The sequence below is a fragment of the Hypanus sabinus genome, chromosome 6, assembly GCF_030144855.1.
Source record: "Hypanus sabinus isolate sHypSab1 chromosome 6, sHypSab1.hap1, whole genome shotgun sequence".
In the NCBI taxonomy this organism is placed as follows: Eukaryota; Metazoa; Chordata; class Chondrichthyes; order Myliobatiformes; family Dasyatidae; genus Hypanus; species Hypanus sabinus.
The window spans coordinates 123,606,464-123,750,642 of record NC_082711.1 but is presented as its reverse complement, the minus strand read 5'-3'; the positions used below and the strand labels follow the sequence as shown (position 1 = coordinate 123,750,642).

General features: G+C 43.2%; 2 protein-coding genes and 1 long non-coding RNA gene across 13 annotated transcripts; 1 reads left to right on the top strand and 2 right to left on the bottom strand.

The window, feature by feature from the left end:
* Nucleotides 1-13,979: 13,979 nt before the first annotated feature.
* Nucleotides 13,980-42,939, bottom strand: LOC132395813 (zinc finger protein 229-like). 2 transcript variants are annotated; one of them, XM_059972890.1, is made up of 3 exons: nucleotides 42,886-42,924; nucleotides 36,150-36,290; nucleotides 13,980-16,335 (listed from the first exon to the last, which is right to left on the bottom strand). In XM_059972890.1, the coding sequence occupies exon 3, from the start codon at nucleotides 15,927-15,929 to the stop codon at nucleotides 14,640-14,642; it is 1,290 nt and encodes a 429-aa protein (XP_059828873.1). In that variant the 5' UTR covers nucleotides 15,930-16,335; nucleotides 36,150-36,290; nucleotides 42,886-42,924; the 3' UTR covers nucleotides 13,980-14,639. The 2 variants fall into 2 exon arrangements, with proteins under 2 accessions (XP_059828873.1, XP_059828872.1); XM_059972889.1 differs by lacking the exon at nucleotides 36,150-36,290 and having other exon boundaries at nucleotides 42,886-42,939.
* Nucleotides 42,940-67,811: 24,872 nt separating this feature from the next.
* Nucleotides 67,812-90,947, top strand: LOC132395810 (zinc finger protein 239-like). Of its 4 annotated transcripts, none has more exons than XM_059972878.1 (2): nucleotides 67,812-68,541; nucleotides 89,417-90,947. In XM_059972878.1, the coding sequence occupies exon 2, from the start codon at nucleotides 89,781-89,783 to the stop codon at nucleotides 90,651-90,653; it is 873 nt and encodes a 290-aa protein (XP_059828861.1). In that variant the 5' UTR covers nucleotides 67,812-68,541; nucleotides 89,417-89,780; the 3' UTR covers nucleotides 90,654-90,947. The 4 variants fall into 4 exon arrangements, with proteins under 4 accessions (XP_059828861.1, XP_059828862.1, XP_059828864.1 ...); XM_059972879.1 differs by lacking the exon at nucleotides 67,812-68,541 and adding an exon at nucleotides 68,598-69,000; XM_059972881.1 differs by lacking the exon at nucleotides 67,812-68,541 and adding an exon at nucleotides 68,598-69,012.
* Nucleotides 90,948-91,103: 156 nt separating this feature from the next.
* On the bottom strand, nucleotides 91,104-112,886 carry LOC132395811 (uncharacterized). 7 transcript variants are annotated; one of them, XR_009512752.1, is made up of 4 exons: nucleotides 112,718-112,886; nucleotides 105,620-105,670; nucleotides 93,041-93,278; nucleotides 91,104-92,711 (listed from the first exon to the last, which is right to left on the bottom strand). It is a non-coding gene; the product is annotated as an uncharacterized LOC132395811 (long non-coding RNA). The 7 variants fall into 7 exon arrangements; XR_009512748.1 differs by having other exon boundaries at nucleotides 91,104-93,278; XR_009512753.1 differs by having other exon boundaries at nucleotides 91,104-93,278; nucleotides 105,628-105,670.
* Nucleotides 112,887-144,179: the final 31,293 nt, after the last annotated feature.

Below are 144,179 nucleotides of genomic sequence, written 5' to 3'. Positions count from 1 at the left end.
AAATCTCAGCATTTGTCACACCTTCAGGGCTGTTTGAATATAATGTTTTACCTTTCGGAATGAAAAATGCTCCTGGGACATTTCAAAGGATGATTGACTCGGTAATTTGAGGTTTCAAAAAGACAGGGGCTTATATCGATGACTTAGCGGTCTGGAGTGACACGTAGGAAGAGCACACTGTGGCTGTGGGAAAATTGTTTGAACGGTTGCTTGAGGCCAATCTAACGGTGAACCTCGCTAAAAGTGAGTTCAGCCACACTACTGTCACATATCTTGGGTATGTGGTAGGTCAAGGGCAACTGGCTCCTGTGCAAGCCAAGGTACAGGCTATTGCTGTGGTTCCCGTTCTGAAAGCTTTGAGAAGGTTTTTAGGGGTATTACCAAAAGTTCCGTTAAAACTTCACAGATATCGCTGTCCCCCTTACAAAACTTCTGGGGAAGAGTGAGAGATTTGTATGGACTGGCCTTTTGCCAGGAGGCGTTTAAACGACTGAAAACTGTATTTTGTTATCATCCCATCCTCAAAACACCTGATTTTTCAAAACCATTCTCTATAGCAACAGACACTAGTGACGAGGCGGCTGGAGCAGTACTGCTGCAAAAAGATAGGGATGACATTGAACACACAATGGCTTATTTCTCAAAGAAGTTTAATGTACACCAGAGAAATTATTCAACTGTGGAAAAAGAGTTATTATTCTGGTGTTACAACATTTCGAAGTTTTATTTGTCCTGCCCAGAAGCCACTGGTAGCATAATCCATTGGTATTTCTGACAAATATGAAAAATAAGAACCGAAGGTTGTTGAACTGGAGTCTGATATTGCAAGAATATGACCTAGAAATAAGACATGTAAAAGGTACTGACAACATTATAGCCGATTGTGATTCTAGATGTTAAGTTCGAAATTGTACCCATCTTACTCTGTTATCTGATGATTAGCTACGTATTGTGTCAAACTCTGTAATACGCATTTAACCTAAAATTTTTCCTTCGTAAAAATTTCTTACAAGGAAGGGGGTGTCATGGGTAACCCTATTTTGTAACGGGGTCCAGAATAGACCCTATGTACTGTGCTGCTATTAAGAGAGAGAGAGCAAGGTGTCCAGCGCAATGAGAGAGACAGAAACTGTTCAAAAGATTGATGTTATGGTTTCTCTGCAAATTGTTTACCTTTCCCCGAGGTCACTTGCCTGCTTGTAAAGTTCCTGCAGAGAGAGGAGGGCGGAGCAGGTTGATGGACAGATGGTGTCCAACATGTGGAGATAAAAGACAGGTCTGCTGTTACACAGGGAGACATACATGAGACACACAGTTTGGACACAGAATGAGCTTTGTTGCACCCACACGAAGGTGGGGTTTTGGAGGATCAATTCGGGGAAATTAATCAGTGGTTCACAGTGTGAAAAGGTGCAACCAGTGGGGAATTATTTGTGTGTCCATCCTTGCCTGGGTGATAATTCCACCACCGAAGAACAGTCGTACATATCATGGTCATAGTCAGTGACCACAGCAGGACTTCAGAAGACAACCACCATTTCTGCTGGTTCTTTCACCCGGTCACGGAATACGAGACAACATAATCAACCTATTCTCCTTTGTCTATCTTGCTTATCACAATTTCAATAAATTCAAAAAATTTCAACACACTTTTCAGGCGAGATTTTCCTTTGAGAATGGCCAATTTTATCATGTGCTCAACACATCGCCAACATCCTACTCCAAAATCTTCCCAACCAGTGACATCAGAAAAACTGGACTTTAATTTCCGCTCTTCTGTCTCTTTCCCTTCTTGATTAGTGGAGTGACGTTTCCAAATTTGCAGTCTTCCACAACCATACCAGAAGCCACCGATTCTTCAAACATCATTACTAATCCCTCTACAATCTCTTCAGCCATCTTTTCCAGAAGTTTGTGATATACACCATCTGGTCCAGGTGATCAATTTACCTTCACACCTTTCTGTTCCCCAGGAACCTTCTCTCGAGTAACGGCAATTTCACACATGTCTGACCACTGACATCTGGACTTCCACCATCCCGCTAGTTGCTACCACAATGAAGAATGATGTGAAATACTTTCTCAGTTCATATACTTATCAATACTTATCCATCTATCCATCTCCTTGTCCACCATTACTATTCGCCTCCCCATCCCCCCTCCCGGCATCATTTTCCCCGGTCTAATATCCACTCTTGCCTCTCTTTCATACTTTATGTATCTTGGTATCATATTTAATGTAATTAGCTAGCTTCGTATTCCATCTTTTCTTTCTTAATTACTTTTTAGTTGCCTCTTGTTGGTTGAGGAAAGCATCCTAATCATTTAACATCCCCCCAATTTTTACCATTATATGCCCTCCCTTTGGCTTTTGTGTTGGCTTTGATTTCTCATTAGCTGCGGTTGTATTATGTTGTCTTTAGAATAGTTCTTCCTTTTTTGGAATGTATATATCCTGTGTCTTCCAAATTGCTTCCAGAAATTACAGCCATTGATGCTTTGTCGTCATCCCTGCCAGTGCTTCTTTTTCCTATCAAATTTAGCCAATTCCTCTCTCATGCCTCTATAATTGTCCTTATTCCACGGTTATACTGATACATCTCACTTTAGCTTCTTCTCAAATTTCAGGGTGAATTCAATTATATTAAGATCACTTGCCCCTCAGGGTTCTCATACTTTAAGTGTTCTAATTTTAAGGATTATTTTCAATCGAAGCAAGAGGCTGAGAGTGAAAGGCTGAAGCATTGTGGAGGAAAGGTCGGTTTTCTTTTCTTTAATTGATTGGGGAAAAGAGGCTCTACTGCACAGGCATGTAATGTAGCGCGCCAAGGTTTAAAAGGGAGACCGCCATATACAGCAGCCATCGTCAGGGTGGACTGAGTCAGAGTGGGACGGCTTTGACTCAATCAGGCTTCAGCAAGAAACAGGCAGAGGCGAAGGTAGGTTCCGGTAAGTTTGTTTTTCTTCTTTTTTTTTCGTTCAGACTAGAGAATATGCCAGGCAGGATGTCGGAATGCTCCTCTTGCAGGATGTGGGAAGTCAGGGAGACCTCTGGTGTCCCTGACAACGATACCTGCAAGAAGTACATCCAGCTGCAGCTCCTAATAAACCGTGTTAGAGAGCTGGAGCTGGATGACCTCCGGATCATTCGGGAAACTGCGCAGTTTATAGATAGTAGCTTCCGGGAGGTAGTTACACCCAAGGAACAGGGCACGGGTAATTGGGTTACCATCAGGCGAAGGAAGGGGAAAAGGCAAGTAGTGAAAGGTTCCCCTGTGGTCATTCCCCTCCAGAACAGGTATACCAATTGCATACTGTTGGGGGGAATGGCTTACCTGGGGCAAGCTGCAGCAGCCGGATCTCTGGCAATGAGTCTGGTTCTGCAGTGCAGAAGGGAGGGAGGAAGAAGAGGAGAGCAGTAGTGATAGGACTCCATAGTCAGGGGTACAGACAGGAGATTCTGTGGTCGTGACAGAGACTCCCGGATGGCTTGTTGCCTCCCGGGTGCCAGGGTCAGGGATGTCTCTGATCAGCATTCTGAAGTGGGACGGTGATCAGCCAGATGTCGTGGAACACATCGGTACCAATGACATAGGTAGAAAGAGTCAGGAGGTCCTGAAGAGTGAGTACAGAGAGCTTGGTAGGAAGTTGAAAGACAGGACCTCGAAGGTAGTAATCTCCAGATTGCTGCCTGTGCCACGTGCCAGTGAGGGTAAGAGTAGGATGCTCTGGCAGATGAACACGTGGCTGAGAAACTGGTGTAGGGGGCAGGGTTTCAGATTTCTAGATCATTGGGACTTCTGGGGCAGATGAGAGCTGTACAAAAGAGACGGGTTATACGTGAACTACAAGGGGACCAATATACTTGCAAGGAGGTTTGCTAGTGTTACTGGGGAGGATTTAAACTAGATTTGTAGGGGGATGGGAACCAGAGTGCCAGAGTAGATAGTGGAATGGGGGTAAAAATAAATGATGTTAGTAGTTCATGCAAAGTCATAAATAGCAAGGCTTGTGTAGTGGTAACGCTCTTCTGAGGTGTGCAAGGAGTATTGTGGGAAAGGCAGATGAGCTGAGGGCCTGGATTGACACATAGAATTATGACATCATAGCCATTACTGAAACTTGGCTACAGGAGGGGCAGGACTGACAGCTCAATGTTCCAGGGTTCTGATATTTCAGACATGATAGAGGCAGAGTGATGAAGGGTGGGGAGGGTGGTTCTGCTAGTCAGGGAAAACATTACAGCAGTGCTTCGGCAGGAAAGATTACAGGGCTTGTCTACTGAGGCCATATGGGTGGAGCTGAGAAACAGCAGAAACATTAATAGGGTTGTATTATACACCACTCAATAGTCAGTGAGAATTGGAGGAGCAAATCTACAGAGAGATAACAGACAACTGCAGGAGACAGAAAGTTGGGATTGCAGGGGATTTTAATTTTCCACACATTGATTGGGACTCCCATACTGTTAAAGGTCTAGATGGGTTAGAGTTTGTGAAATGTGTTCAGGAATGTTTTCTAAATCAATATATAGATGTACCAACTAGGGAGGATGCAAAATTAGATCTCCTATTAGGAAATGAATTAGAGTGTGTAGGGGAACACTTTGGTTCCAGTGATCATAACACCATTAGTTTCAACTTTATCATGGATAAAGATAGATCTGGTCCTCGGGTTAAAGTTCTAAACTGGAAAATGGCTAAATTTGAAGAAATGAGAAAGGATCTAAAAAGCACTGATTGGGACAGGTTGTTCTCTGGCAAGGATGTGATTGGTAAGTGGGAGGCCTTCAAAGGAGAAATTTTGAGAGTGCAGAGTTTGTCAGAGTTAAAGGCAAAATGAATAAGAATAAGGAACCTTGGTTCTCGAGGGATATTGGAACTCTGATAAAGAAGAAGAGAGAGATGTATAACATGTATAGGCAACAGGGAGGAAATAAGATGCTTGAGGAGCATAAAAAGAGTAAGAATATACTTAAAGAAATCAGGAGGGCTAAAAGAAGACATGAGATTGCTTTGGCAGTCAGGATGAAGGATAATCCTAAGAGCTTCTACAGGTATGTTAAGAGCAAAAGGATAGTAAGGGATAAAATTGGTCCTCTTGAAGATCAGGGTGGTCGGCTATGTATGGAACCAAAAGAAATGGGAGAGATATTAAATGGGTTTTTTCCATCTGTATTTTCTAAGGAAACTGGAATGGAGTCTATGGAAACAAGGCAAACAAGTAGGGAGGTCATGGAACTTATACAGATTAAAGAGGAGGAGGTGCTTGCTGTCTTGAGGTAAATCAGAGTAGATAAATCCCCAGGACCTGACAGGGTATACCCTCGGACCTTGATGGAGACTCGTGTTGAAATTGCAGGGGCCCTGGGAGAAATATTTAAAATGTCGATATCCACAGGTCAAGTGCTGGAGGATTGGTGGATAGCTCATGTAGTTCTATTGTTTAAAAAGGCTCAAAAAGTAAGCCGGGAAATTATAGGCTAGTAAGTTTGACATCAGAAGTAGGTAAATTATTGGAAGGAATACTAAGATATCGGATCTACAAGTATTTGGATAGACAGGGACTTATTAGAAACAGTCACCATGGCTTTGTGCGTGGTAGGTCATGTTTAACCAATCTATTAGAGTTTTTCAAGGAAGTTACCACGAAAGTGGATGAAGGGAAGGCAGTGGATGTTGTATGCATGGACTTCAGTAAGGCCTTTGACAAGGTCCCGCATGGGAGGTTAGTTAGGAAGATTCAGTCGCTAGGTATACATGGAGAGGTAGTAAATTGGCTCAATGGAAGAAGCCAGAGAGTGGTAGTGGAGGATTGCTACTCTGAGTGGAGGCCTGTGACTTGTGGTGTGCCACAGGGATCAGTGCTGGGTCCATTGCTGTTTGTCATCTATATCAATGATCTGGATGATAATGTGGCAAATGGATCAGCAAACTTGCTGATGATACAAAGATTGGAGGTGTAGTCGACAGTGAGGAAGGTTTTCAAAGCTTGCAGTGGGACTTGGACCAGTTGGAGAAATGAACAGAAAAATGGCAGATGGAGTTTAATGCGGACAAGTGTGAGGTATTGCACTTAGGAAGGTGAAACCAAGGTAGAACATACAAGGTAAATGGTAGGACACTGAGGAGTGCAGTAGAACAGAATATAGATACATAATTCCCTAAGTGGAGTCACCAGTAGATAGGGTTGTAAACAGAGCTTTCGGTACATTGGCCTTTATAAATCAAAGTATTGAGTATAAAGAGTTGGAATGGAATGGTGAGGATGTATAAGGCATTGGTGAGATAGAATTTGGAGTAGTGTGTGGAGTTTTGGTCACCTAATTACAGTAAGGATATTAATAAGGTTGAAAGAGTGCAGAGAAGGTTTACAAGGATGTTGCCGGGACTTAAGAAACTGAGTTACAGAGCAAGGTTGAATAGGTTAGGACTTTATGCCCTGGAGCGTAGGAGAATGAGGGGTGATTTGATAGAGGTGTATAAAATTATGATGGGGAGAGAGAGAGTGAATGCAAGCAGGCTTTTTCCACTGAGGCCAGGGGAGAAAAAAAACCAGAGGTTATGGGTTAAGGGTGAATGGGGAAAAGTTTAAAGGGAACATTGGGGGGGGGGTCTTCTTCACACATAGAGTGGTGGGAGTGTGGAATGAGCTGCCAGATGAAGTGGTGAATGCCGACTAACTTTAGAAATTTAAGAAAAACTTGACAGGTACATGAATGAGTGGGGTTTGGAGGGATATGGCCCAGGTGCAGGTCAGTGGGACTAGGCAGAAAAATGGTTTGGCACAGCCAAGAAGGGCCAAAAAGCCTGTTTCTGTGCTGTAATGTTCTATGGTTCTAATTCTGTTCATTGCACAACACCAAATCCAGAATAGCCGATCCCCAGCTGGGCACAACCGGAAGATGCTCTAATAAGCTAACGTCTGGGCATTCCAGGGATTCTCCCTTTTGGGATCCAGCACCAACCTGATTTTCCCAGTACGTCTGAATGACTATCTTCCATGACTATAGTTGCAATGCCCTTTTGGCCAGCATTTTCTATCTCCCGTTATAATTTGTGGACGATATACCTACTGCGGTTTGGGGTCTCTAGATAACTCCCATCAGAGTTTTTTCAACCTTACTGTTCCTTAGTTCTTCCCACAACACCTTCCAACCCTATGTCACCTTTCTGATGATTTGATTTTATTTTTTTACAACAGAGCCACAGCACCCTCTCTGCCTACCTGTGTGTCCTTTCCAGAAACGTACCAGTATATGGGACACAAGAGATACTGCAGATGCTGGAAGTCTAGAGCAATAACAGAATGTGCGGGAGTTGCTCAGCAGGTCAGGCAGCATCAATCGAAGGGAATCAATGCTTTGGGCCAAGACCTTTCATCGAGACTCTTGCCACCTAGTTATCTGGAATATCAACAAGCAAAGAATATAGATAATAATGCAAAACAGAAAAACAAAAACTTATGACAGAATTTACATCAGGGCTTAATAAAATTTGCCAAGCAGAGCTCCATGACATAGCAAATACAACAAAGGCAACAAACACTTCTGCTATACCAATATTAATGTATTCTTTCAGCAAAATATCTTGGTCCCATTCTGATCTGGACACTTTACAACGAAAGATAAGAACTGAAATTAAAAATTAAGAAAACACTACTTACACTCAAATCCATGTAGATGAACACTACCGAAGACAGATGGAGGAAGAGGTATAACAGACATTAAAAAAAACATCCAATAGTCTGATAAAATTTCTAAAGTATATATTTTCATTGAAAATAAACAGGATTCAGAAGTCCATGTGAGTATGTATGCAAGTCTGATATGAAACACAGACCAGAAAACTTAATTGAGAAGCCAATTCAGAAATACGCATTAGCACTATGGAAAAAAAAATGTTAACCAGTGGAATGAGTACAACTCTCCATGGGAGACATTGCAATGATCTAAGCCGGGGGTCGGCAACCTGCGGCTCCCGAGCCATTTGTGGCTCTTTCACCTCTGTGCTGCGGCTCCCTGTGGCTTTGGGAAATAATTGGTCAGTATTTAATTAAAATGTATTTTATGTTAGTTTGTTAGCTTTTGAAATGTAATTCTAAATTTGAAGATTATGGTGATCTTGTACAATCTAAGTGTGGCTGGCACATCCGAAACGGCTCACAATTAGCCAGCATTCCGGCTAAGGGAGATAGCCTACGGGGGTTTGTGAGTACGCGTCTTTTGCAGCATCTGCGTCCATGGGGGCTGGGTTGAGGGAGGCTTAAAAGCAAGGCTGTTTAGTTCGAATAAAGCTATCTTTGACTGCAGTTTACTGACACCGCTACAACGTGTTTTTATTGCTGGCTGTCCAGACGGAAGGTGCTGAAATGCTTTGTCGCGTGTCTGGAAGAAGTGAAAACTTTCCTGGGCAGCAAAGGGCTCACCTTTCCTGAGCTGGAACAGCCAGAGTGGCTGGAAAAGCTACACTTCATGGTAGACATGACAGCGCACCTGAACACGCTGAACACAGCTCTTCAGGGGAAAGGACGCACAGCCCTGCACATGTTGGAGGATGTTTTGGCATTCGAGCGCAAGTTGACGTTGCTTGCCAGAGATTTACAGAAAGGCACTTTGTCTCACTTCCCCAATTTGAGAGAGTTCAAACAAGGTCACGACATGATAATTTCAGAGTATTTACATTCTGCAATCATCGCAATGCAAACATCGTTTGGGAAACGCTTCTGTGAGTTCAGAGAGGAAAAACACACATTATCCTTCCCGGTCACTCCCTTAAGCATCAATCCTTCCCTACTGAATACGACTGCATTGGCAGGTGTGAGTCAACCTGATCTTGAGATGGAACTGGCCGACATAGCCGACAAAGACATATGGGTGTCCAAGTTTAGACGCTTGACAGCAGACCTTGAAGATGTTGCCCGTCAGAAGGCCGTTCTTGCTCAGAATCACAAATGGAGTGATATTGAAAACCTTCCAAAACCGGACAAACTTGTGTTCGAAACATGGAATGCTATGCCCGACATTTATGTAAACATTAAAAAGTATGCGCTTTGAGTCCTGTCGATCTTTGGATCCACATATGTAAGTGAGCAGGTGTTCTCCAACATGAACTTTATTAAAAACAAACATCGCGCACGCCTCACAGATGACAGCTTGCGATCCTGTGTAAAGATGAAGGTGACGTCATACAGCCCTGATGTGCAGACGCTGTGCGCTGAGGTCCAGGAGCAGAAATCCCATTAACCAAGTATGATAAATATTTTAATTGCCTATTATTTTATGTATATTCATATTTTTTCATTGTTCAGTGAAATAGTCCTTTTATTTTTCAGGCTGACAGCTGGCTGATGTTATTTTTGGTTTGCTGCTGGCGGAAAATTTAAGTTCGGCGTTTTTCATAAATACAAGAAGGACTCAAATAGACATTGAGTATTTTACTTAAAAGTAACTTTCAACCCAACGTCTTTTTTTCGGAGTTCAAAATGTTTTTGTTGCATGCAGAAATGTAATTTCGTTTTCTCTGCAGGAGTTCATCAATTTCATAAATGCAACACATTATAGTTTGTTTATACATAGCATAAAGGCAAAAAAAAACGTTGTATGCAGTGTTATTTCATTTTAAATGTCAAACGGGTTTTGCGGCTCCCAGTGTTTTCTTTTCTGTGGGAAACGGGTCCAAGTGGCTCTTTCAGTGGTAAAGGTTGCTGACCCCTGATCTAAGCAGACGAGATGGTGACAAGGAGGCATCGTTATTCTTTTTTTAACATTAGGAGATTGTTGAATATTGTTTATACTCCCTCACATGATACTTCAGAATGCGTGATTTCATTAGATGCGGAGAAAGCATTTGACAGAGTTGAATGGCCTTACTTATTTAATGTGTTGGAGAAGTTTAATTTTAGTCCGATATTTATATCATGGATTAAATTGATTTATCATACTCCAGTAGCCTCAGTGGTTACCAATAATCAAAGATCTCCCTTTTTTCGCCTATTTCGGGGCACTAGACAGGGATGTCCTCTTAGTCCATTACTATTTAACATTGCCTTAGAACCTTTGGCAATTGCCATCAGACAATCACAGGATATTTTGGGTATTAATCGTGGGACAGATATTCATAAGTTATCTTTGTATGCAGATGATTTATTACTATTCATTTCTAACCCAGAGAAATCCATTCCAGCAGTTTTATCATTATTGGCTCAATTTAGTGAGTTTTCTGGGTATAAGTTAAATCTTAATAAAAGTGAATTGTTTCCATTAAATAAACGGGTCCCAATTTATGGAAATTTACCCTTTAAATTAGTTAATGACTCTTTTACTTATTTAGGGATCAAAATTACAAAGAACCATAAAGATTTGTTTGGATTTAATTTTTTACCCTTAATTGATCAGATTAAAGGTTTGTTTACTAAGTGGTCACCTTTGTCTCTATCTCTAATAGGCAGGATTAATGCTATTAAGATGGTTATTTTACCTAAGTTTTTATATATTTTTCAAGCGATACCAATTTTTATCCCGAAATCTTTTTTTACTAATGTTGACTCTAAAATTTCTTCATATATATGGCAGTATAAAAATCCCAGGTTAGGTAAAACATATTTACAGAAGACAAAAAAGGAAGGCGGGTTAGCATTACCTAATTTCAGATTTTACTATTGGGCAGCTAATATTAGATATTTGTTATGCTGGTTGAAAGACGGGGGTGGATCTTTTGGCCCTTGTTGGGTGAGTTTAGAAACTAAATCGGTATCAGCTTATGCTTTGGGTTCTATTTTAGGGACTTCTCTCCCTTTTGCTCTTTCTAAATTGCCGAAAAGAATTGACAACCCGATAGTTAAACATACATTGCGTATATGGTTTCAATTTCGGAGATTTTTTGGATTGATTCAATTCGTTTTAAATAGTCCTATTGTATCTAATTGTTTTTTTCACCCTTCCATTATAGATCAAGCTTATTCAGCTTGGAAAACTAAGGGATTACTAAGATTTTCTGATTTATTTTTAGATAATTGTTTCATGTCTTTTGAACAATTATCCAACAGATATAACTTGCCGAGATTTCATTTTTTTAGATATTTACAGATTAGACATTTTTTAAGTTCTGTACTCTCTACGTTTCCAAATTTTGTGCCTTCAGATACTTCGGAGAGTTTATTTGAATTAGACCCTTTTCAAAAAGGGCTTATTTCAAAACTTTATAATATAATTATGAAGATACGTTCAGAGCCCCTTTATAAGACTAAACAGGATTGGGAAAGAGAGCTTAGTTTTAGTATTTCTAGTGAGAATTGGGATAGAATTCTTCAATTAGTTAATACATCATCGTTATGTGCCAAACATTCACTAATACAATTTAAGGTTGTACATAGGGCCCATATGTCCAAGGATAAATTAGCTCATTTTTACTCTCATATAAGTCCTATTTGTGATAGATGTCATTCTGAAATTGCGTCTTTAACTCACATGTTTTGGTCGTGTTCATTTTTGGAGAAATATTGGAAAGATATTTTTGATATTATTTCTGCGGTTTTGAATATTGATTTACAACCTCATCCTATTACCGCAATTTTTGGTTTACCAATGTTAGAGTCACAGCATTTATCTTCTTCAGCCCGTCGAATGATTGCATTTCTAACTCTGATGGCTAGAAGATCTATATTGTTGAATTGGAAAGAAATTGATCCTCCCACTGTATTTAATTGGTTCTCTCAAACTATGTTATGTTTAAATTTAGAAAAAATTAGAAGTGGTACTTTTGAGACTTCTATTAAATTTGAAAAGTTATGGAGACCATTTATTCAACATTTTCATATGATGTAATATGACCCTGTGCCAAGTACATTTGATTTCCTAGCTTTTAGCTTATGTATTTTGAGAGGACCGGAAGTGACGGCATTGATGAATACTTATTTTTGTGAGATATTATAAACAGCCCACTTTTTTTTCTCCTTCTTTTTTGTTTGTTTTTCTTTCTTTTATATTACTTATTAGTTATAGTTATTAAATTAGATTAGTTAGTTTTGCATTATATAAATTTTTTTTTTGTTTTTTTTTCTTTCTTTTTTCTGTTTTTTTTATATTATACATTATGAAATATTTAGATTTACTATGTCCATACATATATCTTATGGCTTATGTCTTGGTAAACTCATTTATATTGTAACTATTATGTATGTTTTTTTTTTCATATGTAATGGAATGTGTATGTTGGTAATTTCTTTATCAATATATCATCTGTATTCTGTCCATATTACTAATATTAATAAAAAGATTTAGAAAGAAAGAAAGGAGGCATCAAGCGCCCAACTCAGAGTTGGAGACCTGAAACAGAGGGGTTCCTTGCAGAAATACAGGACAAGGTTGCTAACAAAGAAAAAAAAATCAAAAATGCATAAAATACAAACAAACAAGGTGATAAATGCAGAAAATGCCCAGAGAAACCAGACACAGTCAAACACATTCTGGGATCCTGCAGCAGTTGAACTCAGATTACTTACACAGCTCCAATCTAATGGCAAATATCATTCACCAAAATTTACTTTAAAACATAAACTCATGAATGACCACCCTAACTTCATAGAGGCAGCATAAATTCAAGCCTAATCCAGTTTTAGAGTCAAAATCTTACAAATTATACGATAACCAATACATTATTTCAGATAGGACAATCCATAATAACCATCCGAATATATTACAGGATAAACAGGCAAGAACAACTCCCTCAAAAGGTAAAACCATTCCCAGCACACACATTCCTTGACCAGTGGAGCACCTCACAACAGGTACTGTTTGTATCATCAGTCAGACAACTGAAAGATTTTCTCTGTCAATCAGCTTCCAAATATTGCTACTCTGTCATTCGATGCCACGCCCCACTGCTGATTCCCTTCTCGACTTCTTCATACGTTCTTACCTGGACCACCGTCCAGAGCCCCAAACTCTGCCCTGCGCAGACTTGCCTCTGGTTTCTGACCCTGTTCCGTTAAACATCCAGCTAACAGTTTCCCATTCTGCTTTCAGAATTTAGAGGACAGTGGTGTTTTCTAACAACCCTGGCAGTTATATAGGACCCAGGTCAGACCCAAATTGGAGTTCTGTGCTCAGTTCTACTCGCTTCACTACAGGAAGGATGTGGAAACCGTAGAAAGGGTGCAAAGCAGATTTAAGCGGACATTGCCTCGATTGGGTGCCTTATGAAGACAGGTTGAGTGAACTCGGCCTTATCCCCTTGGAGCGAGGAAGGATGAGAGGTGACCTGATACAGGTTTATAAGATGATGAGACGCATTGATCGTGTGGGTAGTCAGAGGCTTTTTCCGAGGGCTGAAATAGTTGCCACAAGATGGCACAGGTTTAAGGTGCTCGGAAGTAGGTAGAGAGGAGATGTCACTTGTAAATTTTTACGCAAAGTGGTGAGTGTGTGGAATGGGCTGCCAGCAACGGTGGTGGAGGTAGATATGATAGTCCTTTTAAGAGACTTTTGGATAGGTTCATGAAGCTTAGAAAAATAGAAGGCTATAGGTAACCCTAGTAATTTCGAAGGTAGGGACATGTTCGGCACAACTTTGTGGGCCAAAGAGCTTGTATTGTGCTGTAGGTTTTGTATATTTCTATGTTTCTCTGTTAACCTTTTAGAAGCAGGGAAAATGACCCATTATGTGGGAATGAGCCCTGAATAAGGAGGTTAACTACCAATGTCATTCTTCCTCAGCCCAGAGATTTGAGGGGCGAAGAACATGTCAGATAGAACTGCAGTCAGCTCAACTTCCTTAGTCTGCAGAAAATTCAAGGGAAACCTCTTCACCCACAGAGTCGTGACAGCAACCCATCCCACAGGGAGAGCGAGAGGGGAACAACAGGGGAGGATTTAAAAGGACAGTCGTGAAACAGAATCACTGGCAGGGTCCAGCTGGCCTGTGTTGACTCTCTACTGTACACTAGGTGAGTTATAAATTTACTAAGTACCGGAGACAGAATTTAAAATAGAACTGATTTATTTGTCTCAGATCCAGAATATTAAACTCCAGTCCCATTAAGGTGAATGTGCAGCAGAAGAAATTCCTCCCATGCCCAGTGACCAGGGTGCAGAATCAGAGTACAGACCACGGTGTGGAGAGCAACAGCAATAATTGCAAAGTTCAGCACTGATAGTCACTCTCAGAATTGCATTCAGCAACAGTGATGGACAAATATCCAGCATGCAGCTTATTAAAACTTTCTCCCCAGTGTGAACCCGATGGTATGAAGCAAGGTCAGATTGCTGAGTGAATCGCTTCCCACATTCACAGCAGGTGAACAGCCTCTCCCCAGTGTGAACTCAATGATGCACATTTGGTTGATTTGGCTGAGAGAATCTCTTCCCAAAGTCTGAGCAGATCGGCCTCTTTCTCCCCAGTGTGAACTCAATGATGCACATTTGGTTTATTTGGCTGAGAGAATCTCTTCCCAAAGTCTGAGCAGATCGGCCTCGACCCAGTGTGAACTCATTGGTGTCTCAGTAGATAAGACGACCGCGTGAATTCCTTCCCACATTCACAGCAGATGAATGGCCTCTCCCCTGTGTGAACTGACTGGTGTGCCAGTAGGGTGGATGATCGAGTGAATCCCTTTCCACAGTCTGAGCAGGTGAACAGCCTCTAACTGGTATGAACTCGCTGGTGTCTCTGTAGATGAGATGACTGTTTAAATCTTTTTCCACATTCTGAGCAGGTGAATGGTCTCTCCCCAGTGTGAACTGACTGGTGTGCCAATAGGGTGGATGATCGAGTGAATCTCTTCCCACAGTCTGAGCAGGTGAACGGCCTCTCCCCTGTGTGAACTGATTGGTGTGCCAGTAGTTGTGATGACTGAGTGAATCCCTTTCCACATTCTGAGCAGGTGAACGGCTTCTCCCCGGTGTGAACTCGCTGGTGACTTTGTAGTGTGGATGACTGAGTGAATCTCTTCCCACAGACTGAGCAGGTAAACGGCTTCTCCCCAGTGTGAACTCGCTGGTGTCTCTGTAGGGTGGATGGCTGGGTGAATTTCTTCCCACAGACTGAGCAGGTGAACGGCCTCTCCCCGGTGTGAACTGACTGGTGTGTCAGTAGGTTAGAGGACAAAGTGAATCCTTTCCCACAGACTGAGCAGATGAATGGCTTCTCCCCAGTGTGAACTCGCTGGTGTCTCTGTAGGGTGGAAGAGTGAGGAAATCCCTTCCCACAGACTGAGCAGGTAAACGGCTTCTCCCCAGTGTGAACTCGCTGGTGACTCTGTAGGATGGATGATCGTGTGAATCCCTTTCCACAGACTGAGCAGGTGAACGGCTTCTCTCCAGTGTGAACTCGCTGGTGTGTCTGTAGGGTGGATGACTGAGTGAATCTCTTCCCACAGACTGAGCAGGTGAATGGCCTATCCTGGTTGTGAACTGACTGGTGCGTCAGGAGGTTAGATGACAAAGTGAATCTTTTCCCGCAGGCTAAGCAGGTGAACGGCTTCTCCCCAGTGTGAACTTGCTGGTGTCTCTTTAGGGCAGAAGAGTGAGAGAATCTCTTCCCACAGTCTGAGCAAGTGAAATCCCTCTCTACAGTGTGAACTGACTGGTGTCTCAATAGCTGAGATGATTTAGTGAATCCCTTTCCACAGTCTGAGCAGGTGAATGGCCTCTCTCCAGTGTGAACTCTCTGATGTTCCTTCATTTGGGATGAGCAAGTAAATCCCTTCCCACAGTCTGAGCAGGTGACCGGCCTCTCCCCAGTGTGAACTCGCTGGTGAGCCATTAGGGTGGATGACTGAGTGAATCCCTTCCCACAGTCTGAGCAGGTGAACGGCCTCTCTCCAGTGTGAACTCTCTCATGTACCTTCAGTTTAGATGACCAAGTAAATCCCTTCCCACAGTCCGGGCAGGTGAACGGCCGCTCCCCGGTGTGAACTCGCTGGTGAGCCATTAGGTCAGATGACAGAGTGAATCCTTCCCACAAATTCAGCTGATGACCAGCCTCTGCCCAGTGTGTACTGTCTGGTGTGCCTATAGGTGGGAAGACTGACTGAATCCCTTCTCACCCACAGAACAGGTGAATGGCTTTGCCCAGTGTGAACTTGCTGATGTACCTTCAGTTGAGATGACTGACTAAAGCCATTCCCACTGTCTGAACAGATGGACAGCCTTTCCCCTGTGTAAAATGACGGGCGTGCCAGTCAGTCAGATGATTGAGTGAATCCCTGCCCACAGTCTGAGCAGGAAAGATGGAAGATTTAATCCTTTGTTCCACTTCTTAAATATCTAGACAGAGACAGCAAAACTGGTGTGTTGTGTTCAAGATTCCCATAAATAAATTCCTTGTTGTTTTTAACCTGAAAAAAGATTCATAATACATCAATGAGTGAAGGACAATATTTCAGATGAGATCACTTGAGTTGTCAAGGTGTGATCTGGCATCACACTGTTACAGTGAGGTTCAACCCAAGTTGGAGAGGGAAATCAACTTCTAACTGGGCAGTGCTGGCATCTGGAATGACCATCAAACTCTCTGATGCTCTTCCTGTCTCTGTAAGAATGGGGCATTTCTGCCATCTCCAATCTGTGACTCTCTCCATTGATATTATTTCCTGTTCCCACTGAGCTGTATGGGTTCTGAAACTGAACCCATAGTAACTGAAATACTCTCACACAAATACCCTTTGTTGACGTGCAGCTGGGACTTTTTTTTTAAAGTACTATTAAATTAAAGTAACACAGTTTTAATGTTATATGAAAATTTCCTGCTGAGATGAATGGTTGGTCTGCACAGCTGTTAAAAGGACTTAGATGGAATGTTACTATTATTTGAGTTTCTTGTCACAGTCATAGAAAAATACAACACAGAAACAGGTCCTTTGGGCCATCTAGTTTGTGCTGAACTATTTAAACTGCCCACTCCTATACCCCTACCATCCAGGTACCTATAGACACCTCTTAAATGTTGAAATCGAGCTTTCATGCACCAGTTATGCTGTCAGCTCATTCCACACCCGGGTGACCATCTGTGTGAAAAGGTTTCCTCTCATGTTCTCCTTAACATTTCACCTTTCACCCTTAACCCATGGCTTCTGTTTGCAGTCCCACCCAATCTCAGTGGAAAAAGCCAGCTTGCATTTACCCTATCTATACTCCTCTAGCACAATCAAATCTCCCCTCAATCTTCGACATTCCAAGGAATAAAGTCCTGACCTGTTCAAACAAGCTGGATGAACTCAGCAGGTCAGGTAGCATTCGTTGAAATGAACAGTCAACGTTTCGGGCCGAGATTGATTCGACCACAGCATCTGCAGTGTATTTTGTGTTTACCTGACCTGTTCAATCTTTCCTTATAACCCAAGTCCTCCGGATCTGGTAACATCCTTGTGAATTTTGTCTGAACTCTTTCAACCTCTTTTACATCTTTCATGTAGATAGGTGACCAAAACTGCACACAATATTCCAAATTAGGCCTCACCAATGTCTTATACATGTCAACATAACATCCATCTATTGTCAGTACTTTGGTTCATGAAGGCCAATGGGCCAAAATCTTTCTTTCCATCCCTATCTAACGATGAAACCACTTTCAGTGAAATATAGACCTGTATTCCCAGATCCCTTTCTTCTACAACAGTGCCCTTCTTTCTTCTACAATGCCCGACCAGTCACTGTGAAAGACCTACCTTCGCAGGTCCTACCGAACTGCAACACCTCACACTAGTCGACATTAAATTCCATTTTCTGTTTCTCAAACCATTTTACCAGCTGGTCCAGATTGCACTGCAAGCCAGGATGGTCTTCCTCACTGTCTACTACAACCCCTATCTCAGTATCGTCCAGAAATTTGCTGATCCAGTTAACCACACTATCATCCAGATTACTGATAAGAGACGACAAACAACAACAGATCCAGCACTGATCCCTATGGCACACCACTAGTCACAGGCCTTCAGTCAGAGAGACAACCATCTGCTACCACACTCTGGCTTCTCCCAAAGCCAGTCTCATCCAATTTACTATCTCATCTTGAATGATGAGTGACTGAAACTTCTTGACCCACCTCCCATATGAGACTTTGTCAAGTGCCTTACTAAAGTCCACTGCCTTGCCTTCATCCACTTTCCTGATAACTTCCTCAAGAGACTTTATAAGATTGGTTAGACATGACCAAAGCTATGCTACCTATTCTTAATCACTCCACATCTATACAAATACTTATATATCCAGTTCCTGCACATATGTTCCAATAACTTTTCCCCTACTGATGTCAAGCTCACCAACATACAATTTCTTAGTTTATTTTTAGAGCCTTTCTTGAACAGCAGAACAACATTGGCTGTCCTTCAATCCTCCAGTGCCAGTACCTCACCTGTCACTAAGGATGATTTAAATATCTGCGCTTGGGCCCGACAATTTCTGCACTTGTCTTCCACAGGATCCCAGGGAACAACTTGTCAGGCCCTGGGGATTTATCCATGGTAATTTGCCTTACGACAGCAAACACTTCCACCTCTGTAATCTGTACAAGGTCCATGAAGTTGATGCTGCCTTGCCTCACTTCTATAGACCGTGCCCATCTCCTGAGTGAATACAGATGCAAAGAAAAAACCCATTTCCAGAAAAGTTGGGATATTTTCCAAAATGCAATAAAATCAAAAATCTGTGATATGTTAATTCACATGAACCTTTATTTAACTGACAAAAGTGCTAAGAAAAGATTTTCAATAGTTTTACTGACCAAATTAACTGTATTTTGTAAATATACACAAATTTAGAATTTGATGGCTGCAACACACTCAACAAAAGTTGGGACAGAGTTAAAATGAGATTGAAAAGTGCACAGAATATTCAAGTAACACCGGTTTAGAAGACTCCACATTAAGCAGGTTAATTGGTAGCAGGTGAGGTATCATGACTGGGTATAAAAGTAGCATCCACCAAAGGCTCAGTCTTTGCAAGCAAGGATGGGTGTGGCTCACCCATTTGTGCCAAAATTCATGAGAGAATTGTTAGTCAGTTCAAAAGGAACATTTCCCAATGCAAGATTGCAGAGAATTTAGGTCTTTCAACATCTACAGTACATAACATTGGGAAAAGATTCAGAGAATTCAGAGACGTCTCAGTGCATAAAGGGCAAGGTCAAAAACCACTGTTGAATGCGTGTGATCTTTGAGCCCTCAGGTGGCACTGCCAAAGAAACCGTCATGCTACTGTGACAATTATAGCCACCTGGGCTCGGGAGTACTTCGGAAAACCATTGTCACTTAACACAGTATGTCGCTGAATCCAGAAACGCAACTACGCAAGGAGCAAGCCATACATCAACTCTATGCAGAAACCCCGGTGAGTTCTCTGGGCCTGAGCTCATCTCAGATGGACTGAAAGACTGTGGAACCATGTGCTGTGGTCAGATGAGTCCACATTTCAGCTAGTTTTTGAAAAAAACGGGCGTCGAGCTCTCCGTGCCAAAGATGAAAATGACTATCCTGATTGTTATCAGCAAAAGGTGCAAAAGCCAGCATCTGTGATGGTATGGGGGTGCATCAGTGCCCACGGCATGGGTGAGTTGCATGTATGTGAAGGTACCATTGACTCTGAGGATTTTAGAGAGACATATGTTGCCATCAAGAAGATGTCTCTTCCCGGGACGTCCATGCTTATTTCAGCAGGACAATGCAAGACCACATTCTGCACGGGCTACAACAGTGTGGCTTTGTAGACACAGAGTGCGTGTGCTTGACTGGCCTGCTGCCAGTCCAGATCTATCTCCTATTGAAAATGTATGCCGCATCATGAAGAGGAGAATCAGACAACGGAGACCACGGACTGTTGAGCAGCTGGAGTCTTATATGAAGCAAGGATGGACAAAATTTCCAATTGCAAATCTACTACAATTAGTATCCTCAGTTCCAAAAGGAAAGGTGATGTAACACAATGATAAACATGTCTCTGTCCCAACTTTTGTTGAGTGTGTTGCAGCCATCAAATTCTAAATTTGTGTATATTTACAAAATACAATTAAGTTGGTCAGTAAAACTACTGAAAATCTTTTCTTTGTACTTTTGTCTGTTAAATAAAAATTCACGTGAATTAACATATTGTGGCGACCCACTTCCCAGCGCACTCGGACCGGCTCACAAAGCGGCGCGCGCCGGCATTGAGGCCGGTCCCAAAGAGGGCGCCAAGCCTGCTTCACCAGCAAGGGGAAAAGCCCACGCGTGGGACAGGACTGTGAATACGTGCCCCCTACAGCATTCCCACCCGGGGAGGGCGGGATCAGGAAGGCTTTAAAGCAAGGCCACGAAGTTTGAATAAACCTTTTTTGCAACTGCAGCTCACCGACTCCGTGTCGTTATTTCAGCGCTGCGTGTAGCACACCGCTACAATTGGTGACCTCGACAGCCCAAACGATATTTGGACCGGAGATGAATGACGCCACATCTGTTCATGCAGTTTCATTAAAACTGCCAAGCTTCTGGACGCTGCGACCTCACCTATGGTTCCAGCAAGCAGAAGCCCAATTCCACATTCGGCAGATAACCTCGGATGCCACACGTTACTACTACGTGCTGAGCTCCCTCGACCAGAAGACAGCTGCCCAGGTTGAGGAGTTCATACAATCGCCCCCAGCAGATGGCAAATACACAGAATTCAAAGCCTTGCTCATGAGGACTTTCGGACTCTCACGGCGCGAGCGAGCTGCCCGCTGACTGCACCTGGATGGTTTGGGGGACAGACCACCATTGGCTTTGATGAACAAGATGCTGTCCCTGGCCAGAGGTCACAAGCCCTGCCTCATGTTTGAGTAGGCTCCAGGAATTGGAGCAGCTGCCCGAGGATATGCGCCGGCTGCTGTCCGACGTGGAATTCAGCGACCCTCGGAAGGTGGCGGCCCAGGCGGACGTGCCATGGAAAGCCAAGAAGGAGAGTGGAGCGTCCGTCGCACAAATCACCAGGCCACGCTCCCAGCAGTAAACCAGACCAGACCCAGCCGCAGAGCCCACTAATCCCAGAGGCAGGGGTGAGGAGACCCACGAACAATGGTGCTTCTACCACCAGCGGTGGGGTGCAGAAGCCCGCCCCTGTAGCCTGCCCTGCAAGTTCCTGGGAAACACCAGGGCCAGCCGCCACTGATGGCTACGGCGGTTGGTCATCGGGATAGCCTCCTGTATGTCTGGGACAAGCAGTCAGGACGCCGCTTTTTGGTCGACACTGGAGCCGAGATCAGCGTCCTACCTCCGACAAGTTACGACACCCGCAACAGAGAACCGGGTCCCACCCTGAGGGCCACGAACAGCAGCACGGTAAGGACCCCAGCCGGTTCACGTGGCCACCGTAGCCCAACCGCTCCTGGGAGCGGATTTTTTGCGAGCCCACAGCCTACTGGTCGACCTGCCAAGGAAGAGACTGGTCTACGCCGACACCTTTCAAACATTGTCCCTGGGTGAAGCCCAGTTGACAGCACCACACCTATAGACTCCATCAGGCTGTCCGAAAACGACTTCACCAGAGTCCTGGCGGACTTCCCATCGGTTCTGGCACCGCAGTTCACGGCAGCCATATCAAGACACGGCGTACAGCACCACTTCCCGACACAAGGACCACCCCTCCATGCTCGTGCTCGAAGGCTTTCCCCAGACAAGCTCCGCCTGGCGAAGGAGGAGTTCAAGAGGTTGGAGGAATTGGGGATCATACGGCGGTCCGACAGCTCATGGGCCTCCCCCCTGCACAAGGTACCCAAAGCAACAGGGGGCTGGAGACCATGCGGCGACTACCACAAGCTGAACAAGGCTACACCGGACCGCTACCCTGTGCCGCACATTCAGGACTTTGCAGCAAACCTGCACGGCGCACGGATCTTCTCCAAGGTAGACCTCATCCGGGGATATCATCAAATCCCGATGCATCCGGACGATGTCCCCAAAATGGCACTCATCACCCTTTTCGGCTTTTTCGAGTTCCTCCACATACCGTTCGGCCTAAAGAATGCCGCACAGACGTTTCAGCGGTTAATGGACGCAGTGGGATGTGACCTGGACTTCGCTTTCATCTATTTGGACGACATCCTCATAGCCAGCAGCAGTCGTCAGGAACATCTGTCCCACCACCGTCAACTCTACGCCCGACTGAGTGAATATGGCCTGACAATCAACCCAGCCAAATGCAAGTTCAGGCTTGACACCATTGACTTCCTGGGCCACAGGATTACTAAAGACGGGGCAACCCCTCTGCCCGCCAAGGTAGACGCGGTCTGCCATTTCCCCCGACCAAACACAATCAAAGGCCTTCAGGAATTCGTGGGTATGGTGAATTTCTACCACCGCTTCCTCCCTTCAGCTGCCCAAATCATGTGCCCCCAGTCGCCCTGATGTCAGGTAAGGGCAAGGCAATTACCTGGGACGAGGAGTCCGCCGCCGCTTTCATTAAAATCAAAGAAGCCTTGGCAAATGCCGCGATGCTAATGCACCCCAGAACGGACGTCCCTACCGCCCTCACAGTGGACGCATCTAACACGGCAGTCATCCATGGATGCTGTTCATTGCTGGAACAACTCGTTGAGGGTCGCTGGCAACCACTGGCGTTTTTCAGCAAACAGATATGACCACCCGAGCTCAAATACAATGCTTTCAACCAGGAACTATTGGCGCTATACCTGGCGATCCAGCATTTCAGCTACTTCTTAGAAGGTAGGCCCTTCACCGCATTCACAGACCACAAACCGCTTACCTTTGCATTCACGAAAGCATCCGACCCCTGGTCGTCCCGCCAGCAGCGACATCTGTCCTACATCTCCAAATACACGAGTGATGTGTACGGACAATGTCGTGGCGGACGCCCTCTCCCGCCCTAACATCCAAGCCCTGTCCCAGGGGGTAGACTATGAAGCACTGGCGGAGGCACAGCAGGCAGACAAGGAGATCACTAGTTACAGGACTGCAGTCTCTGGTTTGCAACTCCAGGACCTCCCCGTAGGCCCAGGTGAGAGGACCCTACTCTGTGACGTCACCACCAGCCAACCCTGCCTGGTGGCAGCGCATTTTCAACTCCATTCACAACTTAGCACACCCCTCCATCAGGACAACCGTCCAGATGGTAGCCAACAGGTGCGTTTGGCACAGACTCCGTAAGCAGGTCAATGAATGGGCCAAAACGTGCATTCACTGCCAAACAACCAAGGTGCAGCGGCACACCAAAGCTCTGCCGCAGCAGTTCTACACCACCCACCGGCATTTCGACTACATTCCTGTGGATATCCAGTGTTGCAAGGAGCGCGGCACCTCCTCACTATCGTGGACCGGTTCACAAGATGGCCAGAGGCGGTTCACCTCCTCCGACACCACCTCCAAATCTTGCACCCGGGCACTGATTGCAACCTGGGTATCTCGCTTTGGTGTACCGGCCCACATTACCTCCGACAGAGGCGCCCAGTTCACCTCCAGCCTGTGGTCAGCTATGGCCAGCCTTTTGGGGACACAGCTGCACCACACAACTGCCTACCACCCACAGTCGAACGGACTAGTGCAGTGTTTCCACCGTCACCTGAAGTCGGCTCTCATGGCCCGCCTCAAAGGCCCTAACTGGGTGGACGAGCTTCCCTGGGTCCTGCTTGGAATGCGCACAGCGCCCAAAGAGGATCTGCACACCTCGTTGGCCGAGTTGGTGTACAGCGCACCCCTGGTTGTCCCAGGAAAGTCCATACCAGCCCCAAGGGGGCAAGAGAAGAACCCGCAGCAGTCCTGGGCAGACTACACGAGAGGCTCGGTAACCTGGCCCCCGTACCCACTTCACAGCATGGGCAGAACCCTGCAAAACTATAAGTTCATTTTTGTATAACGGGGCGGACATCAGGCACCGCTACAGCGGCCCTACGAGGGGCCGTTTACGGTGATCAGAAACAACGGGTCCACATTCGTGCTGGACATTGGGAGAAAAGAGGAGGTTTTCACAGTGGACCGACTCAAACCGGCCCATGTGGATTTGGCGCAGCCGATCGAGATTCAGGCAGAGCGGCGCAGAGGCAGACCTCCCAAACAGAGTCCGACCCAGACTGTGGACATTGGGGAGTGTATCGCTGGTTCTGGGGGGGGGGGGGAGGGGGGGAGTTATGGGGCAACCCACTTCCCAGCGCACTCGAACCGGCTCACAAAGCGGTGCACGCCGGCATTGAGGCCGGTCCCAAAGAGGGCTCCAAGCCTGCTTCACCAGCAAGGGGAAAAGCTCGCACACGAGATGGGACCGTGAATACGCATTCCCGGGATCCGGAAGGCTTTAAAGCGAGGCCGTGAAGCTTGAATAAACCTCTTTTGCAACTGCAGCTCACCGACTCCATGTCATTATTTCAGCGCTGCGTGTAGCACACCGCTACAGTATCACAGATTTTTGTTTTCTTTGTATTTTGGAAAATATCCCAACTTTTCTGGAAATTGGGTTTGTACTTTGCCTCCTCATATGGATTACCATTCTGATCTTCAAGAGGATTAATTTTTTTCCCTTGCCACCTTTTTGCTCTTAAAATAAGCACACAGCTCCTGAGGATTCTCCTTCACCTTGTCTGCTGGGGGAACCTCATGCCTCCATTTATTTCTTTCATAAGAGATCACTTCAATTTCCTGTACTTCATCCGTACCCCATTTCTTCCTATCTGTCTGTACCTGATATGCGCCTCATAGAACATAGAATAGTACAGCACATAACAGGCCCTTCGGCCCACAATGTTGTGTTGACCCTCAAACCCTGCCTCCTATATAACCTTCCACCTTAAATTCCTCCATATATCTGTCTAGTAGTCTCTTAAACTTCACTAGTGTATCTGCCTTCATCGCTGACTCAGGCAGTGCATTCCATGCACCACCCACTCTCTGAGTGAAAAACCTTCCTCTAATATGCCCCTTGAACTTCTCTCCCCTTACCTTAAAGCCATGTCCTCTTGTACGGAGCAGTGAAGTGGGGAAGAGGCGTTGGCTGTCCACTCTGTCTATTCCTCTTAGTATCTTGTACTTAATATCTATCATGTCTCCTCTCATCCTGCTCTCCAAAGAGTAAAGCCCTAGCTCCCTTGATCTCTGATCATAATCCATACTTTCTAAACCAGGTAGCATCCTGGTAAATCTCCTCTGTACCCTTTCCAATGCTTCCACATCCTTCCTATAGTGAGGCGACCAGAACTGGACACAGTACTCCGTGTGTGGCCTAACTAGAGTTTTATAGAGCTGCATCACTACATCACGTCTCTTAAACTCTATCCCACGACTTATGAAAGCTAACACCCATAAGCTTTCTTAACTACCCTATCTACCTGTGGGGCAACCCCCAGATCCCTCTGCTCCTCCACACTACCAAGTATCCTGCCATTTACTTTGTACTCTGCCTTGGAGTTTGTCCTTCCAAAGTGTACCACCTCACACTTCTCCGGGTTGAACTCCATCTGCCACTTCTCAGCCCACTTTTGCATCCTATCAATGTCTCTCTGCAATCTTTGACAATCCTCTACACCAGGGGTGTCAAACTCATTTTAGGTCACGGGCCGGATTGGGCAAAATGCAGCTTCATGCGGGCCGGATCAGTCGGGCGCGTGCGAACACAGCTTTCATTGCCTCCGTTTTTTCAGCCTGTTCTCATGTTTCTCAGCCTCTGCTATAACTACAAAGTGTTTCACTTCACAAATTCCGTTTCTTATGAAAAAGACTGCTGAGCAAGCATTGTTTTTATGATTGGTATTAACTTACAATCATTGGCTTCATATCGCCGGGCCATTAATAATTAAAATAATAGATCTATCTAAAATTATCTCGCGGGCTGGATATAATTGTACGCCGGGCCGGATATGGCCTGCGGGCCTTGAGTTTGACACCTATGCTCTACACTATCTACAACACCACCAACCTTTGTGTTGTCTGCAAACTTGCCATCCCCTCTTCTACCCCCACATCCAGGTTGTTTATAAAAAGTAGAGGTCCCAGAACAGATCCTTGTGGGACACCACTGGTCACAACCCTCCAATCTGAATGTACTCTCTCCACCACAACCCTCTGCCTTCTTCAGGCAAGCCAATTCTGAATCCACCTGGCCAAACTTCCCTGGATCCCATGCCTTCTGAGTTTCTGAATAAGCCTACTGTGTGGAACCTTGTCAAATGCCTTACTAAAATCCATATAGATCACATCCACTGCACTACCCTCATCTATATGCCTGGTCACCTCCTCAAAGAACTCTATCAGGCTTGTTAGACACGATCTGCCCTTCACAAAGCCATGCTGACTGTCCCTGATCAGACCATGATTCTCCAAATGCCCATAGATCCTCTCTCTAAGAATCTTTTCCAACAGCTTTCCCACCATAGACGTAAGGATCACTGGTCTATAATTACCCAGACTATCCCTACTACCTTTTTTTGAACAAGCGGACAACATTCACCTCCCTCCAAACCTCCAGTACCATTCCCGTGGACAACGAGGACATAAAGATCCTAGCCAGAGGCTCAGCAATCTCTTCCCTCGCCTCATGGAGCAGCCTGGGGAACATTCCATCATGCCATGGGGACTTATCCATCCTAATGTATTTTAACAACTCCAGCACCTCCTCTCCCTTAATATCAACATGCTCCAGAACATCAACCTCACTCATATTGTCCTCACCATCATCAAGTTCCCTCTCATTGGTGAATACTGAAGAGAAGTATTCATTGAGGACCTCGCTCACTTCCACAGCCACCAGGCACATCTTCCCACTTTTATCTCTGATTGGTCCTACCTTCACTCCTGTCATCCTTTTGTTCTTCACATAATTGAAGAATGCCTTGGGGTTTTCCTTTACCCTACTCGCCAAGGCTTTCTCATGCCCCTTCTTAAGCTCCTTTCTTGCTACACTATATTCCTCAATTGACCCATCTGATCCTTGCTTCCTAAACCTCATGTATGCTGCCTTCTTCCACCTGACTAGATTTTCCACCTCACTTGTCACCCATGGTTCCTTCACCCTACTTCCTCTCTTCCTCAATGGGACAAACTTATCCCTAACATCCTTCAAGAGATCCCTAAACATCGACCACATGTCCATAGTACATTTCCCTGCAAAAACATCATCCCAATTCACACCAGCAAGTTCTAGCCTTATAGCCTCATAATTTGCCCTTCCCCAATTAAAAATTTTGCCGTCCTCTCTGATTATTTCCTTTTCCATGATAATGCTAGAGGCCAGGGAGTGGTGATCACTGTCCCCCAGATGCTCACCCACTGACAGATGTTACCTGACCCGGTTCATTACATAATACTAGATCTAGTATGGCATTCCTCCTAGTCGGCCTGTCAACATACTGTGACAGGAATCCATCCTGGACACACTTAACAAACTCTACCCCAACTAAATCCTCGGAACTAATCAAGTGCTAATCAATATTAGGGAAGTTAGTCACCCATGGTAACAACCCTGTTATTTTGCAACTTTCCAAAATCTGCCTCCCAATCTGCTCCTCGGTATCTCTGCTGCTACCAATGGGCCTATAGAATACACCCAGTAGAGTAACTGCTCCCTTCCTGTTCCTGACTTCCACCCATACTGACTCAAAAGAGGATCCTGCTATATTACCCACCCTTTCTGTAGCTGTAGTAGTATCCCTGACCAGTAATGCCACAACTCCTCCCATTTCGCCCCCTCTATTCCTTTTAAAGCACTGAAATCCAGGAATATTGAGAATCCATTCCTGCCGTGGTGCCAGCCAAGTCTCCATAATGGCCACTACATCATAATTCCATGTATGTATCCAAGCTCTTAATTCATCACCTTTGTTCCTGATGCTTCTGGCATTGAACTACACACACTTTAGCCCTTCTACCTTACTACCTTTACACCTTTTATTCTGCTTCTCTTTCCTCAAAGCCTCTCTAAATGTTAGATCTGGCTTTACTCCATGCACTTCTTTCACTCCTCTATCGCTCCGGGTCCCATCCCCCTTGCAAATTAGTTTAAACCTTCCCGAACCATTCTAGCAAACCTACCTGCAAGGATATTGCTTCCTCTCGAGTTCAGGTGCAACCCATCCAATCTGTACAGGTCCCACCTTCCCCAGAAGAGATCCCAATGATTCAAAAATCTAAAACCCTGCCCCCTGCACCAACTCCTCAGCCACGCACTCAACTGCCATCTCCTGCAATTCTTACCATCACTATCACGTAGTACTGGCAGCAATCCTGAGAACGCCACCCTTGAGGTCCTATTCTTCAGCCTTCTGCCTAGTTCCCGAAACTCACACTTCAGGACTTCATCCCTCTTCCTGCCTATGTCGTTGGTACCAACATGTATCGCGACTTCTGGTTGCTTTCCTTCTCGTAACAGTATGTCATGCACCCGGTCAGAGACACCACGGACCCTGGCACCCAGGAGGCAACAAACCATGCGGGTGTCCTTTTCACATCCACAAAATCTCCTGTCTGCTCCCCTGACTATTGAGTCTCCAATGACGACAGCTCTCCTCTTCTCTGTCCCATCCTTCTGCACCACAGGTTCAGACTCAGTGCCAGAGGCCCTGCCACCGTGTCTCACACTTGGTCCGTCATCCTCGCCAACAGTATCCAGGACAGTAAACTTATTATTTAGGGGAATGGCTACAGGGGTGCTCTGCACTACCCGTCTACTCACCTTCGCTTTCTCTCTCTGACTGTCACCCAACAACCTGCTTCCGGCAGCCTAGGTGCAACTACCTCGCTATAGCTCTCATGTATGACTGCCTCATCCTCCCTTATGAGTCGAAAGTCATCCAGCTGTGCTCCAGATTCCTCACACAGTCTTCCAGATCGCTCAGGCACATGCACTTCTGGCAGATGTGACTCTGCGGGAGAGGAGAGTTCCCCCAAGACTGCCACATCTCATAGGAGAAGCACATCACCATCTCAGGAGGCATTGTAACTGGGAACAAACTCATCCTCCGCCTCTTCTCGTCGAAGCCTCTCGAGTCAAAGCCTCAAATCTCCACTCCTTCACTGGCCCACTCACTCACTAGCTGCTTTCCACAGACCACTCTGCTTGAGCTACCCCTCTATTTATTTGTTTGAGCTTTTCAAACTGCTTGGTCACCTGAGCTCGATTGCCCAATCAGCTGCTTTCTGCTGAGTCTGAGCTATTCAAATCTTGATTGACTTGATTGCACAGTCCAACTGCCAAAACTGCCAGAATCTCTTGAGTCAAAGCCTCAAATCTCATCTCTGGGAGATGAAAGCCAAAAGGGTGATAGAGCTGCATGGTTGGAGGTTGGTGGGGGGTGGAGGTGGAGGTGGAGGTTGGGGGTTGGGGTTAAACTAAAGTTGCAGGGTGAATGGGAGCCTGAATAACAGAACAGACAGTGGAGGAGTTGTGGAGGACAGTGGAGTTGGTGGAGACAGATGCTGTTCAGACCTCAGATAGAGTCAGGAATGAAAAAGTTGATCATGGTGCAGTGAATATGCATATTTCAATGTATATTCCTGTATATTTCAATACAAGGAGCAGCATAGGAAAGGTGGATGTGTTCAGGGTATGGATCAACAACTGGACTATGACACTAGGATCTAGCACCTGTGGACTGGGACAGGCTGCTTTATGGCAAAGGTGTGATTGGTAAATGAGAGGCCTTCAAAGGTAAAAGATAGAAACTTTGGTTTGCAAGAGATATTGAGACCCTGGTGAAGCACAAAATGGAGTTGCATAACAGGGATAGGCAGGCAGGTTCTTATGGTGTATAAGAAATACAAGAGAACAAATAAGAAATAAATCAGGATGGCTAAAAGAAGGCATGAGATGCCCTCACAGAGAAGATAAAGGATAATCTCAAGGATTCTAGAGATAGATTTAGAGCAAAGGTATTGCAAGGGACAAAGTTGGTCCTCTGGAAGACCGGAATGGTAATCCATGTTTGGAACCAAAGTAGACTGGGAAGATCATCTCTATTTACCCAGGAGATGGCCACAGAGTCTATGGAAGTGTGGGAAGGTAGCATTAACATGGTGGACCCAGTACAGATTAAAGAGATGGTTTGCTATCCTGAGGTAGACTAGGGTGGATAAATCTCCAGGCATGACAAGGTGCTCCCTCCTATGGGAGGTAAGTGCAGAAATTGTTGGGGCCCCTAGCAGAGATAATTAAATCATCCTTGGTGACAGGAGGAGGTACAGAGGATTGGAGAACAGCCAATGTTGTTTTGCTGTTTAACATAGAAACCTACAATATATTACTGTGGCCTGAAGGGTCTAAGTTGTGCCAACCATGTAACCTACTCTAGAAACTGCCTAAAATTTCCCTAACGCATAGCCCTTTATTTTTCTAAGCTCCATGTACTTATCTAAGAGTCTCTTAAAAGACCCTATTGTATCTGCCTCAACCACTGCCGCTGGCAGTGAATTCCATGCATCCACCACTCTCTGTGTGAAATACTTACCCGACATTTGAGTCCATTATTAAAGATGAAATACTGGCATATCTAGATAGCAGTGATTGGATTGGGCCGAGCCAGCAAATCATCCTTGACTAATCTATTGGAGTTTTTCAAGGATGTAACCAGGAAGTTAGACAAGGGAGATCCAGTGGATGTATCGCACCTTGATTTTCAGAAGGCATTTGATAAGGTCCCACATAGGAGAGTGGTGGGTAAAATCAGAGCTCATGGCTAAACTGGGTGGCAGTGTGACATGTGATGAGGACATTAGGAGAATTCAGGGTGCCTTGGTAGGCTGGGTGAGTGGGCAGATACTTGGCAGATGATGTTTAGTGTGAATAAGTGTGAGGTTATCCACTTTGGGAGTAAGAACAGGAAGGCAGATTATTATCTGAACGGTGTAGAGTTACTAAGGGAGAAATACAAAGAGATCTAGGAGTCCTTGTTCATCAGTCACTGAAGGTGAATGAGCAAGTGCAGCTGGCAGAGAAGAAGGCTAATGGAATGTTGGTCTTTATTACAAAGGGAATTGAGTACAAGAGCAAGGAAATCCTCTTGCATTTGTACAGAGCCCTGGTGAGACCACATCTGGAGTATTGTGTACAGTTTTGGTCTCCAGGGTTAAGGAAGGACATCCTGGCTGTAGAGGAAATGCAGCATAGATTCACGAGGTTAATTCCTGGGATGTCTGGACTGTCTTACGCAGAGACGTTAGAGAGACTGGGCTTGTACACGCTGGAATTAAGGAGATTGAGAGGGGATCTGATTGAAACATATAAGATTATTAAGGGATTGGACAAGATAGAAGCAGGAAATATGTTCCAGATGCTGGGAGAGTCCAGTACCAGAGGGCATGGTTTGAAAATAAGGGGTAGGTCATTTAGGACAGAGTTAAGGAAAAACTTCTTCTCCTAGAGAGTCGTGGGGATCTGGAATGCACTGCCTCGAAAGGTAGTGGAGGCCAATTCTCTGGATGCTTTCAAGAAGGAGCTAGATAGGTACCTTATGGATAGGGGAATCAAGGGATATGGGGACAAGGCAGGAAGCGGGTATTGATAGTAGATGATCAGCCATGATCTCAGAATGGTGGTGCAGGCTCGAAGGGCCGAATGGTCTACTTCTGCACCTATTGTCTATTGACATCCCCTTAGTACACATTTTCAAGCACCTTAAAACTGTGCCCTCTCATGTTAGCCATTTCAGCTCTGGTAAAAAGCCTCTGGTTATCCACATGATCATCTTATACACCTAAAAAAGGCTCCAACCACAAACAAGGAAATTATACATTGCTCTGAGGATTTGTTCAAAGTATACACAATTATGAGGGTATAGATAGGGTAAATGCAAGCAGGCTTTTTCCACTGAGGTTGGGTGGATGACAACCAGAGGTCATGGGTAAGTGGGGAAGGTAAAAATTTAATGGGAACATGTGGAAAAACTCTTCACTGAAATGGTCGTGACAGTGTGGAATGAGATGCCAGCACAAGTGGTTCATGCCAGCCCGACTTCACCACTTAACAGAAATTTGGATAGGTACCTGGATGGTAGGGGTACGGAGGGCTGTGCTCCCAGTGCAGGACATTGCATTAGAGATTTTAAATATTGTCAGATTGACTAGAGGTGCCGAATGGCATGTTTCACGGAACTTCTCCATGTCCCTATGACAGAGAAGCTGTCCAAACTTAATTGGAAGGGGAAACTGGTAGGACTGACGATGGAGCAGCAACGGCTGGAGTTTCTGGGAGCAATTCCGGAGCTGAGTGATAGATACGTCCCAATGGAAGCATTGGAAAGGCAGGAGAACACAACCATGGCTAAAATGGGAACCCAAAGCCAACAAAAAAGCCAAAGAGAGGGCAAATAATAGAACAAAAACGATTGGAAAGTTTTTAGAAACCAACAGTAGACAATTTAAAAAAATACAGATATGCTTAGGGCATTAAATTATGATTTGTAGTCATTAATGAGCCTTGGTTGACCCAACAGTCTGAGGCATTAAGAGGAACAAAATACCCAGGGTCTCAATATCTCTTGAAAACCAAGGTTCCCTGCACCAGTTACCTTTCAACTTTATTTTGGCAGGCTCATACAGACTCTGCACATTCAAAATTCCACTGCTGAAGGACAACCATTTACCAAGTACTCCTTTTCCAGAAAATATCGTGTCCCAATCCACACTTCTCAGATCCTTTCTGATACCATCATAATTGACCTGTCTCCAATTTAGAATCTCAGCCCCTGTTCCAGACCTCCCTTTTTCCATATTTACTTGGAATCTCATGGCATTATGATCACTAGATACTAAGTGTTCCCATACACTAATTTCTGTCACTAGCCCTGGATCATTTCCTAATGGCTTATTTCTACGTTATGGCTACGTTGGGAATTCTACATACTGATTAAGGGCACATTTGACAAACTCTACCCCAGCTAGTCTTTTTACAGTATGGGAGTCCCAGTCAATATTTGAAAAGTTAAAATCACTTCCTATATCAACATTTATTTCTTGGCATAGACTGCAATCTCTCTACAAATTTGTTCACAATATCATGATTCCAGGCCCTGAGTTCAGCTGGCTTTCCTACGATGCTTCCTGCATTGTGATATACACGGCTCAGCACATTCATCGCACCATGCTCAACCATTTGATTGCTGACTTTGTCTGAACAACATCCGTCTGGATGTCAAGAAAGCAACCTCTCCCTCAAAGACACAAAAACAAGGGAACTGGTTGTGGACTACAGAAGGAATGGAGACAGGCTAACCCCTATTGACAGCAATGGATCTAGGGTTCAGAGGGTGGACAGCTTTAAATTCCTCGGCATAAAACATCACCATGGATCTCATGTGGTCTGTACGTACCGACTGTGTGGTATGTGGCTGTGCGCCTGTTTCACCTCAGATGGTTGAGTAAGTTTGGTATGGGCCCCAAACCCTAAGAACATTCTACAGGGGCACAATTGAGAGCATCCTAACTGGCTGCATCACTGCCTGGTATAGAAACTTTACTTCCCTCAATCGCAGGATTCTGCAGAGTGGTGCAGACAGCCCAGTGCATCTGCAAATGTGAACTTCCCACTATTCAGGACATTTACAAAGACAGGTGTGTAAAAAGGCCCGAAGGATCTCTGGGGACCCGAGGCCCCAACCACAAACTTCCAGCTGCTACCATCCGGGAAATGGTACCGCAGCATGAAAGCCAGGCCCAACAGGGTCCTGGACAGCTCCTTCCACCAGGTCATCAGACTGATTAATTCATGCTGATGCAATTGTATTTCTGTGTTATAATGACTGTCCTTTGTACTATTTATTATAAATTACTATAAATTACACATTGCACATTTAGATGGAGAAGTAATATAAAGATTTCTATCAGATTTCTGGTGGTGGCTGATGGACTATCAGCAATCTCCTGTTGCTCCAGTCTTGAAACTTCCTTTTTAATAGATATAGGCAGCATGGAGTAAAGAAATTGCTCGAGGAATATAAAGAATGTAAAAGGAATCTTAAGAAAGAGATTAGAAAAGCTAAAAGAAGATACGAGGTTGGTTTGGCAGATAAGGTGAAAGTAAATCCGAAAGGTTTCTACAGCTATATTAAAAGCAAGAGGATAGTGAGGGATAAAATTGGCCCCTTAGAGAATCAGAGTGGTCAGCTATGTGTGGAGCCGAGGGAGATGGGAGAGATTTTGAACGATTTCTTCTCTTCGGTATTCACTAAGGAGAAGGATATTGAATTGTGTAAGGTGTGGGAAACAAGTAAGGAAGTTATGGAACCTATGACAATTAAAGAGGTGGAAGTACTGGCGCTTTTAAGAAATTTAAAAGTGGATAAATCTCCGGGTCCTGACAGGATATTCCCCAGGACCTTGAGGGAAGTTTGTGTAGAGATAGCAGGAGCTCTGACGGAGATCTTTAAGATGGCATTAGAAACGGGGTTTGTGCCGGAGGATTGGCGTATTGCTCATGTGGTTCCATTGTTTAAAAAGGGTTCTAGAAGTAAGCCTAGCAATTATAGACCTGTCAGTTTGACATCAGTGGTGGGTAAATTAATGGAAAGTATTCTTAGAGATAGTATTAATGATTATCTGGATAGACAGGATCTGATTAGGAGTAGCCAGCATGGATTTGTGCGTGGAAGGTCATGTTTGACAAACCTTATTGAATTTTTTGAAGAAGTTACGAGGAATGTTGACGAAGGTAAGGCAGTGGATGTAGTCTATATGGACTTCAGCAAAGCCTTTGACAAAGTTCCACATGGAAGGTTAGTTAAGAAGGTTCAGTCGTTAGGTATTAATGCTGGAGTATTAAAATGGATTCAACAGTGGCTAGATGGGAGATGCCAGAGAGTAGTGGTGGATAATTGTTTATCGGGATGGAGGCCGGTGACTAGCGGGGTGCCTCAGGGATCTGTTTTGGGCCCAATGTTGTTTGTAATATACATAAATGATCTGGATGATGGGGTGGTAAATTGGATTAGTAAGTATGCCGATGATACTAAAGTAGGAGGTGTTGTGGATTATAAGGTGGGTTTTCAAAGCTTGCAGGGAGATTTATGCCGGTTAGAAGAATGGGCTGAACGTTGGCAGATGGAGTTTAATGCTGAGAAGTGTGAGGTTCTACATTTTGGCAGGAATAATCCAAATAGAACATACAGGGTAAATAGTAGGGCATTGAGGAATGCAGAGGAACAGAGAGATCTAGGAATAACAGTGCATAGTTCCCTGAAGGTGGAGTCTCATGTAGATAGGGTGGTGAAGAAGGCTTTTGGAACGCTGGTCTTTATAAATCAAAGCATTGAGTACAGAAGTTGGGATGTAATGTTAAAATTGTACAAGGCATTGGTAAGGCCAAATTTAGAATATTGTGTGCAGTTCTGGTCACCGAATTATAGGAAAGATATCAATAAATTAGAGAGAGTGCAGAGACGATTTACTAGGATGTTACCTGGGTTTCAGCACTTAAGTTACAGAGAAAGGTTGAACAAGTTAGGTCTCTATTCATTGGAGCGTAGAAGGTTGAGGGGGGATTTGATCGAGGTATTTAAAATTTTGAGAGGGATAGATAGAGTTGACGTGAATAGGCTGTTTCCATTGAGAGTAGGGGAGATTCAAACGAGAGGACATGATTTGAGAGTTAGGGGGCAGAAGTTTAAGGGAAACACAAGGGGGTATTTCTTTACTCAGAGAGTGATAGCTGTGTGGAATGAGCTTCCTGTAGAAGTAGTAGAGGCCAGTTCAGTTGTGTCATTTAAGGTAAAATTGGATAGGTATATGGACAGGAAAGGAGTGGAGGGTTATGGGCTGAGTGCGGGTAGGTGGGACTAGGTGAGATTAAGAGTTCGGCATGGACTAGGAGGGCCAAGATGGCCTGTTTCCGAGCTGTGATTGTTATATGGTTATATGGTTATAAGTGTGATATTTTTTCATTATGGCTACATTAAGGGGTGGCAGAGGTACTAAAAAGGATGATCCCCCTGCTTCTTTGGATTCTGCTATGGATTTGCTGCAAAGTCATACACAAGAAGCTTCTGAGAAGTTTCAACAATTCAGCTCTGAATTTAAATGAACAGATGGTAAATTGGATTCTATTCAGCAAACTCTTAACAAACATGATAAATGTATAAAAAATAATGAAGCAATGTTGTCTTCTCTGGACACGGAAGTGGATGAACTGCAAAAGCTTTGTGAAAAGCAATCGAAGTCCAACGAAAAGTTAAGACAGAAGATTATCAACATAGAAAATAAAAGTAGAAGGAACAACCTACGTGTTCTCTGTCCTGAAGAATTAATCAAAGGTAATCATCCTATGGAATTCTTTGCAAACTTTCTGCAAGAATTACTTCTGGAAATTTTGGCATCTTTGCCAATGATTGATCGAGCTCACAGGTCCCCCGTGTTCAGACCTCCTAACAGAGATAGACCAAGATCCATTATAATTTGTTTTCATGAATTTAAAACAAAGGAACTGTTAAGATGCGAATCTCATTGAAGAGGCATGATTGATTATCGTGGCAGCAAGATTAGAATTGTTGCAGATTACCCGCCTGAGATTATAAAGAAACATGTTAAATTCAAAGAAGTTATGTCCATGTTTTTTAACAAGGGTTTTAATCCCTCCCTTTGCCATCCAGCTCATCTCAGAATCACACTTAAAAATGGTTCTTTAGAATGGTTTCGTTCGACTGCTGAAACACAAAGGTTTTTAAACTCCGAAGGCTAGCTGTTTAGTTTGTCCTTACATGAAGACACAAGATTAAATGAGAAACTTTTAATTCGCAAATCCCGTTGAAGGAGTGGAATATTAAGATTCTCGAAGACTATTTGCTTGTGGTTATGCAGGAATGTGCAAAGTTTAAACAAGCTTTGGTGGAATTTTTTTTTAACAAGGGTTAACCCATCCCTTGGCTACTTAGTTTGACTGAGAATCTCATTAAAGATGGACCCTTTGAATGGTTTTGTTTGAATGCTGAAGCATAAAGGTTATTTTTAATGTTTTTTCATGAAGATATAAGGTTTAATGTCTTTCAGTATGAATAAAGGTATCTTTTACTTTTTGGTAAACCTTTGTAACTAATTTCCTTTTGTATTTTTTAATACTGTATTTTTGATATACAAGAATTGAATTTCCTGTTTGGATATTGTTTAGTCTAGGTTGGAATAGAAACAAACTTGAAACTAATTGGAGCAATCACCAGGTTTTTTGGGGGGGTTGTCCGGAGTTGCAGATGCCGGCTTTCTATTGATCTGTTTTCTTTCTTTGGGAGGTGGGTGAGGGGTTTTTTTTCTCTCAGAAGCTGTTTTCGATTTTTTTTAGCCAACTTGTTGCTTGGCTACCATTTCTCAAGGTTTATGGATTGGTTTTAACTTATGTTTTAACCTTTCCTTTAAATAATTCTAAAAATGGACCAAACTATTAATTTACTCAGTTTTAACGTGTAAGGGTTAAATCACCCATTTCAAACATAACAAGGTTTTTTCTTACATTAGGGAATTTAAGGTCCTTATTATTTTTTTACAAGAAACTCGCATACGCAAATGTGATAATCTATGTCTTTTTAGCTGTTGGAACGGACTTTGTTTTCATTCGTCTTTTCAAGCCATATCTAGAGGAGTTACGATTCTTATAGATAATACACTTTCCTTTCTCCAACATAGTGTCTGATACGAATGGACATTTTTTTTTATAGTTTCAGGAAAACTAGATAATAAATTAATAGTAATTGCCAATGTGTATGCCTCAAATATAGATGATCCAAGATTCTTTGAGCATTTTTTATTTCATTTTTACCAGATCAGTGTCTTTATTAACTGCTGGCTAGACCCAATTTTAGACCGATCATCTTCTAAACCAGCGTCTTTTAATAAATCAGCTTTGTTTATTCAATTTTTTTATTGCAATGTTGATATTTGGCATTTCTTACACCTTTTAGATAGGGTGTACTCGTTTTTTTCCCATGTTCATCATACATATTCCAGGATTGATTTTTTTTATTGACATTCAAATGATTTTATCAGTTTGTTCCTGTGAATATAAAGAGATTGCTGTTTCAGATCATGCCCCTGTATTTCTATCTTTAAATCTCCCTGGGCTTCCTCAAACAAACAGAATTTGGCATTTTAGTACAACTTTGTTATCTGATCAGGAATTTTTTTAAATATCTGGACAGGCATATTATTTTGTTTTTTGAAGAGAATAAAAAGGAAGAGACTTCTAATCTTATTGTATGGGATACTTTCCAAGCTGATATTGGAGGTCAAATTATTTCTTATACTGCGAGTGTTAAGAATAACTCTTATAAAGAAAGAATTGAATTAGCCAATTAACTGAAACAACTAGATCAAAAATATGCTATAGCTCCAGATCCTGTTTTATATAAAAGATGTGTTGAAGTTAAAACTAAATATGATCTTCTGTTGAATCCAATTGAAACTCACCTTCTTAAAGATAAAATTCAATTTTACATTCACGGAGATAAATCAGGCAAAGTATTGGCCAACCAATTAAAAACTTCTGAAGTTAAATGACAAATTAAAGGAATTTGCAATACTAATGGTGATAGGACAACTTATCACTCTGAAATAAATGATACCTTTACAGAATTCTATTCTAAACTTTATAGTTCTGATTCCCCTAAAGATAATAAAGTAATGAATAATTTTCTAGATCAATTAAATATTCCTGCACTTTCTGCAGATAATTGTAAACAGATGGATCAACCCATTTCTTATAAGGAAATTGCTGAGGATATACGTTTATTACACTCTGGGAAGGCTCCAGGTCCAGATGGATTTTCTGGAGAATTTTATAAGGCTTTTTCTTCATTAATTATACCACAGTTACGCTTAGTCTTTTTGGATTCTTTCAAATTGAGTAGTTTGCCTCAATCTTTCTATGAAGCCTCTATTTCGCTTATCCTAAAGAAGAACAAGGACCCAACTGAATGCTCTTCATACAGGCCAATTTCATTACTCAATGTTGATACTAAAATCTTTTCTAAAGTTCTGGCTTACAGGATTGAAAATATTCTATCTTCTATTATTTCTGATGATCAGACTGGTTTTATTAAAAACCGACATTCCCTTTTTAATATACACCATGTATTAAATGTTATTTACTCTCCTTCCCTGGAGTTATCTGAATGTGCGATATCCTTAGATGCTAAGAAGGCCTTTGATCAGGTTGAATGGAACTATTTATTTAAAACCTTAGATAAGTTTAATTTTGGACCAGATTTTATTCAATGGATTAAATTACTTTATCTATCACCTTCTGCCTGGGTTGTTACTAATGTTCAAAATTCCAAACAATTTAAACTTCATTGCTGAACTAGGCAAGGCTGTCTGTTGATCCCTTTGCTCTTTGATCTAGCTTTAGAACCTCTTGTCATTGCTTTTCGAGAATTTAATGATATCTGTGGTATTTTAAGGAGAGGTATTACTCACAAAATTTCACCTTACACCAATGATATATTGCTGTTTATCTCTAATGTTGAGACCTTGTTACCTTGCATACTTTCTTTACTCTCCTGTTTGAGCCAGTTTTCAGGATATAAATTGAACCAACATAAGAGTGAATTATTCCCTTTAAATAATTTGTTATCAATTAATACTAACCTCCCTTTTAAAGTTGTAAGGAATCAATTTACTTATTTGGGTGTAACAGTCACTAAGAATTACAAACACCTGTTTAAAGATAACTTTCTTACTTTTTGAATCATGTAAAAAGGATAACATTAAATTGGTCACCTCTTTCAATATCTTTGATTGGATGAATTAATTCTATTAAAATAAATAATCTACCTAAATTTATACATCTTTTTCAGGCTTTATCCATTTTTATTCCTATATCCTTTTTTGACTCTCTTGATTCTAGTTTATCCTCTTATATATGGAAAAATAAACGTTTAAATAAAGTTCATCTTCAAAAATCTAACAAGTCTGGTTTAGTCTTACCTAATTTTAGGTTTTATTACTGGGCAGTTAATATATATCTTACAATTTGGCTATATTATATTAATCTTGTAGATTGTCTGGTATGAGTTTCTTTAGAAGCTTACTCTTAATAAATTTTCTATTATTTCTCTTCTTGGATCCTTACTAACTGATAATTTAATAGTTAAACATACTCTGAGGATCTAGCTAAAATTTAGAAAACACTTTGGTTTATTGAGATTTTCCCTTTCAAGTCCCACTTATTCTAATTTTTTTAAACCCTCCATGACTGACTTAGCTTTTAAGGAATGGGACAGTTGGGTATTAAATGTTTTGGGGATCTGTTTCTTGGAGGAAACCTTTTTCTCATTTGAGCAACTGTCAGCTAACTGTAGCTTACCCAAAACTCACTTTTTTAGATATTTACAAATCAAAGACTTTTTAAGATCTCAATTATGTACATTCACTATAAGTTCAGATGAGAACTTACTAGACGTAACTTTTAGTTTGACACCTTTTCATAATGGTTCAATATCTAATGTTTATTTTATGTTACTGGAGACAAGGAATATTCTCTCAGACAAAATTAAGAATCTCTGGGAACAAGATTTACAGGCATTAATATCTGAGGAAACTTGGAATGACATTTTTAAACTGGTTAATACTTCATCGCTCTGTGCTTGTCATTCCCTCATACAATTTAAGGTGGTACATAAGAGCTCATATGACTAAGGATAAGCTTTCTCATTTTTATTCAGATATAGCTTCTTACTGTAACAAATATAATGGAGAAGCTTCATTAATTCATATGTTTTGGACTTGTCCAAATCTTGAAAAATATTGGAAGGAAGTTTTTCAAACTTTTTCCTTACTTTTTAAAGTCAATTTTAAGCCTAACCCTCTGACGGCCCTATTCAGTATTGTTGCAGGGTGAGATATTAAGCTGAAGACATTTGATTTACATATTTTGGCCTTTAGCTCTTATAGCTAGGAGGATGCTTTTGTTTAAATGGAAAGATGTTTTCCTTCCTACTCATGCTCAATGGTTACACAATGTTATGTCACGTTTAGATTTAGAGAAGATTCATTGTTCAATTTCTGAATCTCATCAAGATTTTCAAACATTGGGGGGATCTTTACTGAATAATTTTCAAAACCTTCAATTCATTGTTTAAACTCAGATGTTGGCTATTATTAATTTGTATTACATGAGAATGTATTTTACCTTCTTTTCTCCTTAATGAACAGCTTCGGTCTTGGTAGGGGTTAGATTATTCTTTTGTAATAAATTAGTATAGCTCAACATAACTATTGATTAACATATGAATACAGGGTATTGTAATTGTTATTATGAATCGATATAATGTAATTGGTAGTTTTTTAAAAAATCTTTTTTGACCTTTTATATACACTTTCTTGTACTCTGTATTCTTCTATGTAGAAACTAATAAAAATATTGGAAAAGTAATGTAAAGATTTCCATTCCTCATTATATGAAGTATATAAGTCATTTCAATTTACCCTCTCCACTATCTGTTCTGGCATTCTGACTCCAATCCCCCTGCAACTTTAGTTTAACCACACACCCCCACACAATAGCATGACCAAGCCTTACCTCTAAGATATTTGACCTCTGCTAGTTTTAATTCACGAAATAACAAGTCCCCCGGTCAGCATTTTAACATTCCTCTGTGAGGTAATGCCCCCCTAGCAGTTTCTAAAGTGCCACAATCCTGTTGATGTTTGGGATGGCCACAAGAGTACTCTGCAATGGATATTAAACCTCATTCACCTTCCTGACTCTCACCCAGCTTCCCGTCTCCTGCACCTTGGGCACAACTCACCTCTCTTCATGTCATATCCATCACCCCCTTCAACTCCCAGATGATCTGGAATTCATCCATTTCCAGCTCCAATTCCCTAATGTGCAAGGTTACAAGCTGAAGCTGAATGCACATCTTGTTGGTGAGGGTATCAAGGACACTGGAAGTCTCCCCACCTTCCCACCAATGTCCCGTCTAATTTGTAATGACCGCTGTACCAAAAAATCTTGTGCTGTGCAATTTTTACCCAGTGACAACAACATGTGCCACGGAATTTTAAATAGAGAGGTATTTATTTTAACAGCTAACAAATCACTGTTAATAAGAACTTTGATCTTTTCTGGGTTTGATCAAGTTCATCTACACTCTCACACAACCTATGTAGCAGGCCTGTAGAGGGTTATGAAGGATAACTCACTCAAGCTTTTGCATACCATCCATATCTGATTTGCTTGCTAAATGATGCTTTAAAAAGTCAGATTTCCAAATATCACTCGACTTCCTCACACTTGCAAATTCTCCAGCAATTTTTGCATTGCCACAATACACACAGGTAACAGTTTTTGTATTGTACATAAATCTTTCCCCTGAACCCTCCCCCAAGTGATTGACGGTGGTGAACTCATTGATGGCAATGTTAATGAATATGAAGGGAAGGGTGGTAGTCTGTCTCATTGGAGTCTGGCACACTTGTGATGTGAAAGCTACTTATTGCCCAGGGCAAAGGTGTTTTATATCATTATTTTCCCCACAGAGAATGGGTCAAAACATATTCTCACAGGTAGAAAGGTCCAGACCAAGAGGAGGTAGAACAAGCAACACACACAAAATGCTGGAAGAACTCAGCAGGCAAGGCAGCATCTATGGAAAAGAGTACTATTGCTGAGTTCCTCCATAAATTTGAGTTTTGCTTGGATTTCCGGCATCTGGAGATTTTCTCTTGTTTGTGATTGCAAAAGAAAACTGGTTTTCTTTAACAGCTGATGTACAAGATTTTGTTTCCTTTCTCCTAGTTTCTAATCCTTGCATTTAGGTAGCTGGAGCTCAGCTCTGTCTGAGAGATCCGTCGGTTCCCATTCCCCTCATCAGCCGGAAACTCTACGGGGCTCGTAAACGGATCGTGGGGCTGAGAGAGAGGGAAGAGAACCGGACTGTACCGGGATTGTAGGCTACGGTGTCCGCAGTTCACAGCAATTGTCCTGAAGTCGGGGTTGACAATCCTCACCCGCAAAATCGCCTCTCTTACCTGGAACCAATTTCGTAAGGTACTTTCCTGCCGCCATTGCTCCCGATGCTTTTGTGTACTGTGCGCATGCGCAATATTCGGGACCATCCGCAGCCCTGACGCCTGCGCATTCGTTCGGTGCTTCAGTGAAGGTGAAAATTTTTAGCGCCAGGATTTATGGGTAATCATGGTGCCATTGAAAGGTTCGGCAACCACCGGTTCTATGTCCATACTTCAGTTTTTTGTGTGTAGAAATTCAGCAGCTCTTTTAACGCAGAAAGGAGCTCCAGTAAACAATACTCTTAATATCAGAAAACTTTCCACATGTCTAATGCCAAAGTAGAACCTTCTTACAAATGCAGATATGAAACACAAGAGACTCTGCTGTTGCTGGAAATGCAGACACATACACACAAAATGAAGGATGAACTCTGCAGTTCAGGCAGTAAATAAGCAGAGGAGCACACAGTCTAGGCATGCTGAAGGGACTCAGCCTAAACGTTGTCTATTTATTCCTCTCCACATTTGCTGCCTGATCTGTTGATTTCCACCAGTATTTTGCAGAAATTAACCTCCTTTTTTTCAATCAACCAGTTTCCAAATGTTTCTGATCTTTCATTTGTAGCCACATCCTGCTGGTCCGATTCCTCTTCTTCCTACTCCTTGTAAACTCTAGGCCCCATCAGGCAGGGATAGATTTTGATATACTGATTCACAGAAACATGGGCAAGGACCAGATGGGCTGAGTGGCCTCTCCAGTGTACATTGCAAGTCTGGCAGAGACGGTAAGTACCTGTGACATGGATTTGATACAGAACTGATTGATCTTTCACAGATCCACAATATTAAACAGCAGTCTAGTTGAAGGCTAACATCAGCAGAACAGACTCCTCTAATACTCAGTGACCAGGGTTCAGTCCTGGGTGCAGTTGCAAGAACTGCAAATTCTGACAGTAACAGTCCCTCATGAACCTGCAGCTGCCTTCAGTCACCATGATGGTTAAACATTTAACACAGAGTTGATTTGAACTTCCTCCCTGATGTGAAGTTGCTGGTGTTGCAGCAGCTGGGATGATTGAGTAAAACTCTTTGCTCACTCTGGACAGAAATGTGGCCTCTACTTATTGTGAACTCACCAGAGCATCACAAGATGGGATAACTGAATGAGTCTCTTCACAAATACTGAGCAGGTGAATGGCCACTTCCCGGTGTGATTCTCCTGGTGTATCTGCTATGGCCAACAGAATCCCTTCCAAAATGAGAGCCAGTGAATGAGGTCTCACTGCTATCAACACCATGACAATGTACCCCATCAGATCACGGACATGGACATATGTTCGGGCTCTCTTTGTAGTGTGTGGGGTGCAGAATTTTCCAGCATCTCCACCTCCACATTCAAGGATCGGTGGCATTAAAGCGCTGGTGAACTGACAGATACAGCGGACCTAACATGCTGTTCTGTTTTTTGATTCCCATACACAAATCCTTTGACTTTTCCTACACTGTTAGAAGTTACATCAGTGGGTAAAGGGCAACATTTCAACTCAGATAAATGTAGTCTCCATGGTTCTTTCTGATAAAACACTGTCACACCTCAAAACAATTCGGAGGAACAAGACCTCACATTCTAACTGACTGCAGTTCCAAAATCAGGCACAATATCAAACTCTCTGCTTCCCTCTCAGTATCAAAATGGATCATTCCTCCCCTTCATCAGTCTGTGACTTGGCTCAGTTTGTCTGTCTCCTTCGCATTCTGAGCATGCGCCACACACCCACTAAGATCACATTTTATTTACACGGCAGCGACTGGAGACTTTCTGATTATTATGTCCCTCCTGGCATTTGACGGTGGTAAACTCAGAGTCAGCAATGGTATTGAACCTCAAGAGTAGGTAATTAGGCTTTCTCGTTGGAGATCGATGAACTGCCAGTAGTATGTGGGCTGGATGAGTGGGTCATTTTCAGACTGGAAGGAGGTAGCGTTTGGAGTTCCCCAGAGATCAGTCCCTGACCACAGTTGTCCACAGTTTATTGGCTTGACAGAGACAGCGAGATGTGAGATGTCCCAGTCTGCTGGTGATGCAGAAAGAGTGGAGTTGGGGGAGGGGAGGCTATTCACATGAAATTTCGTAACTTTTCAATCAGTACATAGTGCACTGTGGGGCTGCAGTGGCGGGATCCATTGCTGGGATCAATGTACAGTCACAGTGGGCTTTGAGGATTTTGTGAATAAAGCCAATTTAGAATCTCAAACTGTGGAGCAAGCCTATCATTTGTATATTTAAGTTGTATTTATGGCATTGTGATAACCAGATACTATAACCCTCCACGACCAGTCCTTTCAATATTCAACCATTCAAAAATTTGGCCACAGGGCCATCAATACTGTCATCCGATGCATTGACATGGAACGTAAAAAGAAACGTTACCAACACAGACTCCTATGAACCTCTGGGGTAATAATTTTAGGATTGCTGCCTGCACCACGCGCTAGCGATGAAAGAATAGCCTGATCAGGCATATTAATGTGTGGCTGAGAGACTTGTGTAGGGGGCAGGGCTTCAGATTCCTGGATCATTGGGGCCTCCTCCGGGGGAGGTACGGCTGGTATAAAAAGGACGAGTTACACCTGAACCCAAAGGGGTCCAATATCCTAGCGGGCACATTCAATAAATCTGTTAGTGAGGGTTTAAACAAATTTGGCAGAGGGATGGCTGAGGAAGGGGAAAACAGAAATAAATCTCCGTAGCATGCAACGGAGATTATAGAAAGAACAAGCAAGAGATAAATCTTAATCAACGCCAGTGGCATGAGTTACAGGGCAAAACAGTTGTGGTGCAATTGAAACAGAAAACAACAAATACTGGACTGAGAATGTTGTATTTGAATGCACGCTGCAGAAGGAATAAAATTGATGATCTTGAAATTCTGCTACTGTTTGGCAAATATGATGTTATGGCCATCTGTGAAACTTGACTAAAGAATGGCTGCCATTGGGAGCTGAACATCCAAGGATATACAGTGTATTACAAAGATAGATTAGTAGGCAAATGAAGTGGTGTGGCCCTGTGAACAAGAAATAATATTAAATCATTGGAAAGAAATGACGCAGGATTGTCATGGTCCTGGCTGACATTTACGACCTTTTCCCTTTCCTCCCTAATTGGTCCTTAATCCCCACACTTGATTCCCAATCTTTCCCAAATCCTCTCAATCACTAGCACCTGGTTTTAATTAGCCACCAGAGGGTAAGACTCTGACAACTCTGGTCAGCCCTTGCTGCATTCTTGGGTGGGTGGGTGGGTGGGAAGAGAGGAGAGAGAGAAGAGAGAGAGGAGAGAGGAGAGAGGAGAGAGGAGAGAGGAGAGAGGAGAGAGGAGAGAGGAGAGAGGAGAGAGGAGAGAGGGGAGAGAGGAGAGAGGAGAGAGGAGAGAGGAGAGAGGAGAGAGGAGAGAGGAGAGAGGAGAGAGGAGAGAGGAGAGAGAGAGAGAGAGAGAGAGAGAGAGAGAGAGAGAGAGAGAGAGAGAGAGAGAGAGAGATTGTTACCAACCCCGTAACTGGGTCACTTACCAGCAAAGATAGAGAGGTCCGTTGAAGTCTGATGATACTATTTTTAACAGTATTTATTAGTAAAAATACACAAAAATAATATCAGTGCAAACATACAGATAATATACGTCGTCAATACTAAATCTTAAAGTGCAGGTATAACAATAATCAATAAGAAATAACTCTATCATTGTCTAGGGGATAATGTATTGTCTGATGGAAATATAAAAGTCACTCAGTTCATTCAGGCTGCAGCCTTTTGGTTGGAGAGAGAGAGATTTTTAGAAACTTGCCAGCTTTCCTGTTTTATGATTTCGATCCGTCAGAAGTCCCGTTGGTGTGGCCATTCACTTGAAACCGCTCCTTTAACTAAACTGTTCTTCCATGGTGAGCCCGCTACCCTGGTAAGGGAGGACGCACATGGGCCCTCACCGACGTTCGCTATAAAATGCTGTCACTGGCTTTCCAGCGTTTCTCTTGGTGCATCTAAAGGGGTTGTTTCCCAGACACTCTTTTATCCTTACTCATGGGGTCTCAGATGTCAGTCAGGTTGGGATGATGCAATCCCTCAACCAGCCCACTCTGGTCATCCCCTGAGGGGCTTCAATGACTAGTACAGTACTCAATACACAATTCCGTCTCCAAAAGACAATAGCCATTATCAGGGGTTTTATTTTCGCTGAGGCTAGGACACATTCCAACCCTTGTGGATTCTGCGTGTCTCTCTCTCATTTCCTGGGTCCCAGACCCGAATTAATAGCGATCTTGCAATTCTCAAAAAGGAGGGGGCTACTTTGTTGTGGCACATTCGTAACTATATATATACATATATATAGCTCTAAGTCTTCAACCCTGTATCTCGCAGTAAACCAAGTCCCCCAGGTCCTGACTCAGCCTGGTCCCAATTCTACACTCGCTATGGAGATTCTGCCTCCTGATCCTGCCTCCGCGTTGGAGTCCTGTACTTGGGTTCATTTTCCTGCCACATCTGTGTCACAAGGATTGGAAGGTGTAGAGTATCTATGGGTTGAATTAAGAAATGACAAGATTCAAATGACAGTTGTATACAGGCCTACAATCAGCAGCTGGGATGTGGATTGCAAATTTAGCAAGAGATGGAAAAGGCATGGCAGAAAGGCAATGTCATGATAATCGGGGGGGATTTTAACAAGAAAGTGGATGGGGAAACCAGGTCAGTACTGGACCTCGAGAGACAATTTGTAGAATGTCTAAAAGATGGCTTTTTAGAACAGCTTGTTGTTGACCCCTCTAGGAGATCGGGCATACTGATTTGGGTGTTGTGCAATGATCTGGAGGTGATAAAGGAGCATAAGGTAAAGGAACCCATAGGGACTAGTGATCACAATATGATTGCATTCACATTGAAAGTTGAGAGGGAAAAATAAATTCCAATGTGTCAGTATTTCAGTGGAATAAAGGACATTACAATGGCATGAGAGGGGAAAATAGCCGAAGTTGACTGGAAAGGGACATTTGCAGGAAGAACAATAGTGCAGCAATGGCTGCAGTTTCTGTGAAAAATGAGGGAAGTGCAAGACATTTTTTTCCAAAAGGAAGAAGGACAAGCTGACAAGTGAAGTCAGAGCCAAAGTAAAAGCTAAAGAGAGGGCATACAAGGAAGCCAGAGCTAGTGGGAAGATAGAGGATTGGAGAGCTTTTTAAAAACTTGCAGAAGAAATCTAGGAAGGTCATTCGGAAGGAAAAGATGAACAATGAGAAGGAGCAGGTGAATAGTGCTGTATCAAAGAAGACACTAGAAGGTTTTTTTAAGTATATAAAACTTAAGAGAGTCAAGAGTAGATATAGGATGAATACAAAATGATGCTAGAGATATTGTAATGAGTGGTGCAGAGATGGCAGTGGAACTAAATGAGTAGTTTGTAGCAGTCTTCACAGAGGAAGATGTCTGCAGTATATCGGACATTCAAGAGTGTCAGGGAAGTGAAGTTTGTGCCATGAAAATTATGATTATGAAATTGCTAAAACGGGATCCTACAAGGTGAATTTAGGGAGTTAGGAGATAAACCAAAAAGTAGGACCACAAAAGGTAATAATCTCTGGATTACTACCAGTCCCATGTGCTAGTCAGAGTAGAAATAGGAGGATATTTCAGATGAATGTGTGGCTTGAAAATGGTGCAAGGGGGAGGGATTCAAATTTCTGGGGCATTGGAACCAGTTCCGGGGCAGGTGGGACCGGTATAAACAGGACGGTCTGCACCTGGGCTGGACTGGAACCAATGTCCTAGGGGGAGCATTTGCTACTGCTGTTCAGGAGGCTTTAAACTAATGTGGCAGGGGGATGGAAACAAGTGCAGAGAGACAGAGAGGTGTAAAATGAGGGTAGAAGCAAAAAGTAGTAAGGTGAAAAGTAAAAGTGGCAGGCAGGCAAATCCAGGGCAAAAAGCAAAAAGAGCCACTTTTCAACATAATTGTATAAGGGCTAAGAGTGTTGTAAAAACAAGCCCGAAGGCTTTGTGTGTCAATGCGAGGAGCATTCGTAACAAGGTGGATGAATTGAATGTGCAGATAGTTAGAAATGAATATGATATAGTTGGGATCACAGAGACATGGGTCCAGGGTGACCAAGGATGAGAGCTCAACATCTAGGGATATTCAATATTCAGGAGGAATAGACAGGAAAGAAAAGGAGGTGGGGTAGCATTGCTGGTTAGAGAGGAGATTAATGCAATTGAAAGGAAGGACATTAGCCTGAAGGATGTGGAATCGATATGGGTAGAGCTGCATAACACTAAGGGGCAGAAAACGCTGATGAGAGTTGTGTACAGGCCACCTAACTGTAGAAGTGAGGTTGGGGGTGGCGTTAAACAGGAAATTAGAAATGCGTGCAATAAAGGAACAGTAGTTAAAATGGGTGACTTCAAACTACATATAGATTGGGTGAACCAAATTGGTAAGGGTGCTGAGGAAGAGGATTTCTTGGAATGTATGTGGGATGGTTTTCTGAACCAACATGTCGAGGAACCAACTAGAGAGCAGGCCATTCTAGATTGGGCATTGAGCAACGAGGAAGGGTTAGTTAGCAATCTTGTCGTGCGAGGCCCCTTGGGTAAGAGTGACTATAATATGGTGGAATTCTTCATTAACATGGAGAGTGACGTAGTTAATTCAGAAACAAAAGTTCTGAACTTAAAGAAGGGTAACTCTGAAGGTATGAGACGTGAATTAGCTAAGCTAGACTGGCAAATGATACTTAAAGGGTTCACAGTGAATATGCAATGGCAAGCATTTAAAGATTGCATGGATTAACTACAACAATTGTTCATCCCAGTTTGGCAAAAGAATAAACCAGGGAAGGTAGAGCACCCGTGGCTGACAAGGAAAATTAGGGATAATATTAAGTCCAAAGAAGAAACATATAAATTAGCAAAAAAAAGCGACACCTGAGGACTGGGAGAAATTCGAAGACCAGCAGAGGAGGACAAAGGGCAATAATATATATTAATGATTTATATGAAGGAATTAAATACAGCATCTCCAAGTTTGCGGATGACACGAAGCTGGGCGGCGGTGTTAGCTCTGAGGAGGATGCAGGGTGACTTGGATGGGTTAGGTGAGTGGGCAAATTCATGGCAGATGCAATTTAATGTGGATAAATGTGAGGTTATCCACTTTGGTTGAAAGAACAGGAGAACAGATTATTATCTGAATGTTGGTCGATTAGGAAAAGGGGAGATGCAACAATACCTGGGTGTCATTGTACACCAGTCATTGAAGGTGGGCATGCAGGGACAGCAGGCGGTAAAAAAGGCAAATTAGCATTCACAGCAAAAGGATTTGAGTACAGGAGCAGGGAGGTTCTACTGCAGTTGTATAAGGCCTTGGTGAGACCGCACCTAGAATATTGTGTGCAGTTTTGGTCCCCTAATCTGAGGGAAGACATTCTTGCCATAGAGGGAGTAGAGAAGGTTCACCAGATTGATTCCTGGGGTGGCAGGACTTCCATATGAAGAAAGACTGGATCAACTAGGCTTATACTCACTGGAATTTAGAAGATTGAGGGGGGATCTTATTGGAACGTATAAAATTCTAAAGGGATTGGACCGGCGAGATGCAGGAAGATTGTTTCTGATGTTGGGGAAGTCCAGAATGAGGGGTCACAGTTTAAGGATAAAAGGGAAGTGTTTTAGGACTGAGATGAGGAAAAACTTCTTCACACAGAGAGTGGTGAATCTGTGGAATTCTTTGCCACAGGAAACAGTTGAGAGATATGGCCCGTGTGGCTAAAGGGATCAGGGGGTATGGAGAGAAAGCAGGTACAGGGTTCTGAGTTGGATGATCAGCCATGATCATACTGATTGGCGGTGCCGGCTCGAAGGTCTGAATGGCCTACTCCTGCACCTATTTTCTATGTTTCTATGCTCAGGAAGCATAATGGACTGAGTGTGGATAAATCTCCTGGACCTGATGGAATGCACTCTTGGGTTCTGAAGGAAGTAACTGGAGAGATTGCGGAGACATTAACGATGATCTTTCAAGAATTGCCAGATTCTGGCATTGCAGCGGTACCAGTCGATGACTGGTAAATTGCAAATGTTATCTTCAATTTAAGCAGGGTGGAAGACAGAAGAAAGGAAACTATAGTCCTATTTGCCTGGCAACAGTGGTTGGGAAGTTGTTGGAATCGATTGTTAGGGATGAGATTATGGAATACCTGAGACACATGACAAGATATGCCAAAGCCAGCATGGATTCCTGAAAGGAAAATTCTGCCCAAGAAACCTACTTCAATTTTTCGAGGAAATTACAAATTGGGAGACAAAAAAGATGTAGTAGATATAGTGTACTTGGATTTTCAGAAATCCTTTGACAAGGTGCCACACATGAGGCTGCTGAGCCGGGTAAGAGCCGGAATACAGGGAAGTTACTATCGTGGGTGGAGCATTGCTAGTCCTCAGAAAACAGAGAGAGGGAATAAAGGGATCCTATTCTGGCTGGCTGCCGGTTACCAGTGGAGTTCCACAGTGGTCAGTGCTGGGACTGCTGCTTTTTACGATGTATGCAATGAGTTGGACTACGGTATTAATGGATTTGTGGCTAAATTTGCCGATATACAAAGATAGGTGGAGGAGCGGGTAGTGTTGAGGAAACAGAGAGACTTAGATAGTTTAGGGGAATGGACAAAGAAGTTGTAAATGAAATACAAAGTTGGAAAGTGTATGGTCATGTACTTTGGTGGAAGAAATAGACAGACTATTATTTAGATGGGGAGAGAATTCAAAATTCAGAGATGCAAATGGACTTGGGAGTCCTGGTGCAGGATGCCCTAAATGTTAACTTCAAGGTTGAGTTGGTGGTGAAGATGGCAAATGCAATATTGACATTCATTCTAGAGGTATGGGATATAAGAGCAGGGATTTGATGGTGAGGCTCTATAAGGCAGTCATGAGATCATACAGATTATTGTGCGCAGTTTTGGGATCCTTATTTTAGAAATGATATACTGACGTTGGAAAGGGTTCAGGGAAGATTCATGATAATGATTCCAGGAATGAAAGGTTTACCATATGAGGAACATCTGGCAGCTTTTGGGCTGTATTCGCTGGAGTCAGAAGAATGATGGGGGGATCTCATAGAAACATTCTGAATGTTAAAAGGCCTAAACAGATTAGATATGGCAAAGTTAATTTCCCATGGTAGGGGATTCTAGGACAAGAGTGCATGACTTCAGAATTGAAGGACGTCAACTTAGAACAGTGATGCGGAGAAATTACTTTAGTAAGTGGGTGGTAAATCTGTGGATTTTGTTGCCATGACTGGCTGTGGAGGTCAAGTCATTTGGTGTATTTAAAGCAGATAGGTTCTTAATGAGCCAGGGCATCAAAGGGTATGCGGTGAAGGCAGGGGAGTGGGGATGACTGCAAGAATTGTACCAGCCTATGATTGAATGGCAGAGCAGATGATGGCCAAATGGCCTACTTCTGCTCCAATAGTTTATGATCTTATGGTCTATTCCACTGTTTCGACCTGCCAAAGTGCAGCCAATATTTCTGGGTCCAATTCATGTGAGAATTTAGCCTTTTCCATTTTTCTGAGCTTCTTATAAGTATGTGCAGTTTAGTTAAGTTTTGCTCCAGAATTTCCACTCAATTAAAAGAGTTTATTATGTTTTTTATTTTTTATTTTTGCACTACTTATAAAATTTAACTATTTAATATGTCTATTATTGTAATTCATAGTTACTAAAATCTATTGTTATGAATTAGGTTCTACTGCTACCGCAGAAACAACAAATTTCATGAGATATGCCGGTGCTATTAAACCGGATTCTGATATTGATATGGGAGACCCACCACCGGTCCCCTGATCCCAGTTACCACAGATCGTAATGCGAGATTGAAGCCTTTTCTATTTACTGTATTTGCATTCCTCAGAAATGACAACAGTTCAGATAACCTTCCTTCTAAGGTTCCAAAGCAGTGTTACGTACCCCGTAACTGGGTGTCTAACCAGCAAAGATAGAAGAATCCGTTGGAGTCTGGTGGTACTATTTTCAAATAGTGTTTATTAGTAAAATACACAAATCAATATCAATAATGCAAATTTATAGATAATACATGTTAATAATAATAAACCTAAAATGTGGGTATAATAATAATCAATAATAAACAAGCTCTATCGATGTCTAGGGGATGATGAATTGTCATATGTAAGTATAAAGTTCAGTTCATTTCATACGTGCTGAGGTAGATGTTGGTTGTTGTGTTGTAATTGTTGGAGAGAGAGAGAGAGAGAGAGAGAGAGAGAGAGCGAGCAGACAGTGACAGCTACAGTCAGTCAGACCTTCCTTTACATTCTTGATCCGTCAACGTGTTGTGGCCACTCAGGTATGACCCCTCTGTCCTTCAGCTAGACCGTTCTTCTATGGTAGACTCGTCACTCTGGCATGAGTGGACACACACACAAGCCCCCACTGGCCCTGCTATAACACTGTGAGTTAAACTGACTGATCCCTTTGTTTGGTCTCCGATGCCCCACACCTTCACATGGGTTCCAACACTCAAGCAGTTCTCAATATGTATCTCCTGGTGTGTCTGAGGGGTGTCTCCCCCAGACCTCACTTTTATCCCTACTCACGGGGTCTCAGGTGTCAATCAGCTTTGAATGGCTTAGCCCATCAAACCAGCCCACTCCAGCTGTCCCCTGAGGAATTTTAATGAACAGAATAGTATAAGGTAAACAATCCTCTCAGAAGCCATGTCTTTCAGATGTCATAATATGGTGAATCAACAAGTCTCTTTCCCCCTGCTTTATCTCTCTCTTATCTGTAGCAGATGTTCCAGTTCCAGCATGTTTTTCCCTTACATCTCTCTCTCTCTCATTAGCAGCATAGCAACAGTAACGGTTTGTGATTCTCCCGGGGGGGACATGGGCAACTCTGCACCCTTCTGCCCATCAGAGCTGTTCATCCTTCATAACAGCAGAAGCTCAGTCTGTCTAATATTTCCACGCAACTAAAATGGGGGATTTGCTTGTTATTATCACATACTGAGCTACAGTAAAAATCTTGCCTGATGTACCATCCACACAGATCGATACATTACAACAGTACATTGAGCTGATATATGACAAAACAATAACTGTAACAAAGCATTATGGCTGCAGAGAAAGTGCAGTGCAGATAGACAGGGTCACGTGCAGGGTCACGTTAAGTTACATTGTGAGGTCAAGTCCATTTTATCATACTGGAGACAATTCATTTGGCTTATAACCGCAGACAGGAAGCCGTCCTTGAGTCTGGTGGTACGCACTTTAAGGCTTTTCTTTTCTTTCTTTCTTTCTTTTTCAATCTTTTTATTAATATCAACATGATAAGATTGATACATAGTTATTGGGATTACAAAATACAAAAATAAATCGATGGCAGGGCTGTCTTACGCAGAGAAATTGGAGAGATTGGGCTTGTACACACTAGAATTGAGGAGATTGGGAGGGGATCTGATTGAAACGTTTAAGATAATTAAAGGATTTGATAGGATTGAGGCAGGAAATATGTTCCAGATGTTGGGAGAGTCCAGTACCAGAGGGCATGGATTGAGAATAAGAGGTCAGTTATTTAAAACAGAGTTGAGGAAGAACTTCTTCTCCCAGAGAGTTGTGAAGGTGTGGAATGCACTGCCTCGGAAGACGGTGGAGGCCAATTCTCTGGATGCTTTCAAGAAGGAGCTGAATTGATATCTGATGGATAGGGGAATCAAGGGATATGGGGACAAGGCAGGGATTGGGTATTGATAGTGAATGATCAGCCATGATCTCAGAATGGTGGTGCAGACTCGAGGGGGCGAATGGTCTACTTCTGCACCTATTGTCTATTGTCTATTGATACACACGCAATAAGTACAATATAGTTAAGTCTTCTGAAATCCTGAATGATACAACTATCTTATAAACAAAACAACAACAAAAAACTAGGTATATCATGTTGAAAAAAAACAGAAAAAAGAAAAAGAGAAAAATTATATATTATTGCCCTAAGAAAAACTAATTTAACAAACTAGCCACTAACTAATAAAGAGGAAAAAAAGGAAGGAAAAAATGGGCGTTTATAGTATCTATAAAAAGACAAAGAATCATCAGTGTTCCCAATTCCAATCCTCTCAACATACATCAAAACCAGAAAAACAAATAAGATTGGATCAGGGTCGAATTACATCATGTGAAAATATTGAATAAATGGCCTCCGAGTCTTTTCAAATTGAATAGAAGGGTCATATATGACCCTTCTAATTTTTTCCAAATTTAGACATAACATAGTTTGAGAAAACCAATGAAATATGGTAGGGGCAAACACGTGGAAATCTGCAGATGCTGGAAATTCAAACAACACACACAAAATGCTGGTAGAACACAGCAGGCTAGGCAGCATCTATAGGGAGATGACGAATATGGTAGGGGGATTCATTTCTTTCCAATTCAACAAAATAGATCTTCTAGCCATTAATGTAAGGAATGCAATCATCTGACAAGCAGAAGAAGATAAATGAATTGACTCTATCATTGTTAAACCAAAGATTGCTGTAATAGGCTGAGGTTGTAAATCAATGTTCAATACCATGGAAATAACATCGAAAATGTCTCTCCAATATTTTTTCAAAAGCGGACATGACCAAAACATATGAGTTAAAGAAGCTATCTCAGAATGACATCTGTCACATATAGGATTTATATGGGAATAAAAACGAGCCTGTTTATCCTTGGACATATGAGCCCTGTGTACTACTTTAAACTGTATCAATGAATGTTTAGCACATATAGAGGACAAATTAATTAATTGAAGAATTTTATCCCAATTCTCAATAGGGATAGTAAGGTTAAGTTCTCTTTCCCAATCATTTTTAATCTTATAAAAGGCCTCTGAATGTATTTTCATAATTATATTGTAAACATTTGATATTACACCTTTCTGAAAAGGATTTAGTTCTAACAATTTCTCCAGAATACCTGAAGAAACAAGATTTGGAAAGGTAGAAAGTACAGTGTTTTAAAAATTCCTAATCTGTAAATATCTAAAAAAATGAGATCTAGGCAAATTATATTTATTAGATAATTGTTCAAAAGATTAAAACAATTATCCAAAAATAAATCAGAAAATCATAGTATACCTTTAGTCTTCCAAGCTGAATAAGCTTGGTCCATAATAGAGGGATGAAAAAAGAAATTGGATACAATAGGAATTGCTAAAACAAACTGATTCAACCCAAAAAATTACCACAATTGAAACCATATATGTAAAGTGTGTTTAACTATTGGATTGTCAATTTGTTTATGCAATTTAAAAAGCACAAAGGGAAGAGAAGTCCCTAAAATAGAACCCAATGAAAATCCTTGTACAGATTTAGTTTCTAGATTTACCCTATGAGGACTAGGAGATAAATCCAAATCCCTTAACCAACAATTCAAATATCGAATATTAATTGCCCAATAATAAAATCTAAAATTAGGCAATGCCAATCCACCTCCCTTCTTTGACTTCTGTAAATATCTTTTACCTAATCTAGGATTTTTATTCTGCCATATATATGAGGAAATTTTAGAATCAACATTGTCAGAAAAAGATTTTGGAATAAAAATTGGTACCGCTTGAAATATATATAAGAACTTGGGTAAAATAATCATCTTAATAGCATTAATCTGACCTATCAGAGATAAAGACAATGGTGACCATTTAGTAAACAAACATTTAATCTGATTAATTAAGGGTAAAAAATTAACCTTGAGTAACTCCCTATGATTTTTTGTAATTTTAATCCCTAAGTATATAAAAAAGTCATTAACTAATTTAAAAGGTAAATTTCCATAAATTAGAACCTGTCTATTTAAGGGGAACAATTCACTCTTATTAAGAATCAATTTATACCCGTAAAAATGACTAAGCTGAGCCAATAATGATATAACTGCAGGGCAGGAATGGATTTCTCAGGATCAGAAATGTATAATTACAAATCATCTGCGTATAATGATAACTTATGTATATCTATCCTACGAGTAATGCCAAAAATGTTAGGTGATTTTCTAACAGCAATTGCCAAAGGTTCCAGAGCAATATCAAATAATAATGGACTAAGAGGACAGCCTTGCCTGTTACCCCGAAATAAACGAGAAAAGGGAGATCTTTGATTATTAGTAAAAACTGAGGCTGAGGTATGATATATCAATTTAATCCAGGATATAAATGTCGGACTAAAATTAAACTTCTCAAGCACAGTAAATAAATACGGCCATTCAACTCTATCAAACGCTTTCCCCGCATCTAATGAAATGACACATTAAGGCTTTAAGGCTTTTGTATCTCTTCTGTGAGTGGGGGAGTGGGTTTGCTGCAAGAACATCCAGGTTGTGAGGATCTTTGAGTACATGGCCTGCTTTTCTGAGGCGGGGAAAGTGCAGGAAGAGTTCAAGGAAAGGAGGCTTGTTTCTCTGATGTTCTCTGCTCTCCAAAGTTCTCTGCAGTTCCTTGCAGTCATGGGCAGAAAAGTAGCCATATGGCAGTGTGAAATATCAACAAGAAGCTCAGAGACCTCGCCCTTCACCCAGCCTTGTGTACCTGGATCCTGGACTTCCTGTCAGATCGCTGGCAGGTGGTAAATGTGGGCTCCCTCACCTCTGTCTCTCTGACCCTCAGCACACATACCCCACAGAGTTGTCTCCTTGGCCCCTCCTTTACTCTCTGTGTACCCACGACTTGTGTCGCCACCCACAGCTCCAATCTGCTAATTAAACTTGCTGATGACACTACATTGATTGGCCTAATCTCAAATAATAACGAGGCAGCCTACAGAGAAGAAGTCATCAGCCCGACACAGTGGTGTCAAGAAAACAACCTCTCCCTCATTGTGACAAAAACAGAGGAGCTGGTTGTGGATTACAGGAGGAATGGCAACAGGGACCAAATTCAACATTTTCAAGTCTGTTATGCACATTTTAATATTGATCATGACACAATGTATTTTATATATTATAAATGACATAAAACATATGTTTTTACTGACAGAGAATCATATAATTTGTTATCTGAATATAACTTGCCTGTGATGCTGCCACAAATCAGTGTTTCTCTGTACGTGTACCTTCCCATCCTTGTGCACTTGGTAATAATTTCAACAGGACCTGAGAGAACTCAGTGAGATTTGATTAGTGATGATCATCTTGGCAGCTCATCAGGTCAAATGAATGAAACAGTACACTGTTAAATGCAAAAACCTGAACAGTGTTGAAGATCAGAGGGATCTTACACTCCAAGTTCATCGTTCCCTGAACGAGTCTGCACAGATTGAACAGGTGGTTAAGAAGACAAATGTCACGGTTGTCTTTATTAGTTGAAGTATTGAGTTCAAAAGTCGGGAAGTTGCGTTGCAGCTTTATAAAACTAGTTAGGCCACATCTGGAGTGTTTCATACAGTTCTGGTTGCCCCCATCATCGGAAGGATGTCGAGACTTTGAAGAGGGTACAGAAGATGTTTACAAGGATATTACCTGGATTAGAGGGCATGAGTTGTAACGAGAGGTTGGACAAACTTGCTCTGCCTGTGTTGGGAGACTGCACCGGTCACGTGATCCCGTTTGCCCCTCCCTTTTAACCGCAGATGGGCAGCATCTGCACATCAGTTTCTGAGGCTCCGCCCTCCGGATGATGCACCTATCACTCCACGCGTGCTCCCTGCCTCCAGATGGATGATGTTTTCCTTTCTGCTCAGTGCTGATGCCGATTGTCTGCGGGCTCGGGTGGGATCGGGAAAAGTGTCTCGCCTCCTGGGTCGGGGAGCCGAGGGGCAGGATCACTGCCTGCGGGCCAAAGAAATCGCTTTCCAATCAGTGAGCATTGCGACCGATCCTGAGCGGGGAGATCTGATGTTGGCCGTGATCCCCGAACTGAGGGCCAATTACTCATTTATTTTCCAGTTACCTGGGCTTGTCAAAACTGTGTAGACTATTCAGACCAGGAGCCCAGGCTGTCTATTTCCGCAGAATTAAAATGGAAGTCCCGCCAGCAGGTCACGTGAGGCTGTTTACCACAGATCTGCCCCGCCCTCCCCTTTGTGACACTAGATCACGTGATGTGTGACTCAGTCCCCAGATGGGTGGTGATGCTTCCTCCATGTTGTGTTGGGGAATCTGATGTTGGCCAATGAGTCCCATTAACTTCCCCCAACTCACCTCGCTTCCTAAGGCTCCTCGAGCTTTATGGTTGTTGTCTTCTCCCGGACTGGGGTGGGTGAGAAAGGAGATCACCCAGATTGTGGGGATCTTTGACTTCACTGCCTGCTTTACCAAGGGACTGGGGAGTCGTGAGGGGAGAGTGGTTTCTGTGATGTGCTGATCTGTATCCAACGGTCTCTGCCGTTCCTTGCAGTCACGGGCAGAGCAGTTACCATGCAAATTTTGTTCTTAGTAACATTAAGCAGAAGTGTTCGGTTCTCCTTTTTATTGCTTATGTCCTTCATTATCTCTCTGCTTAAAATAAGACCTGTGGTGAGAGATTTTTGGAAGAATAACCACAACTGGAAGCAAACCACAACTGAAGACAAGGCAACAGCAACAAGTGAACCAGGTCGAGCATTGAGAGCATTGACTGGAGAGGTCCCATCTGACTCAGAGAATCCAGTGATTCAGTCAGGAGAAAGTTTGATGAGTCTCATTTACTCAAACACTGGTCCTTTAGTCATTACATACCTGTACAAGGGAAGCTAGGAAATAGTTGGAGTGAGACTCCAGAACTGTACACAGTAAAACTCCCTGCTGTCAGATATGGAGAGCCGAACTGTACGCGGTAAAACTCCCAGTGTGGAACCATAATCCGACGGTGGATTTGTTTGGTGACTTGTGAACATACATTATTAAAGACCCTGAAACTGGGGACTGAATAATTAGTTAGTCTAACAGTTCTAATCAGACACACCATCTCCTCGCCTTTCTCCCTCATCCCTAGCTACTTACCCCATCTCCCTCACCATTCCCTCCTCACAGTCCCTCTTCATCATAGGGCCCTCTACTCCAGTCCTCCCTTCTTTCTCCCTCTTTCCATTACCATCTTGCCTCTTCCTCACGCCTTTCTTATCATCGCCCCTCTCAATAATCCTTGCTTCCTCACCGCCTCTCTCTTTCACCTTTTCCTCTTCTCTCTCCCTCTCAGTTACACTCCTACTCGACCATCTTCCCAGTCTCTTTCACCCCTTTCCTCGCTCTCTCTTTCTCTTTCACCCCTCTCTCTACTACTCTATCAACAGATAGTAATCCTCTCTCCTGGCTCTCTTCATCTCCTCACTCTCTCATGCCTCTCTCTTCTTTTCTCTCACACTGTCTCCCCTTCAAACCTCTTTGTTCCTCTTACTCTTCCATTCTGTTTCCCATCCCACAATCCCTGTTGCTACCCCTATCTCACTCACAATCTTAGTCACCCTCTATCTTCCCCTCTCCATCTCCCCCTCTCGCGCACCCTCTCTCTCCTCCCTCTAACTCTTCTCTCTCACTCCCTCACCTCCACCTCTCTGTAATCTCCTCCATTTCCAACTCTCTCCCTCTCCATCTCTCTCCCTATTTTCCCAACCTCTCCCCCTCACTCTCCCTGCTGGCTGCCTTATCCCACACTCTTCCTCTCTCACACACCCTCTAAATGCACCGCTCACCCCATGCTTTCTCCCTCCTTATTATCTCACTCGCTCTAAATCCCCCCCCCCATTTCCCTCTCTCCCTCCCATCATACACTGCACTCTCCACCTCATCCCATACATACATCAACAATACTTAAATGCCGTGGCATTTGTCACTAGGATTTTTGTAGGTTTGCAGATCCTCCGTAATTGTCCTTATATATGAGGATCAGAGGGATCTTGGGCTCCGAGTCCATAGGACACTCAAAGCTGCTGCAGAGGTTGACTCTGTGGTTAAGAAGGGATATGGTGCATTGGCCTTTGTCAATAATGATTCATTTTCTGATATGTATTGTGTATCTTTACTTGCAAACAACCTGTTGTCTGTGTTTTGGCTCAGTGATCACCTGCCATCACCTGGCTTCTAAATCTTGCTTGGTGGTGGTTGCATTTGCATTCCTGTTTTTTCCTGTTTGCACGGTTGAGATTTACCAGAACTTAAATCAAGATTAATGTCAGTTCTAAATCATGGGGTAACGGTTTAAAAGCAAGAGCTCTATTAACAACAGCTGATCCATTTTGAAACTGTCACACTGCAGATAAATACATTTTTAATTTATTTTTCTTTTTTTTTGCCATTTTTTGTGATGTTTGGAAATTCTCTCAATGGCCAATAGAACCAAAGTTTTTGATTATAATCAAGACCCAGATGCTTAGTATAAAGTTTGGTGCAGATGAAATTTCAGACATTTTCAGCTATGTTTTAAGACCATAAGACAGAGGAGCAAAATTAGGCCATTTGGCCCATTGAGACTGTTCCGACATTTCCTCATGGCTCATCAATTTTGTATCTCAGCCCCAAACGCCTACCTTCTCCCCGTATCCCTTCATGCCCTGATCAATTAAGAATCCACAAACTTCTACCCAAATATATATATACAGACTTGGACTGCCCAGTTACCACTCACTGGCTAAATAAATTCCTCTGCATCTTCATTCTTAAAGGACGAACCTCTATTCTGAGGCTGTGTCATCTGGTCTTAGACTCTCCCACCATAGGAAACATCCTCACGACATCCATTCTATCTAAAGACATTTCATTATTCGATAGGTTTCAATTAGGTCATATTGAGAAATATATACCTGAAATGTAATCAGTATGTAATCACTCCTATGTGCTGAATATTACTATGTATTATTTTACTAGACACATTTTACTATGTATTGTTTTACTAGATACCTTGTATTCTCTTAGCTACATACCATGGCAGTTACACAACATCTGTTTATCCTTAGCAGCACTAATCAGCTGAAATGTACTCCATATAATATACAATAGAATGGCTTATGAAGAGACAACGGTGGCAGACAGGATGCTACAAACAGGCAATGGAATGTGAGGGAGGTTAAGGGAGGCTGATTGAGAAACAACCGTGGCCAGGAATGAGGCCCAAGATGTGAACTGGAAAGAAATAATGGTGGCGAATCGAGAGTTAGTCAAGAGCGATTGATTAGTTAATGTATAGATGATATGCAACTAAAGAGTGATTGGGTATGCTGATAAGACCAAAATGTAATCAAGATAAGGAATTACTATAAAGAATGCTGTACACCGGAGCTCGGCGGGCTTTCGGTGACAAGTTCATTGATTGTCCCAGCCTTTGTTTGCAAATAAAGGTTTAAACTTCTCAAAGGATAGTCTGCATCTCCTGGTCATTCCAAGTAACGACTACAGTCACCCCTTATTCTTCTGAAATCTAGTGAACACAGGCCCAGGGCCACAAAGCGCACTTCAAATGACAAGCCTTTCAAACCTAGAATAATTTTAGTGAACCTCCTTTGAACCCTCTCTAGTTTCAGCGCATCATTTCTATGATAAGGGACAAACAATGCTCCAAATTATTCCATCACGTGGTATAGTCAGCAATCCAGAGTCCTGTTTCTCAGCTTTTCAACCATTTCCCTAAAATCTCTCTTCAGGACCTGATCATCCTGTCTACCTATGTCATTGGTATCAATATTCACCGAGACTCTGGGCTGCTCACCCTCGCCATTGAAAATACCATGTACCCGATCCGAGACACCCCTGATCCTGGCACCAGGGAGGCAACATACCACATGAATCTCTCTATCACTCCCACAGAACAACGTCTCTGTCCCTCCGACTAAGGAATCTCCTATCAGCACCGCAATTGTCTTCACTTCTCTGCTCTTTTGAGCCACAGCACCAGGCTCAGTGTCAGAGAGCCGGTCACTGAGAGCCCCCTTCAACCCCGGTAGGTCGTCGTCCTCAGTAATAACTAAAGTTGTGTACTATTAATGAGGGGAACGGCCACAGTGGCTGGGCATGTCCCCTCCTTCTCCTGACAGCCACCCAGTTACCCGTCTCCTGCAACCTATGGGGTCAAAGGTCATCAAGCTGCCGCTCCAGGTCCTTAACACCTTCTCTTGGGAGGAGCTATTCGGTGTACCTAGCGGAGATGTATTTATATGGGGTACTGGAGGTCTGCTAGAATTCTCACATCCCACACACAGTACAAAACCCTGCCCAGGAGCCATTCGCTCTAATCTGCTCTGCCTAAACAAATGATGAATGAACAAGTGAGGGCAGAGAGTGAGTAACTTACAAGACAATGTATCTCACCCAGACCTGATCTCACCTGAGCCTGATGAGGAAAAGCCATTCTTATCAGTGACACAATCAAAAAGAATGGGGGCTCCACTTCCACTTGAATTATTCACATTGGCCCTCGGGTTCAAATCAGACTACTGCCTGAAGTAGCCGTTTTGAGGGGCTGGGTGGCCAACGTATACACATTGCTATGTTCACAAGAGAATCGGTGACAACTGATTTGGAGTCAACCAATTGAATGAGTGCTTGTGAAGGCACATGTAAATGTTTAGTTGGCTGGAATATAAAACCAATATTGCACGAATTATGTATTTATATCTCTTCTGCAGTGGACCCTAGCAGAGGCTGGGTAATCGAACGGCTGCAGGGCAGCATGGTCTGGAAGAGAAGACGCACTTCCCAATCCCTTTCACTCATCCTGCAGACTCCCCATCACTCTCTTGTGCCATTACATGGCCCTGCCTACTGCACCACACATGCCCTCTCACGGAGCTTTGTCAGCATTGCGAACCGTGGCTCACACTGACAACCCGTGTTCCTGTCACCTACCAAACGACGTGCAACTTCTCGTCAAATGACTTGTAAGATATTTTGCTTCCATTGGTATCAGATAATGTCAATCTAGGGTACCAATCAATAGGGATACAGTAAACACAAAGTACACTGCAGATGCTGTGGTCAAATCAACACGTACAACAAGCTGGAGGAACTCAGCAGGTCGGGCAGCATCCGTGAAAATGAGCAGTCAACGTTTTGGGCCAAAAGTCCTGACGAAGAATCTCGGCCTGAAATGTTGACTGCTCGTTTCCATGGATGCTGCCCGACCTGCTGAGTTCCTCCAGCTTGTTGTATGTGTCAATAGGGATACGGGATTTGTCAAGAGGACGTTCCACCCACAGACACCTCCCCACCCTCCCACCTTCACGCTGACTCCCGGATAAACTCGATTAAACCTCAGAGTAAATGGTCCGCTTTTTAATTGAATTTATCTCCGCTAGTTTTGTTGATTTTTTTATTAACCCTGCTCATTAAAATGTAACCGATGTGAATATGCATCTCTCTTGTGTGTACGTTCACGTCCCAAAGCAGAGATCCTGGAGATGCTGGAAATCTGGAGTAGCAATCAAAACTCCTCAGGACAGTGACCATCTCCGGAGAGCAGTAAAGTGTCAATGTTTCCAGCAGAGACACTGTATTAGGACTGGAAAAAAGGAGGAATAAGCCAGAATGAGAAGCTGAGGGGTGAGGGAGGAGTATAAACTGGAAAGGGATTTGTGAAGCCAGGTGAGTGGAGGAATTTCTGTGGTGGGGGAAGGAGGGTGAAGTGAGAAGATAGGAGCTGATGGAGGAAAGGTAAAGCAATGAAGAAGAAGGATTCTGATAGGTGAGGATTGGAGAGTGAACCATGGGAGAAAGAGGAGGAAGAGGGCCTTCGGCTATGCAGGTGAGGATTGGAAGAAAGGGTAAGAGGGTATCCAAAGGGGAAACGGAAAAAGAAGAGAAGTGGGAGTGAGCAGAGATTACTAGAGGGTGGAGAAATTGATGCAAATGCCGTCAGGTTGGAAGCACACAAACATGATGTGAGGTGTTGCTTCCCCAGCCTGATGTCGGCCTTACTGTGGTAGTACAAGCGTCCGTGGACCAATATGACTGATTGGGAATAGGAAATTGAATTAAAAAGGTTGGCCGTGGAGAGAGTCTCCCTGTTGTAGAAGGAGCCCAAATCCTCAACAAAGCGACTCCAGATGTACGTCTGGCCTCACCGGTGTTAAAGTGGCTTCATTGTGTGTGTGTGTGTGTGTGTGTGTGTGTGTGTGTGTGTGTGTGTGTGTGTGTGTGTGTGTGTGTGTGTGTGTGTGTGTGTGTGTGTGTGTGTGTGTGTGTGTGTGTGTGTGTGCGCGCACGCGTGAGCGCGCACTTAAAGCAGCAGGATAGCGGGATTAAAAGAAAACTGGTGATGTTAGTAGTCAGGGAGGACAGTCTGGAGAAATCATCTCGGGAGGCATTCTGGGTTCTGGGTAGAACGGAGAAATACGAAAGGTATGGCCACGTCAGTGGGGCTATATTACAGACACCTAACAGTCAGAGGGATTTAGAGGAACACATTTACAGAGAAGTCGCAGACTGTTGGAAGAAACATGAGGTTGTTATTATAGTAGGATATTAGTCCACTTCCAATTCAGGTGCAAAGGGTCTCTTCATACAGATCCCACAACGTTACCTGTCAATGTTTCTTGGGAATAAAGGGAGCCTTTTCTGATTGGCTGCCACTGCTTTGTGTTGTTCCACAGGGATCTGTGTTTGCAACGTTTCTTTTCACGTTCTATGTCAATGCATCGGATGGCAGTATTGATGGCCCTGTGGCCAAATTTACGAATGATGCCAGATATTGTAAGGCCTGGATCGAGTGGTCATGAACAATAAGTTTGCTCCACAGTTTGAGGTTCTTAATTGGAGAATGGCGCTTTATTCACAAAATCCTCATAGCCCACCGTAACTGTACACTGATCCCAGCAATGGAACCCACCACTGCAGCCCCACAGTGCACTATGTACTAATTACAAAGCTATGAAGTTGCATGTGAATGACCTCCCCTCCCCCAACTCCACTCTTTCTGCGTCACCAGCAGACTGGGACATCTCACATCTTGCTGTCTCCGCCAGGCCATTAAACTGTGAACAGCTATGGTCAGGGACTGATCTCTGGGGAACTCCAAACACTACCACCTTCCAGTCTGAAAATGGCCCACTCATCCAACTACACACTACCGGCAGTTCATCGATCTCCAACGAGAAAGCCTAATTACCTACTCCTGAGGTTCAATACCATTGCTGACTCTGAGTTTACCACCGTCAAATGCCAGGAGGGACATAATAATCAGAAAGTCTCCAGTCGCTGCCGTGTAAATAAAATGTGATCTTAGTGGGTGTGTGGCGCATGCTCAGAATGCGAAGGAGACAGACAAACTGAGCCAAGTCACAGACTGATGAAGGGGAGGAATGATCCAATTTGATACTGAGAGGGAAGCAGAGAGTTTGACATTGTGCCTGAATGTCTGAACTGTAGCCAGTTAGAAGATGAGGCGTTGTTTCTCCAAATTGAGTTCAGCCTTGCTGCAACAATTTGTTATCAGAGGTAACCATAGAGACTAGAATTATCTCAGTGAAAATGTTGTCCTACACGCACTGATGTGCTTTGTAAACATTTAAAAAGTGTAGAAAAGTCAAAGGATTTGTGTATGGGAATCTCAAACACAACAGCACGTTAGTTCCGCTGTATCTGTCAGTTCACCAGCGCTTGAATGCCACTGATCCTTGAATGTGGAGGCAGAGGTGCTGGAGAAGACAACGCCCCACTTGCTACAAGGACAGCAATGTCCATGATCTGATGGGGTACATTGCCACGGTGTTGATAGCAGTGAGACGTCATTCACTGGCTCTCATTTTGGAAGGGATTCAGTCGGCCATCACAGATACACCAACAGCTTCGCACTGGGAAGCGACCATTCACCTGCTCCGTACGTTCGAAGAGACTCATTCAGTTAACCCACCTTGTGATGCTCCGGTGAGTTCACAATAAGTAGAGGCCACATTTCCATCCGGAGTGAGCAAAGAGTTTTACTCAATCATCGCAGCTGTTGCAACAACTGCAGGTTCACATCAGGGAGGAAGTTCAAATCAGCTCTGTGTTAAATGTTTAACCGTCATGGTGATTGAAGGCAGCTGCAGGTTCATGAGGGACTGTTACTGTCAGATTCTGCAGTTCTTGTGGCTGCTCATCACATCCAGGGCTGAATCCTGGTCACTGAGCATTGGAGGAGTCTGTTCTGCTGATTTTAGCCTTAAACTAGACCGGTGATTATCATTGTGGATCTGCGAAAGATAAATCAGTTCTGTATCAAATCCCATGTCAGAAGTACTTATTGTCTCTACCAAACTCACAGTGTACACTAGCGAGGCCACTCAGTCCATCTGGTCCCTGCCCATGATTCTGTTCCATATCAGTATTTTAAAATCCATCTCTGCCTTTCCTCTGTCACTCTCCCTGTGATGACAGGTTGCAACTAGTAACCACTTAGTGGGAGAAGAGATTTCCCTTGAATTTCATAGAATCATTGAAAACTGCAGCACATTACAGGCTGTTCGGCCCACAATGTTGTGCTGACCATGTAACCTACTCTGGATACTGCTTAGAATTACCCTTGTAGATAGCCCTTTATTTTTCTAAGCTCCATGTACCTTTCTAAGCTCTTTAAAGACTGTATGGCATTCGCCTCCACCACCATCACTGGCAGTGCATTCTATACACCCATCGCTCTTTATGTAAAAGCATTATCTCTGACATCTGTCTTGCATCTACTTCCAAACATATTAACACTATGACCCCTAGTGTTAGCCATTTCAGTCCTGGGAAAAAGCCTCTGTCTATTCCACGACCAATGCCTCTCATCATCTTATACACCTGTATGGATTCCCTGCATGATTTTCTCCAGGCTAGATAAGACTCACTGTGGTTTTGTGATTGTTCAGGGCGCTAGACTAAGTTGGTTGAACTCCTGCTTCCCTGCTCTTTTCAATGTTTTGAGTCATTTTCACCAATTTCAAAGGACTGTGCTTCAGACAGTTGGGTTGTTGCAATGCGCCTCTAAAGTCTGACAGCAGACTTGCCAATGAATCTTCCAAAGGGGCAGAGTCAGAAACCAGAGTTGCCAGCACAAATCAAGGCTTTCAGGATCCAGAAAGAGATGGGGTACGGAGTTTACGAGGAAGAGGTGGAATCAGAGCAGCATGATGTGGCTACAAATGAAAGAACAGAAACATTTGGAGAGTGGTTGATTGAAAAAAATCTAGTTAATTTCTGCAAAATACTGGTGGAAATCAGCAGATCAGGTAGCAAATATGGAGAGGAATAAAAAGACAACGTCTAGGCCTAGCCCCTTCTGCATGTCTAGACTGTATATAGTACTTCCCTGCTTAGTTGCTGCCTGAACTGCGGAGTTCCTCCAGCATTTTGTTTGTATGCGTCTCTGTATTTCCAGCAACAGCAGACTCTCTTGCGTTTTATGTCTGGATTTGCAAGAGGATTGTACTTGGGCATTAGATACACGGAATGCTTGTTGATGTTAAGCATATTGTTTATGGGAGCCGCTTTCTGCGTTAAAACAGCTGCCGCGCTTTATATACACACAAAGAAAAATTAGGTATGGATATGGAACCGGGGCTGGCAGAAACGTTTAATGCACCGTGCACCGTAAAGAGCTGTGTCACTGAAACACCGATCACATGCGCAGGCGTCAGGGTTGCTAATCTTTCCGCATATCGCGCATGCGCGCAGTACACCAAGGGGCCGCGGGAGGATCGGTGTAGGTAAGTGCGTTTGTCCTTGCGACGTTTTTTAAAACAGTCAGACATACTTTATTGATCCCGAGGGACAATTGCTGTGAGAACCGCATACTGTGGCCCTCAATCCCGGAACAGTCCTGCTCTCGTCCCACGGGCCCTGGGGAGCTTCCGGTTGATGAGGGGAATGGGAACCGACGGAACTCTCAGACACAGCTGAGCTCCAGCTACCTAAATGCAAGGATTGGGAACTCAGAAAAGGGAACAAATTTTTTTACAACAGCTGTTGAGAAAATCTGTAGAGAGGGCACAGTTTTAAGTTACTTGGGAGAAGGTACGTAGGAGATATCAGGAGTGAATTTATTTCGCAGAGTGTTGAGTGCGTGGAATGGGCTGCCGGCGACTGTCATGAAGGCGGATACAATAGCGCCTTTTAAGAGGCTTCTGGATAGATACATGGCGCGTAGAAAAATAGAGATCTATGAGGTAATTTCTAACGTAAGTAAATGTTCGGCACAGCATTGTGGGCCGAAGGGCCTGGAAGTTTTCTGTGTTTTTTCTCTATATTGGAAATCCAAGAAACACACACAAAATGCTGGAAGAACTCAGTATTAGTACTCTTTTCTATAGATGCTGTCTGGCCTGCTGAGTTCCTCCAGCATTTTGTATGTGCTCCTTCTACTTCCTCTTGTTTTGGACTTTTCTACCCATGAGAATATGTTTTGACCCATACTCTCTGGGTACGTAATGATATCAAACACCTTTCACAAGTACCACAAGTAGCTTTCACATCACAAATGTGCCAGGCTCCAATGAGACAGACTACTGCCCTTCCCTTCATATTCATTGACATTGCCATCAATGAGTTCACCACCGTCAGTCATTTGGGGGAGGGTTCAAGGGAAATGTTTATGTACAATATCGAAACTGTTGTTACCTGTGTGTATTGTGTGATGCAAAAGTTGTTGGAGAATTTGCAAGTGGGAAGAACTGGGGTGATATTTGGAAATCTGACTTTTTAAAGCATCATTTAGCAAGCAAGTCACATATGGACGTTGTGCAAAACCTCTGGTGAGAAAATCCTTCATTACCCGCTACAGGCCTGCCACATAGATTGTGTGAGAGTGCAGCTGAACTCAATCAAACCCAGAGGAGATCAAAGTTCTTATTGACAGTGATTTGCTAGCTGTTGAAATGAATACCTCGAAATATAAAATTCAATCCTCACCATGTTGTTGTCACTGGGTAAAAAATAGCATAGCACAATATTTTTGTGCACACTGGTCACTACAAATTAGAGGGGACATTGGTGGGGAGACCTTCGTTGTCCCTGATGCCCTCACCTACAGGATGTGCGTCCAGCTGCAGATTGTGACCCTGAACTTTAAGCAGCTGAAGCTGGAAATGGATGAATTCCGGATCAGCTGGGAGACGGAGGGATTGATAGATATGACATGAAGTTACACCCAAGGTACAGGACACAGGAAACTGGGTGTGAGTTAGGAAGTGGAATGAGGTTAAATAGCCATCGTAGAGAACTCTTGTGGTCATCCTACACAACAACAATTGGACGACTTTAGAAACTGTTGGGGGGGATTACCTGACAGAGGAAAGTCAAAGGGGTGATAGGGGATTCATTAGTTAGGAGAACAGAACTAGAAGCCTTATCCTAGTGGTAAGGCTTGCTTGTGCTTCCCTGTGGGGTGGGTGGTTAAACTAAAGTTGCAGGGAGGATTGGAGCCAGAATGACAACAGAAAGTGCAGAGGTTGAATAGAATTGAATTGACTTTATTACATACATCCTTCATATACGTGAGGAGTAGAAATCTTTATGTTATGTCTCTGTCTAAATGTGCAATGTGCAATTTATAGTAAATTCATAATAATTAGTATGTACAACAGGACATATTGATTATTAACAGAACATATAAAATATAAGAGAAATACAATTGTGTCAGCATGAATTACTCAGTCTGATGGCCTGGTGGAAGAGGCTGTGCTGGAACCTGTTGGTCCTGGCTTTTATACTGCAGTACTGTTTCCCGGATGGTAGCAGCTGCAACATTCTGTAGTTGGGGTGACTCAGCTCCCCAATGATCCTACGGGTCCCTTTTACACAATAATGTAAATATACTGGTTAGTGGGAAGTTCACAACTACAGATGGGTTGGGCTGTCCACACTACTCTCTGCAGAGTCCTACAACTGGGGGAAGTACAGTTCTCATACCAGGCAGTGATGTGGACTCTCAGGATGCTCTCAAGTGTGCCCCTGTAGAAAGTTCTTGGGATGTGGGGAATCATACCAAACTTCTTCAACAGTCTGAGGTGCAAGAGATGTTGTTGTGCCTTTTTCACCACACAGCCACAGACGAGGTGAGATCCTCAGTGATGTGTATGCCGAGGAACTTAGAAACATAGAAAATAGGTGCAGGAGTAGGCCATTCAGCCCTTTGAGCCTGCAGCTCCATTCAGCGTGATCATGGCTGATCATCCAACTCAGAACCCTGTACGTGCTTTCTGTCCATACCCCCCGATCCCTTTAGCCACAAGGGCCATATCTAACTTCCTCTTAAATATAGCCAATGAACTGGCCTCAACTGTTTCCTGTGGCAGAGAATTCCACAGATTCACCACTCTCTGTGTGAAGAAGTTTTTCCTCATCTCAGTCCTAAAACGCTTCTCCTTTATCCTTAAACTGTGACCCCTCGCTCTGGACTTCCCCAACATCGGAAACAATCTTCCTGCATCTAGCCTGTCCAATCCCTTTAGAACTTTATACATTTCAATAAGATCCCCCCTCAATCTTCTAAATTCCAGTGAGTATAAGCCTAGTCGATCCAGTCTTTATTCGTATGAAAGTCCTGCCATCCCAGGAATCAATCTGGTGAACCTTCTCTGTACTCCCTCTATGTCAAGAATGTCTTTCCTCAGATTAGGGGACCAAAACTGCATACAATATTCTAGGTGCGGTCTCACCAAGGCCTTGTGCAACTGCAGTAGAACCTCCCTGCTCCTGTACTCAAATCCTCTTGCTATGAATGCCAACATACCATTTGCCTTTTTCACCGCCTGCTGTACCTGCATGCCCACCTTCAATGACTGGTGAACAATGACACCCAGGTCTCGTTGCATCTCCCCTTTTCCTAACCGGCCACTGTTCAGATAATAATTTGTTCTGTTCTTGCAATCAAAATGGATAACTTCACATTCATCCACATTAAATTGCATCTGCCATGAATTTGCCCACTCATCTAACCTATCCAAGTCACCCTGCATCCTCCTCACAGCTAACACCGCCGCCCAGCTTCGTGTCATCCGCAAACTTGGAGATGCTGAATTTAATTCCCTCATCCAAATCATTAATATATATTGTAAACAGCTGGGGTCCCAGCACTGAGCCTTGTGGTACCCCACTAGTCACTGCCTGCCATTCTGAAAAGGTCCCGTTTTCTCCCACTCTTTGCATCCTGTCTGCCAACCAATTCTCTATCCACATCCATACCATATCCCCAATACTGTGTGCTTTAAGTTTGCACACCAATCTCCTGTGTGGGACCTTGTCAAAAGCCTTTTGGAAATCTAAGTATACCACATCCACTGGCTCTCCCCTATCCACTCTGCTGGTTACATCTTCAAAAAATTCTGTAAGATTCATCAGACATGATTTTCCTTTCACAAATCCATGCTAACTTTGTCCGATGATTTCACCTCTTTCCAAATGTGCTGTTATCACATCTTTGATAACTGACTCTAGCATTTCCCCACCACCGATGTCAGACTAACCGGTCTATTATTCCCTGGTTTCTCTCTCCCTTTTTAAAAAGTGGGGTTACATTAGCCACACTCCGATCCTCTGGAACTAATCCATAATTTAAGGAGTTTTGAAAAATTATCACTAATGCATCCACTATTATTTGGGCTACTTCCTTAAGCACTGTGGGATGCAGACATCTGGCCCTGGGGATTTATCTGCCTTTAATCCCTTCAATTTACCTAACACCACTTCTTTACTAACATGTATTTCCCTCAGTTCCTCCATCTCACTAGACCCTCGGTCCCTTACTATTTCCGGAAGATTATTTATGTCCTCCTTAGTGAAGACAGAACCAAAGTAGTTATTCAATTGGTCTGCCATGTCTTTGTTCCCTATGATCAATTCACCTGTTTCTGACTGTAAATGACCTACATTTGTCTTGACCAATCTTTTTCTTTTCACGTATCTATAAAAGCTTTTACAGTCAGTTTTTATGTTCCCTGCCAGCTTTCTCTCATAATCTTTTTTCCCTTTTCTAATTAAGCCCTTTGCCCTCCTCTGCTGGTCTCTGAATTTCTCCCAGTCCTCAGGTGTGCCGCTTTTTTTTTGCTAATTTATATGTTTCTTCTTTGCACTTGATACTGTCCCAAATTTCCCTTGTCAGCCACGGGTGCACTACTTTCCCTGGTTTACTCTTTTGCCAAACTGGGATGAACAATTGTTGTAGTTCATCCATGCGATCTTTAAATGCTTGCCATTGCATATTCACCGTGAACCCTTTAAGTATCATTTGCCAGTCTATCTTAGCTAATTCACGTCTCATACCTTCAAAGTTACCCTTCTTTAAGTTCAGAACCTTTGTTTCTGAATTAACTATGTCACTCTCCATGTTAATGAAGAATTCCACCATATTATAGTCACTCTTACCCAAGGGGCCTCGCACGACAAGATTGCTAACTAACCCTTCCTCGTTGCTCAATACCCAATCTAGAATGGCCTGCTCTTTAGTTGGTTCCTCGACATATTGGTTCAGAAAACCATCCCGCATACTTTCCAAGAAATCCTCTTCCTCAGCACCCTTACCAATTTGGTTCACCCAATCTATATGTAGATTGAAGTCACCCATTGTAACTACTGTTCCTTTATTGCATGCATTTCTAATTTCCTGTTTAATGCTATCCCCAACCTCACTACTACTGTTAGGTGGCCTGTACACAACTCCCATCAGCATTTTCTGCCCCTTAGTGTTATGCAGCTCTACCTATATCGATTCCACATCCTCCAGGCTAATGTCCTTCCTTTCTATTGCGTTAATCTCCTCTCTAACCAGCAATGCTACCCCACCTCCTTTTCTTTCCTGTCTATCCCTCCTGAATACTGAATATCCCTGGATGTTGAGCTCCCATCCTTGGTCATCCTGGACCCATGTCTCTGTGATCCCAACTATATCATATTCATTTCTAACTATCTGCACATTCAATTCATCCGCCTTGTTATGAATGCTCCTCGCATTGACACACAAAGCCTTCAGGCTTGTTTTTACAACACTCTTAGCCCTTATACAATTATGTTGAAAAGTGGCTCTTTTTGCATTTTGCCCTGGATTTGCCTGCCTGCCACTTTTACTTTTCACCTTACTACTTTTTGCTTCTACCCTCATTTTACACCTCTCAGTCTCTCTGCACTTGTTCCCATCCCCCTGCCACATTAGTTTAAAGCCTCCTGAACAGCAGTAGCAAATGCTCCCCCTAGGACATTGGTTCCAGTCCAGCCCAGGTGCAGACCGCCCTGTTTATACCGGTCCCACCTCCCCCAGAACTGGTTCCAATGTCCCAGAAATTTGAATCCCTCCCCCTTGCACCATTTTTCAAGCCACGTATTCATCTGAAATATCCTCCTATTATATCCTCCTCTGACTAGCACGTGGGACTGGTAGTAATCCAGAGATTATTACCTTTGTGGTCCTACTTTTTAGTTTATCTCCTAACTCCCTAAATTCACCTTGTAGGACCTCATCCCGTTTTTTACCTAACAGCTTTAACAACTTAAACAGACAAACTTAAAACAAGCTTTAACAACTTAAACAACTCCGCAGACAAAGTCAACCTGAAATGTTTGAGCATGGTGTGATGAATGTGCTGAGCTGTATATATCACAATGCAAGAATCATCATAGGAAAGCCAGATGAGCCCAGGACAGGGAGTTATGATATTGTGGCCGTTACTGGGAGTTGGTTGCACTCAACAATCTGAGGGATTTAGAGGAATAAATTTGCAGAGAGATCGCAGACTATGCCAAGAAACAAAGTTTGGGATGGTAAGCAAGTTTAAATTTCCATATACAGTCGGCCCTCCTTATCCATGGGGGATTGGTTCCAGGACCCCCCATGGATGCTCAAGTCCTTTATTTAACCTGTCCCAGTGCGGTGGTCTGTTGGACCCAATGAAACTCCAGACTTTATTTAACCTGTCTCAGTGCAGTGGTCTTTAGGACCCGGTGCAGCTCTGAATCCGCAGTGTTTCTGTTCACGAAAATAATCACGATCACGATTGAAAATAAGCAGAAAGTAATAAAGTGATTGGAAAGATGTGAAACGCTGTCAGTCATTGGAAAAAGCGTTAGGCTACAGTCGGTCAACGATCGGAACAATTTTAATGGAGCATGTGAATGGCCCTGCCCCGATGAAAGCTACAATTATTACTAAGCTACGCAGTGGTTTATTTATTGAAATGTGTATGTTAAGCATATGCATATATGCATAGAAAGGTAAAATAAGTGCTATATACAAAGAAAAACGTTTGACTAACTGACGCTAAATAATACTGAATGTACTTCAAATCCGACTTAAAGACGGACTCAGGAATGGAACTCATTCATAACCCAGGGACTGCCTGTACTTTTAAGTCATTTCTAGATTACTTATAATACCTAATACAATGTAAATACTATGTAAATAGTTGTTATACTGTATTGTTTAGGGAATAATGACAAAAAAAATAGTCTGTACATGTTCAAGCAACGAGTGCTGGAGAGAGAACTTCCAGGTTTTCCCGATCCGTGGTTGGTTGAATCCACACATGCGGAATCCGCAGACAAAGAGGGCCGACTGTATTCACTTGGACTCCCATACTGTAAAAGGACTAGATGGGGTAGAGTTTGTCAAATGTGCCCTTAATCAGTACGTAGAATTCTCAACGTAGAAGTGTGCAATAAGCTGTCAGGAAATGATCCAAAGCTGGTGACAGACCACGGGTTGAGATTCGAAATTGGAGAAAGGTCAATTTTGATGGTATCAGAAAGGATCTGAGAAGTGTAGATTGGGACAGGATGTTTTTTGGCAAATGAGTACTTGGTAGGTCAGAGGCCTTCAGAAGTGAAATTTTGAGGGTGCAGAGTTCGTATGTGTCTGTCAAAATAAAAGTTGAAAATTAACTGGTGCAGGGAACATTGGTTTTCAAGAGATATCAAGGCCCCGGATATTTTGTTCCTCTAAATGCCTCAGACTGTTGGGTGCTACCAAGACTCATTAATAACTGCAATATCATCATTCCATGTGCTGAGCATATCTGACCTTTTTTTTTAGTTGTCATCTGTTTGCTTCTAAAAGCTTCCCAATAATTTTTTGCTCTTTTGTTTACCCTCTCTTTGGCTTTTATGTTGGCTTTGGCTTCTCATTTCAGCCACGGTTGTGTCCTCCTGCCTTTCCAATGCTTCCACTTCTTTGGGATATATCTATCATTCAGCTCCTGAATTGCTCCCAGAAACTCCAGCCATTACTGCTCCGTCATTCCTACCAGTCTCCCCTTCCAATCAAGTTTGGCCAGCTTCTCTGTCATAGAAACATGCTGAAGTTCAGTACAGGAACATGCCATTTGGCCCATCTAGTCAATGCCAGAAAAACATTTAAGCTGTCTGATGCAACCACCTGCACTGGGACCATCGCCCTCCATACCCCTACCATCCAGGCTCCCATCCTAACTTCTTTTAAATAGTGAAACCGAGTTTCTTTTAAATGGTCACCTGTGCTGACATCTCATTCCATACTCTAACGAACAATTCAGTGAAGAGGTTTTCCAGATGCTCCCCATAAATTTTCACCTCCCCACTTACCCATGACCTCTGGTTGTCATCCCACTTAACATCAGTTGGAAAAGCCTGTTTACATTTACCCAATTTGTACACTCATATTTTGTCTACATAGAAACACAGAAAACCTACAGCACAATACAGGCCTTTCGGCCCACAAAGCTGTGCCAAACATCATTACCTTAGAAATACCTAGGCTTACCCATAGCCCTCTACTTTTCGAAGCTCTATGTATCCATCCAGGAGTCTCTTAAAAGAGCTTATTATGAATTATACAATTAATATGTTTATTTTGCACTGTATTAATCTTCACCTTGCTGTTTGGGCTTTTTTGTTTGTAGTTGGTTTGTAGAAGTGCATAAAAAAAGTTAATTAAAAAAAGGACCCTTTCATTCCCACCTCCACCACTGCTGCCTCCAGCCCATTCCGCACACTTACCACTCTCTGCATAAAAAAAGCTAACTTCTATATTTGTAACAAATCCTCAAAGCATTGTTAATTTCCTTCTTTATGTTTAGAGCCTTTTTTAGGTGTATAAGAAGATGAGGGGCATTGATCGTGTTGTTAACCCAGGTTTTTATCCCAGGGCTGAAATGGCTAACAAGAGGGGAAATAGTTTTAAGGTGTTTGGAAATATTCAATTTCATGATTGATGAAGGCTAATACACCGTACGCCACCTTAACCACAGAGTCAACCTGCACAGCTGCTTTGAGTGTCCTATGGACTTGGACCCCAAGATCCCTCTGATCCTCCACACTGCCAAGTATCCTGCCATTTACTTTGTACTCTGCCTTGGAGTTTGTCCTTCCAAAGTGTACCACCTCACACTTCTCCGGGTTGAACTCCATCTGCCACTTCTCAGCCCACTTCTGCATCCTATCAATGTCTCTCTGCAAGCTTCGACAATCCTCTACACTATCCACAACACCACCAACCTTTGTGACGTCTGCAGACTTGCCAACCCACCCTTCTACCCCCAAATCCAGGTCGTTAATAAAAATCACGAAAAATAGAGGTCCCAGAACCGATCTTTGTGGGACACCACTAGTCACAACCCTCCAATCTGAATGTGCTCCTTCCACCACGACCTACCTTCTGACTTTCTGAATAAGCCTATCGTGTGGTACCTCGTCAAATGCCTTACTAAAATCCATGTAGATCACATCCACTGCAATACCCTCATCTATATGCCTGGTCACCTCCTCAAAGAACTCTATCAGACTTGTTAGATATGATCTGCCCTTCACAAAGCCTTGCTGACTGTCCCTGAACAGACCATAATTCTCTAAATGCCTATCTCTAAGAATGCCTATCTATAAATTCTATCTCTAAGAATTTTTTCCAACAGCTTTCCCACAACAGACGTAAGGCTCACTGGTCTATAATTACTGGGATATCCCTACTAACTTTTTTGAACAAGGGGACAACATTCTCCTCCATCCAATCCTCTGGTACCATTCCCGTGGACAACGAGGACATAAAGATCCTAGCCAGAGGCTCAGCAATCTCTTCCCTTGCCTCATGGAGCAGCCTGGGGAATATTCCGTCAGGCCCCAGGGACTTATCCGTATTTCAACAACTCCCAACATCTCCTCTCCCTTAATATCAACATGCTCCAGAACATCAACCTCACTCATATTGTCCTCACCGTCATCAAGTTCCCTCTCCTTGGTGAATACCAAAGTGAAGTATTCATTGAGGACCTCGCTCACTTCCACAGCCCCCAGGCTCATCTTTCCACCTTTATCTCTAATTGGTTCTATCTTAACTCCTTTCAACCTTTTGTTTGTCACATAATTGAAGAATGCCTTGGGGTTTTCCTTTACCCTACTCATGCCTTCTCAGCCTTCTCATGCTCCCTTCTTGCTCTCCTCAGCCCCTTCTTAAGCTCCTTTCTTGCTACCCTATATTCTTCAATAGACTCATCTGATCCTTGCTTCCTAAACCTCACATATGCTGCCTTCTTCCATCTGGTTACCTCACTTGTCACCCATGGTTCCTTCACCTTACCATTCTTTATCTTCCTCACCGGGACAAATTTATCCCTAACATCCTGCAAGAGATCCCTAAACAACAACCACTTGTCCATAAGTACATTTCCCTGCAAAAACATCATCCCAAGTCAGACCAACAAGTTCTAGCCTTATAGCCTCATAATTTGCCCTTCCCCAATTAAAAATTTTTCTGTCCTTTCTAATTCTATCATTTTCCATGATAATGTTAAAGGCCAGGGAGCGGTGATCACTGTCCCCCAGATGCTCACCCACTGAGAGATCTGTGACCTGACCCGGTTTGTTACCTAATACTAGATCTAGTATGGCATTCCCCCTCATCAGCCTGTCAACATACGGTGACAGGAATCCATCCTGGACACACTTAACAAACTCTGCCCCATCTAAATCCTTGGAACTAATCAGGTGCCAACATTAGGGAAGTTGAAGTCACTCAAGATAACAACCCTGTTATTTTTGCACCTTTCCAAAAGCTGCCTCCCAATCTTCTCCTTGGTATCTCTACTGCTACCAGGGGCCTATAGAATACAGGTTTCCCCCGCAATTCGAAGGTAGAGCATTCCTGTGAAACTGTTTGTAATCTGAAATGTCGTAAAGCAAAGAAGCAATTACTATTAATTTATGTGGGAATATTTTTTGTGCGTTCCCAGACCAAAAAAAATAACCTACCAAATCAAAGCAAATAACACATAAAACCTAAAATAACACTAACATATAGTAAAAGCAGGAATGATATAATAAATTTATACCCTATATAAAGTAGAAATATTGTAGGTACAGTGTAGTTTCCCTTATCAAACTCCAGAAGGCAGCGAACCAATTGGAGGAAAAAAAATCAGCACGTACACGCATAAGCAAACAACTGCCCGCACAAGGCTTCACGGTCATTGTAGTCTTTCTCGGGGTAAACACACATATAAAGCAGGCGTCTTTTTTTCGTAAAAGTGAAAATCCTCTTTGGTTAGCAAGAACAGGTACTAATGTAAGTCTTTCATAACAGCGAGTTGTCGAAAAGCGGGGGCCACCTGTACTCCCAAAAGTGTAACTGCTCCATTCCTGTTCCTGATTGCCACCCATACTGATTCAAAAGAGGATCCTGCTACATTACCCACCCTTTCTCTAGCTGTAATAGTATCCCTGACCAGTAACTCCCCTTAACCACCCCCCCCATCCCTTTTAAAGCACTGAAATCCAGGAATATTGAGAATGCATTCCTGCCCTGGTGCCAGCCACGTCTCTGTAATGGCCACTACATCATAATTCCATGTATGTATCCAAGCTCTCAGTTCATCACCTTTGTTCCTGATGCTTCTTGCATTGAAGTACACACACATTAGCCCTTCTACCTTACTACCTTACCCCCTTTATTCTGCTTCTCTTTCCTCAAAGCCTCTTTATATGATAGATCTGGCTTTACTCCATGCACTATACTTGCAGCTCTCACATGACCTTTATCCTCCATCACCTCACTCTCTGCTCTAACACTCTGTTTCCCCTCTCCCTGCAAATCTAGTTTAAATCCCCCCCGGAGCAGTATTAGCAAACCTTCCCACAAGGATGTTAGCCCCCTTCCAGTTCAGGTGACAATAGACAATAGGTGCAGAAGTAGACCATTCGGCCCCTCGAGTCTGCACCGCCATTCTGAGATCATGGCTGATCATTCACTATCAATACCCAGTCCCTGCCTTGTCCCCATATCTCTTGATTCCCCTATCCATCAGATATCTATCTAGCTCCTTCTTGAAAGCATCCAAAGAATTGCCCTCCACCGAGGCAGTGCATTCCACACCTCCACAACTCTCTGGGAGAAGAAGTTCTTCCTCAACTCTGTTTTAAATAACTGACCTCTTATTCTCAATCCATGCCCTCTGGTACTGGACTCTCCCAACATCTGGAACATATTTCCTGCCTCAATCCTATCAAATCCTTTAATTATCTTAAACGTTTCAATCAGATCCCCTCTCAATCTCCTCAATTCCAGCGTGTACAAGCCCAATCTCTCCAATCTCTCTGCGTAAGACAGCCCTGCCATCCCAGGAATCAACCTAGTGAATCTGCACTGCACTTCCTCAATTGCCAGAATGTCCTTCCTTAAACCTGGAGACCAAAACTGTACACAATATTCCAGGTGTGGTCTCACCAGGGCCCTGTACAAATGCAAAAGGACATCCTTGCTCTTGTACTCAATTCCCCTTGTAATAAAGGCCAACATTCCATTTGCCCTCTTCACTGCCTGTTACACTTGCTCATTCACCTTCATTGACTGATGAACTAGGACTCCTAGGTCTCTTTGCATTTCTCCCTTACCTAACTCTACACCGTTCAGACAATACTCTGCCCTCTTGTTCCTGCTTCCAAAGTGGATAACTTCACATTTATTCACATTGAATGACATCTGCCAAGAATCTGCCCACTCACCCAGCCTATCCAAGTCTCCCTGTATTCTCCTAACGTCCTCTTCGCATGACACACAGCCACCCAGTTTAGTATCGTCAGCAAACTTGCTGATACAGTTTTCAATGCCCTCATCTAAATCGTTGACATAAATCGTAAAGAGCTGTGGTCCCAATACAGAGCCCTGTGGTACCCCGCTAGTCACCTCCAGCCAGTCCGAGAAACACCCATTCACTGCTACCCTTTGCTTTCTATCTGCCAACCAGTTTTCTATCCATGTTGAAACCCTGTCCCGAATGCCATGAGCTCTGATTTTACTCACCAATCTCCTATGTGGCACCTTATCGAATGCCTTCTGAAAATCTAGGTACACAACATCCACTGGCTTACCCTCGTCTAACATCCTTGTTACACCCTCAAAAAACTCCAACAGATTAGTCAAGCATGATTTGCCCTTGGTAAATCCATGCTGGCTCGGCCTAATCCTATTACTGCCATCAAGATGTGCCACTATTTCGTCCTTAATAATGGACTCAAGCATCTTCCCCACGACTGACGTTAGTTCTCCATTTTCTCCTTCCCTCCCTTCTTGAAAAGTGGGATAACATTAGCCACTTTCCAATCTTCAGGAACTGATCCTGAATCTAAGGAACATTGGAAAATGATTACCAATGCATCCGCAATTTCCTGAGCCACCTCTTTTAGAACCCTCGGATGCAGACCATCTGGACCCGGGGATTTATTAGCCTTCAGTCCTACCAGTCTACTCATCACAGTTTCTTTCCTAATGTCAATCTGTCTCAATTCCTCTGATATCTTATGACCCTGGCTCATCCATACATCTGGGAGATTGCTTGTGTCCTCCCTGGTGAAGACAGATCTAAAGTAAGCATTAAATTCTGTTGCCATTTCCCTGTTTCCCATAAAAATTTCTCCCAATTCATTCTTCAAGGGGCCAACATTGTTCTTAACTATCTTCTTTCTCTTCACATAGCTAAAAAAGCTTTTGCTATCCCCTTTTATATTCCTGGCTAGACTGAGCTCATACCTGATTTTTTCTCTCCGTATTGCTTTTTTAGTTAAGATCTGCTGTTCCTTAAAACTTTCCCAATCAAATGTATTCCCACTCATCTTAGCCCTGTCATACTTCTTTTTCTTTAATGCTATACAATCTCTGACTTCCTTTGTCAACCACTGTGGCCCCTTCCCCCTCTTTGAATCCTTCCTTCTCATTGGAATGAACTGCTTTTCCATCTTTTGTATTATCCCCAAGAATATCTGCTGATCCACTGTCTTTCCTGCCAGGGCATCCGCCCATTTAACTTTGGCCAGCTCTTCCCTCATGGCTCCGTAGTCTCCTTTATTTAATTGCAACACTGACACCTCTGATCTGCCCTTATCCCTCTCAAATTGTAGATAAAAACTTATCATGTTATGATCACTACTTCCTAATGGCTCCTTTACTTCAAGATCACTTATCAATTCCTGTTCATTACACATCACCAAGTCCAAAATAGCCTCGTTCCTGGTTGGGTCAAGCACAAGCTGTTCCAAAAATACATCCCTTAGACACTCCACAAACTCCCTATCCTAGAGTCCAGCACCTGATTCTCCCAGTTCACCTGCATGTTGAAATCTCCCATAACGACTACATTACCTTTAGCACATGCCAATGTTAACTCCCTAATCAACTTGTACCCAATATCCACGCTACTGTTTGGGGGCCTGTACACAACACCCATTAGGGTCTTTTTACCCTTACTGTTCCTCAGCTCAATCCACACAGACACTTTTTCCCCTGTTCCCAAGTCACCTCTTGCTAAGGACTGAATCTCATTCCTCACCAACAGGGCCACCCCACCCCCTCTTCCCATATTTCTGTCTCTATGATAGCATGTATACCCTGGTACACTCAATTCCCAGGCCTGATCCCCTTGCAGCCATGTCTCCGTTATCCCAACAATATCGTAGTTCCCCATTTTCATCTGAGCTTCAAGCTCATCTGTCTTATTTCTGCCACTACGCGCATTCAAGTATAGAATTCTTAGCCCATTCCTCCTCTCTTTGCTTAAAACACTGTCTATTGTACCTAACCCAGCTCCTTGAACTTCCATCGGGCTAATTGCACCTTGAATTTTGATGACCTTCCCAAGATCACCCAAACCTTCTACACATTTAACCCCATGCTTCTTCTGACCAACCCTCTGGATCTGGATCCCTGCCCCCTGCACATCTAGTTTAAACCCCCCCGAGCAGCACTGGCAAACGTTCCTGCAAGAATGTTAGTACCCCTCCTGTTCAGATGTAGACCGTCCCTTCGAAACAGATCCCAATGTCCCTGGAACAAAGACCAATTATCCAAAAACCTGAACCCTTCCTTCCTGCACCATGCTCTCAGCGTCGTATTAATGTGCATAATCATTCTATTCTTCGCCTCACTCGCATGTGGCACAGGTAGCAATCCCGAGATTGTCACCCTGGAGGTCCTGCCTTTCAGCTTCACTCCTAACTCCCTGAACTCTCTAAGCAGGACCCCCTCACTCACCTTACCTACATTGTTGGTCCCTACATGGACCACTACATCTGGGTTCATGCCCTCGTTCTCAAGAATAGCCTGCACCCGATCTGAGATGTCCCGGACCCTGGCACCAGGGAGGCAACATACCATCCGAGACTCCCGATCTGCCCCACAAAATCTCCTATCTGCCCCCCTGACTGTAGAATCCCCTAAAACTATCGCTCTCTTCTCTTCCCTCCTCCCCTTTCTAGTTGAGGGTTCAACCTCTGTGCCAGAGGCAGGACCACTACCACTCATTCCTGGTAGGTCATCCCCATCAACAGTATCCAGTACGGTATACTTATTGTTAATGGGAATGGCCGTAGGGGTGCTCTGCTCTCTCTGCCTGCTCCCCCTGCCTCTCTGGACCATCACCCATCTGCCTACTTCTTGGTTTTTTGGTGTGACTACCTCCTGATAACCCCTATCTATCTCTGCCTCTGCCTCCCGAATGAAACGTAGTTCATCCAGCTCCCGCTCCAACTCCCTAACTCGGGCTGATAGGAGCTGCAGCTGGACGCACCTTTTGCAGGTGTGGTCATCAGGGACAACTGTGTTGACCCTGACTTCCCACATACTGCATACGGAGCACACCACTGCTCTGACTGTCTCCCCCATACCTGAACTGGATTAATAGAATTGGAACAGGTCCCACCTTCCCTGGAACAAGACCCAATTGTCCAGAAACATGAAGCCCTCCCTCCCGCACCAACTCCTTAGCCACGTATTTAGCTGCATTATCTTCCTATTGCGAGCCTCAGTAGCACATGGCACGGTTAGCAATCCTGAGATTGCAACCCCAGAGATCCTGTCCTTCAACTTTGCACCTAACTCCCTGAATTCTCTTTGCAGGACTTGCTCCTTCTTCCCATCATGTCATTGCCCCTACATGGACCACGGCATTTGGCTGCTCACCCTCCCTCTTGAGAATACTGAGAATTCAATTTGAGATATCGTGGACCCTGGCACCAGGGAGGCAAAAGACCATTTGGAATTCTCGATCTCTTCCACAGAATCTCTTATCTGTCCCTCTAACTGTCGAATCCCTTATCACTACTCTCTCCTCTTTTCCCTCCTTCCCTTCTCAGCTGAGGGTCCAGTCTCTGTGCCAGAGGTGCAACCACTGCAACTTGTCCCTGGTAGGTCGTCCCTACCAACAGTATCCAAACGGTATACTTATTGTTGATGGGAATGGCCACAGGGGTGCTCTGCTCATTCTGTCTATTCCCCTGCCCTCTCCTGACAGTCACCCAGTCCTGACTTTTAGGGGTGACTATCTCCCTGTAACTCCTGTCTATTTCTGCCTCTGCTTTACGAATGATACGAAATTCATCCAGCTCCAGTTCCCTAACTCGGTTTGTCAGCAGCTGCAGCTGGATGCACCTTTTACAGGTGTAGTCATCAGGGACAATTGTGCTCGCCCTGACTTCCCACATACTGCAAACGGAGCACTCAACTGCCCTAACTGCTGCCTCCATTACCTACTTGTAAGTTAATTGGACTTATTAAAGGAACTTACCCAGCCTTACCTCACTGGGAGCAAGTTTGTCCTCAGCCTCTGCTTGCCAGAGCCTTCCTACTCTGTCTCCCACTACTCCGTTGCCCGCTCCGTTAATCTGCTCGCTTGTTAAACTCTCCCGCTGTCTCACGGGACAACTTTCACGCGTTTGCGCAGTCATGCTCCGTTCAAACTGCCGAAGAAATGACTGCCCCTTCTCAATCTGTTCACATTTTAAACTCTCCCACTATCTCACGTGCTTTTTACGTGCTTGCGCAGTCGTTCAAACTGCGGTAGAAATGTACTTTTAGAATGTCTGGGGGTTTTCCTTAATCCTGCCCGTCAAGGCCTTCTCATGGCCCATTCTTGCTTTCCTAATTTCTTACTTAAGCTCCTTCCTATTAGCCTTATAATCTTCTGGATCTCCAGCATTACCTCTCTGAACCTTTTGTAAGCTTTTCTTTTCTTCTTGACTAGATTTATTACAGCCTTTGTACACAACAGTTCCTATACCCTACCATAACTTCCCTGTCTCATTGGAATGTACCTATACAGAACTCCACACAAATATCCACTGAATATTTGCCACATTTCTTTCGTACTTTTCCCTGAGATCATCTGTTTCCAATTTAAGCCTCCAGTTTCCTGTCTGATAGCTTCAGTATTCCCCTTACTCCAATTAAATGCTTTTCTAACTTGTCTGTTCCTATCTCTCTCCAATGCTATTGTAAAGCAGACAGAATTATGATCACTATCTCCAAAATGCTCTCCCACTGAGAGACCTGACACCTGACCAGATTCATTTCCCAATACCAGATCAAGTACAGCCTCTCCTCTTTTAGGCTAATCTACATATTGTGTCAAGAAACCTTCCTGAACACACCTAACAAACTCCACCCTGTCTAAACCCCTCGTTCTAGAGAGATGCCAGTCAATATTTGGAAAATTAAAATCTCCTATCCCACCATATTATCAGAAAGATGAGACTGTACACTAAAAGCAGATACTGCAGTGCTACATTTTTTCTATCCTGACTTATGGAAGTGAATGCTGGACCATTTCCCCAGAAATGGAAAAGAGACTAGAAGCAGCTGAATTATGTTTCTACAGGAGAATGTTGAAAATATCATGGAGCACACACAAATCAAATGAAGAAGTTCTCAGAAGAGCCCAAGCAGTTAGATCACTCATACCAACAATAAGAGAAAGACAACTCAGATTCCTAGGACACATCATGAGGAAAGATGAACTAGAAAAACTCATACTCTCGAGAAAGATCGAGGGGAGCAAACCTAGAGGAAGACCACAGCTTATGTACATCAAAAGCCCAGCCAGGTGGCTACACATCGAGGAAATGGAAGTCATCCAAAGAACGAGGGATAGATCTGTATGGAAAACCATGGTCACTGATGTCCGCATCAAAAATGATACCTAGACAGACAGACATCACGACAACTCTGTTATTATTACACCTTTCCAGGATCTGTTTCCCTATCTGCTGCACAATATCCGTTACTATTGAGCGGCCTATAACCCCCCCCCCCCCCGTAGACAATCCCTCCATGACTTCCACCTTTTCTGCAGCTGTGACTCTATCTCGGATCAACAGTGTCTCCCTCCCTGTCCTTTCTGAAACATCTAAAACCCGACACTTGAAGTAACCAATCCTGTCCCTGAGCCATCCAAGTCTCTGTAATGGCCACAACATCGCATCTCCAAATACTGACCCACGCTGTAAGCTCATCCACTTTGTTCACAACACTCCTTGCATTAAAATAGACACATCTCAAACCTTCGGTCTCTATCACCTGCCTGTCCTCCCTCTTGCACTGTCTACAAGCTTTCTCTATTTGTGAGCCAACTTCTTCCTCTGTCTCTTCAGTTCAGTTCCCACCCCCCAGCAATTCTAGTTTAAACTCTCCGCAGTAGCCTGAGCAAACCTCCCCGCCAGGATATTGGTCCCCCTGGGATTCAAGTGCAACCTGTCCTTTTTGTACAAGTCACACCTGCCCAAAAGCAGTCCCAATGATCCAGAAATCTGAATCCCTGCCCCCTGCTCCATTCCCTCAGCCATGCATTTATCCTCCACCCCAACCTATTCCTATACTCACTGTCGTGTAGCACAGGGTAATCCCGAGATTACTACCTTTGCCGTCCTGCTTCTCAACTTACTTCCTAACTCCCTGTAGTCTTTTTTCAGGACCTCTTCCCTTTTCCTACCTATGTCATTGGTACCAATATGTACCACGACCTCTGGCTGTTCTCCCTGCCACCGCAGGATATCTTGGACACGATCCAAAACATCCCGGACCCTGGCACCTGGGAGGCAAACTACCATCCGAGTTTCTTTCCTGTGTCCACAGAATCACCTGACTGATCCCATAACTACTATCACTATTGTCCCCTATCACTAATGCATTCCTCTTCCCTTCCCTACCCTTCTGAGCCACAGGGCCAGACTCTGTGCCAGAGGCATAGCCACTGCCACTTCCCCTAGTTAGGCTGTGCCCCCCCCCCAACAGTACTCAAACAGGAGTACTTATTTTCAAGGGGTACAGCCACAGGGGTACTCACTAACACCTGACTCTTCCCCTTCCCCCTCCTGACTGTGACCCACCTATCTGTCTCCCATGCCCCAGTGTGATCACCTGCCTGTAACTTCTCTCTTTCACGTCCTCACTCTCCCTGACGAGGCAAAGGTCATTGAGCTGCATCTCCAGTTCCCTAACTCAGTCCCTCAAGAGCTGCAGCTCGACACACCTGGGCCATCTGGGAGGCTGGGAGACTCCAGGACCTCCCACATCTGACACCGAGCACCGAAAACTGGCCTCACACTCATACTACCTCCTTTCTGCAATTAACACAGTTAAACCTACCTCATCTTTTCCTGTTAGTGCCAATGCCCTACCACTCTGCTGCCTCTCACTCTGAGGAAATCGGTACCGAGGGATGTCAAGGGTAAGTTTTTTTTACACAGAGTGGTGTGTGTGTGGAATGCACTGCCAGCGAGGGTGGTAGAGGCCGATACAATAGGGTCTTTTAAGAGCCTCTTAGATAGGTACATGGAGCTTAGAAAAATAGAGGGCTAGGGAAATTCTAGGCAGTTTCTAGAGTAATTTGCATGGTCGGCACAGCAATGTGGGCTGAAGGGCCTGTAATGTGCTGTAAATATCTCTGTTCTATGTTCTATATTAAGGAGCAAAACAACTCCGGCTATTCTCCAATCCTCTGGTACGTCCCCCTGTTACTAAGAATTATCTCTGCTAGGGCCCCGACACCTAGACTGGGAGTATAGTGGACAGCGAGGAAGACCATCATGGCTTGCAGTGCGATCTGGACCAGCTAGGAAAATGGGTTGAGAAACAGAAAATGAAATATAATGTGGACAAGTGTGAGGTGTTGCACTTTGGTAGGATCTTCCAAGGTGGGTCTTACACAGTGACTGGTAGGGCATGGAGGAGTGTTGTTGAAGAAAGGGATCTGTGAATACAGGTGTATATTTCACTGGAAGTGCTATCACAGTTCGATAGGGATGAAAAGAAAGATTTTGACACATTGGCCTTCATACATGTATTGAGTGCAGGAAATGTACGTATGTTGAAGTTGTATAAGACATTGGTGAGGCTTAATTTGGAGTATTGTGTGCAGTTTTGGTCACCAACCTACAGGAAGATGTAAAAGAGGTTGAAAAAGTTCAGAGATAATTCGCCAGGTCTGGAGGACTTGGGTTACAAGGAGAGATTGAACAGGCCTGGACTTTATTCCTTGGAATGTAGAAGATTGTGGGGAGATTTGATGGAGGTGTACCAAAATTCTGAGGGTTGTAGTTGGGGGAAATGCAAGCTGGTTTTTTCCACTGAGATTGGGTGGGACTGCAACCAAAGGCCATGGGTTAAGGGTGAGTGGTGAAACATTAAGGGGAACATGAGGGGAAACTTCTTCACATAGACAGTCATCCAGGTGTGGAATGAGCAGACCACCCAAAGGGTGTATGCGAGCTCAATTTCAACATTGAAGATGGTTGTATAGGTACCTGGATGGTAGGAGTACGGGACTAGACAGTTTAAATAGTTCAACCCAAACTAGATGGGCCAAAGGGCCTGTTTCAGTGTTGTACTTTTCTATGACTCTGTGACAAGAAAATGAAATCATATTAATATTCATTTAATTCCTTTTAACAGCTGTGCGGACCAACCATTCATCTGGGCGGGAAATGTCTACATGGTTTTATAACTGTGGCACTTTAAATTTACAGTAGATAAAAGAAAATCCCAGCTGCACATTAACAAAGGCTGTTTGTGTGAGAGTATTTCAGTTATGGTGGGGGCCAGGAACCCATGCATCTCAGTGGGAACAGGGAATAATACCAGTGGAGAGAGTCAAATTGAGCCAAGTCACAGATAGGAGACGGCAGAAATGCCCCATTCTTATAGATACAGGAAGAGCATCAGAGAATTTGATGGTCGTTCCAGATACCAGTACTGTGCTCAGACAGAAGATGATTTCTCTCTCCAACTTGTGTTGAACCTTGGCAAATGAAGTGATCTCATCTGAATTGTTGTCCTTCACCCATTGATGTATTTTGTAAATCTTTTTACAGGTTAAAAAGGACAAGGAATTTATCTACAGAAATCTCATACATGGCACGCCAGTTTTGCTGTCTCTGTCCACGTATTTAAGAAGGGATTCACTTGATCACACTTCCTGCTCAGACTGTGGGGAGGGACTCACTCAGACATCTGACCGACTGGCACTCCTGTCATTTTACGCAGGGAAAGGCCATTCACCTTTTCAGTGTGGGGATTCAAGGTCATATGATGTTACAGGGGACAAGGCCGTTCACCTGTGGGTGAGAAGGGATTCAGTCAGTCTTCCCACCTGTGGACACACCAGTCAGTACACACTGGGCAGAGGCTGGTCATCTGCTGAATTTATGGGAAGGATTCACTTGGTCATCTGACCTAATGGCTCAACAGCGAGTTCACACCGGGGAGCAGGTGTTCACCTGTTCGGATTGTGGGAAGGGATTCACTTGCTCATCTAAACTGAAGGTACATCAGAGGGTTCACACTGGAGAGAGGCCATTCACCTGCTCAGACTGTGGGAAGGGATTCACTGAGTTAAATAGCCTACAAGCACACCTGTCAGTTCACACTGGAGAGAGACTGTTCACCTGCTCAGTGTGTGGGAAGGGATTCACTCGGTCATCTGACCTAATGACACACCAGCGAGTTCACACCGGGGAGCGGCCGTTTACCTGCTCAGACTGTGGGAAGGGATTCACTTGCTCATCTAATCTGAAGGTACACCAGAGAATTCATAGTGGGGAGAGGCCATTCACCTGCTCAGTCTGTCGAAAGGGATTCACTCAAGCATCCAACCTACAAGGACACCAGCGAATTCACACTGGGGAGCGGCCGTTCACCTGCTCGGACTGTGGGAAGGGGTTCACTTGCTCATCCCATCTGAAGGAACATCAGCGACTTCACACTGGGGAGAGGCCATTCACCTGCTCGGACTGTGGGAAGGGATTCACTTGCTCATCCCAACTGAAGATACATCAGCGAGTTCACACCGGGGAGAGGCCGTTCACCTGCTCAGACTGTGGAAAGGGATTCACTCGGTCATCCGACCTACTGGTACACCAGTCAGTTCACTCTGGGGAGAGGCCATTCACCTGCTGTGAATGTGGAAAGGGATTCACTCAGTCATCCACTCTACAGAGACACCAGTCAGTTCACACTGGGGAGAGGCCGTTCACCTGCTCAGTCTGTGGGAAGGGATTCACTCAATCATCCTCCCTACAGAGACACCAGTCAGTACACACTGGGAAGTAGCCGTTCACCTGCTCAAACTGTGGGAAAGGATTCACTTTGTCATTCATCTCAAATGAAGATACATCAGCAAGTTCACACTGGGGAGAGGCCATTCATCTGCTCAGACTGTGGGAAGGAATTCACACAGTTAGCTAACCTACTAGCACAACACTCAGTTCACACTGGGGAAAGGTCGTTCACCTGCTCAGACTTTGGGAAGAGATTCTCTCAGCCAAATCAACCAAATGTGCATCATTGAGTTCACATTGGGGTGAGGCTGTTCACCTGCTCTGAATATGGGAAGCGATTAACTCAGTCATCTAACATATAACTCTCGCTTTGGCTAGCAGCTTAATACAGGGTGTGATAGCCCCCCAGCCCAGCCAAACTTAAGAAATCTCGTTTGGGTGGATCTGCGTGATGTGCTCCCGTTACAAATCAGTACCCCGAAATTACAAACAGTACACAATATGTGATTAAACGATTGAGCTTTATAATTCTTACTTTGACTATAGGGTTAGTAAAGAAAACAAAAAAAAGAAAAAGGGCCCACTCTCTCCATTTGCGTCTTCTCATCTCTCCCCAGCAAAAGACCATGGAAATCTCTCTTCCAGACTCACAAGAAAGAACATTTCTGTCATTGGATAGCTCTCCAAAACCCTAAACATTAGTCTAGTCATAACCTAGTCAAACTCTAGTCATAACCTAAACATTGCTGCTACAGAGAAACCATTACCTCAGCAGTGAAACATTGCAGAGAGGCCATTACATTAGCAGTGAAATCTTACAGCGTGTTGCACTTGTGACCCACTACAGGGTTCACACTGGGGAAAAAGTTTCAATAAGCTGCATGCTGATATTTGTCCATCACCGTTGCTGAATGCAATTTTGAGAGTGACTGTTGGTGCTGAACTCTGCAATTATTGCTGCTGCTCACCACACCAGTTCTGCACCCTCGTCGCTGGGCATGGGAGGAGTTTCTTCTGCTGCATATTCACCTTTAATGGGACCAGAGATTAATATTCTGGATATGAGACAATTAAATTCAGTTCTATTTTAAACTCTGTCTCCGATACTTAGTGAATTTATAACAGACCTGGTGTGCAGTAGAGAGTCAACTCAGGGCAGCTGGACCCTGCCAATGATTCTGTTCTCTGGCAGTCCTTTTAAATCCTCCCCTGTTGTTCATCTCTAGCTCTCCCTGTGGTGATGGGTTCCAAACAGTCACCACAGTGTAAGTGAAGAGGTTTCCCTTGAATTTTCTGCAGACCGAAGAAGTCGAGAAGGGAATCACGAGTGGGGCGTAGCAACGAATGACAGAGTAGCAACATTTGGAAGCTGATTGACAGAGAAAATCTTTCGGTTGTCTGACTGATGACACAAACAATACTTGTGGTGAGGTGCTCCAGTGGTCGAGGCACATGTGTTTGCTGGGAATGGTTTTATCTTTTGAGTGACGTCTTCCTGCATATTTATCCTGTAATATATCTGGATGGTTATTCTCCATTGTCCTATCTGTAATAATGTTTGATTCTCTATAATTTGTAAGATTTTGTCTCTAAAGCTGGATCAGACTTGAATTTATGGTGTCTTTATGAAGTGGTGAAGGGCATTCATGAGTTTGTATTTTATAGCAAGATTTTGTAAGTGATATTTGCCACTTGATTGTACCTTTGTAAGTAATCAGATTGAGTTAAACTGCTGCAGGATCCTGGAATGTGTTGGATTGTGTCTAGTTTCTCTTGCCATTTTCTGCACTTACTGCCTTATTTGATTGTCTTTTCATGTATTTTTGATTTTTTTTCCCCTTTTGTTAACCACCTTGTCCTGTATTTCTGCAAGAGACCCCTCTGTTTCTGGGAAAAGGTCTCCAACTCTCAGTCAGGTGCTCAATGCCTCCTTGTCACCATCTCATCTACTCAGATCATTGGGATGACTCCCATGGAGGGTCATACTCATTCCACTGGTTAATGTTTTCTTCCATAGTGATGATTCATTTTTCTCAGTTGGCCTCTCATTTAAGTTTTCTGGTCTGTATTTCTTACCACGATTGTATATACTCACATGGAGTGCTGAATCCTGTTCATTTTTGATGAAAAGATATATTTAGAAGTTTTTTCTGACTGTGTTTTTTCATGTGTGTTATTTTTCTATCTCCTTCTGTCCAAGGTAGTGTTAATCTAAGTGGGTTTGAGTATAAATAGTCTTCTCTAAAGTTTTCTAAAGTTCTTACTTTGTAAATTTTACTAATTGAAACAGGAGCAAGATATTTTTGTAAAAAATAAAGTAAATATCGGTATTGATGTAAGTGTTTATTGCCTTTGTTGTATTTCTTAACTGCTGAGCTCTGGTTGGTTTTTTAAGCCTTGAACTAAATTTTGTCAAAGGTTTTTCCTATTTTGCATTACCTTCTATTTTCTTCGCATGTTGATTTTCAAGATATGTCGGTATCAAGAGTCCCGATGAAGGGTCTTGGCCTGAAAAGTTGATTCCCATCCATAGATGCTGTCTGACTTGCTGAGCTGCTCCAGCACTTTATGTGTAGTTCTCTAGATTTCTAGCATCTGCAGGTCCTCTTGTTTCCCAGATACTTATGTTTCTTGAAAGGACAAGCGAAGAACAAGATGGTAGTGGGGTTGTGTGGCTCTGTTGGTAAAATATTAAATAAAATCATTAGGAAGAAGTGGCACAGGGCTGGAAGGTGAAGAATCTGTGGGTAGAATTAAGGAACGGCAAATGTAAAACAAAAATCCCGGATGGGAATTGTATGGATACCTCCAAACAGTAGTAAGTATGTGGTCCACAAATTATAATGGGAGATAGAAAATGTGTGCCACAAGGGCAATGTTACAATAGTCATGGGGGATTGTCATGCAGGTGATTGGGAAATTTAGGATGGTGTTGTTCTCAAGAGGAGGAATTCCTAGAATGCCTACAAAATGCTTTTCTAGAGCAGATCGTGGTTGAGCCCACTTGGGGATCAACTATTCTGGATTGGGTGCAGTAATGAACTGGAATTAATTAGGTCACTTAATTTCAAAGAACCCTTAGGGGAAGTGATTTTAATATGATCAAATTCACCCTGACATTAGAGAAGGAGAAGCTAAAGTCAGATGTGGAAATAAAGAGAATTAGAGAGGCATGAGAGGAAAATTGGTCAAAATTGGTTTGAAAAGAACACGGGCAAGGATGAAAACAGAGCAGCAATGGCTGGAATTTCTGGAAGCAATTCGGAAGGCACAGGATATACACAAAGAGGAAGAAATATTGTATAGGTAAGGTGACAAAACCTTAGCTGAAAAGAGAAATCAAAGACAACATAAAAACCAAAGAGAAGTCATGGAGCAAAAATTACTAGGAAGTTAGAGGATTGGGAAGCTTTTCAAAACCAACAGAATGAAACTAAAATAATTAAGAAGGAAAAGATGGAATACATAGGTGAGCTAGCCAATAATATTAAAGAGGATACCAAATTATTCTTCAGGTACATGTAGTGTAAAAGAGAGGTGGAAGTGGATATTGGACCACTGAAAAATGACGCTGGAGAGGTAGTAATGGGATGGGGGTGCAAGGTGATGGCAGATGAACTGAATAAGTATTGTCCATGGCTCTTATCTGTCGAAGATATTGGCAGGGATATGGAAGTCCCAGATGTTAGTGGTCAGAAGGTTACTCAGGAGAAACAGAGACAGTCTGAAGGTAAATAGGTTACCTGGACCAGATGGTGTACACCCCAGAGATCTGAAAGAGGTGGCTGAAGAGATGTGGAGGCATTAGCAATGGTCTTTCGAGAACCGTTTAGGAAATTATATCCTAGGAAGTGTTTTCCTTCACTACTCCCCCCTCCCAGCTTCACCTATCACCTACCACTTCTTCCACCCCTTTAACCCCCAAACTTCTTCCTCTGGCGTCTCATCTTTTTTTTTTCCCCAGTCCTGATGAAGGGTCTTGGCACGAAATGTCAACTGTTTACTATTTCGCATATATGCTGCCAGCATTTTGTGTATGTGTTGCTTGAATTTCCATCATCCACAGATTTTTCTCCTGTTTCTGACAAAAACAAAAGTGGGGTCATATAATATAGCAAGAAAATTGTGGGAAATTAGAGGATTTTACATAACCAACATAACCAACAAGAGACATAACCAACAAGAGACAACTAAAAAAACAAATGGGAGAGACAAGATGAAAAATTAAGGTAAGTGAGCCAATAATATTAAGTATCAATAGTTTTTTCAGATATATAAAGAGTAAAATAGAAGCAAGAGTTGATATTGTATCGCTGGAAGATGATGCTGGCGAGTTAGTAATAGAGCAAAGAAATAGTGGCCAAACATAATATTTTGTCAAACTTCACTGTGTAGCACACTAGTAGTATAAGACCATAAGACATGGGAGCAGAATTAGGCCATTCAGCCCCATCAAGTCTGCTCCGCTGTTCTATCATGGCTGATCCCGGTTCTCACTCACCCTATGCACCTGCCTTCTCAGGTGCCCTGACTGATCAGCAAACTATTAGCTTCTGCCTTAAATGCACCCCACCGCCGTCTGTGTCAGAGAATTCCACAGATTCACAGATCTCTGAATAAATAAAATCCTCCTTAACTACTCTAAAAAGTCGCTCCTCAGTTTTGAGGCTGTGCCCTCTATTACGCTACCCCCCACCATACGAAAAGTCCTCTCCTCATCCACCCTATCTTGACCTTTCCACATTCGGTGGGTTTCAGTGCGATTTACCCCCCCCCCCCCCCAATACCTGCATTTATTAAACAGGTCAGTGCAGGAGTACAGGCCCAAGGCTGGCAAATGCTACTCATATCTTAACCCCTTCATTCCTGGAATCATCTTCTTGAACATCCTCTGGACCCTCTCTAATGACAATACATGTTTTCTGAGATGTGGGTCTAAGGATACTCTAAGTGTGGCTGAAGTTGTGTCATATAAAGTATCAGCATCATCTCCTTGCTTATATATTCTACTTCACTGAATTAATGCCAGCATTGCATTTACCTTCTTTACCACAGACTCAACCTGTAAATTAACCTTCTGGGAGTCTTGCCCAAGGACTCATATTTCCTGCTGTACTTCTGTTGTTTGAGCCTTTTCCCCAATCGGATAATAGTTCACTCTTGTTCCATTTGCTAAAATGCGTTATCATACATTTCCCAAAATTGTATTCCAACTGCCACTTTTTTGCCCATTCTTCAAATCTGTCTGTGGCCTGTTGCAATCACATTTCTTCCTCAGCACTACGAACATCTCCACCTATCTTTGTATCATCTGCAATCCTTGTCACAAAGCCATCAGTTCCATTATCCAAATCATTGACAAACAATGTGAAAAGTAATGGACCGAATACTGACCCCTGAAGACCACTAGTCACTGCTAGCCAACCAGAAAAGGCTCCTTTTATTCCCACTCACTGCCTCTTGGCTGTCAGCCATTCCTCCATTAATGCCAATGATTTTTTTTCTCATTTTTATCCTGTATATCCTGTTTTTATCTGTCTCATGTGTGACACCTTATCAGATACCTTCTGAAAATCCAAGTAAATGATATCCACCGCCTTTCATTTTGTCTATCCTGCTTATTACTTCCTCGAAGATCTCTAACAGACTTGTGAGGCAGATTTCCCTCAACAGAAGCTATGCTGTCTGACTTATTTTTTCATTAGTCTCCTAGTACCCCAAAACCTCATCTGATATAGTAGACTCAAATGCTTTCCCAGCCAATGAGGTTATAATTTGCTTTTTTTGCCTTCCTCCCTTCTCAAAGAGTAGATTGACATTTGCAATCTTCCTGTCCTCCAGGACTATGCCAGAATCAAGTGATTCTTGACTGGTCATAACCAATGCATCTGTTATCTCTTCAGCAGCCACTCTCAGGACTGTTGGAAGTAGTCCATCTGGTCCAGTTGACTTATCCGCTTTAAGAACCTAAGTTTGCCGAGCACATTTTCCTTTGTAATAGCAATGGCACTCACTCCTGCTCCCTGACTCGGATCTCTGGCACGCTGCCAGTGTCTTCCACAGAAAAGATGGATGCAAAGTACCTATCAAGTTCATCTACCATCTCTTCCCCATTTCTACCGCATGAGCATCATTTTCCAATGGTCCAATATTAACTGGCGCCTCCCTTTCACATTTTTTATAACTGGTTTATATTATTGTCCATTTTGCCCTCTTATCTCACCTTTCTCCTTCTTATAGCTTTGTTTTCAGTCCCTGTTGTTGGACTTTAAAAGCTACCCAATTATCTAACTTCCTACTCACTTTTGCTACCTTATATACAGTTTCCTTGGCATTTATACAGTCCTTAACTTACTTTGTCAGCCATGGTAGCCTAGCCCTACTGTTTGAGAACTACTTCTGTGGGATATACCTATCCTGTACATTATGAACTTCTCCCAGAAACGTCAGCCATTTCTGCTCTGGTGTCATCTCTACCAGTATCCTTCTCCAATCCACCTGGGGAATCACCTCTCTCATGCCTCTGTAATTCCCTTTATTCCATTGTGATAATAGGAATGTGACCCCTGCTTCTCCCTCACAAATTGCAGAAGGAATTCAATCATACTATGGTCACTGCCTTTTAATGATTCCTTTTGCATTAACCTCCCTGATAAGATCTGGGTTATTACACAACACCCAATCTAAGATAGCAGTTGCCCGAGTAGGCTCAACCATCAGCTGCTCTAAAAAGTCATTTCGCAAGCATTCAATACATTCTCTCTCTTAAGATCAGACACAAATCTGACTTTCCCAATTCTCCTGCAGATTGAAGTCGCCCACTACATTAAATTTATAACATAAATGCCGAACATTCAGGAGTATCTGGGGCAGAAGTGAGGATAAATGCTTTTACCAAGGAGAAAAACTGTTTTGGAAGTTGAAAGGCCTGAAGGTAGATAACACTCCTGGACCAGTCGGTGAACACCCCAGGGTTCAGAAAGAGATTGTGAAGGCATTAGAGTCATAGAACACTACACCACAGGAAAATGCTATTTGGCCAATCTAGTCCGTGCCAAAGCATTAATCTGCCGAGTTCCAACAACTTCCACCTGAACCACAGCCCTCCATATCCTTCTTATCCATGGGCCTAAGCAAACTTCTTTTAAAGGTTGAGATTGTCCCTGCCACTTGCTCTGGCAGCTCGTTGCATATTCTCTCTGTGCATCTGAATGAAGAAGTTCCCCATTAGTTTTCTCTTAAAGTAATGAGTAATGATTTATCACCAATCACTAGATTTTAGAACGGTTCTGGCAGAGCAGAGAGTTGCAAATGTCACTCCGCTCTTTAAGAAGAGAGGGAGGCAGTCTGATCTCAGTGATCAGGAAGATGTTAGAGTGTATTAAGGGTGAGTTTCTTGGGTTCTGTTGTAATTGGGGATGCATGATGAAGTAGGCCAAAGTCAGCAATTTCCTTTAGAGGAAATTGTGTCTGACAAATCTCTCGGAATAGTTTGAGGAAATAACAGGCAACATAGATAATGCACAGGCAGTGGATGTCGCTTGCTTGGATTTTCAGATGTTTTCAGGGAGGCAGAAGAAACAACAAAGATTTTGCTTCCTGAATACCTTTAGGTGTATCTTATGAATTTTAGGCTACTGATCATGAAAATCACCATGAAATTTCTCTATCACGCACCATTTTTTGAAATCACTTATGTTTATTAATTCAATCCATAATTCAAGTCAATTAAAATGTTGCCTACAATGTAAGCTGGAAAGTTTCCTATCTTGTCCAGGCATGCTTAGGTCGCATGGCTGCTGCATGGCAGGACAGGTCTTTGTAATAATTATTAGGTTATTAGACTGTAAGGATGGAATTTGCTATCACCAGGCACAAAAAATTCTATGATGGATTTTGGTATTTGAGACGGATGCTTTCCAGAATAACTGCTGCCAGGATTAAGGAAAGCATTTTTGTTGGTCCACAAATCAAACAGGTCATCAATGATAGGCAATTTGAAGAATTTCTAGTGGGACCGGAGAAAATCACATGGAAGGCATTCAAGGAAGTTGTTGAAATTTTCTTCAGCATCTATAGAGCACCAAACTACATGCAGCTGGTTGAAAGCATGCTCCAAGCATATAAAACCATGAAATGTAACATATCACTATAGATTCATTTTCTGCATTCCCATTTAGACTTCTTCCCTGCAAATCTTGGTGCTGTTAGTGACGAGCATGGTGAAAGGTTTCACCAGGACATTGCAGTCATGGAGAAAAGATACCAGGACAACTACAATCCACCAATGCTGGTGAATTATTATTGGACACTTAAGCAAGAAGCCTCAGACACTGAGTACAAATGAAAATCATTAAAATATTTTTAACTTAGTTGAATTATTGCAAAGTATCAGCGCCATTATGCAATTAAACACATTATATTCAATAAAAGTTAATGCTTCTCCAAATTCCTACGTGATACAAGTAGTCTGAAATTATATTTGTGTTCATCTTCAAACAGTCTATCATAAACAAAAAAAAATTCTGAGGAAGCAACACTTATGGAAAAATTTGTTTTCCAGTGCAATTATAGGAGAGTTAAACTGACCTCAGTGGTCAGGAATATGTTCGAGTGTATTAGGGGCAAGTTGTTTGGGTACTGTAGTTGAGGAGGCATGGTGAAATAGGCCAAACTCAGCAGGATTCCTTCAGAGGAAATCGTGTGTGACAAATCCCTTGGAATATTTTGAGGAAATAACAGGCAAGATAGATAAAGCAGGGGCAGTGGATGTTGTTTGGATTTTCAGATAATCTTTAACAAGGTACCCCATGCAAGGCTTACTGAGAAAGTAAGGAGGCATGGGATCCAAGGGGACATTGTTCTGTGGATCCAGACTAGTGGTGTGCCTCAGGGATCTGCTCTGGGACCCCTGCTCTTCGTGATTTTTTTTAAATGACCTGGATGAGGAAGTGGAGGGATGAGTTAGCAAGTTTCCTGATGACACAAAGGTTGGGGGTGTTGTGGATAATGTGGAGGGCTGTCGGGAGGTTACACCTGGATATTGATAGGATGCAGAACTGGGCTGAGAAGTGGCAGGTGGAGTTCAACACAGATAAGTGTGAGGTACTTTATTTTGTTAGGTCAAATATGGTGCCAGAATATAGCATTAATGCAAAGTCTCTTGACAGTGTGGAGGATCAGACGGATCTTGGGGTCTGAATCCATAGGACACTCAAAGCTGCTACACAGGTTGACTCTGTGGTTAAAGGGCATACGGTGCATTGATCTTCCGTGGGATTGAGTCTAAGACCTGTGAGGTAACGTTGCAGCTATATAGGACCCTGGTCAGAACCCACTCGGAGTAATTTGTTAAATTCTGGTCACCTCACTACAGGAAGGATTTGGAAACCATAGGAAGGGCGCAGAGGGGATATACAAGGATGTTGCCTGGATTGGGAGCATACCTTATGAGAATAGGTTGAGTGAACTCAGCCTTTTCTCCTTGAAGCGATGGAGAATGAGATGTGACCTGATAGAGTTGTATTGGGATGAGAGGCATTGATCTTATGGACAGACAGAGGCATTTTCCCAGGACTGAAATGGCTAACACGAGAGGGCAGTTTTAAGGTGCTTGGAAGTAGGTACAGAGGAGATGTCATGGGTAAGTTTTTTTTATGCATAGAGTTGTGAGTGTGTGGAATTGACTGCCAGCGGCGGTGGTTGAGGCAGAAATGATAGGGTCTTTTAAGAGTCTCCTGGATAGGTACATGGAGCTTAGTGAAATAGAGGGCTATAGGTAAGCCTAGGTATTTCTAGGGTAAGGGCATGTTCGGCAGAGCTTTGTGGGCCGAAGGGCCTGTATTGTGTTGGAGGTTTTCAATGTTTCTAAGGTGCTGCACGTGGGGCTGCACAAGATCACAGCTAATGGAATTACAGGAAAGATACTTGTACAGATTAAAGATTGGCTGACTGATGGGAAAAAGAGACAGAACCATGTGGGCAATTCTCTTTTGCTGTCGGTAACAAGTGGTGTTCCATAGGGGTCAGTATTGAGACCGCATCTTTTCATGTTAAATCTGAATGCTATTGGTGACAGAATTGATACCTTGGTGATGAACTTTGCAGTTGATACAAAGATAGGTACGGGACAGGTAGTTTAGAGCAAAGCGAGAGTCTGCAGAAGCACTTCAATAGGTTTGGAGAACAGGCAACGAAGTAGCAGATAAAATACAGTGTATGCAAGTGTACGGTCATGTACAAATGGTAGAAGGAATAAGGGCATAGAAAAAAATGGGAGAGAATTCAAAAATCAGAGGTGCATAGGTACTTGGGAGTCCTTGAGCAGGAGTCCCTAAAGGTTTGCCTGCAGATTGAGTTGATTAAGGATGACAACTGTAATGTTAGCATATGAAAGCAAAGATGTGATACTGTAGCTTTATAACTATTTGGTCAGATCGCTCTTGGTGTATTGTAAGCAGTTTCCAACCTCCTATCTGAGAAAAAGATGTACTCGTATTGGAGCGGGTCTGGAGAAGGTTTGCGAGCATGATTCAAGGAATTAAAGAGTTAATGTTTGAGGAGCAGAGATGAGGAAGTCAGGGAGCAGTAAATCTTTGGAATTCGTTGCCAGGGACGAGTAGAGGCCAAGTCATTGAATGTGTTTTAAATGGATGTTCAAAGATTATGGGGGGAAGGCAGGAGAATGGGGTTGAGGGAGGTAGTCAATTGGACACGAAGGAATGGCGATGCAGATCGATTGGCTGAGCAGCCTTTGTCTCATATCTCATGGTCTGAAGAAGAAGCTAATGAGGTTGCATTAGGGTTAGAGTGTTGTTAGGGTATCTGCACCTGGATTATCATATTCAGTTCTGGTCGTTCTGCTATAGGAGAAAGGACGTTAAGCTGGAACACGTGTAGTGGAGATTTACGAGAATGCTGCCAGTACTCGAGGCTCTGAGTTCTGGAGAGATATTGGGCAGGTTTGGACTTCACACCATGAAGTGCAGGAGATTGAGGCTGACATTATGCAGGTGTTCCAAACCATGAGTGTGCAGAAATGGGGAGTGCGTGCAGTTGAGTAAACTTGGACTTTTCTCCTTGGAGTGACAGAGGATGAAAAGTGACCAGATAGAGGTGTATAAGATGATGAGAGGCATTTGTCGTGTGGATAGTCAGAGGCTTTTCCTAGGGCTGAAATGGCTGCCACAAGAGGGCACTGGTTTAAGGTGCTTGGGAGTAGGTACAGAGGAGATGTTGGGTAATTTTTTTTATGCATAGTGGTGAGAGCGTGGAATGTGCTGCTGGCAACGACTGCCGGAAGTAGATACGATAGGGTCTTCACTCTTATCTGGCTTCACCTTTCATCTATCAGCTTGGACTCTTTCCAATCCCCACACCATCTTATTCCGGCTTCTCGCCAGTTCCAGTCCTGATGATGAGTCTCAGCAGGAAATCTCTATTTGCTTTAACCCCCTCTACAGAAGCTACCTGACCTCCTGACTTCCTCCAACATTTTGTGTACGTTACTCTGCATCTCCAACATCTGCAGAAACTCATTGAGACAGAATGCAGAGACTACATCGGGTCTCACGAATGTAGAGGAGGCCACACCTGGAAAACTGGAAACAGTAGGTGACCCCAACAGTCACGATGTTGTAAAGTTGCTTCAGGTAGAAGGACTGTTTGGGATCCTGACTAGTGGTGACAAGAGTGGTTTGGGGCAGGTCTAGCACTTCATCCTCTTGCAGAGTTGGCTTCCAGCCAACTACACTCCTTATCATTGTAAACCTCTCTCTTTTATGGCCAACACTTCCACTTGGTGGTGATTTGCCATAAAACGGTACCCCCTAATTTGTGGACTCCATTGTCACGAGGAAGCGCTCTGCCGCAATAATGCTGAGAGACAGAAATGTGACACTGCAGCCTGCTGAAATGTTTTTTCAAGATTCAAGGTTGTTTAAATCCATTTCCAGCAAAAAAGTGTAAATGAGATTGAAATGATTATTACTCCGGCTCCAATGCAGCACAAAAACACAATAGTAAAAACGTACGTATATCCACAGCTTATATACTGTGCACAGATTGATTGTATGTCCAAACAGTGATGTTCAGCATAGGATGCCTGCAATTAAAATGACAGACAGGAAATAATAAAGTAGAGGTGTTTGGTGGTGTGGAAGTGGGCTGAGTGGATAGAGGTATTTCTCAGCCTTACTGTTTCAGAAAAATAGCGGTCCCAGAGGCTGGTAGTCTTGGTGAGGATGCTGCGTAGTCTACCCCCCAATGGGAGTGAGACAAATGGTCCATGAGCGGGATGGGTGGATGTAGATTATGAAAATCAGGTTGGTGCTTGCTCTCAAGAGAGGGAATTTGGAAAATACCAATGAGATGCCTTTTAGAACAGCTTGTAATTTTGCCCACTAGGGAGAAGTTAATTCTGGATTGGGTGTTGTGTAATGAACCAAATTTAGGGAACTTATGGTAAAGGAAACGTGGACGCAATGATCATAACATGTTAGAATTCACCCTGCACATTGCGATGGGAAAGGTACAACAAGATGCATCATTATTAGTGGAGTGAGGGGAACTACAGAGTGTTACGATCCAGCAACAATGAATATAGAATTGAGACAGGTTTCTTAGAACAAATAAAACATTTATTAAACACTGCTAAAAATACCCCAAAAGTAAATGAATGACTAACTTAACCGGAAGTCGGCTGCTATACGGCAAACCAAACAGTTCTTAAAGTGAGAAATGCCAACACAGTTCTTTAAAGTAGTATTGCAAAGAAGTCCAAAATGATTTACAGTCAGTTAGGAGAGACGTTCCTTGGAGTAATAAATTCCTTAGTGACGTTATTGCTGATTCCAGCCTAAGTATTTACGACTGAAAGAAATAAAACAGCTTAAAGGCACTGACCTTTCCTTGGTGAAGCTCTGCATCCAACTCTTCCTGCTCTTTTGACAAAGCAGGAGTTATCTTGGGCACAAGTTACTAATTCCTTGCACGAAGATTAATTAAAGGTCAAACTAGTTTTACCGCCGACATCAACTTTCCTTGATCCTCCAGCTTCCTGAACTTTGATAAATCTTCACTCTCCGACTGGACTGAAATGGCATTATTGTAGCAAAACTCCAATAACCTTTGAGACTTAAGGCAGAACGTAAAACTCCACTTTAAAACAAAACTGCGTCATAACATCAAATATGCAGTGCAACGGAGTCACTGATGAATTCAACCATGAACTGCCCCACATCACAGGGAGGGGTTCTCCTTTTATACCCTGTTGAAAAAAAACTGTCACATGACCTCTCACTGGCAGGAAAATTATGTCACTCTACCATCACAAGACCATTATATCATGCCCAGCATAGCCTTAATTACATCATGGTCATGTGACAGGCTCAAGATACCCACGGGTACATAGCAGAAGGACGGGAGAAGAGCTCACCAAAGTTGATTGGATGGGGACACTAGCAGGGATGATGAGAGAATAGCAATGGCTGGAGTTGCTCAACTTGTCAGCCTCAGGGTCGAAGAGAAACACATCATATTCCAACCTGAAGGCCTGAATATCAATTTCACTTTCCAGTAAAAAAAAAATCACTGCCCATCACTATTCCTTCTAATCTCTGGCCATTCACCTTCAAGGTTCTGTAACTATGATGTTATCATGAATGTAATGGAAAGTGAAATTGATATTCAGGCCTTCAGGTTGGAGCCTCGTCCCAACTGCCTGCATCGTAGTCCTCCATACACCCCATTCTGTACTTATCAGAATTTCTGATGTGGTGAAATCAAGCTTACATCTTCCACTTCCAAGGTCAGCTTGTTCTGCTCTCACCAAGCAATGTGAAGAAGCTTCCCCTTGAGGTTCCCCTCAGATATTTCATCTCTCACCCTTAACCTATGACCTCCAGAGGGTCGGGGAACACTGTGTGGAGAGGGAAGGCGGGTGGGGAGTGGGAAGTTGCGGGAGGAGGCAGACATCCATAGAGGTAGAAGTAGGTCAAGTGAGAGAAGGAAACAGAGGGGAGTGTTTATACTTACTATCATTGAATAAAATTATTTTGAATAAGTTACGAACCCTGGACATTCTCAACCAAACTATTGATATAGATGACAAGCAGCAACATGCCTACATAGGCCATGATCCTGGGTCAGAGGTGTCAAACGTCAGAGAGCAGAGATTTAAGCAGAGGATGAAGAGGCTCTGAGGAAGAGATTTTTCACTCAGAAGGTAGTTGAAATCGGGAATACACTGCCCGAGGTGGTGGTGGAGGCAGGTCCCTTCACAACATTACAAAGTGGATGAGCATTGAAACTGCCGAGATACAGTTGGCTATGAACCAAGTGCAGGTAAATGGGACCAGTGTAGACAGTAAGGGATGGTCAGAACAGGTATGGCCGGTCAAGGTGTGATCCACCACTCCGGACATGCTAAACTAACAATAGTGGCACCACAAGGCATTGATTTCAAAACTCCACACCCCGCTCGAACCTGAAATAAACCAGACTGAACCTCTTTGTCATCACTGTGAATATCTGTTTCTGTCAAGGTAACATACAGATTGGTCACTTCTGCTAAACAACTGGCAATTGATGAAGTTCCTGTGTCTTTTTCCATTAATCTTGTTTCCTTACAGGAAAGCTAACCCTCTCACTGTGTCAGAATCAGTGATTAAATCCGGCCCCATACACTCTGCTTTCATCCCTACACATTGTATCTTGAACCATCTCACTGAGGGTCTGATGAGACACAACCCCTGCCCTCTGCACATGCGATCACATCTCCCCTGATTTTGACATTTCAAATACCCTCAGAATGGTTTTCTGATTCAGTCTGAAGGATATGGTACATTCAGCTTGTCCTCAGACCTGACAGACCATGTCTTCCCACAGCTGGTTCCACCTATTGGTGTGTCCACCTCCAGGGAAGCTGCATCTCCACATAAACTCCTCACATGAGACAACAGTCTGTACCCGTGACACAGGAACCAACATCACTGTCACTCTCCTGATATCGTGTCTCACCTGCTCACCTCCGGGTATCCTCCCTCAACAAGCCTCTTCCTCAGTCAACATCTGTGAGATTATAAAAAAATATAATTAAAATGATCTGTCAGGCAGCTCCTGTACCCCTCCACCCCGGACAATGGTTTGCTGGTCAAAACCCTGTAAGTTGACTCGTCGTTCTTGCTGATGAGACCCACCAAGGTCGTGTCATCGGCAAACCTGATGATGTGTTTTGAGCTGTGTGTTGCAGCACAGTCATGGGTCAGCAGAGTGAACAGCAGTGGACTGAGAACACAGCCCTGGGGAGCCCCCGTGCTTAGTGTGATAGTGTTGGAGATGCTGCTCCCAATCCAGACCAACTGAGGTCTCCCAGTCAGGAAGTCTAGGATCCAGTTGCAGAGGGAGGTGTTCAGGACCAGTCGGCTCAGCTTTCCAATCAATTTCTGAGGGATGATTGTGTTGAATGCTGAACTGAAGTCTATGAACAGCATCTGAACGAATGTGTCTTTTTTGTCCAGGTGGGTTAGGGCCAGGTGGAGGGTGATGGCAATGGCATCATCTGTTAAGCAGTTGGGACGGTATGAAAACTGCAGGGGGTCCAGTGACGGGGGCAGCAGAGTCTTGATATGCCTTATGACAAGCCTCTCGAAATACTTCATGATGATGGATGTGAGTGCAACGGGACAGTAGTCATTCAGACAGGACACTGAAGATTTCTTTGGCACGGGGACAATGGTGTCAGCCTTGAGGCACGTTGGAACAGTGGCGCTGCTGAGGGAAATGTTAAAGATATCAATGAGAACATCTGCTAGCTGGTCTGCACATCCTCTGAGCACTCTACCAGGGATGTTGTCTGGTCCAGCAGCCTTCCGTGGGTTGACCCTGCACAGGGTTCTTCTCATGTCGGGCACAGTGAGACACAGCACCTGGTCATTCAGAGGAGGGGTGGACTTCTTCGCCACCACATCATTTTCCACCTTAAAACTGGCGTAGAAGTTATTCAGCGCATCTGAGAAGGAGGCATCACCCGCACAGTCAGATGATGTTGTGTGGTAATTGGTGATGTCCTGGATGCCCTTCCACATGCGCCGTGTGCCGTTGCTGTCCTGGAAGTGGCTGTGGATTCACTGGGTGTGTGCACGCTTTGCCCCTCTGATGGCCCAGGATAGTTTGGCCCTTGCCGTTGTTAGAGCTGCCTTGTCGCCTGCTCTGAAGGCGGAGTCGCGGGACCTCAGCAGTGCACGCACCTCTGCGGTCATTCATGGCTTCTGGTTGGCACGTATAGTGATGATCTTGGACAGAGTGACATCATCAATGCACTTTCTGATGTAGCTGGTCACTGATGCTGTGTACTCCTCTAAGTTGGTAGTGTCGCCATCAGTTGCAGCCTCCCTGAACATGTGCCAGTCAGTGTGCTCAAAGCAGTCTTGAAGAGCAGGCCAGCTGGCCAGGTTTTCACCTGCTTCTGAACTGGTCTAGAGCGCTTGACGAGCGGTCTGTATGCTGGAATTAGCATAACAGAGATGTGGTCTGAGTAATCGAGGTGGGGGCGGTGCTCCGCCCGGTACGCGCTGGGGATGTTTGTGTAAACCAGGTCCTACACATTCTCCCCCCTCGTAGCAAAGAGAGAAAAAAAAGAGGGGTAAATAAATAAATCAGGGATAGGGTAAGAAGGGGAGGAGGGGCATCAGAGAAATCAATGTACATGCCATCAGGTTGGAGGCTACCCAGATGGAATATAAGGTGTTGTTCCTCCAACCTGAGTGTGGCTTCATCTTGACAGTAGAGGAGGCCATGGATAGAGATATCAGAATGGGAATGGGACGTGGAATTAAAATGTGTGGCCACTGGGAGATCCTGCTTTCTCTGGCAGGCAGAGCATAGGTGTTCAGCAAAACGGTTTCCCAGTCTGCGACGGGTCTCACCAATATATAAAAGGCCACACTGGGAGCACTGGATGCAGTATACCACACCGGCTGACTCATAGGTGAAGTGTCACCTCACCTGGAAGGACTGTCTGGGGTCCAGAATGGTGGTGAGGGAGGAAGTGTAAGGGTAGGTGTAGCACTTGTTCCACTTACAAGGATAAGTGCCTGGAGGGATATCAGTGGGAATGGATGGGGGGGAAAGAATGGACAAGGGAGTCTCATAAGGAGCAGTCCCTGCGGGGGGGGGGGGGGGGGAGGGAAAGACGTGCTTGGTAGTGGGATCCTATTGGAGGTGACAGAAGTTACGGAGAATTATATGTTGGACCTGGAGGCTGGTGGGGTGGTAGGTGAGGACAAGGGGATCCCTATTGAGTTGGGTGGCGGGCAGATGGGGTGAGAGCAGATGTGCATGAAATGGGAGAGATGCGTTTGAAAGCAGAGTTGATAGTTGAGGAAGGGAAGCCCCTTTGTTTAAAAAAGGAAGATGTCGCCTTTGTCCTGAAATGAAAAGCCTCATCCTGAGAGCAGATGTGGCGGAGTCAGAAGAATTGTGAAAGGGGGATGGCATCTTTGCAAGAGACAGGGTGGGAAGAGGAATAGTCCAGATAGCTGTGAGAGTCTGTAGGCTTATAGTAGATATCAGTAGATAAGCCGTCTCCAGAGATGGAGACAGAAAGATCAAGAAAGGGGAGGGAGGTGTTGGAAATGGACCAGGTAAATTTGAGGACAGGGTGAAAGTTGGAGGCATAGTTAATGAAGTCAATGAGCTCAGCATGCGTGCAGGAGGCAGCATCAATGCTGTCGTCGGTGTAGCGAAGGAAAAGAAGGGGACGGATACACATATCAACTTAGAACATGGACTGTTCCACAAAGCCAACAAAAAGGCAGGCATAACTGGGACCCATAAGGGTGCCCATGGCTACACCCTTGGTTTGGAGGAAGTGGGAGGAGCTAAAGGAGAAATTATTGAGAGTAAGAATTAATTCTGCTAGACGGAGGAGAGCGGTGGTAGAGGGGATTTGGTTAGGTCTGGAATCCAAAAAGAAGTGGAGAACTTTCAGACCTTCCTGTTGAGGGATGGAGATATATAGAGACTGGACGTCCATGGTGAAAATAAGGCAGTGGGGGCCAGGGAACTTAAAATCATTGAACAAATTCAAAGCATGAGAAGTGTCACGAACATAGGGAACATAGGTGGGAAGGGATTGAACAAGGTGGGATAAAACAGTGTCAATGTATGCAGAAATGTGTTTGGTGGGGCAGAAGCAAGCTGAGACAATGGGTCTACCTGGACAGGCAGGTTTGTGAATCTTGGGTAGGAGGTAGAGACAGGAAGTGCAGGGTGTGGTAACTATGAGGTTGGTGACAGTGGATTGAAGATCCCCAGAGATAAGGTTGGTGATGATGTGGGAAACAGTGGCCCGGTGCTCCTTAGTGGGGTCATGATCGAGGGGTAAATAAAAGGAGGTATCAGCGAGTTGTTGCTGTGCCTCAGCAAGGTAGAAGTTAGTACGTCAGACTAAACAGCGCCCCCTTATCAGCGGGTTTTATAGTGAGGTTGGGATTGGTGCAGAAGGAGTGGAGAACAGAGCGTTTGGAAGGACTGAAGTTGGAATTGGAACAAGGTGTGGTGAAGTCAAGATGGTTGATGTCCCGTCAGCAGTTACCAATAAAGAGATCCAGAGCAGGCAGAAGACCAGAGCAGGATGTCCATGAAGAGAAGGAGGGTTGAAGACGGGAGAAGGGATCATCGGTGGGGGTGGGAGAGTCCTTGCCGAAAAAGTAGGCTCAAAGACAGAGCCGGCAGAAGAAGAGTTCAGCGTCACAGCGAACGTGGAACTCGCTGATGTGTGGGTGAAGGGGGACAAAGGTGAGGTCCTTACTGAGGACAGAGAGTTGGTGGTTGAAGGGGATGGTAAAGACCCGGCATGGATGAGAGCTGGGATCAGAGGGAGGAGGGAGGCTGGTGGTGTCAGTGGAAAGGGGAGGGTAGGGGTGAGAGGAAGATGGAGCCTCTGAGGGCCCATTAGCTGATGATGGGATCTAAGGGAGAGGGGATTGTAGAGTGGTGGGGGGGGGAAGGGGAGACAGCAGTCAAAATAGCTGAATGTTAAGACCTGGCCTGGAGTTCAAGGCTGGAGTTGCAGCTGGAGGCTGCACAATCACTTTGAAGGTGTCCATGGTCATTGGAACCTGCATTGATGGCGCTGGAGTCTGGGTTTTGAATATGCCCCGGGTTGCTGGAGCAGCTGAGATCAACGGTCAGGGCAGTAATCTGAAGTTCATGCCTGCTAGTGACGGAGCCGGCAGGCTCTGGGGTCTGCAGACAGAAGATCTTGCGATCTTTGCAGGACGTGACAAAATCAAAGAAACAGCGATTGTACGCATGGATCCGACGGAGGATGAAATAACGGACATGTCCATTACAAACAGCGAAGTAAGTGTCCCGAAGGCATGGAAGAGATTATGATAGGGACACCAGGTACCTCCTCATGGAGGAGATTATCACCCTCAGAGCTCCATGGGAGAAACAACGGGAGACAGAGCTATTTGAATGTGAGTACCTGGGATCCTCAGAAGGTCCAAATTGAGAAGCTTGAAAACAAATTCTGAAGCCAACTGGAGTCAGTTGGTGGCAGAGACACCTTCCAGGGAAGGATATATGGCTGTAATAGTGGGTCTGGGCCAAAATATGATCACAAAGTTGAAGGGCCAAAGAAGTTATAGATGGGGAGCAGTGAGAGAGGGTTTCACTGAACTCCCATCGAAGAGAAGATTTAAACTTCTTCAGTGTAGGCAGCACTGGCAGAGGCTTTGCAATAGTGAATTTGAAAATGCAAACATGAGGAAATCTGCAGATGCTGGTGTTATGAATGTACCACAGCTCTGAGGGGCCGAAGGGGCGGGAGCAGCCCCTCCTTCCGGAGAATCGCAAGAGCACTATTAATTCAGGTCTCGGACCCAGGCAAATGAGAGACAATGTAACGGTTTTGGCCATGGCTCTTAGAGACACCTGTGCTGAGAGCATGACCCTGCTACGTGACAGCTACCACGGATATGGACACCCTCAGGCAATGTGGGGGTGGGGATTGCATCACCCTACTTTGATGGACATCTACAACTCCGCAAGTCAAGATAAAAGGGGACTGCAAAAGGCGGTACCCCAGAGAGACGCACAAGAAGGATTTGATCGCTCAACGCTCCCGTGATAGCTGGAAGCCAGTCAAAAGCCACATGCTTTTGATGGCACAAAAGTAACTTCTCTGCCTGGGGAGCAGGTGGCTGATAATACCGAGAAGGACTTCGAACTAATAACAGGGAAACAACGCTCCTCTGATTCAACGGTGTTGCTTCATCAAAGACAAAGTTTTTCCCGTTTTTTCGTCAAAGGCAAGTTTTGTCGTTTCTCCTCACTCTCTCTGAAAAACGTGAAACCCAGCGATTCCCCAAAAAGACTGAAGGCTGCAGACTTCTGAGTGACTTTTATATTTCCAACGGACAATATATTATCCCCTAGACAACAGTCGAGATTATTTCTTAATGATGATTATTGCTATAACCGCGCTTTAGATTGAGTTTTGCCGATGTATATGTTCTGAATGTTTGTATTAACCTTACTTTTGTGCCCCCCCCCCCTTTTATGATTAAAACGTTCGAAAATAGTGCCATCAGACTCCAACGGACCTCTCTATCTTTGCTGGTGAGTTATCCAGTTACGGGATACGTAACAACTTGGGGTTTCTCGTGTCGGGATTTGACACCAAATTGGGAGGCTAGTGAATCGGGCTTGTAGTCCAAAACTTGAATCTGGTTACGTGGGTAGCCAGACGGGAAACCAGCAAAGATGGACGTGGGTGAGTTTATGAAAAACCCGACTGTAGGGGCGCTAGAGGCGGCCACCAAATCAGAATTGTTAAATTTGGCGAAGGGGTTGAACCTCGCAGAAGTGAAGTCGTCCATGAAAAAAGTGGGAGGTGCGAAGGGCCATAACTCAGTATTACGTTGGGAAGAATGTGGTTGAAGATGAGGTATTGGAAGATATCCCTGAAAAGGTACCATCAAGTGGGACGGTTCAGTTAGGGATGGAGAAATTAAGGCTGGAACATGAAATTAAGTTAAAAGAGCTGGAAGCGGCTGAGAGAGAGAAAGAAAGAGTTGAGAGAGAGAGAGAAAGGGAGCAGGCGTTTCACCTAAAGGAGCTAGAGGTGACACGGGACCATGAGCTCCAACTAAAGAGGTTAGAGGTGGAAAGGGAGCAGGACCAAGCTGAGAGGCAAAGACAGCATGAAATTCAGCTAACGGAGCTAGAAGCAGCCGAGAAAGAGAAACAGAGGCAACATGACTGGGAGATGGAGAAGGTAAGGAACGAGCGAAGAGATCAAGAGTTAGACCGAGCGGAGCGGTTTAATGTTAGTAGGGAGTTGAGATTGGTACCCCCGTTCGAGGAGACAGATGTCGATAGTTATTTCTTGCTTTTTGAAAAGGTGACAGTAAATATCAGAAGTGGCCAAAAGAGCAGTGGGTGGCGTTGTTACAAAGTGTGTTAAAGGGGAAGGCCCAACGAGCATATGCGGCGCTGTCCCTGGAGGAGGGAGAAGCGGAGAATTTTGCTGAAGTAAAGGAGGCCATTCTCCGGGCTTACAAATTGGTACCTGAGGCCTATAGACAAGGTGGAAAGGTGATTGGCAAAAGGGATACAGAGCTGGAGAAGGGAAAGGATCATGGGATGGGAGTCCTAGGGAGAAAGGGGGAGGGCAGCACCGGAGGGAGATGGAGAACAGGCAGAGTGATGGGCAGAAAGAAAGAAAAAAAGGAGGGAGGAATAAATCAGGGATGGGGTAAGAAGAGGAGGAGGGGCATTAACAGAAGTTAGAGAAATCAATGTTCATGGCATCAGGTTGGAGGCTATCCAGATGGAATATAAGGTGTTGTTCCTCCAACCTGAGTGTAGCTTCATCTTGACAGCAGAGGAGGCCATGGATAGACATATCAGAATGGGAATGGGACGTGGAATTAAAATGTGTGGCCACTGGGAGATCCTGCTTTCTCTGGCGGACAGAGCATAGGTGTTCAGTGAAACGGTCTCCCAGTCTGCGTCAGGTCTCCCCAACAGATAGAAGGCCACACCAAGAGCACCGGACACACTCACCAACCATACAACCAACTCACAGGTGAAGTGTTACCTCACCTGGAAGGACTGTCTGGGGCCCTGAATGGTGAAATGCGAGCGCTCTCCCACAGGTGATGTCACCCACCAATGCGCCTGACGTCACACATGGGCTCCCCACACCGAGATCTGCCATGAAGTGCACAGTGTCTTCCGTCACCCACGCGCTGGTGAGCTCGAGCTTGGTCGGTTTAACGGCTGAGCTAATAATCACGTGACCACCCCTCCCCCACTGCTGACAGCCAACGGTTCAGAAGCTGCCTTATTCCCATTGGTGCGTTGGAATGTCAATCACTGGTTACAACTAATAACGGAAGCGGACAAGCCGAGAGGGCATCACCCCCACTGAGTTCGTCTCCCGCTGCAGCGCCTAAATCCCGTCAGGGAGGGACAAATCTCAAAGGAAATATCCTGTTTTTTGATTTATTTCCATTTTCCTCCGAGGGAAGTTGGGGGTGTTGGTGAAGTGTCTCCTGTGGCCGGAGTCTGATGTATCGCTGGGTGGCAGGAGGAGACCGTTGGTTCGATCCTGGTTCTCCGTGGAGGGAGAGGGGGTGAATTTTGAGAAAAGTACTCAATAGGATCACCCTTCTCGATGTCTCCCAGTTATCCGTAGATTCTGTCTCCGAGATCGATAACTTTGGATTTATAACGTTCCAACACTTCAGAGGTCAAAGATAACTTTTGTACCAGAGTTTCAATTTTACAATCTCTCAGGCGAGCGGCTTCATCAAGTTCTGAAATTCTTGTTTGTTGGTGTTCAAATTCAGGTCCAAACGGTTTGATACTATCTTCAACCGTCTTTAAAATTCCTTCGAGCGTGGAGAATTTTTGGCTGAGTTTTGCCTTCAGTTTTTCATCTAGAAGCTTCAAAATTACATCTAAAGTTAGAGGGACTTGCTTAGATGGTTTAGCGTCACCATCTTTTTTTTTCCGTTGCCGTTAGAATCTTTCCCGTCTTTAGCTCCTCGTGCTCAGCAAATTAAAATTAAAGCTCAAAAAACATATCTGCAATATAAACCACTTTAGTGTTGGTATAAATAAGGCAGTTAAGGGTGATTACAGGTAAAAGTAAAAGGAATGGAGCGAAGCTAAAGTGTGTCTCATGCCATGTGCGCCTCCTGGAGAGTCGGGGGGGGGGGGGTGGATTTTATTGAAAGGATGAGGATGGTGTGACAGGGGGCGGACAGGATGTTTGTCCCAGTGGGGACAAGTGAGGCTCATCTGAGCCCACAGTGGTGGCGAACAGAGGGATTCACCTTCTTCTTTGGTTGTCCACTCCTTTAACAGTGAGATCTTTGATGACTGTACAGCCCTATCCTGGATCCACAAGTTCTATTGCAGGTGGGACATGTATATGTGGTAGTGCTGGTGGTAGTGATGGCAACTATGGCTGTATTTCTCCGGGCTTTCTTCTGCTGTCTTCTGGTTGTTCTATCCCTGCATTGGGGTCAAACACCAGCAGACTGTTGACCTGCAAGCGAGGCCAATGATCCGGGCGAAGTGACAATTATTTGGGCTTTGTTGAGATGGTATCTGGAATATGGTGTAAAATCCCGCTCCCCATACAGGTTATACAGACCAAAGAACAAACTGCTGGAGGAACTCAGTGGGTTGGGCAGCATCTGTAGAGGGAAATGGACCATCAACATTTCAGGCTGAGACCCTCCCTCTGGACTGAGAGTGGACGGGAAATAGAGAAAAGAGGTGAGGGGTGGGGATGGGGCAAGAGCTGGGGAGTGAGAGGTGGATCCAGGTGAGGGTGGAGGTGGGAAAGTGGAAATAGTGACGGGGGTGGGAGGTGAGTAGTTGGGGCAACATGGGGCTGCAGAAGATGGAAATTAATTCCATAGAGGATTAACAAAGAGGTTAGAGAGTATTTGTTATAGAGAGTGCAATGAAGATTCACTGGATTGATCCCCGGAGTGGTGGCATATTCATATGAAAAAAGTTCAAATGCGATAACCCTTTCATTTGGAGAATCGGGGACTGAGAGGTGAACACATTGAAATGCACAACATCATTACCGGTTGAACCAGCGAACCCAGTCTCTGAAAAAGGGGGTGGACTGTCTGGGACTGAGATGAGGGGAAATGCCTTCACTCCAAGGGTGGTGAATGTCTGTAGATCCCCACCACAGAGGGCGGTGAAGACTCTGTGATCATCTTCACATAAAACAGAGGCTGGCAGATGTGTGGAGACTGAAGGGATCGAGGAAATGAGGATCGGGCAGAAACATGTGGCTGAGATGGGAGAGCAGCCGCCATCTTGTTGATGGTTAGAGGGGCTGAATGGCCACAGATAGAAAAGAGCAGGAAGTTCAAATATACCTGCGAGGTAATCTCAATACACAGAGGTAGTGAGTACCTGGAGTGAGCTGTTCAGCGTTTGCTTCATCACTGATCTATCTCAGGTTCAGTATCCTCACCGTGTTTGGAAATTCTGACTCACTGTCGCCTATCAGTGAGCAGTTGGAAGTTAAAGAAACATTCAAGATGCTGGAGACCTGAAATCAAATCAGAAATTGTTTGAAGCTATTCCGACACAGGGAGTTGGAGCTGAAGCATTAATTTTGTTCCTCTCCACAGATATTCTTTATCTATTGAGTGTGTCTTGTATTTACAGTTTTCCAGAACATTTCATTGGAGTGAATTAAGTCTCCTGGGAAATGAACTTGTGTAGGATGCACAATGTAATTCATTCTCTTACAGTACAGAAACAGGGCTTTTGGCCCATCTGGTTTGTGCCATTCTCTGCTTAGACACGTCCAGACTCTAGATGTCAATACCTCCCTTATCCATGTACCCACACAAACTTCTCTTCAATGCTGCATTTGAACCTGCATCCACATTCACATCACCTTCTGAGTGAAGTAAAAATAACAGGGTTGTTGGAACAGATCGGTTCAGAACACTCCTGGGTACTGACTTCCAGAGAGAATATGCTCACTCTACCACCACCCTCTGCCTTCTGTGGTCAAGTCATTTCGGTATCCACAAAGCCAAGTTCCCTTGGATCTTATTGGAGAATTAAGTTGCGTTGTTTGCTGCGTAACCAAAACTATGTAACCAGCCTTATATTTACTATGTATCCAACTTATTAGCCAGAATGAAATTTCCGTATTGTCTCTGTACTATTGAACACATCAGTGCCTTGAGAATGTAGCTAACAGAGAAAGTAAGCATGTGGAGATAACGGTGGTAGACGGGATCATGGAGTGGTGTGATGGTATGGGGACCAGTCATGGCCAGGAAGGGGGACACTTGTTCCAGGGAGTAGACTAGAGCAAGTATGGGCTTCTGAGCAGAAATATTGATGGTGAATCGAGAAGCTGGTGTGCTGGTGATAAGCGTTGCAAGAGGATAGGGTATGCTAATGTAACTGAGATAGGAGACGAGGGTATGCTAATGCGACTAAGATAAGAAATTACTATAAAGAATACTGTGAACTAGGGCTCAGCAGACAATTAGTGACACGCTCATTAATTGTCTTAGCTTTTGTTTGCAAATAAAGGCTTAAACTTCTCGAAGAACCTTCTGCGTCTCCTGGGTATTTCAAGAAACCACGACAATCTCTGTTTCTTGCCACCATGACGTCGCCTAATTTGGAGAACGTTATCAAAATTCTTCCTAAAAATCCAGTTCGCGCTTCGCATGAATTTCAATAAATATTCCCGAGTACCTTAAGTGAGCAGTGAAAAGTTAAGCGCAGAATATATGAAAAAGTGAAAAAAACTGAAAAAAACTAAAACTAAGGGACGTGTGTGTGTGTGTGTGTGTGTGTGATCCTGTGAACGTGTGCATATTTGTGAAGGTCAAATGAACAGAAAAATAGATGGAAGATAGAAAATTAGATCGATGGAGAGAATCAGACAGAGATATTTCCCCATTGCAGGAAAATTTATTACCTGTAAGATGAGAGAATTAGAGATCGGCATGGGCAGGAACACCGCATGGACATTGCAGACCTCACTACACACATCGATGCTGTGAGACTCCATGCACAAGGCGGAGCAAACTGTTGATTGTGGAATGTCGTTGTGTGGTAGGGCAGGACAAGAGGAACTTTATCGCTATTGTGGCGGCGGGAATATTAGATGAGCACGGATGGGCTGTATCCATTTTAAAAGGGATGCTACAAACAAACATATCGCTACCTCCCATCCTCATCACTCCACAGGGATCTCTCGCTTTTTCATCTGTCCCTCACCACTGATCTTCCTACCGGCACTTTTCCCTGCAAGTGGCCGAAGTACTATACCTGTCCATTCAGCTCCTCCCTCACCACTAGTCAGGGCCCCAGTCATTTCTCTCAGGTGAGGCATCACTACAGCTGCCAAACTGCTGTGGTCATCTGTTGTGTCTCCTGCTGCCGATGCGGGTTTCTCCACGTTGGTGAGACAACTGGGGTCGATTTCACAGAGCACCACCGCTACATCTGTGACAAGCCGAGCTTTTCGGCGTCCAAACATTTTTATTCTGATTCCCATTCCTTTTTTGACATTTTCGGTCCATTTATTCCTCTTCTGCCATGGTGAGGCTACACTCAAGATGGAGGAGCTACAATTGATTTTCTGTTTAGGTAGCCTCCAACATGAATGTCGGTTAAAAAAAATGCATCCCCTTCTCTTTTTCTTCTACTCACCACTCTGGCCTATGCCTATGTTCACCCCCCCCCCCCCATCACCTCACATGGCATCTTGACCTGCTTCTGTTTTCCTGTGCTCCACTGTCCCCTCTTACCAGATTGCTTCGTCTCCAGCTCCTTACCTTTCATACAAACCTGGCTTCATTTGTCAATTTTCCCTCCCCACGACATTTTACTCTGGCGTCTTCCCCCTAACTTTCCAGAACTGATGAAAGGTCTTGGTCTGATAGGTCAACGGTTGATTCATTTCATAAATGCTGCCCGACCTGCTCAGTTCCCCCAGCATTTTGTATGTGTTGCTTTGGATTTCCAGCATCTGCAAAAATCCATGTGTTTAAGATATTGAAATGTACATAATTTTGAAAATTTGATATGGATGGAGACACATGTATGAGTGTATCCATAAGAACACAAGGTCATCAGATATAGGTGCAAAGTAGACCATTTGTCCCATCCAGTCTGTTCCACCATTCAGGAGGGCCGGCAGATTCTCTAAAAAAGCATCTTGTAAGCATTCTAGGAATTCCTCCTCTTGAGACCAACACCATCCTAATTTTCCTAATCACCTGCATGACAATCCCCCATGACTATTGGAACTTCACCGTTTTGGCACGCATTTTCTATCTCCCATTGAAATTTGTGGATCACATACTTACGACTGTTTGGATGTCTCTCTACAATTCTCATTAGGGATTTTTCTTTTTACATTTGCTGTTCCTTAATTCTACCCACAGATTCTACACCTTCCAAACCCTATGCTATCTCTTTCTAATGATTTTATGTAATATTTTCTAACACAGCCACACAATGCTGGTGGCGCAATGAGATGAGCACCAGGCTCGAGAATGGAGGTTCCCAAGTACGATCCAGTGACAGACCACTCCTGAGCACGCTCTCCAACCATGCTGGGTTGATGTTGAGCTTGCAACTCAAACTCGTAAAAAAAAACACTGCCACCTCCAGTTTAAATTCCCACGCGGAATATTGCGGAGGATCAAAAACCCAAAAACCACTACCAGCTTGCTCTTGGCTTGTTCTTTCAAGAAACATGTAAGTAACTGGGAAACAAGAGGACCTGCAGATGCCAGAAATCTAGAGAACTGCACACGAAGTGCTGGAGGAGCACAGCATGTCAGGCAGCACCTATGGATGGGAATCAACATTTCCGGCCAAGACTCTTGATATCCATGTATCTGGAATATCAACAAGCAAAGAAAATGGAAAGTAGTCCGAAATGAGGAAAACATTTTACAAAATTTAGTTCAAGGCTTAAAAAAAACCTGCCAAACAGAGCTTAATAGTTAACAAATACAATAAAGGCAATAAGCATGTTCATCTGTACCGACATTGACTTTTTTAATTGAAAACATCTTGCTCCCATTTCAAACAGTAACATTTACAAAGATAAATAAGAATTTTAGAAAACTTCAGAAAAGACTATTTACACTCAAATCCACTTAGATTAACACTATCTTGGACAGAAGGAGGAAGAAAAATAACACACATGAAAAAAAAGCACACAACAATCAGATAAAACTCCTACGTATTTATTTTACCATAGAACCATAGAACATTACAGCACAGAAACAGGCCTTTTGGCCCTTCTTGTGCCGAACCATTTTTCTTCCTAGTCCCACTGACCTGCAACTGGACCATATCCCTTCATACATCTCTCATCCATGTACCTGTCCAAGATTTTCTTAAATTTTAAAAGTGAGCCCGCATTTACCACTTCATCTGGCAGCTCATTCCACACTCCCATCACTCTCTGTGTGATAAGGTCCCATATAGGAGATTGGTGGGTAAAATCAAAGCTCAGGGCATCGGGGGGAAGACATTGACATGGATAGAAAACTGGTTGGCAGATAGAAAGCAAAGGGTAGCGGTGAATGGGTGTTTCTCAGAATGGCAGGTGGTGATTAGTGGGGTGCCACAGGGCTCGGCATTGGGACCACAGCTGTTTACAATTTACATCAACGATTTAGATGAAGGCATTGTGAATAACATCAGCAAATTTGCTGATGATACTAAGCTGGGTGGCAGTGTGACATGTGATGAGGATGTTTGGAGAATTCAGGGTGACTTGGATAGGCTGGGTGAGTTGGCAGATACTTGGCAGATGACGTTTAATGTGAATAAGTGTGAGGTTATCCACTTTGGGAGTAAGAACAGGAAGGCAGATTATTATCTGAATGGTGTAGAATTCGGTAAGGGAGAAATACAAAGAGATCTAGGAGTCCTTGTTCATCAGTCACTGAAGGTGAATGAGCAAGTGCAGCAGGCAGTGAAGAAGGCTAATGGAATGTTGGCCTTTATTACAAAGGGAATTGAGTACAAGAGCAAGGAAATCCTCTTGCATTTGTACAGAGCCCTGGTGAAACTACACCTGGAGTATTGTGTACAGTTTTGGTCTCCAGGGTTAAGGAAGGACATCCTGGCTGTAGAGTAAGTACAGCGTAGATTCACGAGGTTAATTCCCGGGATGTCTGGACTGTCTTACGCAGAGAGGTTAGAGAGACTGGGCTTGTACACACTGAAATTAAGGAGATTGTGAGGGGATCTGATTGCAACATATAAGATTATTAAAGGATTGGACAAGATAGAGGCAGGAAATATGTTCCAGATGCTGGGAGAGTCCAGTACCAGAGGGCATGGTTTGAGAATAAGGGGTAGGTCATTTAGGACAGAGTTAAGGAAAAACTTCTTCTCCCAGAGAGTTGTGGGGGTCTGGAATACACTGCCTCGGAAGGTAGTGGAGGCCAATTCTCTAGATGCTTTCAAGAAGGAGCTAGATAGGTATCTTATGGATAGGGGAATCAAGGGATATGGGAACAAGGCAGGAACCGGGTATTGATAGTAGATGATCAGCCATGATCTCAAAATGGCTGTGCAGGCTCAAAGGGCCGAATGGTCTACTTCTGCACCTATTGTCTATTGTTCCCTTTAAACTTTTCCCCCTTCACCATTAACCCATGTCCTCTGGATTTTTTCTCCTCGAGCCTCAGGGGAAAAAGCCTGCTTGCATTGCATCAAAAATGAACAGGATTCAGCACTCAATGCGTGTATATGCAATCATGATAAGAAATACAGACCAGAAAACTTAAATGAGAGGACAACTTGGAAAAATGAATCATCACTATGGAAGAAAATATTAACCAATGGAATGAGTATGACTCTCCATGGGAGACATCTCAACGATCTGAGCAGATGAGATGGTGACAAGGAGGCATCAAGCACCTGACTGAGAGTTGGAGACCTTTTCCCAGAAATAGGTGGGTTCCTTGCAGAAATACAGGACAAGGTGGTTAACAAAAAGAAAAAAAAAATCAAAAGTACATAAAACACAAACAAACAAGTCAGTAAGTTCAGAAAATTGCAAAAGAAACCAGACACAATCCAACACATTCCAGCATCCTGTGTCAGTTTTACTCAATCTGATTACTTACAAAGGCACAATACCATTTACCAAAATCTTGATTTAAAATACAAACTCATGAATGCCCTCCATCACTTCATAAAGGCACCAGAAATTCAAGCCTGATCCAGTTTTAGAGTCAAACTTTTACAATTATATGATAATCTATACATTATTTCAAATAGGACAATCCATTATAACCATCCGATACAATATTACAGGATAAACAAGCTGGGACAACTTCCTGAATAGATAAAACCATTTCCAACACACCCACGTTCCTTGACCAGTGGAGCACCTCACAACAGGTATTGTTTGTGTCACCAGTCAGACAAACAAAAGATTTTCTCTGTCAATCAGTTTCCAAATGTTGCTACTGTCATTCGTTGCCACGCCCCGCTGCTGATTCCCTTCTCCTCATCATACGTTCTTACCCCGACCAGAGCTCCAAACTCTGCCTTGTGCAGACCTGCCTCTGGTTTCTGATCCTGTTCCGTTGAACATCCGACTGATGGTTTCCCATTCTGCTTTCAGCCTTTAGAGGACAGCAGTGTTTTCTAACAACCCTTTAGAAACAGGGAAAATGACCCATAATGCGGGAATGAGCCCTGAATAAGGAGATTAACTCCCAAAGTCATTCTTCCTCAGCCCATAGATTTGAGGTGCGAAGAACATCTCAGACAGAACTGCAGTCAGTGTGACTTCTTCCGTCGGCAGAAAATTCCAGGGAAACCTCTTCACCAACAGAGTGGTGACTGGAACCCACCCCCAAAGAGACAGTGAGAGGGGAACAACAGGGACGGAATTAAAAGGGCTGTCGTGGAACAGAATCACTGGCCGGGTTCAGCAGGCCTGAGTATACTAGCTGTGTTATAAATTCACTAAGTACCAAAGCCAGAGTTTTAAATTGAACTGATTTGTTTGTCACAGATGCAGAATATTCAACTAGATTTGCAGGGGGATCGCAACCAGCGAGCCAGAGCAGATAGTCGAGCGGGGGTGAAAATAAATGATGTTAGTAGTTCATGCAAAGTCACAAATAGAAAGGTTGTGTGTGGTGGTAATAATCTTCTGAGGTGCATCTATTTCAATGCAAGGAGTATTATGTCGAGCTGTGGGTGTGGATTGACACATAGAATTATGACATTATAACCATTAGTGAAACTTGGCTACAGGAGGGGCAGGACTGGCAGCTTAATGTTCCAGGGTTGCGATGTTTCAGACGTGATAGAGGCAGAGGGATGAAGGGTGGGGGGGAGGGGGTGGTGGCAGTGCTCAGGCAGGACAGATTAGAGGGCTTGTCTACTGAGGCCATATGGGTGGAGCTGAGAAACAGGAAAGGTATGACCACATTAATGGGTTTGTATTATAGACCACCCAATAGTCAGCAAGAATTTGAGGAGAAAATCTGCACAGAGATAGCAGACAACTGCAGGAAGCATAAAGTTGTGATAGTAGGGGATTTTAATTTTCCACATATTGATTGGGACTCCCATACTGTTAAAGGTCTAGATGGGTTGGAGTTTGTAAAATGTGTTCAGGAAAGTTTTATAAATCAATATATAGAGGTACCAACTAGAGAGGATCCTGATTCTCCTATCAGGAAACGAGTAAGGACAAGTGAAGGAAGTGTATGTAGGGGAACACTTTGGTTCCAGTGATCATAACACCATTAGTTTCAACTTGATCACAGATAAAGATAGATTTGGTCCCCGGGTTGAGGTCCAGAAGAGCGTTCCTGGGTCACCCACTCCTTCAACTTTCCCTCATCCAGGATTTTCATCAGGACCATCCAGACAGGCCTGGAGGCTCCCGTTGAGGGATTGGTACTGTCATGGACCCTTCTGGCATCCACCCACCTGGCTACTTACCTCAGGAATTGGGCTTCAATCATCTTGTTTAGTTCCAATCATTCCCAGGTTCCACTAACTACAAACACCTGCTTTCCATCAGCAAATGCAGTATGAAGACCCTGTGAGCACAAAAAGGAACTGCCAGTTCGTTGGTTGACTCCAGTGTGAGTAACCTCATTTTATCGTTCTTAGAACTACCAGTTCAAGGACAAGCAAAGCTCCTGGATACCGACTCCACGCTCACTACGTGAATAATGCCTCCAGACTGACTCCATGCGTATATAACCATATAACAATTTCAGCACGGAAACAGGCCATCTCGGCCCTTCTAGTTCGTGCTGACGCTTACACTCACTTAGTCCCACTGGCCCACACTCAGCCCATAACCCTCCATTCCTTTCCTGCCCATATACCTATCCAATTTTACTTTAAATGACAATACTGAACCTGCCTCTATCACTTCTACTGGAAGCTCATTCCACACAGCTACCACTCTCTGAGTAAAGAAATTCCCCCTCATGTTACAATAGACAATAGACAATAGACAATAGGTGCAGAAGTAGACCATTCGGCCCCTCAAGTCTGCACCGCCATTCTGAGATCATGGCTGATCATTCACTATCAATACCCAGTCCCTGCCTTGTCCCCATATCCCTTGATTCCCCTATCCATCAGATATCTATCCAGCTCCTTCTTGAAAGCATCCAGAGAATTGGCCTCCACCGTCTTCCGAGGCAGTGCATCCCACACCTCCACAACTCTCTGGGAGAAGAAGCTCTTCCTCAACTCTGTTTTAAATAACTGACCTCTTATTCTCAATCCATGCCCTCTGGTACTGGACTCTCCCAACATCTGGAACATATTTCCTGCCTCAATCCTATCAAATCCTTTAATTATCTTAAACGTTTCAATCAGATCCCCTCTCAATCTCCTCAATTCCAGCGTGTACAAGCCCAATCTCTCCAATCTCTCTGCGTAAGACAGCCCTGCCATCCCAGGAATCAACCTAGTGAATCTACGCTGCACTTCCTCAATTGCCAGAATGTCCTTCCTTAAACCTGGAGACCAAAACTGTACACAATATTCCAGGTGTAGTCTCACCAGGGCCCTGTACAAATGCAAGAGAACATCCTTGCTCTTGTATTCAATTCCCCTTGTAACAAAGGCCAACATTCCATTTGCCCTCTTCACTGCCTGTTGCACTTGCTCATTCACCTTCATTGACTGGTGAACTAGGACTCCTAGGTCTCTTTGCATTTCTCCCTTACCTAACTCGACACCGTTCAGACAATACTCTGCCCTCTTGTTCCAGCTTCCAAAGTGGATAACTTCACATTTATTCACATTGAATGACATCTGCCAAGTATCTGCCCACTCACTCAGCCTATCCAAGTCTCCCTGTATTCTCCTAACGTCCTCTTCGCATGTCACACTGCCACCCAGTTTAGTATCGTCAGCAAACTTGCTGATATAGTTTTCAATGCCCTCATCTAAATCATTGACATAAATCGTAAAGAGCTGTGGTCCCAATACAGAGCCCTGTGGTACCCCACTAGTCACCTCCAGCCAGTCTGAGAAACACCCATTCACTGCTACCCTTTGCTTTCTATCTGTCAACCAGTTTTCTATCCATGTTGAAACTCTGCCCCCAATGCCATGAGCTCTGATTTTACTCACCAATCTCCTATGTGGCACCTTATCGAATGCCTTCTGAAAATCTAGGTACACAACATCGACTGGCTTACTCTTGTCTAACATCCTTGTTACACCCTCAAAATACTCCAACAGATTAGTCAAGCATGATTTGCCCTTGGTAAATCCATGCTGGCTCAGCCTAATCCTATTTCTGCCATCTAGATGTGCCACTATTTCGTCCTTAATAATGGACTCAAGCATCTTCCCCACGACTGACGTTAGGCTAACAGGGCGATAGTTCTCCGTTTTCTCCTTCCCTCCCTTCTTGAAAAGTGGGACAACATTAGCCACTCTCCAATCTTCAGGAACTGATCCTGAATCTAAGGAACATTGGAAAATGATTACCTTTAAACTTTTGGCCCCTAACTCTCAAATCATGTCCTCTTGTCTGAATCTCCCCTACTCTCAATGGAAAAAGCCTAGCCACGTCAACTCAATCTATCCCCCTCATTATTTTAAGTACCTCTATCAAGTCCCCCTCAACCTTCTACGCTCCAAAGAATAAAGCCCTAACTTGTTCAACCTTTCCCTGTAACTTAGGTGCTGAAACCCAGGTAACATTCTGGTAAATCTTCTCTGTACTCTCTCTATTTTGTTGATAGCTTTCCTATAATTCAGTGATCAGAACTGTACACAATACTCCAAATTTGGCCTTACCAATGCCTTGTACGATTTTAACATTACATCCCAACTCCTATACTCAATGCTCTGATTTATAAAGGCCAGCATACTAAAAGCTTTCTTAACCACTCTATCCACATGAGATTCCACCTTCAGGGAACTATGCACCATTATTCCTAGATCACTCTGTTCTACTGCGTTCTTCAATGCCCTACCATTTACCATGTATGTCCTATTTGGATTAATCCTACCAAAATGTAGCACCTCACACTTGCCAGCATTAAACTCCATCTGTCATCGTTCAGCCCACCCTTCTAACTGGCCTAAATCTCTCTGCAAGCCTTGAAAACCTACTTCATTATCCACAACACCACCTACCTTAGTATCATCTGCATACTTACTAATCCAATTTACTACCCCATCATCCAGATCATTAATGTATATGACAAACAACACTGGACACAATGCAGATCCCTGAGGCACACCACTAGTCACACCACTAGTCACACCTCCAACCTGACAAACAGTTATCCACCACTACTCTCTGGCATCTCCCATTTGCCGCTGTTGAATCCATTTTACTACTTCAATATTAATATCTAACAATTGAACCTTCCTAACTAACCTTCCATGTGGAACCTTGTCAAAGGCCTTACTGAGGTCCATATAGACAACAACCACTGCTTTAGCCTCATCAACTTTCCTCGTAACCTCTTAAAAATTTTCAATAAGATTTGTCAAACATGACCTTCCACACACAAATCCATGCTGACTATTCCTAATCAGACCCTGTCTATCCAGATAATTATATATACCATCTCTAAGAATACTTTCAATTAATTTACTCACCATTGACATCACACTGACAGGCCTATAATTGCTAGGTTTACTCTTAGAACCCTTTTTAAACAATGGAACCACATGAGCAATACGCTAATCCTCCGGCACCATCCCCATTTCTAATTTGAAATAATTCTGTCAGAGCCCCTGCTATTTCTACACCAACTTCCCTCAAGGTCTGAGGGAATATCCTGTCAGGATCCGGAGATTTAACCACTTTTATATTCCTTAAAAGCGCCAGTACTTCCTCCTCTTTAATTGTCACAGTTTTCATAACTTCCCTACTTGTTTCCCTTACCTTACATAATTCAATATCCTTCTCCTTAGTGAATACCAAAGAAATTGTTCAAAATCTCTGCCATCTCTTTTGGCTCCACACATAGCTGTCCACCCTGATACTCTAAGGGACCAATTTTATCCCTCACTATCCTTTTGCTATTAATATAACTGTTGAAACCCTTCAGATTTATTTTCACCTTATTTGCCAAAGCAACCTTGTATCTTCTTTTAGCTTTTCTAGTTTCTTTCTTAAGATTCTTTTAACATTCTTTATATTCCTTGAGCACCTCATTAAACTCCATGCTGCCTATATTTATTGTAGATCTCCCTCTTTTTCCGAACCAAGTTTCCAATATCCCTTGAAAACCATGGCTCTCTCAAACTTTTAACCTTTCCTTTCAACCTAACAGGAACATAAAGATTCTGTCCTCTCAAAATTTCACTTTTAAATTACCTCCATTTCTGTATTACATCCTTCCCATAAAACAAATTGTCCCAATCCACTCCTTCTAAATCCTTTCACATCTCCTCAAAGTTAGCCTTTCTCCAATCAAAAATATCAAACCTGGGTCCAGTCCTATCCTTCTCCATAATTACATTGAAACTAATGATATTGTGATCACGGGACCGGAAGTGCTCCCCAACACATACGTCCGTCACCTGACCTATCTCATTCCCTAACAGGAGATCCAATACTGCCCCTTCTCTCGTCGGTACCTCTATTTCTTGCTGCAAAAAACTATCCTGCACACATTTTACAAACTCCAAACCATCCAGCCCTTTCACAGAATGGGCTTCCCAGTCTATGTGTGGAAAATTAAAATCTCCCACAATCACAATCGTGTTCTGCCCTTGGGTTCGTTCCAAGGGCAGAACATGGAAAAATGTTGGGTCCTTGCAACACTCTTGGTGGCTTTGGTTTCTTGTTTTAACCACGGTTGTGTTCTGCCTTTCCAATGCCTCCACTTCTTTGGGATGTATCGATCACTCAGCTCCTGAATTGCTCCCAGAAACTCCAGCCATTGGTGCTCCATTGTCATTCCTATCTTTTCCCTTCCAAACAAGTTTGGCCGCCTTCTTTGTCATAAAATCATGGAGAAATTCAGTACAGAAACAGGCTATTTGGCCCATCTAGTCAATGCCAAAAATACATTTAAGCTGTCTAATGCACCTACTTGCACCGGGACCATCACCCTCCATACCCCTACCATACAGGTACCTATCAACTGCTCTTAATAGTAAAATAGAGCTCATATTCACCACTTGTGCTGACATCTCACTCCACACTTTCACGACCATTTCAGTAAAGAGTTTTTGCACATGTTCCCGTTAAATTTTTCCCTTCTCCACTTACCCATGACCTCTGGTTGTCATCCCACCCAACCTCAGTGGAAAAAGCTGCTTGCATTTACCCTATCTGTACCCTCATAATTTTGTATACTTCTAACAAATACTGAAAGCAATGTATATTTTCCTTGTTTATGTTCAGATCCTTTTTTAGATGTAGAAGATGATGAGGGGCATTAGTCATGTTGATAGCCAGAGGTTTATTCCCAGGGCTGAAGTGGCTAATATGAGGGGGCATAGTATTAAGGTGCTTGGAAAAAGATACCGAGGGGATGTCAGGGGTAGGTTTTTTACACAGAGAGTGGTGGGTGCGTGGAATGCGCTGCCGGCTATTTGTGTGAGAGTGTTTCAGTTACTGTTGGGCTAGGAACCCATGCAGCTCGGTGGGAACAGGGAATAATACCAATGGTCAAACTGACCAGGGTCACATATTGGAGATGGCAGAAATGCCCCATTCTCATAGAGACAGGAAGAGTATCAGAGAATTTGATGGTCATTTCAGATACCAGCACTGTGCCCAGTTAGAAGATCTCTCTCTCCAACTTGGGTTGAACTTCACTGTAATAGTGTGATTCCAGATAACACTTTGACAACTCTGAAATTTTGTCCTACACCCATTGATGGATTTTGTAAATATTTTTATAAGTTAAAAGGGACAAGGAATTTGTCTATGGGAATCTCAAACAGAACACGCCGGTTTTGCTATCTCTGTCCAGATATTTAAGAAGTGGAGCAAGGGATTCACTCGCTCATCTGACCGACTGGCATGCCCATGATTTTACACAGGGGAACCCATTCATCTGCTCAGACAGTGGGAATGGATTCAGTCAGTCATTTCAACTGAAGGTACATCAGCAAGTTCACACTGGGACAAGGCCATTCACCTGTTCTGTGTGTGAGAAGGGATTCATTCGGTCTTCCCACCTGTGGGCATACCAGTTAGTTCACACTGGGCAGAGGCTGATCATCTGCTGAATTTGTGGGGAAGGATTCACCCAGTCATCGGACGTAATGGCTCACCAGCAAGTTCACACCGGGGAGCAGCCGTTCACCTGCTCGGACTGCAGGAAGGGATTCACTCAGTCATCAAACCTACTGGTACACAAGTCAGTGCACACTGGAGAGAGGACATTCACCTGCTTAGATGCTTCCTTGACAATCATATAGTTTGCTCAGATCATTGAGATATCTCCCACGGAGGGTCATACTCATTCCACTGGTTAACATTTTCTTCAGTTGATGATTTACTTTTCTGAGTCGGCGTCTCATTTAAATTTTCTGTTGTGTATTTCGTATCACAATTGCACATGCTCACATGGAGTGCTGAATCCTGCTTATTTTTGAAGAAAATATATATTTAGGAGTTTTACCTGACTGTTGTGTCAGATTTTATTGTCTGTAATTCCTCGTGCTCCTTCTGTCCTAGGTAGTGTTGATCTAAGTGTGTTTCAGTGTAAATACTGTTTTTTAAATTTGTCATTTCAGTTGCTTTTAGTCTTTATAAGTTTTCCAGATCAGAATGGGACCAAGATATTTTTTCTAAAGAAGATACTAACATGGTTATAGTGAAAGTGTTTATTCCCGTCATTGTGTTTGTTATTCTATTGAGCTTTGCTTGGCAGATTTTCATAAGGCTTGCAGTAAATTTTGTCAAAAGTTTTCACTATTTGACACTATTTTCTATTTTCTTCCTTGTTGATATTCCAGATCCATGGGCATCAAGTGTCCTGATGACTGGTCCTGCCCTGAAACATATAATACCAACCAAGCTTGACTTGCTGAGCTCCTCCAGCACACTCTGTGTATTCCTTTAGATTTTCAGCATCTGCAGTATCTCTTGTGTCCCATATACTTGCATGTTTCTCAAAAGGACAGAGGTTGATAGATTCTTTTTTTTTTTTTTTTTTTTTTTTTTTTTTTTTTTTTTTTTTTTTTCTTTTTCAATCTTTTTATTAACTTTCATATATAAAAAAAATAACACAAAATAATGAATAGATTACAGATTCAATAGACTTGAGATTACATTAGTAATAGGATAATAATATCCTATTAAAACATCCATCAACAAAAGGTACATAAATCAATCAAGTCTATATAAATATATATGAAAAACAAAAATAATCGTCGAAAAAAGAAAAAAAAATTGAAATTATATATGAGAAAAAATATATAATGAAAAAAAAATACTAAACTAAAACTAACATGGGCAATAATAGCACTTTATAAATATATAAAGGTGTCAAGAAAAACTCCAGAACTCCATACCTGAACAAGTATAAGTAGAGAAAAGGATCTGAAATAAGCCAAATTAATTCATATGAAAGTGTCGAATAAATGGTCCCCAGGTTTCTTCAAATTTAATTGAAGAATCAAAGATAGTGCTTCTGATTTTTTCCAAACTCAGATAAGAAATAGTTTGGGAGAACCACTGAAATGTAGTAGGAGGATTTACTTCTTTCCAGTTTTGTAATATAGACCTTCTGGCAATTAATGTTACAAAAGCAATCATTCGTCTGATTGAAGGGGAAAGCTGATTGCCATCTTCATTTGGTATACCGAAAATTGCAGTAATAAAATGGGGTTGTAAATCGATATTCCATACTGAGGAAATGACATCAAAGATGTCCTTCCAATAGTTATGTAGAGTGGGACATGTCCAAAACATGTGAGTCAATGAAGCCACTTCTAAGTGACATCTGTCACATTGAGGATTAATATGCGAATAAAATCGGGCAAGTTTATCTTTAGACATATAAGCTCTATGTACAATTTTAAATTGTATTAAAGCATGTTTAGCACAAATAGAGGAGGAATTAACCATTTGTAAAATTTTTTCCCATTTATCTGTTGATATATTACATCGAAGTTCTTTTTCCCATTCTTGTCTAATTCTATCCGATATTTCTGGCTGTATCTTCATAATCATGTTATAAATAAAAGCTACTAATCCCTTCTGACAAGGATTAAAAGTAAAAATCAAATCTGAAAAATCCGATGGAGTTGAATTAGGAAAAGATGGAAGAATTTTATGTAAGAAATTTCTAATTTGTAAGTATCTAAAAAAATTAGATTTAGGTAATTCAAATTTGTTGGATAGTTGATCAAAAGACATCAAAGTACCTTCAAAAAAAAGATCACGAAAACATTTTATACCTTTCCTTTTCCATATACTAAAAGCTTGATCTGTCAATGAAGGTTTGAAAAAAAAATTACATAAAATAGGGCTGTCCAGAGCAAAGTTTTTCAGATTAAAGAATTTGCGAAATTGAAACCAAATTCGTAGTGTATGTTTAACAACAGGGTTAGATATCTGTTTATTGAATTTGGCTAAATCAATAGGAAGAAAAGAACCAAGAACGGAAAATATAGAATATCCCTTAACCTCACTACATTCCAAATTTACCCACTGTGGGCACACAGGTGAATCCAAATCTAGTTTCCAGTACATTAGGTTACGAATATTATTCGCCCAATAATAAAATCTAAAGTTAGGTAAAGCTAGACCACCATCTTTTTTAGACTTTTGTAATTGCCTTTTGCTTAACCTAGGATTTTTATTTTGCCAAACAAATGAGGAAATCTTTGAATCAATATTATCAAAAAAAGATTTAGGAATAAAAATTGGTAAAGCTTGGAATAAATATAAAAATTTCGGTAAAATCATCATTTTAATAGCATTAATCCGACCAACTAATGATAAAAATAAGGGAGACCATCTAGTAGTAAGTTGCTGAATTTGATGAAGCATAGGTAAAAAATTCAGTCCAAATAAATCTTTATATTTCTTGGTGATTTTTATACCTAAATAGATAAAGTTATCAGTAACAACTTTAAATGGCATCCTATCACTCAATAAAGTTTGCGCGTTTAAAGGGAATAACTCACTCTTATCTAAGTTTAACTTATAACCAGAAAAACTACCAAATTGAGCCAACAAGGATAAAATAGCAGGAATAGACCTACTAGGATTAGAAATATATAACAACAAATCATCAGCATAAAGCGATAATTTGTATAACTTCTCATTACGGGTAATACCAAAAATATTAGGAGACTCACGAATAGCAATAGCTAAAGGTTCTAATGCAATATTAAATAATAAAGGACTTAAAGGACAACCTTGTCTCGTACCACGAGATAATTGAAAAAAAGAGGATCTATAATTATTTGTAAGAACAGAAGCAACAGGTTTATAATATATTAATTTAATCCATGATATAAAATTAGGACTAAAATTAAAGTTTCTCAATGCATTAAATAAATATGTCCATTCAACTCTATCAAAGGCTTTTTCAGCATCTAATGAGATAACACATTCTGGGGTTGTAGGTGATGAAGTATAAATTATGTTAATCAATTTTCTAATATTAAAAAAGGAATATCGATTCCTAATAAAACCAGTTTGATCTTCTGAAATAATCTGTGGTAATACCTTTTCTAATCTAATGGCTAAAATTTTTGTAAGAATCTTAGAGTCTACATTTAATAATGATATAGGGCGATAAGATGCACATAAGGTAGGATCTTTATCTTTTTTAAGAATTAAAGAGATAGTAGCTTCATAAAACGATTGAGGTAATCTCTTCTTAACAAACGCATCATTAAAGATTTCACATAGCCAAGGAGAAAGCAATAAAGAAAAAGTTTTAAAAAATTCTACAATAAAACCATCAGGACCAGGAGCTTTCCCTGAATTCATTGATGAGATAGCCTCTCTTATTTCATCCATAGAAATAGGAGCATCAAGCAAGCTACAATCTTCATCTATCAGTTTAGAAATATTCAAATTATTAAAAAAATTATCCATCGTAAACCGGTCACCGTCAAATTCTGATTGATATAAAGATTTATAAAAATCTTGAAAAGTGTTATTAATTTCTTTATAATCAGTAGTTAAATTACCGTCTTGTTTACGAATTTTAATAATTTGTCGCTTAGTCGAAATAGCTTTTAATTGATTAGCTAACAATTTACCAGTTCGATCACTATGAATATAAAATTGAGCCCTAGTCTTAATTAATTGATTCTCAATTGAAGAAGATAATAATAAACTATGTTCCATTTGAAGCTCAACTCTCTTCTTATAAAGTTCTTTGGTAGGAGTAACGGAATAAATCTTATCAATTTCTTTAATTTTATCCACCAATAAAGCTATATCTGAATATCTTTGTTTTCTTTTACCAGCGGAATATGAAATAATTTGTCCACGAATAAAAGCCTTGAAAGAGTCCCAAAGTATTCCTTTATCAATCTCTTCATTATAGTTTGTTGAAAAAAATAAGTCAATTTGTTGTTTTATGAAGGTAATAAATTCTGGATCTTGAAGTAAAGTAGCATTAAGTCTCCAAGATCTAGTATTGATAGAAGAATCCGAAATCTTGATAGATAACTTCAAAGGCGCATGATCCGAAATAGCAATAGAATCGTATTTACAATCAATAACATCTGTTAATAAACGATGATCAATAAGAAAGTAATCAATTCTAGAATAACTATGATATACATGTGAAAAAAATGAAAATTCTTTACCTTTAGGATTCAAAAACCGCCATATTTCAGTAATTCCAGAATCAACCATAAAAGAATTAATAAGTAAAGCTGATCTATTCGGAAGAGTTCGAATAGGTTTAGATCTATCCATCGAAGGATTCAAACAACAATTAAAGTCTCCACCCATAATCAACATATATTCATTCAAATTAGGAAGAGAAGTAAATAAACGTTTAAAAAATTCAGGACAATCAAAGTTTGGAGCATAAATATTAACTAAAACAACTTTCCGATTAAAAAGTGAACCAGTTATCAACAAAAATCTACCCTGTGGATCAGAAATAATTTCATAATGTGTAAACGAAATTGAGGCGTCTATAAAAATAGACACACCCCTAATTTTAGCGGTACAATTTGAGTGAAATTGTTGACCTTTCCAGAACCTAAAAAAACGTTGATTATCCTCCCTCCTAATGTGGGTCTCCTGTGCAAAAATAATATTAGCGTTCAATCTATGGAATACTTTAAATATTTTTTTACGTTTAATCGGATGATTTAAACCATTAGTATTCCACGAGATAAAGTTAATAGATTTATCCATCATACCAATATTAATTGTGTGTATCATAAAAGGTTAAAAAGACACATAACCCACAATTTAGGAAGAAGGAAAATTGATTCAGGAGCAACCGGAGATCCTGACACCTCAACAATATTAACAATTTAAAGTCAGCCCATAAACTAAAAGCAAAAAAATAAAAAGCAAAAGCATGAAAAAAGATCCCTCCCCCCTCCCCCCACCCTTTGAAAAAAAGCCAAGCGGCAGGCGCATAAACTAATACTAATATTACCCCCATTTCAAGATGGCAGCTCCATAAGAAAATTTTTTAAGAAAAAACTATATAACACCCCAATTAAAATATAGAGTTGCAAAAAAATATATATATATATATATATATACCTACATATACATATATATATATATACACATACACATACACACCCATATCAGACAAATCAAAAAAAAAACTAAAATAGTAAAACCAGAAAGATCATTAATAAAAAAAAATGCACATTAAAGTTTAAAAATGTGATACACCTTTAAAAAAGAAATTCCATATTCAGATACAAAGATGACGTTTCACAAGCCAAGACTTATGGGAAGAAGAAACGACATTTTAAGAAAGCCATATTACAAAATATGAATATAAATTCAGCAATCTAATAAGAAAATATAGTAAAAAAGTTATCAAAATAGAATATTTTTATAAAAAAAAAGATTTAATAGACACTACAACATATTTAAAAAAAAAACTAAAGAAAAAGAATTCAAAACCTTTGTTCCATTTCTAAATACAGGCAAGCAAATAAACGCTTATAAAAAGTAAAGACTTATGGGAAGAAGAAACGACATTTTGAAAAAAAATAATTCATTATTACAAAATACAAACGTATATAAAAAAAGGATATTATAAAAATTAAAACAGCATCTATAAGCAATAATAATAGTAGTAAAAAAAAAGACCCAGACCCATAGTTCAAAATAAGAAGTTATAACCCAACTTCCAGGGTTAAAACTTAAAATGAAATAACATCCTCTCTCCAAAAAAAAAATCTTCAATGTAACTCATAGTTCAAGTTGCACTAGAGGATCGATATTCTTCAACAAATTTCTTCGCTTCTTCAGGAGTGATAAAAAAGTGTAGACTGTTGTCGGGCAGCACCATTCTAAGTTTCGCTGGATACATTAAAGCTTGTTTAAAACCAAACGAATGAATCTCTGCCATCACTGGTTTAAAAGCGATCCTGGCTTTCATAACTTCATACGAATAGTCTTCAACTATTCGAAATGAATAATTTCTGTAGGAGATCATACCTTTTTTACGAGCTAATCGAATTAGAAGCTCTTTCTCACGAGGATAATGAAGGCGAACAATCACCGCTCGTGGTTTATCAGACACAGACGAAAGCCTCGCAACTCTATGAGCGCGGTCAATAACAGGTTCATTTTTCAAACCTTCACCACCGAAAATTTCCCACAGTAATTTAGAGAAAAATTCAGTTAAATCACCGGACTCAACTTTTTCGGGAATTCCGATGATGCGCAAATTCTGTCTGCGAGAACGATTTTCAAGATCAGTAATTTTAAACTTGTACTGATCTAAAGTTTTAGCAGTCGACTCTATCTTCTTCTCTAACACTTCAATTGTACGTGCTTTTTCACAAATTAATTGTTCAAGAGTCGTGATCTTATTTCCATGCTGTTGAACCTCTAACGCCTGCGACTGAAACTTAGTTTCAAGCGATTTAACAACTCCTTCAAGATCGGATATTTTCGAAGTAATCCTCCTTTCAAAACTTAACAGTTTACTGTCCAATTTACCTTCTAGTCTGCCTTCCAGAGCCGCAAATTTAGCATCCAGTTTATTGTCCAATTTACTTTCCATAGCCGCAAATTTAACATCCAGTTTAGTGTCCAAAAGACCAACAATTGCGTCGATGGATACAGGATCCTTAGCCGATTTCTTACTTGTAGCCATTTTAGGTTTGACAAGATTAGATCAACTATTATTTTAGGAAAAAAGGGTCAATCAAAGGTAGCAACTCATATGATTAAGTTCGAAAAGGTCTAATTAAAGGGTGATTATAGTTAAAAAAATAAAGAGCGCCTAAAAGGCAGATGCTTACGCCGCCATCTTGAAACTCCACCCCCCGATAGATTCTTCATTGGTCAGGGCATGAAAAGATACAGGGAGAACGGAGGAGATTGGGACTGAGAGGAAAAATTAGATTAGCCATGATGAAATGGCGGAGCAGACTTGATGGGGCAAATAACCTAATTCTGCTCCTATATCTTATGGTCTTATGTTCATATTTATCTCTCTTCTTCCTCTGCTGACCCCCTACATTTCTTACTCTGACATCATCTTTCTGCCCACCAAAAAAGCATGCCATTAATACAAAAGTATTGGAAAAGGTGAGTATAGGTGTTATTACTGAGGAAATAATGTGCTTTGGAAGCTGAAAGGCCTGAAGGTAGATAAGATTCCTGCCCCAGCTGTGCACATCCCAGTATCCAAAAAGGGGTGGTTGAAGAGTTTGTGAAAGGCATTAGAGTCAGAGAACACTCTGCAGCCTTATCCCTCCATACCCATTGCATCTGAGTATCCACCCAAACTTCTCTTTAAAGTTGAAATCGACCCTGCCACTTGCTCTGGCATCTCATTCCATATTCTCACTGCCTCAGAGTGAAGAATTTCCTTCCCACCCCCCCACCACATGTTTCTATTAAACAATGGGTGATGGCTTTTCAAGAATCACTAGATTTGGGAATGGTTCTGGCGGACTAAAAAGTTGTAAATGTCACTCCATTCTTTAAGAAGGGAAGGAGGCAGAAGAAAAGGAAACGATAGGACAGTTAGTCTGACCTCAGAGGTTGGAGTCCATTCAGGATGATTTTTCACAGTACTTGGTGCTGCATGATAAAATAGGCCTCAGCCATCACGGCTTCCTTCAGGGCAAATCTTGTTTGAGAAATCCGTTGGAATTCTTTGATGAAGTAACAGGCAGGATAGACAAAGGAGAGACAGTAGGAGTTGTTTGCTTGAATTTTCAGATGGTCTTTAAAAAGGTCTTCCACATGAAGTTGCTGAACAAGATCACACCTCATGGTTGGAAAGATTACAGGAAAGATACTACCATCGATCGAAGATTGGTTGACTGGCAGGAGACAAAGAGTCAGAGCAATGCAAACCTATTCTTTTTGCTGCCGGTGGCGAATGGCATTCCGCTGAGGTTGGTATTGAGACCTCTTCTTTTCATGTTAGATATCGACGATTGGATGAGAGAATTGATGCCCTGGTGACCAACTTTGCAGGTGCTGGACAGGTAGATTAGAGTAAATCGGGTGTCTGCAGAAGGACTTGGACAGGTTTGGAGAACAGGCAATAAAGTGGGGACTGTGGTCTACAATCAGGGACAGGTTCACTCAGCATAATGTTGCATGAGCATTATTAGCAAAAGATTCTGATGCCATACAGGTTTCAGTTTGTTACAGACAACATTACTATTTTGGTACGACAAGGAAAGTACATTTTCACAGTGGTGGTGAATTGTCCCAACAGCCCTCGTTAACTCTAAAAACCCTTCCAACCCCTACACCATCCCCATTTCTGTAAAACCCTCTGACCCCCACAGCACTCGCCATCTCTGGCAAACCCTCCACCATTTGTCCTGGTGTCTTTAGGCGACAGCTGACCCGAGAAAGTCAATGCCGGTGGCAGATGGCAATGCTCAGAAAATACCCTCACACTTCCTCTTTGTAAACTTACCAATCTGCATGGTTATCTTAACTAAACCTCTTCCCACTTGACTCCTGTAAAAAAAAAGCTATTCCCTTTTCTCAGTTCCTTTGTCCTTGCCATATCTGTTCACAGGGTGAGATTTTCCTTTCCATAGATGGTCTCCTCCTTCAAAGAATGTGTTTTCCTTCCTCCACCGTTGATGCTGATCTCAGTCCAATCGGTTCTATTTCTTGAAAATCCACCTTCACTCCATCTTACAGTCACCTTAACATTGGCAGGGTCCCTCTTGTCCTCACCTGCAGCCCCATGAGCCTTCACATCCAAGGCATCATCCTCCACAACTTCTTTCATCTCCAACAACCAAAAACACCTTTATCCCACTGCCCCCTCCGCCAACTTTCTTCTTTCCACAGAGTTCCCTGTCCATTTGCCGCTCCCCACTAATCTCTTTCTTGGAACATGTCCTTCCAAGCGAGGTAGGTGCTACACGTTCCAAGCAATTGAGAAATGACTGTGCTTATCGGTGTCTATAATGGAATTTTTATCAGTTTTAGTTGAGATTACAAAAAATAATCAACATGCGACTCTACTGCAGTGAATGTAGAGGAGGATCAACACGTAATTTGATCGGATGTAAATTTATTAGAAATTAGGAAGTGAGATGACATTATTTTCCTTGAGGCAGAGTAGGCATCGGAGGTTTCTGTAAAAATTTGCACAATTATGCATGAGTGCTGTGCTGTTAAACATTCCTCTGTAATATTTTTATCTAAAGCGATGGACGTGCAAACTTTACTGTAAGTTTGTGTTGACTGTCTTTTTCCTATTTCTTATGTAAAAGTCTAAAGTAACAAATGAGTTGCATTTTTGCTGATTTGATCTTGAATGTCCCCAGATCCTCTTTGGTCTTCTCAGGCCGAAAGGGGTCTGGCGGTGACAAGTGCGGGAAAATGGTGGAAAACTGAAAATAAACGGTAGGATGAGCTTAAGGATTGGTCGAAGTGGAGGTCGCGGGGTGCGGGTGTCGGAGAGTCAGTTCCTGCACTGTGTTTCACTTGGGCTCTAAACCAGATTTTATTCTCCCTGCTGCCACTTTCTCTGATGACCGCCGGTTCTGTAGAGTCAAGATCGAAAACATTGCGACCGCCACCAAGAAGAACTTAGATATGTTGTTTGTTAATTAGTTCAATAACAATAACAATTGCGGATATTTCACTATGCTGATGAACTGCTCTCTGAACTTGGACTAAGTTAACCCATAAATAAACATGTTTGTGCAACAACTTAATATCATCAGCATGTCTCCAGTGTGGTGAAAAATTTATTCAGAATTGTTGTAATTATTCTGACCCAATCCGGCAATGATGTTATAAAGGAATTAGGCAACATTCAGCAACCAGAGGATAATGAAGCTTCCAGAAATGGTGAGAAGTAAGATCACAGACCTCCTCCTGTTCTCCATCTCCGGGTCACTGCGGTTCTCCGCCTTGCTCTGACCCCTCAGCCCCTTACGGACACGACTAGTCACTAAAATGTGTCTGACTGTCAGAATGTTGAGCATTAGTATTAACATGAATGGAAGTAATGGCATTAGAACAGTAGTAAGCGCCGGTCATCTCCTACCCACCCGGGATCCATAATGTAGCCCGGTATTTCAATACAGTCCCAGGGTATATCGTCAACCACTTTCACAGGACAATATATAAAGAATTTGGGAACATTATTAAACAGACCAGAACGCCGGTTGGTGTCAGAACCAGAGCCGCAGTTTTCCCGGTGCAATATTTTATTTTCTACTTCTGGCAACAAATGGCGACAAGCCAATCAAACGTAAAGGTGACGGTGAACCAGACAGAACTTTCTGTGGCTGCCTCTCCCAGGGCAGAGATCACAGTGCATACGGGGGTGATTTCCAGGAAAGTCCTGAGAAAGTAATAATAACTGAGCCACCACAATATCATGGCAAACACGATGGTCAGTAGATCCGCCGGGGCCATGGCCACCAGATGCAGAGTAGTGCGGGTGGAGAGGCTGCACTTTCCCTGGGACAGGATCATAATCGCCACTAAATACACTGGGACACTCTGTCAAGGGACTGGATCAGAAAGTTCCCATGTTGGTTTTATTTAATATTCTCCCTGACCTGCTCCAAACTACTGTGACATTATTCTAAATGCTCCGGTCCTGATTGATCCAGAGCAGAATGTCGCCTGTAACTTACCCCGTTTAACCTGTATCAGACTCTGTGTCTGTGCCAACCTGTTTAACCTGTGTCAGCTCTGAACTCCCTCTTCACTCCATCGATATTAGGGGGAGGAAACAAATCCCGGGAACCAACAAAGCACAGACACCCTTACTTAATTTTTCCAAACTCCCAAAACTCTTGGGATCTAATATACAGTTTCTGTCATTTTCAGGATATAGATGTACATTTTTTGTTAATAACAGACTTGGTCCCTCAGCCAAATTGTTGACACAATTTGGGAACAACTGGGCTCCAAGCACCAGTCCCTACAACACTGACTGGGACATCCTGCAGGCCCAAGAAGGGTCTGGTTATTCATTGTATTTAAACACACAGACACCAGGAACAAGAGCAGGCCACTCGGCCCCTCTAGCGCATCCTGTCATTCAATACGAACCAGGCCCCCAACACCACTCCTATTCCCACACTGCCTGGACCATTGGTCTCGCTTGCAGGTCAACAGTCTGCCAGTGTATGCCCCCCAATGTGGTGAATTCCTCTGCTCACCACCACCCAGAGATCTCACGTTTCCACAAATGAGCCCCTCCTGACCCCACCGGGACAAACATCCTGTCCGCCCCTCTCACACCATCATCATCCTTTCAATAAAACCCCCTCCTCCTCGGGGAACTGGCATCAAACCAACGAGTCAAGCGCTGTCCTCCTACCCCTCAGAGATACATCAGACTCCGGCCGCTGGAGACGCTTCACAGATGCCCCCAACTCCCTTCGGAGGGAAATGGAAATAAATCAGAAAGCTGGACATTTGAGATTTGTCCGCTTTGATGGGGAGTTCAATGCGGCAGCGGGAGATATCAGCAGGATAACGCCCATACGACTCGTCTGCCTCCGTTATTGGGCGTAAACAATGATTGACATCACCCGGGCCAATGACTATATCTCATTGGAGGTGGGGGGGTGGTGTCTTTTGGTCGGTAGCTCGGCTGTTAAACTGTTTAAGCGCGAGCATAGCAGCACATGTGATGGCAGATATGCGCAAAGGGAAATCATGGGTGACGTTGGGTACGTAGGGAGCGCGTATTTAAAAAAACACAGGTTTAATTGCTGAATCCAGTGTTGTGTGATGTGAAGTCCCTTGTTATGGTGTCCGGCCGTGCCGAGTTATTGGTTATTGGTGGAGTGGGCAGCATGGTGTTTGTCTCGATTCACAATATGGGAATGGCCAGTGGGGTGCGCACCTAGTGTATTAGTCAACAGAAAACCTGGTTTGTCTCCTGGTAAACTCAACACCCTGACAATGAGAACCATAAATACCCCTTCCATCTCAAAGTCAGAGAATCATTCTGACAGTTGATGGCTGAGAGGAATTATAATTACTGCTCATTAAAGTTTACCTCCAGTTTAAATTCCATGCAGAATATTTTGGAGGATCAAGAACCAACCAACCAAAAACCCAGATTCGTTTGGATGGATTTGATGTGGGTGGGTGAGTTTGTGGGTGTCACAGTGAAATGGCGGCAAGGCTGAACTCTTTCTCTTCTCCAGTCTTTCCAGCTGAGGAAGAAATTCACAATTTACTTCCTCTAACATTACATTCCTCTCACCTGCTTTTCACTTCTCCCTGGGTCCACTGCTCCATATCTTTCTCCTATTGTCTGATCTCCTCTGCTATTACATTTTTTTTCCCTCCTGCTCTTGAGATTTTCCACCTACCTGGCTTCAACTATCAACTTCGAGCGAGCCTGTTCCTCACCCGCCCCGTTTTTATATTTCCCCCTTCCTTATCAGTCCTGAAGAACGATCTCAACTGGAAACGTTGACTATTTTCGATAGATGCTACCTGACATGCTGAGTTCCTTCAGCAATTTGTAAGTGTTGCTTTGGATTTCCAACATTTGCAGACTTCCTCAGGTTTGTGATTTTTTTTCTCCGTCGTCACTCCGGCTCCAGAAGGAGCTGTGGCAACCTCCCACAACTGGTGGCAATGTGCAGACCTCCGGCCGTGCAGCAACCTCCGACGACTGGTGGCAATGTGCAGACCTCCGGCCGTGCAGCAACCTCTGACAATTGGTGGCAATGTGCAGACCTCCGGCCGTTCGTGGCGCTGTGGTAACCTCTGAGCTTCCTGCTGGACGCAGGCGCAGTGCCAACAGCAGGTGTTGCCGTGGTTCTCCACTAAGAAAGGGGTTGATGTCAAGTTCGTGTAAATCGGGGGCCGTTTGCGGTGGGAAAGGGTCGGGACAGAGCTCTGTCAAATGACTGGGGGCTTCGGCCTGTCCAGTATCTTAGCCACGGTTTTAGCTTTGCTCTCCAGCCCAGGCTGTGGGATCAATTAGTTGTGGCTCCCAATGCGGGGAAGGGCTTTGGGGGTTGGGGATCTGCCTGTGTGTGTGGGGAGAGGTGGACGTATGGGTACCGTTGGGGGGGGGGAGGGGAGGGCGGTGATGTGAGAAAGTGGATTTCCGTGACCTGGGTCAAATGAAGTAGGAGACAAGGAGGATCTGGTCCTTTGGATCGGACGCTCGCTTGTCCTTTCAGGAAGCAACATCTCTCTCTTTATGTTAATCACTGACTCATCTTGCCGTTAACGTTGTGTTTGTTACAAAACCCCAGAGTCTGGGAACAGTTGTCACCGTCATGGGCTGCGAGTGCAGATTAGGAAATGGGTGGGGAGTTGGGGGTGGTCTGTAACCTCTGCGTCAAAGAAGGACACAGGTTTGTACAGTGGATTCGGATCTGTTGGCATATCTGCAGTTACAATGGGAAAGGGAAAAAGGAAGGAGCTGAGAAGGGGGAGATTTAACTAGCGAAGCATGGTCGGGTGGAGGGATACAGGAGCTCTCTGATAGATCATTTTAATTGTTTTTGTTTTATATAATCTCACTGATGGTGACTGAGGAAGAGGCTTGGTGAGGGAGGATACCCGGCAGTTAGCAGGTCAGACACGGTGTCAGGAGAGTGACAGTGATGTGATTTCTTGTGTCACGGGTATAGACAGGAGTCTCAAGTTAGCAGTTTGTGAAGGTGGAATTGTCAGTTTAGCAGAACTCTTTTGGTGTTTGTATTTTTGGTGATCTTTTGGTGATCTAAGGCTGTGAAGAGCCATTGTGATCACATCTGCCATAGACCTATTGCAGTGATGGGCAAATTGCAGTGGGTCCAGGTCCTTGCTGAGGCAGGAGTTCATTCTCACCATGACCAACCCTTCATTTCATCACCAGAGATGTGAGAGCCACTGTGCATTAAGGCAGCTCACACTGCTCTTCGTGTTACTTGTCATCTGTAATCAGTAATTTTGTTGGGAATGTACAGGGTATGGATCGTAAGTTTGTAGCAAGTAAGTTCTAACAAGTACGTTTTTGAAAAACAGTATGTATAAACGCTGCCCTCTGTTTCCTTGTCCTCAATCAGCCTTGCCCCCTCCTTACTTCCTTCCCTTTTACCCCCACATTGGACATAAGTTCAGGGTGAAGGGTGAAACATTTAAGGGGAATCTGAAGGGGAATTCTTCACTCAGAGTTTGGTGACTGTGGAATGAGCTGCCAGTGGAAGTGGTGGATGTGGGTTTGATTTGAACACTAAAGAGAAATTTGGGTGAGGATGTGGCTGAGAGGTGTAAAGAGGCTATGGTGCAGGCAGTTGGAACTAAGCAGTAAAAACAAAAACAGGTCGGCATTGACTAGGAGGGCCAAAGGGCCTGTTTCAGTCATGCTTGGCTTTGTGACTCTAATAATATTCTGATTTGTAACTTAAAGAATCAAGTCAAGTCACTTTTTATTGTCATTTCGACTGTAACTGCTGGTACAGTGCATAGTAAAAATGAGATGTTTTTTCAGGACCATGCTGCTACATGACACAGTACAAAAACTTGACTGAACTACGTAAAAAACAACACAGAAAAAAACTACACTAGACTACAGACCTACCCAGGACTGCATAAAGTGCACAAAACAGTGCAGGTGTTACCATAAGTAATAAACAAGATAATAGGGCAGTAAGGTGTGAGTCCAGGCTCTGGGGGAAGAAACTGTTACATAGTCCGGTTGTGAGAGCCCGAATGCTTTGCTGCCTTTTGGCTGCCTTTTCCCAGACAGCAGGAGGAAGAAGAGTTTGTATGAGGGGTGCGTGGGGTCCTTCATAATGCTGTTTGCTCTGCGGATGCAGCATGTAGTGTAAATGTCCGTAATGGCGGGAAGAGAGACCCCAATGATCTTCTCAGCTGACCTCACTATCAGCTGCAGGATCTTGCGATCCAATATTGATACAAGGATGTGGCAGTGGAATGAACCCAAGTGCTGATCATGGGCGCGGACACCAAGTCAGGAAGCGTTACGGTCGTAGCGAGCGCGGAATTGGTGCCAAGGGAATCTTTGCCTGGAGTCTTGGTTTTAGTAGAGAATTCAAGAACGATGCTAGACTGAGAACTGATAGACCTAACAACCATTGAATGATGTTATTTGTACACGAGTCAACCAACAAACTGGCTGCTCCTTGTTGAGATCATGGGGGTCTTTATCTTGCAGTTTCTAATGGGAAGCAGGTGTGTGTAGTTTAGTGGAACCTGGGAATGATTGGAAATTAAATGAGGTAATTGAGGCCCAATTCCCGAGGTAAATAGCAAGTTGCCAGAAGGGACCATGACAGAGATGGTGCAATTTCCGAACCTGGCAGCGATGCAGCTACTCAGGATACTCTCAATACAACCCCTGTAGAACGTGATGAGGATGGGGGGTGGGAGATGGATTTTCCTCAGACTTCGCAGAAAGTAGAGACGCTGCTGGGCTTT

Excerpts from the sequence above, each read along its gene's own strand:
- LOC132395810 (XM_059972878.1), top strand. The coding sequence starts at position 89,781 with ATGGCTCAACAGCGAGTTCACACCGGGGAGCAGGTGTTCACCTGTTCG.
- LOC132395813 (XM_059972889.1), bottom strand. The coding sequence starts at position 15,929 with ATGGCTCACCAGCGAGTTCACACCGGGGAGCGGCCGTTCACCTGCCCG.